This window comes from Alligator mississippiensis, chromosome 2 (genome assembly GCF_030867095.1).
Source record: "Alligator mississippiensis isolate rAllMis1 chromosome 2, rAllMis1, whole genome shotgun sequence".
NCBI lineage: Eukaryota > Metazoa > Chordata > Crocodylia > Alligatoridae > Alligator > Alligator mississippiensis.
Window position 1 is genome coordinate 162,911,918 of NC_081825.1, and position 123,905 is coordinate 163,035,822.

Sequence of the window (123,905 nt, forward strand, 5' to 3'; positions counted from 1 at the left end):
ATTAGAGGAGCCAATGTGGGCAGGGTGCAGTCCCAAATGTTCCCCAGTCTGAAAGCCCCTCCCACCCCTAGTGTTTTCTCTTGCCTCTTTCCCTACATTTCCCCGTTTTCCTGGGCTTTGATCTAAAGCCAAATTAAGTCAGTGGCTGTCTTTCGTTGACTTTGACAGGCTTGGCATCAAGCCCATGGGAGCTCCGGAAGGTAGGGATCAAGGCACCTCTTTATGAATCCATACAGCACAGGGCACTCCAGGGGCACTGCGGAAATAACTAGCTAGCAAATAATCCTGTCTGCAGAGAGCTTCAAAACCAATCTGGAGCGGAGCTAACTATCTGGGTCTCATTCCAAGCAAGTCAAGTGACTGGCACCTGTTCTGCAGGACCCAGCCTTGCTAGGCTAATCCTGCAACAGCAGAACAATCAAGGTTTGCAAAGCCTCTGGTTGTAAAGCAGCAAAAGCCAGTGCTTACCCAACAGGGAACATATGGTCCAACAGATCAGAGCCTTCTTCATGAATAACTCTGCAAGCTGGAACGCAAGCTCAGGCAGTGGTTCCCCAACCCAGGTGAAGCACTTCTGAAGGACACAAATTTCTTGATGCTTCGATGCTGTTCTATGCTGGTTGCCCCGTAACAGGCTGCAGAGCGACTGGCCTGCCTGCATTTGGATTTGAGATCACCATGCCGTGTGCATTTGCGCACCTCGGTGTGTGTGTGTGTGTGAAGGTATGTGTGTGTGCGCACACACACATATGTGGGTGAGAGGAAGCAATCAAGTTCCCAAATGCCTTTCTCCTGCTGTGTACACACACCTCAGTGTACAAAGGTACAAGAGCTGGGGGGCCAATAGATCCTCAGGTTTCTGAACTGAAGTCAGCAGTGTGCTCCCTGATAAGGAACATCCTGGCTAGAAACCCTCACTAGCCTTTCCCACTTCTAAGCCTTGTTTTTCTGGTCTGGTGACTCTGCTCTCTTATATTTTAAAAGGTAAAACCTGTGTGTGCGCGTGTGTGGAATTGTATAACCACAGCAGACAATGCTCCTTGTTATTCAAGAAGCACCTTCCTTAAACCAGAAGTCACCAGAAGTCACCCAATTCACAAGCTCTGGCACTGTTCTAGTTAACATGCATGCTGAGCCCTTACCCCTCCTGCTTGGAATCTGAACTACAACTGTGTGTCTTGGCCTCTATATTAATGGTTAGTCTCTAAGGTGCTTCCCTGCCCTGCCTTCTACATCAGTGGTGCTCAACCTTTTGGTGTTGTGGGCCCAATGAGTAATGCAGGATGGATCAGGCACTGTGCTACCTCCACTCAGCCCTGTGCTTTCAAATGAAAGCTGAGATATTCACCTAATCATACGATGCTGGGAACTGGGGCTTTAAGAAAATCACCAAATATCACAAGACCTGCAATGAAAGGGACAGAATCCAACTAGATCTAGACAGGTTACAGAGGTGGGGGGTGGATGAGACTAGGATGGAATTCAACGCAGACAAGTGCAGGGTACTGCATCTAGGGAGAAGGAACCTGCAATACACCTATAGTCCAGGGAACACCCTCCTCATCAACACAGTGGCTGAAAGGGATCTTGGAGTCATTATTGACTCCAGGATGGACATGAGCTGCCAATGCAAGGAAGCAGTCAGTAAGGCTAACCGCACCTTGTCATGCATCTACAGATGCATCACAAACAGGTCCAAGGAGGTGATGCTTCCCCTCTATGTGGAGCTGGTCAGGCCACAGTTGGAGTACTGTGTCCAGTTCTGGGCGCCGCACTTCAAGATGGATATGGCTAAACTTGAGAGGGTCCAGAGGAGTGTCACTCGCATGGTCAGGGGGCAGCACGCCAGGCCCTACGAAGACAGACTAAAGGGCCTGAATCTATTCAGCCTCCACAAGAGGAGACTGAGAGGGGATCTGGTGGCCATCTATAAACTTACCAGGGGGGACCAGCAGAAAACAGGTGGGGCTCTGTTCCCCTGGGCACCACCAGGGATAACAAGGAATAACGGCCACAAATTGATTGAGAGCAGGTTCAGGCTTGATATCAGGAGGCATTACTTTATGGTTAGGGCTGCCAGGCTCTGGAATGGGCTCCCAAAGGAGGTGGTGCTCTCCCCTACCCTGGGGGTCTTCAAGAGGAGGTTGGATAGATATCTGGCTGGAGTATTATGATCCTAGCATTCATTCCTCCCCCAGGGCAGGGGGTCAGACTTGATTATCTGTTCAAGTCCCCTTCAACCCTAGAAACTATGAAACTATGAAATCACCAGAGTTGTCACTGGCACGTAGTCTCTATCTAACCTGAAAGACTCTAACCCTGGGAAAGTTCACAGGCATAGTCTGTGTGTGGGACTCCCCCATCACTGCACGTGAATTTTAAGGGGACAGTTGTTCCTAGCCCTTTCTCCTGCAGCCACAGAAAATAGTCTACATCCATCATCTTTATAACCACCCTTCAGGTATTAAAAGACCATTACCAAATTCCCTCTCAGTCTCCCCCAGACTAAACAATCCTAGTTCTTTCAGTTTTTCCTAGTAAGTCATATTTTTCAGACTTCTAATAATTTTGGTTGCTCTCTGCAGAACTCTTTCTAATTTGCCCACATTTTCTTGAATTGCAGGGCCCAAAACTGGAGGTAGGACACTAGATGAGGCATAACCAGTGGTGAATAGAGTAGGAGAATCGCTTCCTTTGACTTGCAAGGACATTCCTGTTCATACAACCCAGTATGCTCTTGGTTTTTTTGCAACAAGAGCACGTTGTTGGCTCATGTTAACATTATGAACTAAGGTAACCCTCAGATCTTACAGGCCCCTGGGGAATCCCAGTTGATACCTCCTCCCAGCTGGACCTTGAGCCATTGCTGAGTATGATAATCCAATCAGTTCTGTACTCATCTTACAGCACTTCTATCTAGTCTGTATTTCCTTAGCTTACTAATAATTAATCCATACTGGCTATTCTTGATCACCTTGTTCTCCAGCAGGTACTTAGAAATAGATTCTTTGAGGACCGGCTATATGATCTTTCCTGGTATCAAGGTCCAAATGACTGGTCAGTAATTCCCCAGATCCTCCTTCTTCCCTTTCTTAAAGATGAGCACTATACTTGCCCTGTTCCTGTCATCTGTGGCCTCACATGACAACCATGAGTTTCCATGGGGAAGGTGCAAGCTGTGGCCCATGGCCAGGCAGTCCCTTGATGCACTGAAAATCTTCTGCATCTCTCTTATGTCACTGTGCCATCGGGTTCATTAAACAAGACCCACCAATCATCAGCACAGTGTGTGTGTCATCAGATAGGGCCTTTGTTAAGGTGTTCCCAGGCTGATGCCTGCAAAATTGTTTCCATCTTTCCTCCCCTCAGAATGCCAGTTACTATCCTATGTTAACAGCTGCTTGTCACTGGTCCTGACCCTTATTAGTACATGGATGAAGGTGATTGCACCAGTTCTCAGTAATTCTGTCATCATCTGAAAGGCTTTGCGAATACCAGTTAAGGCTTTGTTTCTTTCTACCCCAATTCCTGCCCTCTCACAATAGGTTTCTCTTCAAGTAGACAAAGCCAGAACTGTTTAAAAGTATTTAGGTGTCTAACAGTGCAAAGATGTGAGTAGTGGAGTTCTATAAAAGTTTTCCTAATTCACACGGTCAGGTATCCAGGTTGTAGCTGTATTGGTCTAGAGGAAAAAGAATCAGGACTCCTGGTAGAGGTGATATCTTTTATTAGACCAACCAGATTTTTTCAAAAAAAAATCCTAATTTGCAAGCTTTCAGGCACAAACACCCTTCTTCAGGCATCAGAGAAAAGATTGTACAAGTTCTCCTGGCTAGAAATGGAAGTTCATAGTTCATAGAAGAGTTGAAGGTGTGGTAATATCTCTTGTTTGGAACAGTTCATTTTAGATGCAGATTAGGCTCAGAGAAAAGTTGGAATATTCTGTTTACCTCAAAGTTGTTTGGTAGTAAGCAGGATGTAGTCATATTTCCTTCTGGTTAGAGTGTTTCATATTTCACAGAGGATTAAATAGATGGAATGCTGTCCTGGGCAGGCATTTCTTATGTGGTAAGGTATCTCTGAGTTCTGCTGCGAGGCTCTGTGATAATGCAAATTACCTCAAACAAAGGCAGGAGCAGGATCTCAGGTTTCAGGTGGTCAAACTTGCTTCCTCTTTGTAAAATTATGAAGGTGTTATTTAAAACCGGCTAAAATTCAATATCTTTGCAAAGCTGGCAAACCTCCCTTCTGCAGTATGGGCAAAATGCCCAATGGAAAACAAAGGCTCTTCAGAGCAAAGGCTGTCTTCTAATGTGTAACTGCATAGCATCCCACCCCAGAGTCTGTCTCTGAGTGTGGCACAGGGTCAGGGAGCCTGTCTAGAGAGGCTCCAGCTTCAGAGAATACATTCAAGCCAGGGAAATCTGTGGCTAGAGTGGAGCTGGATTCAGGATCTCCCAGCCTGCAGTGACAGGACTACTGCACTACATTTCCTCAGGTCACAGTTTCATCCTGATGCAGAAGAGGAAGCATTTTTAGATCTCAGTTTTTTATTTGTAAGACAGAAAATCCATTTTCTGCCCAACTGAGCTTGTGATTGCTCATGCCTGCCCTACCCATGTTTCAAACCCCCTGAGAGAAAACACAGATGCCAATGCTTATTCTCTGGGAACACTGGCAGGGGCAGGGGCTGGGGTGAAAAGGGCCCCAGGGTAGGTTGCGGGATGTTCAGAGCCTGGGAAGCTTATCCAGGAGTGTGGAGGGGCTCCCACCACCATGCACACCTTGGGAGAGGCCTGGGGGGCACATGCCCCCCAGATTTGTCTGCAGGGCAGAGGTGGGCTGCTGCTGTGGGCTGGGCTCTATGCCCCACTGCCACTGTCTAGGGTTTGGCAGTCTAGGGTGGCTGGATGGTTCACGAGTGGTGGCGTGGGGGGCAGGGGTTAGGGGGCTAAAAATAGGGAATGGATTTCTGGCTTACAGCTCAGCAGGTGGGCAACATCTATCCATTTGGCACTCCCTGGGGTAGCATACTCCACAATGATGCCTAAACACACAACAGGGAGAACAGATCCAGCTTCCCATGGTCAGGGGACAAGGAGAACTCAGCCCAGAGGCAGGTCTTTGGCTCCCCTGTGCTGTGTTTGCCATCATAGGTGGGCTGTGGCCAACACGTTCACTGTTGGGTCTCATGGTCTGAGTAAAGGTCTGGGAGCCAGAAAGAAAAGGGCAATTTACACATGGGCTGCTCCCAACATCTCTGGTAAACCACAGAAACCTACTTCTCTTCCTGGGCTGGACTGTGGGTGTAAAGGGCACCAGGAGCCTCTCTGCACCCTCAGCACAGGGGCAGGCAGAGCAGAGACCCAGCCCTCCCTGACAAGCTGGGGTGGCAGGAACTCCAGCAGCAGATGGACATGCAGGGGACACAGCCTCCTTCCCAGGAGGAAGAGAAGTGCAAGGAGTTTCAAGATGGGCTCAATAAGGTCATGAAGGGATCTCTCTCCCAGGGCTAGCACCCTGTGCTCAGCAGCCCAGGAGGCCCATGCCCCTTCCCATCTCCCTTCCCCATGAAGTGATGCAAAGCAATCATGAGCTGTGCTGGGTGACCATGTCCCAGACACATCTCCATCAATCAGGGCTACTGAATCACAGCACAGGGCTTGTCTGCCACAACCCCCAGCCATACTATCTGGTTGAATCCCTCTCAACACTAGCCTTGCAACCCTGGGAGCATCATTCTTTCCAAATCCTTTCTAGGAAACCTGAGGCACAGGCTGATTAACAGCCTGATCCTGCTCAGCAACAGCTTTACCATTCCTCTTGGGGGCAGAGGGGAGAATGAAAAGGGACCAGGCATCCTCTCTCACCCATAAATTTGACAGCTGCTGCCCAAATCTCTGGCCACGGGCTCATGTAGTGCCTCTAGGCTGCCTGGCAAGACCCACCAGGACAGCAGGTTTTTCTTTGGCCTGGAGGGAACCAAGGACACATGAGCTCCCTCTGGTGAGAAGTGCTTTCATACCACATGCTGGTACTGATCAGGAGGAAACAGGAGCACCAAGGAACTAAAAGGAGCAATCTTGGCCTGTCCCATGCCTCATGGTCCCAGACACAATCCTTGCAGTTATGTACACCGTGCCCCAGGTCCCTCCCTCCATCCTACAATGACCCCTACCCTCAGTCACCTCCTGCCACTCACAAACTCACTCACCAAGTGCCTGCAGAGGTCCCACAGCAGCTGCTCTTGTTTCACCTGCTCTGGCCCCTGGACATGGAAGGTCAGAGTTGCCTGCACCCTCCTTAAGCCCAGGTAAGGGCAGCAGAGGCTCAAAGTTGTTCTGCACTCCTGAAAAACATGATCACACCAGGTCTGTATTCCCTGCTTACTGCTGAGCTGAGGCTAAGGGTTGCCTCTTGACCCAGGACTGCACCCAGGCCAAGAACAGAAGGGCCTGGCCAGGAGGTGACTGGCACTAGATACAAAGGAGTGGCTGTGAGCAAAGGGAAGACTTCTCCTGCCTTTCATATGGCACCTGAGGGCAGCACCCATCTCCCCCCAGTAAAGCCATGCAGGGAGATTTCCTGCATGCACAGCAGGATCAGATGTGCATCCTGCCCTGGACCTGGGAGGCAGCCCCGAGCTGCCTCCCAGGTGGGAAGGGGATAGTCACCGCAGGACACAGGAATGGCAGAGCGCCACGGGGGCTGGACTGAGGAGACCTGGTGGGGCTGAGGAAATCAGTGTCACTGGTTCTTACCTTGGCCACCTGCAGGTTGGGGTCCTGCAGGTGAAACAGGAGTGCTGCCAAGCTCTGCCTCACCTGGCTCCTAAAATAGGCTTGCCTTCTTCTCTTTATGCAGCTTACCAGGGCGTCGAAGAGGGCAAAAGCCACTGAGTGAAGGTTGTCATCATCCTGTGGCCAAGAAACCTGTGTAGTCACAACCAAACCTTTCTCTCATGGGCCTGGCACAGCTCGTGACAGGAGCCTTTGGTTTCCAGCCTGCCAGGTGGTCTGCCAGGGAGATGGGCTTTAACAGGTCCTGCTCTAGGTGGCCTGCCTGGGAGCCAGCGCTCTCAGCGGAGCTCGGGGAGCAGCAGCAAGCCTCGTTCCCTGAACTTCAGGGCACTAGGGGCTTTGATTCTGAATCCCAGCAAAACCAAATCCCCCAGCCCCTGTGGTCACTTGTCTCTGCCCAGCTCTGCTTCCAACTCAGGAGAATCAACATGGCAGAGAACAGCCCCAGAGCCCTACAGAGCCACATCACCCCAGCTGCAGCCTCACCCAGTCTCCTGAGAGTCCCTCCTTGTCTACAAGGGCCCATCTCTCATCCCATTCTCTTCACTTGCTTTTCCTCCTGAAAACTCATCTCTTGCACAGAACTTAAGATCTTCCAGTTTGGAATGGAACAAGGGGCAGCAAGTGCATCTCCCACCTCTGAAAGGGCCCCAAATGAAGAGCATTGGAATGGGGGTGGAGAGTGCTGCTCACTCACATGGTTGAAGAAAGGCCTGTGTGTTGATGTGTGTGACTACATCTCAAACCAAGAGCCCCACATCTGTCTCTAGATGATTCAAGGCATTGGCCAGTGTGCGTGCCCTCCTGCATGATCTGAGCACTGTAGGCACAAATGATGCCTGCAACAAGATCTCTAGGATGGAGTTCTGGTGTTTTTTCAGCTGTACAAACAGAAGACATGACACACCGATCAGTGCTTATGCTCCGCACCTCTGGGCTTTCCCATTCACAGAGCATTCGGGATTTCATCTGACCAAGCGCCCATGGTTGCATTCTGGTATGCCTGTGAGACACAAGGTATCCACTTCTGCACCAAAATTACACTTGTCACACCCAACTGTTTCCAGAGACACCACAAGGGGTGAGACAGCAAAACTGGATACACTTCAGGTTCTTGTGCACCCTTTCGGCCCTGCCTCATTGTTTGGTCTCTACAGTCAAGCTGCTTTCTAGAGCATGCAGAGGGATTTCAACCTCACCTGCTCAGGGGCACCATAAACTATATTGCCCAGTCCTCTAGCTGCCATCTGCCGAACCAGGTTATTAGAGTCCCTGGCTCGCTGTTGAAGTAAATGAAGCACTGGCTTCAGGAGCTTCTGCTCTTAAATGATAGGGTCACACATGAGCTAAAAGAAACTAATGTGTCCGTGAGATCCAGCACAGTCATTCCCAACAGCCCAGCCCTGCAGCAGAAAAGTAACCCGTGCCAGAGCACAATCCCACAGACCACCGCGAGGAAGAGACTCAGCGTGTGGCGCTCTCCTGTTGGCCACGGGAAGGCTTGTCTGCTCAGAGCCAGGCAAATCACGAAGACAGGGGCTTAGTCTAAGTGAGAGAGATGATGCCAATGCGAGTAGATTGGGACATTGCTTGCTTTAGAGCAGTGTCTCCCTGGGATGCTGGGTGGATATAGAAAATGCACTAGTTAGGACCAAACTCCGAGCTTCTGGCTAGGATTACAGCTCAATAGGGGCAGGTCAGTAAGGAAATCCTTGTCTGCCTCTCCTTCTCATGTGGCAGAAATGGCGATGCAGGGGCAAGGACAGAAATAAAACCTCTCAACTGCCTCCAGTGATCCTCTCTCCTAGGAAGGAGAGCAAGCAGCTCCCCAGGGAAAGAGCACATCAAACAGCCACCTTTTCATCAAACTGCTCATTCTCTATGGGTGCTTATCTGGCTGATGAAGGCTGTACCAGTAATGAACAGCTTTTCAGTTGAGAAACTGACCCACTGCAGGTATGAATGTGGGTGTTATTATGCCCAATGGAAGCAGAGCCCTGCAAGAGAAAACCACTAGTTCTGGGACTGGCTGGGCACTGCCAACACTCAGTTGCTTTGATGTGGCAGCTCTCATCTTTTGGAGAACAAGCTCCATGTCTCCAGCCCCACATAACCTGCAGGTTCAGCGTGGAAAGTTCCCCCTCCACCACTCATCCCACTGCCTAGAGCACAGATGCAGTGCAGCCTGCCTCTCTTACCTGGCCAACTGGCACACCCCCTCATGGTGTGTCTGAGGGCTCTCAAGGAGTGGCCAAGTTCCCTTTTCGCAGCCACTCTCTCCCCAAGGCCCTTAGATATGACACAGGCCAGGGTCCCCATAGAAAGCCTGGGGAGAGAGAAGGCCCAGATTTACAGACTGTAATGAGATGCTGTGGTCAGAGCAGAACCAAAACTCCCTGTCACTTGGGAGGTCCATTACTCAGACACTTGCTGCGCAAGGCAGGCAGCTCAGATCAGACCAATGATGCCATTCTGTCTCATGCCTTGCAATCCCCTGGCAGGGACAGGGAGGGCAGGGCCTTGCACGAATCAGTGCTGGAAGCCGGATGGGATTCATGGATTCTCTCCCAAGCCAAATGTACTATGGAAAGAATTGGGCAGCCATTTTTTTCTCCCTACAAGGACAAAGGCCACATGTAGAGCATTGGAACATGCAGAAGTCACATGCCCAGGTCTCAAGCACTGGGAACCCAGCATGTGCTGGCCACTAATGGAGATTGTGAGGCCCCTGAGCTGAAACTGCCTGACCTGTCCCAGAGGAGTTCAGATCGGAGGAGCAAATAGGTCCTCCCAGCCTTAACATTTCAAACTATACCCTTCTCAGACAACCCCCACTTCTTTCAGCTGCCAGGACCAAGACAGCTCATCACAGCCCTTGGCAAGGACAAGAACACCCTGCAGGCAGCTAGCCTGAAGTGAAGCTAAACCTGTGAAAGCAGGTGCAGCCTACTCCTTACCTGCAAGGGTTGCCCACTGCTTGCAGCTGCCTCTACTGGATGCTCCCTGTGGCAAGTGGCATGTCCTGCCCCACAGTGTGGCCAACTTGCTCCAGAAAAGCACAGAGGATCTCTGGGACCAGCTCCCTCAGCACTGGGCTGGGGCTGGAGTGAATGGTAGTGAACATCTCCAAAGATGCACATGTTGCCTGAAAAGATGGAGAAGACCAGAGTCAACCTGAGGAAGATACCTGGAAATCCATAACTCCAAGCCTAAAGGTCTCTTCCTCACATCCAGGAGAGCACAGAACAGCTCTGGCAGCAGCTCCCTTAGCACTTGGCTCCCTTCCCAGTCACATCCATGCACTCCCAGTCACATCCCTTCCCAGTCACTCCCTTCCCAGTCGCATCTCTACACTTCTGCCTGGGAAGTGCAGGGGCACCAGCAGCCTGAATGGAGACCTGCAAAGCAGAAGGAGCCTCTCGGTTACAGGAGTTTCTAGTTCCAAAGTCTCATGGAGTCAGTCAGCCATGTAGCATGAGGCTGCTGTGTTTCTGCTGCTCATGGAGGAGTGGGGGTGACCAGGGGGACAGAAGAGCAGGGGAGAAATGTTTGCCCCACTGCCGGGCATCCTACCTCAAGCTCTCAAGAACCAGGATTCTAGCGCCCAAGGGGGAACCGACAGAGCTGGGCCTGGGCTGTCACTTACTGCTAGAGGTCCGAGGGCCACCATGTCCTCAGCTGAGTTCCTGTCTGTTCTGGCTGGATGTTGAATCCTGCTCATGAGCAAGCATAGTATATGGAGGGTGAAGAAATCATCCCCACCCAAGGCCCTCCAGAGCTCAGAAGTGTCACTGCAATTTAACACAAATTACATATGAGCTGTGGATACTCCTGTGATGTCATGAAGAAATAGGGCATTGAAGCAAAGGCCAAGGGCTCTCCTGGTCTAGGACAGGGTTGGGGCACAGTGACGTCATCTGCCAATGCTATTAGCACAAGCCTGGCATTTCCTGTGCAAATGCACTAGGACATTGACTCTTACCAACTCATCCCAAAGGATCTGCAGCTGACTTGAAACTCTATGGGCTTTGCTAGTCTACGGGATATGCGTGTGCCACCAGGCACAAGAGGTAGGGAGTGGCAAGTACCTGTCCATTGGCAGAGGCTTTCTGAGGAGGCTGCTGGTCACTGCCTATAGATGGAAGCCAGCAAGAATGGAAACCCTTTCCAGCAGGAAGCCTCTCACAGACCTTTCCTGGATTGTTGGCATCTGGATAAAAATGGTGCCCAGGATGTCTGGTCCCTGGAGGGAAGTTAACAAGAACAAGGGCCCCTTTCTCATTCAGCCAGCACAATCCAAACCAATCCCTCCCACAGTTTGGCAATTTGCTGCCATCTTAGAATTTCCTTGCTTTAAGGGACCAATGTCCAGACACTGCTACCTCTGGCTGATCCTAAGAAGTGAGCACGTCCCTATGCCCCTACTTGGGGTGAAAGTGGACACCGCAACATGTGTGCAGACACCAGCCAGCCCATGCACCCTCAGCCATTCCCCCACCCATATGCACACACCTACACTCTAATTACACGTGCTGCCCGGGACCTATTTCTGCCTGACATTAACCCACGTGCTCGCACAAACACCCCAATAAATATCAATATCTGGGGGGTGGTTTTAAGAAGCTAATTTTGGCCTTTTGCCTGTGTGGACCACAGCTCAGGACCAACAAGCACCACCAACTTCAAAACCCCTGTGAGAATCCCTGGTACCACAAGCAAGATGACTGTAGCTGTAATTTTTCCAGGTTAGACCAGCTCTGCTGGAACTGCACACTGGAGTTCACACTCCTCATTTCTAACTACACCTCCCCATTCTGCACACAGCCAAGCCAGCCAGGCAGTAGGTCCAGCTGCCCATATCCAGTCTTATCCAGAACAGGGAGAGGAGGAAGGCTGCAGTATCTCTGGCATCCATTCTTTCCTGTGCCCTATTCCCAACCCCATGGAGAGGAGCAGGATAAAAGGAAAATTTCACATAGCTTCTACCAAGGCTGGGAAATGCCTGAGGACACAGAATCCTCTCTAGCTCCTGCCTTGCCATGGACCCCCTGCATGCTGTGGCACTGAGGGAAGTGTGCATCCATTCCTCATGCCTAAGCATGGTGTCCCAGCCCAGCCACAGCCGAGTGCCTCAGACTTCTTGTTGCCCTCTCTTGCTGTATTTGCCCCAGAGTCTATGTTTCCAACCCTTCCAGGGTGGAAAGCTCTTATCAATAACCTAGGTCACTGAATCCCCATCTTGCCTTCCTGTGCTCTTTCTCTTGGATGCAGCTGATCTGCTCTTCCCCATCTCTGGCTAGTAAGGGAAATAGAACTTGCTTCGTGTCCAGGGATCAACAGTAAGATTGCTGTTCACTCCACATGAAAGCAGTGTTTAAAAAGCATAAAGCAAATGCAGAAAGCCTCCTCAGCTTCAATTTTACCTCATTCAGAAGGACATCCATGTTTCCTAAGGATTGTAATGAACTAATGTCCTGCTGCTGTGGCACACATGAGGCTGGCAGACACCATGCCATCCATTATGCTCCCCACAAAGTCAAGGGCCTGGTTGAATGGAAAGTATTTGCCAGTGACCTGGAGACAAACAGAAAGAAGGGAAACTGCACTGAAGGTCAAAGTTCAAGAGTGATATTAAAGAGTTGTGCTGTGCATAAGTTTCTGCCCTACAGCAACTTGGTGTATGTGCAAGAGGTGAATCCTGTGCTTGAACGTTCCACTGGTCTTCAGTGGAGAGAGCATCATTTGACAACACAACATGAATACAGCCAAGCTGCATCCCAGGATAAGTTAAAACAGGCACACAAGGAGACCAAGTCCTGACTGAGGCTCTCACTTGGACGCTGTACTGACAAAGGTTTGTTCTTCTGTGCAGGGACAGAACTATCTACAAAACTTTTTAATATTGTTCTGACTTATTCTTTCTACCATGGACATGGGTAAACAGCAGCACACAGTGGATGAACAATAGGTGTCCCTGATGCGCCCCCCCCCATGCACTCCAAAGAAAGAGATAAACCATGTGTAAGCAAAGGAATGGACAACGAAGGAGTCTCCACACCAGCTTCTTGAGCCACTGACCTTTGCCATGTGGGAGGATGCTATAAGCACAGGCCTCAGGACTCTAGGCTTTGAGCTCCTCATGGAGACCTCTCAGCTTCTCCTCCACTGCATCCATGGTCATGGACTGGCCTGGAATGAAAATAAGGAGGAAAAAGTACTGTAATAATGTCTGAAAAAGAGCCTTGGCTCTATGGAGGAACCATGTGCAATGTCATGGGCAGTGTGGTCCAAGGGTGATGTTCGAGGTCTGAGTGACTTTAGTGGGGCCAGAGCTGCTACAAGCCTCTCCCCATTCTTGCTGGGGGGCTTCTTTTCATACTTCCCCAAAAAGGGCCAGGCCCTTCACACCACACAACTCTTCTCTCCTAGGAGAAGAACTTCCAAGGGCCAGTTGTGGCCCTTTTGAGGTGCTTTTGAGGTATCACTAGACTAGCAGCGAATGGACAGAGGAGAGGAGTAGATATTACCAGAGGAAGAAAAGGGGCAGAGTCACTTGCACCTACTCAGAGTGCCCTGATCTTGTAGGTGGAGAAAGCAGGCAATGCACTCAGCGGCCCACAGGTGGGATGTGGCCAGAGTGGTGCAGGTGTAGGGCACCAGCAGCCCCAGCAGGGACCCAAATTGCTCAAAAGGCTCTTGCAGCTGAGAAAAAAGGAGAGAGAAATGAATGAAATGTGCCTGGGTCTGGCTAGAGTGATATTCAAGTTTATGATCCTGGAAAGGTGAAAACAGGAATGCATTCCTGTGGGACCCCATCTGCTAGGGAAGCTTTCTGCATCTCAGGATGAGGCTGCCACGAGGACATCAAGGCAAGAGAGAGTTAGATCATACTTACTCTGCAATAGACTGTCTCCCGATAGGTGACAAGCAGCTGGGAGCTGACCTGCAAGACCCTATCTCTCTCCCACTCCTTGTCAGAGAAGAACCATGGCTCAAGAAGCTGTTGGGAGAGCAAACTACTGTCAGAGGAACCATTTCAACAGCAGACATCACCATCACCACTGAAATCCCTCCAAGCAATCTGATTCTTTTATCATCTGGATACATCCCAGGCAGGCTTTAATTCCCCTGAAGCCAGACGAGCTGTTGAGTGACCCTGGCACAAAATGGTGCAGCTACTAGGGATAGCAATGGGATGCAAGGGAATTACTATGCATTGTCCCAAGGACACCTTGGGAGACTCCCCTCTCATCTTCCCTGCTGAAGGAAACCTTCCCCCCCTCCCCCCCAATTTATTTGGCCTATTACCACTGTCCCCAGAGAAGAGAGCTCTGCCTCCTCCCGCTGGCTACTGACATGGAACATCTCCATGAACCAACTCTCAGTGGGGTCTTCTTCAAGGAGGCCCCTCATGAGCTCACCCAAGGCCTGCATGGACAACTCGTGCAGTGACTGCAAGCAGGAGATAGAAGAGGGAAGCTCAGGGCCAGCTGGAGTGTGTCACAAAATCCAGAACCATTCTAGAGAGGCTAGGGGTGACTGCCAGGACCTAGAGCAGGCTGGGGAGCAGGTCCCAGCAGGTGATTCCAGAAGACAGCTGTTTAGGTGTACCTGTATTTGGAAAGAGTCTTGAGCCATCTCACCCTCCTCCCTCAGCTGCTGCACAGCTGGAAGAGGCAACAGGCACTTGAGGCAGTCATCAAGGATGTTTCTGTTTTCATCCAGATTCAGTGAGGGTTTCACCTTGCTGGCAGAAGAAAGGGAGGAAGAAAAGCCCTCAGTCACACTGACTGCCAGCCACAAGGGAAAGTGGGTCTAGTGCTAAGATATGACCTGAACCTAGAACCCAAAATCCAAACCCCACTAGACTTGGCAGCTGAGAAGCTCCTTGCACTCCCCACCACTCCTACTTGTCCCACAACCACCACCACCAAGTCTTTCAAATCCAAACATCCAAGCGGATACATTCAAACCCTCTTACCCCAGCTGCAGGGAGAGCAGCCTCTGGCCTGAGCCCTGCAGGTGTCTCTTAGTTCCAGCTCTGACAGGAAGAACAACAGAGAGTTAAGGAAGGAGCTCATCTCTGACCTGGGCATCCCAGTGCCACGGGCCAGGGCAGGAATCACCTACCTCAGGTGCCCAATGGCAAGCATGGCCCTGAGGCGAACAGGAGAGGCCAAAGAATCTATTGGTTCTTCTTTCATGAAGTCCTAAAAGGCAGAAACAGAGACATGACACAGGGGAAATGGATGTGGAAAGCAGAGAGCCTCCCGTAACAAACTCACCAGGATGCCTGCCCAGGTGGGCCGTAAATAGAGCCAGGGCTGTGCTGGCCACTGCCCCAGGATCCTGCTCAGGTCAATGGCATCAATGCAGAGGAAACAGAGCTGTATCCCAGTTGCAGCTGGGCCCTCCAAGAGCAGCCCACAATGCAGCATCGACTAGAAAGCTTCAAGTGGTACCAGCTTTCTGGGCCCCAAGCAGACCCCTCATGAGGCTCCAATAATCCCAACACAGCCAAGGGACAAAACAGCCACTCCCAGGAAAACCAGTCCCTTTATGTTCCCACCAGGTCCTTTGCAGTTTGGTCCCCAAGGCTCCTCCCCACTCACCAGCATGTACCCCAGGAGCTCCTCTTTGTAAGTGAACTGGAAACTCTGGGAGTCGTCTGCATCCTGGATGGCACAGCTGATCTCAGTGACTGACCGGATCGGGGTCATCTTTAAGTCCGGGTCCTGAATTCCATGGGGGAACAACAAGGAGATGGAGATGAGGAACAGGAAAGAGCCAAGGTCCAGAATGTAAAGATCAGGGATGAAATGCAGCCTCATTTGCATCCCTGAGAGATGTCTACAAGCCCCAGAAAGCCCCAGGCCCACACCCATCTCAGACGAGGTGCATGGCGGCGGCAGGGACTCCTGCCTGGGGAAGTTCATTGTGCCTCCTGCAGTTAGGGAGGGTCTGGGAAAAGCACGAGCAGAAGTAGGGTCACTGAACATTTACCGTATTGACCATGTTGATGCCAAACACCTGGGAAATGAAATACAAAACAACCATCAGTGCCTGGAACAGCCCCACAGTACAGCCCACTGCCAGGTCCGAAAAACGGTCAGGCTGGTGAGCGTGGAGTAGTGCAAGGGCATGAATGTGTGCCCCCCTCCAGTGCAGGACAGGTTGTCAGGAGCATCTATCCCAGCACTCTCCATATGTGGGTCCCTCCCACTGCACATCATCCCAGAAGGATTAATGTGGATGCTCATCACAGGCATGAGTTCAGGGGGAGGTTCAGACAGTCAAAGCCTCTCTAGGCACCCAAGTGCAAAGGAGACATCAGTCCCATGGCAGGCCTGTTCCCAACATGGTGCAGTCCCAGTCTCTTATCTGGAAGCTGGTCACATAGTACTGCAGGACCTTCCAGGTGATGTCACACTCCACGCGGGGGAGCAGCTGCATTTGGGGGACATGGACAGCAATTCGGCTGTAGGCCAGTATCAAGGCCCTGTGGGTCCTGGCTCTTTTCTCTTGGTGATAGTCCTGCACAGGGTGACACAACACTCACACCAGGGCTTCCCATGCCTTCTGCCCCCAAAGTAGGAATCACTGCTGATCAAGGAGTTGCCCAGCAGTGATAACAGCTCTCCCTGCCAGTCAAAGGAGACTCACGGCTCTCACAGCACCATCATCAGTGCTTTGTTTCAGACACAGGCCTCATCATCTCTGTCCTGAAGCCTGGGTGACACAGGCAGAGAGAGCTGCAGTGCCACAGTGAGCCATGGATGTCAGGGCAGGGGCAGGGGCGAGTTTGTGACCAACAGGAACTAGGGCACCAGATGCATTGTGCCAAGGGCCTCATAGTTTCATAGTTGTTTCATAGTTGGTAGGGTCCGAAGGGACCTGAGCAGATCATCAAGTCTGACCCCCTGCCATGGGCAGGAAAGAATGCTGGAGTCAAATGACTCTGGGAAGCCTCCTTTTGAAGACCCCCAGGGTAGGAGTGAGCACCACTTCCCTTGGAAGTTAGTTCCAGATCCTAGCCGCCCTGACTGTGAAGTAGTGCTCCTGATGTCCAGCCTGAACTTACTCTCAGTCAACTTATGGCCATTATTCCTAGTTACTCCTGGTAGTGCTCGGAGGAATAGGGTCTCTTCTGTTCCTAACTGGTCCCCCTTGGTAAGTTTATAGATGGCCATCAGATCCCCTCTCAGCCTTCTCTTGTGGAGGCTGAACAGGTTCAGGTCCTGTAGCTTCCCCTCATAGGGCCTGCCCTGCTGCCCCTGATCATGCGAGTGGCCCTCCTTTGGACCCTCTCGATGCTGTCCACATCCCTCCTAAAGTGCAGCACCCAGAACTGGACACAGTACTCCAACTGCAGCCTGACCAATGTCGCATAGAGGGGGAGGATCACCTCCTTGGACCTGCTTGTGATCCATCTGTGGATGCATGACAAGGTGCAGTTGGCTCTACTGACTGCATCCTCACATTGGCAGCCCATGTTCATCTTGGAATCAATGATGACTCCAAGATCCTTTTCTGCCTCTGTGGTGACAAGAAGGGAGTTCCCCAGCCTGTAGGTATGCTGCTGGTTCTTCTTCCCCAGGTGCAGCACCTTGCACTTGTTAGTATTGAAACCCGTCCTGTTCTCATCTGCCCACCCTTGTAACCTGTACAGGTCTAGTTGTAGCCTGTCCCTCCCTTTTAATGTGCCCACTTCTCCCCACATCTTAGTCTCATCCACAAACTTGAACAAGGTGCTTTTCAACCCCTTGTCCAAGTCACTGATGAAGATGTTGAACAGTATAGGCCCAAGGACTGAGCCCTGGGGAACCCCAATGCCCACATCCCTCCAAGTCAAAAATGCCCCATCCACCACCACTCTCTGGGTGTGGTCCTCCAGCCAATTTGCAACCCATCTGACTGTGTAGGCATGCACCTGTGATGACCTCATCCCTTGACTTAACTGCCTCTGCAAGCTGACCTGAGAATTCCCAGTCCAGCTTTTCCCCCTGGTTGGGTGGTCTGTAGTAGACACCCACCATTAAGTCCCTTTCCCCCCAACCCCCTTGTATTCTAACCCAGACCATTTCAGTCTGCCCCTCCTCTGACTCCATGCTGTTTGGTGAGGACGTGTATTGCTCTTTGACATGGAGCACCACACCCCCACCTTTCCTCCCCATTCTGTCCCGCATGTATAGTCTGTAGCCCTTGATGTTTACCACTCAGTCATGAGTTGAATCCCACCACGTTTCAGTAAGCCCCACTATGTCCGGGTTTGTGTTAGCTAGCAGGAGGACAAGTTCCTCCTGCTTGTTCCCCATACTACTTGCATTCGTGTAGAGGCATTTAAGGCCTCCTGTGGGTGTATGCACCAACCCCCTGAACCCAGAACTATCCAGACCCCTGCCACTTACCTGGGTACTTTTTGTGCTTGTCACCTGTCATGGCTGGGAAGCGTCATCATTTCCCCCTGTGGCCCTATCCCCCAGCGAAGCTAGTTTAAAGCATGCCATACAAGATCAGTCAACCTGGAAGAAAAGAGACACTTGCCTTTAGGAGAGAGGTGCAACCCATCCCACCCAAGCATGCCCACTGCGCGAAAAAGTGGATCGTTGTCAAGGAACCCAAGACCTGCTTGGTGGCACCAACTCCAAAGCTGCCGGTTGTCCACTCCGATGCAGGCCTCATGGTGCTGACCACGTCTATTTACCAGGAGAATAGAGGAGAATACCACCTGCGCCCCTGTCTCCTTGAGCTTGGCTCCCAGGGTGGTCTGGACTGCTCCCCACTGTGTCATTTGTTTCCACATGGATTAGGACCATGGCGTGCTGGTCTGAAGGTCAAATGAGTTTTGGGATCATGCCTGTAACATCCTGGATCCAAGTCCCAGGTAGACAGCATACCTCGCACACCATGGGGTCGGATCGGCAGATGGGACCCTCCATTCCCCTCAGGATGGAGTCTCTGATGATGAGGGCTCGGCGTTTCTTTCTTGTGGTGTTCCTCATGCATTCCAAAGGCTAACTGAAAGATGTGAGAAATACAGAATCTCTTTCTCTAGGTGAACAACAGATGTAGTTGCCTCAGTGCTTGAAAGGGGTTTGTTGACTGTTGACCCATTAACCTGAGACATGAAAAATGTGAGTAGTAGAAATTGTGCTCCCCTCTGTATCACTGGACACCTGATGTGGAGCACATCCCCTGAGAGAAGGCATTACCAGGGAGAGTAGCCACTGCCAAGCTGTTCTTCTCACGGGTATATACAGGAAGGGTGAGAAACCCCCCAGTGCAATTACCTTCAGGCGGCTGACTATCCCAGACACCTGTACTTTACTCATGACAGCACCAAAGTCCACCAGTGTTGTTACGTCTCAGCTCTGTGTTCTTGGGCAACCCTGGCACAGGATGCAGTCTGTCTGACTCACAAGGACTCACCCCCCGCCCTCCCTCCCCTCCTCTACCTAAATGAAACTGATTAAGATGCAGTGAGAGATGCACCTAAGACCCTCACCAGATAAGGGTAACAAGAGTGAATCAACTGCCCTAGGTCTCATTTACATCCGAGATGGAACCAGATGACCATTCATTTACATGAGAGATGGAGAACAGAAAGCCTGAAGCAGAGACTGCAGTGAATTCTGGGACCAGAGAAGCAGGAGAGCATTGCATGATGGGGAATCTGTGCTTCAAATGTTAATCAACCCATGTTCACACACACCCAGCTCAGCATTTATCAGACCAGTTCTAATCTGGATTTGCTAAGGACTTTTCCCCCACAGACACACACACACAGCTCTAAGTTTAATAGGCATCTCGGGCTGTACATTCCCCGGTCCCACTATGGGAGGCCTATTTAAACTTGATTGACTAAAACTTGGTTGCCGGGTTAGGGAATGCTGAGGCAAGAGATCGAGTCCGAGGGGGTATGGGCAACATTTGAACAATGGTTAAGGGTTCATCACAGCATCCAGCCTGCTGGAGCCCTAATCCCAGGTGTTGTCATATCTTTCCCGAGACGACTGGTGGGAGTCCTCTCCACAAAAGGTTATGAGCACCCCAATAATTGCTTTAAGTCTGTTAAAAGACTATAGTAAGATCTGTAAAAGTCATGCTAAGCTGAGGCTTGTGCACAACAAGTAAAAATCCAAAATCCTGATGCTGCAAGCTATCTATTGTTCCTGAAGAATCCATGAGATATCCCATCAGTATATCTGCCATCCATAGGAATTTCAAGCTGGCTCCCAAGTATTTGGGTTACTCCCTAATCTTAAGTGTTTCCTGATTATCGATCAGTTTCCTGAGATGGTCCAAATCAGATAACCTCTTGTCAATAGAAAAGACAATGATTTACACTACTGAGGGTGCTTCGAAGCAGCTAAACTGAGGGTATAAAAATCTGTAAGTGTGTGTGCTGCAAAGGAAGAGAAAGAAAAAGAAGAAGAAGCAGGAGGAAAGAAGGAAAAGGAAAGAAGAAGAAAACTCCTGTGCTGACACCATCCCCTGTCATTCTTGGGACGCTGGAAGAACAGATCGTCTCTCTCTTCAAGGATTGTGCTACGGACTGTGCCTGTCAGCTTTGCAGCCTGGGTACCGTGGATTAGGTGAGACCCCAGCATTCTCTCTCTTCTGTCTAGGCATAAACTTCTGAACCTGAACTGTATTAGTTAAGCTTGAGCTAAGTTTCCCCAAATACTTAGTGAAACCAGGGTAGTATTGTCATTGTTTGTGTTTGTTTTTCTTTTGCATGTCTATTACTACTAGTACTATTATATATTTCATATGCTTAGCAATAAATAACTTTTATAGTCAAACTGGTAGTAATTGGGTATATTTTTCCTTCTCTGCTTCTCTTTCCTCCTGTGCTCTGCAGCAACGCTTCTTTTACCTATGCTAAAGATCCCTGTGAAGCCTAAATTATTGTGGGGTCTGCTCATCAAGAGGCCAAAGATTGGGACGTGCTGAGTTTGAAACACATAAGGGGATCATCTTGTACAGGCTGATTGACCCAGTTTGACTCAGACGTGCCCTTATGAACTGAATGCTGGCCCATGAGGGTGTCAGCTGGACACCCAGCCGGATTCAGGGGGATTCTGTTTACCTGTGTGCTTGTGTCTGACTGCATTTTATTGTTGCTCTTATGAACTGATTCTTGGCATATGAGGGTGTCAGCCTGTCCATGCTGATCAGCCCGGCCAGGTCAGGCGTGTCACGTTAATTTGTGTGTGTTTGTGTGTATGACTGATTTGGTGACTGGAGGAACCCAGTCCCATTGAGATTGAGTCCTGCAAGATAGCTCCACTGGGGGTGAGGGCTTGCAGAAGGGAGAAATACAGCTCCATATAGTAACACAAGCAGCACATTGACAGAATCACCAAGACCCTAGAAACTATCCTTTAATAAATGAGTACACCCCAAAGTAATGGGCAAATTTGGTAACAGTGTGCACAGGGTGAGGTCCAGGTGGCCCTTGGCTGAGAGTTCCAGGATGGTCACAACTTGCTGGAACCCAAGAAATGCATTGGCAAGTAAGGAAGACCTTCTGGCTGACGGACCCAAGAGTCCTCCCCATCTCCCCTGATACTAGAACTGCCCGTCCAACCTGGAACAAGTGAGGAGACTGTCCAAGGGAAAGGACAAGGGAAGACCATGAAGCAAACCAGCTTCAGACATAAAGCAACAGAGAAGTGAGGACACGGGAGGACTTGGCCATGTCTGGAAAGAACAGGGTCCTCATCTCTCTCTCAGAAGCATTCATGTAATCTGTGCCCTCCAGAGATTACTGGAGCTGGGATTTCATATGGGCAACATCCTGGCAAGAGGCCAATGTGGTACCAAGTGCCTTATATAGGTATGACGGGCTAGCTGGTAGTGATTTATCTCAGGGGTTTTGAAAGGGTAAAAGATGACTGGAGGGCTGGGGATTCCCTTTCCTCACCAATCAGGCCCCAGAGACTCACCCTCCATGTCCCCTGATTGGCCCCTTGGGTCACCTGGAGGGAGATAAAAGGGGCAGCACTGCTCAGTAGAGACCAGCAAGGGAGAGCAAGGAAGGAGTTCCAAAGAGCTGGCAAGAGCTGGGCCAGCAGGGCGGAAGCAGTTGCCCCAGAAGAACCTGAAGGAGTGGGACCTGCAGGCAGCAGTTGGATCCTCAGTAGTGCGGCATGCAGCCAGCAGGAGAGGCTCCCCGCTGGGCTTCAGGATCCCCACGAGAGGCTGTGGCCAGCAGGAGAGGCTCCCTAGATCCAGCAAGGATCTGAGCAGTGATCTGAGAGGTTCCCAGCTCTGCTTCCAGCTCCTCCAGCAAGAGGCCAGGCAGTGCTACATGAGGCCGGGGTTCCTGGAAGGTCAAGATCCCTAGCAACTTGGAAAAGCACCAGCACTGGCAGCTGTGTGGTAGAGTATCTGCCTACTGCATGGAAGAGCTGAGTTCAAGTCCCAGCTGGGATGGCTTGGGGTGAGTGAAGTGACAGGGAGAAGTTCTTGTTGTAGTGAAAAGGGGTCATTATGTTTTCCATCTCCCCCTCCCCCCTTACAGGTACCTAGGCCCTATATTCCTTGTTATTTGACATTTTGTATTTTGTGCATTTTATATTTTGCCAACCAGTTTGTTTGTTCTGCTGTTTGTGTTTTATATTTTGTTAACCCTGTCTTTTATCAACTGGATGAATATGTCTATGATTGTAAGTGTCTAACCTTTATTGAATCCTGCCCCCTTGGGGAGTTGTAGTCTCCCCTAATCACCTGGTTTATACCGGTTATGTTCCCACTACTGGTCTCTCATTAAAAGGTATATGATTAAGTCCCCATTAGCGATCTGGCTGTGCTCTATAGGGGGAGGAGGGTCCCTACACCTCCCACAGCACTTGTGCACCTACTCTGATCCTTCAATTGGAGAGGGGGTACCTCTTGGAGTACCACCCAGGTTACATAGGAAACTCTGAAAGAAGGAGACCAACATCACCAAAGACCTGGGAACACAGCAGCCTGCTGGTCAGAACAAGAATGGCCCAGAAACACACCCATCCCTAGGAAGGACCAAGAGAATCGAAGAAGAAGAAGGCCAATGTGGTGCCTATCTTCAAGAAAGGGAGGAAAGTGGATCCGGCTACCTATAGGCCCATCAGCCTGACTTCTATCCCGGGGAAGATCTTAGAAAAGTTTATTAAGGAGGCCATCCTTAATGGACTGGCCGACGCCAACATCTTAAGGGATAGCCAGCATGGGTTTGTTGCGGGTAGGTCTTGTTTGACCAATCTCATTTCCTTCTACGACCAGGTGACCTATCACCTGGACAAGGGAGATGAGATTGATGTCATATATCTTGACTTCAAAAAAGCCTTCGATCTGGTGTCCCATGATCGTCTCTTGGAGAAACTGACCAATTGTCGCCTTGGGTCCTCCACGATCCACTGGCTGGAAAATTGGCACTGGGGTCGGACCCAGAGGGTAGTAATTGATGGAAGTCACTCATCGTGGTGTCCTGTGACCAGTGGGGTCCCCCAGGGCTCTGTCCTTGGACCCATACTGTTCAACATCTTCATTAATGATGTGGACACTGGAGTCAGAAGCGGACTGGCCAAGTTCGCCGATGACACCAAACTTTGGGGCAAAGCATCCACACCAGAAGACAGGCAGATGATCCAGGCTGACCTGGACAGTCTCAGCAAGTGGACGGACGAGAATCTGATGGTGTTCAACGCCGATAAATGCAAGGTTCTCCACCTTGGGAAAAAAAACCCGCAGCATCCTTATAGGCTCGGCAGTGCTATGTTGGCTAGCACTATGGAAGAAAGAGACTTGGGGGTCATCATTGACCACAAGATGAACATGAGCCTGCAATGCGATGCTGTGGCTAGTAAAGCGACCAAGCGCTGACTTGCATCCATAGATGCTTCTCAAGCAAATCCTGGGACGTCATTCTCCCCCTGTACTCGGCCTTAGTGAGGCCGCAGCTGGAGTACTGCGTCCAGTTTTGGGCTCCACAATTCAAAAAGGATGTGGAGAAGCTTGAGAGAGTCCAGAGAAGAGCCACGCGCATGATCAGAGGTCAGGGAAGCAGACCCTACAATGACAGGCTGAGAGCCCTGGGGCTCTTTAGCCTGGAAAAGCGCAGGCTCAGGGGTGATCTGATGGCCACCTACAAGTTTATCAGGGGTGACCACCAGTATCTGGGGGAACGTTTGTTCACCAGAGCGCCCCAAGGGATGACGAGGACGAATGGTCACAAACTACTACAAGATCATTTCAGACTGGACATAAGGAAGAATTTCTTTACTGTCCGAGCCCCCAAGGTCTGGAACAGCCTGCCACCGGAGGTTGTTCAAGCGCCTTCATTGAACACCTTCAAGATGAAACTGGATGCTTATCTTGCTGGGATCCTATGACCCCAGCTGACTTCCTGCCCTTTGGGCGGGGGGCTGGACTCGATGATCTTCCGAGGTCCCTTCCAGCCCTAATGTCTATGAAATCTATGAAATCCAGCCCCAGCACCCATGCACCCTATACCTGGCCCCACTCTCTGCAGGGAAATGGCAGCTAAAGGCAGAGAATGAGCCCCTCTGAGCAGCTCCCTTTGGGTCAATCAAGGGAGCAGAGAACCAAAGACAATGCCTTTGAAGAATATAGAACAGAAAAGCACAAACTCTGGAGAGAAACTCTCTGCAGCCTTCCTCCCACAGCACCACAAAACAGCTGCAGAAACCCAGCCCTTGCCAAGAGCATGCAGGGCAAGGAGTATGCTGGAGCATCCTATTTGACTGGCTCACCCATTCTAAGTGCCAAGCATCTTTGCCTCCCTGCCTGCCATTGCTATTAGGAAGACTTGCAGGGGCTTAGCAGCAGGATTGGACCCCCATCATCCCCAATCTTTTCAAACCAAAGTCTCTTCACACTTTCAGCAAATTCTTTGCATAAATAGTTGATGGAGAAAGCACTGGCTGGAAGGAGAAAAAGGAGGAGGAACAAGGGGACAACAAGGGTAAGCAGGAGTTTCCAGTCCACTCCTGCAAGAGAGAATGCCACAAAACAGTTTGTCACTACAGTTGTCACTGTAGACCATGGGCGACTGGTGCCATCTGAGTCGGGGGGGGCACATGCCCCCGCCCCCAATCACGCCAACCAGAAGTGCCAGCAGGGCTGGCGGTGCTCCCAGAAGTGCCAGCGGGGCTCCACCGAGTGCCCCACTCCCCGGCCAGATCTCGCAGCGGGGGCACCAGTGCTCCCACCTGCTCCCCCTGCCCATCGCCTAAGCGAAGAGTGCTGCCTGTCAGGGGTGCACCAGCACTCTCAGGGGGTAAAATGCACCCCCGTACATCCCCTATGCAATGACACTGCTGTAGACAGATGTTATAAATGACAATCCTCAGCTCTTACATGACTTTCCCTCCAGAGATCCCAGACAATAGCAGCATCACTAGCATGGGTAGAAATCTGTAGCGAAGAATGTTTCAATATTGGACTCTCAAACAGAACATGTGCAGAGACTTTTCACAGACGAGCCTATGAACTGCATTTCATCAACTTCCTAGTACAGAAATTCATGGACTCAGTATAGACAATGGAATTCTGACACATGAAAACCTGCCGGACATCTGACTCCCCAGGTACCTCTCCACTTTGACCTGTGCTGCTACATCCCCCTTCCCGCCTGCCACCCCAGCCTGTCCCTCACCCCCTGACACCTCCATTTCCATTTTCAAGGACTGGCTTTCTTGCCTGCATTGCATGCCAGCCTCTGGCTTCTTTACTATTCCCTTCTATCCAGGAACAGCACATGCACAAACTGCAAGTGCTTCCTCAGCCTGACAAAGGGTTTTTCAACCTGAAAACTTGCTAAAATATATTTCTGTAACTATTCAGTTGGTTTGCTAAAAGATACCAGATTAAATTGATCCAAAGGACCTTGTCTGCCAATGCCATGTCCTTAGACCAACACCCCTAGCACCTGACTGGAAGAACGCAGGGCCCTGGGCACATCTAAGCCCCAGGGCTGGGGCTGGCAGGAAGAGTTCTCTGGCAGCTGCTGGAGAAGAAGCTCCTGCAGGACAGGAAAGAAAGGCTCCGTCACAGTTTGGCTGCCTGAGATGCTGCTGGTACTCCTGTGCTGCTCGTAACTAAGTTATTATTTTACCTGTTGTCATTTAAAGTGGTGGACTGAGATGAGGCTGTAGGGGAGGAGGAGCCCTTATTGGGGCACACTACCATGTTGTGTAGAGGCCCCAGCACCAGTAAGGGCATGCCTTAACACACACACAAAGTCACACATATCACGAGTTTTGCTTGTCAGCAGCTTGAGGTGCAGTTTCCCAGAAATCCCTTCACCTATCTCCTTGAAAGCTGGCAGGCTCCATGGCCTCAGCAGGGGCTACCATCCCTACAGTTTTCTCCCTGCTGTGCCTAAACACACATGTGACACAAGTTTTGGTTTTAGCAGTTTGAGGTGCAATTTCCCAGAAACCCCTTAACCTATCTCTTTGAAACTTGGCAGCCTTCATGGCCTCAGAAAGGGCTACCATCTCTGTGAGTTTCATCCTAATCAGGCAAGAAATTCCAAAGTTATAGGCAGTTTTGTGTTTCCCCATTATAGCCTATGTGCAAAACATCAAAACAGTGTTGAAACAGCAAAACAATTTTGACGAAATGAAGCAGAACAGTGCTTTTGAAATGAAACATTGTCCCGTTGAAACAACAAAATGGATGAGTTTTCCCCCCCCCCCCCCCCCCCCCATAAAACATGGGGAAAATGAAGCCTCATCTTAGAATCAAGTATCAGCGGTCCTGTACTGCTGCCTGGCTCCACACCCATTCCCTCCCAGCTCCCTGTATGACCCTATGTAGAGTCAGGAGTGGCAAGAAAATCAGTGCAGCGCCAGGGCAGTCCAAATTCCCTTGCTGTTTCCTGGCTTTGCACTGGGTCCTACTGCTCCCTGAGTCCATGCTGAATCATACACGGCTCCCTGGCTCAGCACGGAGCCAAGAAGCAGCACAGGACCCATCGTGGAGGCACCTGGAAGTACAGCATGCAGCAGTAGGGGAGGGGGTCAGGCAGCAGTTGGGGGTAAGTTGCTGGGGAGCAGGGAGAAGGCAAGTAGGTGTGGGAGACACCAGGAAGGAAGGCAGGAGGAGCAAGCTGCTGGAAGGCCAGACACCAGAGGTGAGGAAAGCAACAGAAGGGCAAGGTATGGGGGTAGGGAAGAGGCCATGGTCAAGCTACCCTCTCTACCACCTGCCCCTTGCTGCTGCTGCCCTTCCTGCCACAGCAAAGACAACCCTGCTAAAGTTAATTCTATACATGGAAATTTATGACAAATCTATAATTATATAGAATCTAATGGGGGGGGCGGGGTCATCTTAAAAATCACAGTCATCTTGGAGTCAGGTAAATATGGTAATTCTAAGTCAAAATCTATCATTAGGTTCTTAAGATGCTCCACTGAGGTATATTGGTGCACACGCACTTGCGCATGCGCGCGCGCACACACACACACACACACACACACACACAGAACTAGGAGCTGTATTAGATCCTACTATCCCACGTAAATTGTCAACCTGAAAAATGCTGCTAAACAAAAGGTATTTTCTCAAACTTATTTTTACTTTGGTAAATAAAACATGCATACCTAGAGTAAAAAAGCCTTCCCATCTTATTTTGTCCTTACCTCAGGAAAACTCCCATTGAGGAGAATGGAGTCATATTGAAGTAAAATATTTTGAGTAAAATTATTTAGGAATGACCTGCTAGCATCTACTTCTACCATGCACATGAGTCTGTCCTTCTGTGTGTCTCATCATCAGGACAGATTGCTCAGCTGAAAGGCCAAATGTCCGATGTTAATCTGATGAGCTCTGAAATCACCCTAGAGCTAATTAACATGTCACTATACAAACAACTCCTTTCTATGTTTCATTCATGATCTAAGATGCTGTTTTGCAAACAGATGCCTGCTTAGGCAATACTCAAATGCTTTAAGGAAAAATGCTTGACGAGTTTAAGGCACAGTTTCAAAACACATCTAAAAACTATTGAATTCTATTTCATCCCATGAACTACAGACAAGAAACACATCATCATAGATTCCCAAATTATGTTACAAGCAACAGATTTGGGGTTAATTTCTACTAATATAACTCTCTTCACTTTGCAGAATTTGCTTCACTGTGATTGTAGAAAGGAGAAAAACATTCTCTCTCTCTCTCGGATTCTTCCCCCCCCCTCCCCCCTTGATGCCTATATTTATGAAAAATCACAGAACCAAGGTAATTGATGACTAGGGAAACCTATACATTCTTGAGAGCCATGGGAGATTTGTAAAGCTTTAAACCTACTAGTGGATCTAAAAGTGACAGTGGTGGTTACTTCCAAAGAAAAGGGTTAGTTGTAGTATAGATAGGACTAAGCTAGCTTTAAAATAACTGGCCTGGATACCCCTTCCATTCTAGGCCTGGCTGCAGGCAGCTAAGTGGGAGGCTGTAAAACCAGTCAGAGAAGCAGAGCAAATATTTGGGCAGGTAGCACATACCAAAAGCTGTGCTCCTACAGCTACATTGCTACTGGCATTAGAGACCCATTTAATTCAAAATCAGGTATGTTTGTGCTATACAGTGGGTGAGTCTACCTGTAGAAATGCTGCAGGGTGGGTTTATAAACCCAACCTGGGCAAATGTCAACACGTACAGGGATTCAGGAGCAGGTTTGCTGTTCCTGGCAGCAGTCTGCTCCTGCCCTCTCTGGCTCTGCACTGGCCCCCTGCAGAAGCCCAGGGGAGCTCTAGACTCCCCCGGGTGCTAGCTCAGGGGTTGGCAGGGAGCATAGGGCCAGGAGACAGCTGTCTCCTGGCACGGGCTGGGAGATTGCTCCCTGCTCCTGGGAGCTGCCTGCTGCCGGGGCAGGCTCTGGTGGCAGAGCCTGGGCAGGGATAATGTCCCCCCTGCCCCAGAAGCAGGGAGCTTCCAGCCCTGGCTCCCTGACTGGGGGCAGGGAGCTTGGAAAAAGTCCCAGCCCCCTGCCCTGTTCTGCCGGTAGGGAAGCTATCAGTGAATGCCAGGGACCTACCCCTCCCCCGCAACCCTGTACCTCCATCGTCCAAGTGGGGCACTAGGCTGGGAAAAGTCTGCAGGGCTGGAACCTGCCCCTGACAAGGACAGTTCCCAGCCAGCCCCAGGCTGCATGGAGAAGTCTGCATGTTCAGCCTGGAGCTGGCTGGAGACTGCCTAAAATGGGACAGACCCCAGACACCTCCAGGCTGCATGTGCAGATTTCCCCATGCAGCCTGGGGCTGACCAGAAACTGTCCTGGCCAGGGGCAGGTCCCAGCCAGCTCCAGACAGGGCAGAGAACTCTCCCTGTGCAGGGAGCGCCCAGCCCCCACTCTGCAATTGCAGAGTGGGGGCTGGGAGCTCCCTGCTGTTGGGGCAGGGAGATATTGTCCCCACCCAGACTCCACCGCTGGAGCATGCTCTGACAGCAGGCAGCTCCAGGGGGCAAGTAGCAATCTCCCGCCCCTTGCTGCCCAGCTGACAGGGAGTAAATTTGCTCCTGGTCAGCCATCTACGTGTGCTGTACTGTGCAGTAATTACTCGGCAGTTAATTTGCTAGTTGCATTTGCAAGTAGCTGTCTAGTAGAGCAAATTACTGCACTGTAAGGGTCAGCACATGTAGACAGTGACACTTACTATGCAGTAATTAGCTCTACTGTGCAGTAAGGAATCTTGTGTAGCGCCCAGTATGTCACAGTTTAGAAATCATTCTTCATATACATGTGCTGACCATTACGCAAATTATGGAGGGACTGGGCAGAACTCTATCAGTAATGTTGAATCAGAACTTTTCAATCCAATAGGAGGTTTAAATTTTCATTTTATAAAAATCTCACTGAAATGTCAGAAATTACAATGTCTGATATAAACATTAACCAGTGCACAAAGATTTATTTTACATGGAGGTGGATGAAAAATGAATTGATTCAAAGGATATAATAATTATTTTTTAAAATACCCTTTTTTCCAATAGATTTTATCTGGATTGTTTTACTTTTTTTGTACCCCTTTTGCAAGAAATCTAAAACAACCTAGCACTCATCCTTTGTCCATATTATTATTCTGTATGCTGATTGCCTGAGTATCATTTATACATTATTCATCTTTATCTATAAAGACTTGTATATTTTAGCTAAAAACAAAAGGTGGTATGAGTCCAGCTGAATTCAATAAAATTTGTTGTGGTGTGAACACCATCACAAGAAACTTCAGTAGCGTTAAGACAGTATTTTCCCATATGCATGAAGTGTATGACGGTCAAATGCACTAATCTGTTGATATAATTAATATGAAAGCATATGATGTCATTGTTAAGGTTTCATATGAGATGAAGCAAATTTGATAAGCAAGCAAAAAGCTTCGTAGATCTGTCAAAGTACCAGCTGGCATTGGAAATGAAACCTTTAATTAGTACAGAAGTTTGTTACCAGCTACAATGCTGTCAATAACAAGTTAGAAAAGAACAATGAAGTTTCTCTCTCAACATCTTATTTCCATTCTTTAAAGGATGGATGGATAGATAGATCGATGCCAAAACTTAATTGCCTTTTAAGAGAGTTTTTATTTATGTCTCTGATGCTCTGTATGGAAATGAAAAATTGGCACAGAGCAGGGACTGTATCTTCCCCACATTCCAGATACTCCTGGGCCCCAAATATTTAGGTGGTTAAAAAAATTACAAAGTAGCAAATGACTAGCCACAAGTCATACATAGGGACCTACCAAATTCCCAATTTCACGGATTATGCAAAATCCACGCAATGCCTGTGAAATCTGGGCAATGCCCATGAAATCCACAAAAATTTGAGAGAGAAAAAAAATACTTGGAAAATAAAATGCTGACTCCTCAGATGGTGTTAGTAGTCCTCAGGGCGCTACAGCAGCCTGGGAAGGGGGAAAAGGCTTCCAGCTTAAAGAGCTGCTGGGAAGATGGCCACTGCCCCTGACCCTCACCACTTCTTGGTTGTCATGTGGCTGCACCCCTCTCCACCAATCAGCAGTGAGGCACAGGGCTGCATCATGGACAGTCCTCACAGCCAATCAGTGGTGAGGGGCTGGGCCACATGACAGGCAGCATTTGTAGCCAATCAGTGGCCCAGGGCAGGGTCACTGGGGCCCATGGCCCATCAGAGGTGTGGAGGAGGGGGCCCACCACACCCCACCACAAAATGATGGCTGGGCCCCGCATTCTGCTCAGCGCTGTGTGGCCATGCCCTAAATTTCCTTTTACAAGGTGTTGTCAGAAAAAAAAAAATCACTGTAAGTCTTATTGCTTTTATACACTATTTAATGAAAAGTCCCTCCATCTGAAAGGTCTCTCTAATGAGTTCTTACTACACATGCTTAGGGACCTACTCAATTCACGATTTTGCAAAATCAGGCAGTGTCTGTGAAATATGGTAATGTCTGCAAAACCTGCAGAGAAAAAAAAAAAGTACTTAAAATGCTGGCTCCATAGCAGGAGCCAGCAGTCCTCATGGCCGCTGCAGCCTGGCCACGCAGCCCACCAGGGGGAAGTGGGGAAAAGGAGCTTCCAGCATGAAGGGGAGCAGGCAAGATGGCAGCCACCCCCACCCCTCACTGCTGACTGAGAGGGCTGCCTGTTGTGCAGCTCTGCCACTCTTGACCAGTCAGTCACTCTAAAACCACGAGACAACAGAGAAAATGAATAAAGAGAGAGAATACTGGATAATGTGAAGACATTATTTCCTTGCAGAGAATTGAAAATGGGGTGGCGTGGGCATCTAACAAATGTATTTTTGATTTAGCAAACAAAATATTTTAAAAATTTGTTAATGTATGTTTGTAACAAGGTCTCACCCCAAGGGTGGCTGTGATGCCTCTCCTGGGCTATGGGTCCCTTACCCTGGTTCTCACCCCCCACAGGCTGCAGGTCCCTGACCCTGCCTTCTCTCATTCCTCTGCATCTGCAGCCATGCTCCTTGGCCTTGGCCATTATCCCTTGGGCCCTGGTCCTGGACCAGTTAAGACATCCACCACCCCTACAGTCTCAATCCCTAAACAACTGGAATTGCAAATCCCAGGCCCTAAGGCTGTCTTACTCCAAGCAACTGGGATGCTTTAACAGAGGGTCTCCTTGCAACCAGCTCAGGAGCTCTTCCCTCTATGGCCCTCAGGGCTAGACTGCCTACCCAGCTCAAGCCCTAGGGTTATATCGTGAAAGCCCAGCCCCTTTTGGCTTATGCAGCTCCCTTAATTGCCCTCTGCCTCACCTGCAGCCTGCCTTCCCTTCAAGTAGCAGGAGCACCAAGCTCCCTGCTACAACATTTTAAATGATCAGCCATAACCAGTGGCATTTAGTTCCCGCGTGTTTTGTCTTAAAAACGTAACTGCTCAAAGTAGTTTAACAGAGTATTTTAATGTCATTAGAAACTAAGATACAAGAAATTTGCTCAATAAATCATTCTGAAGGCCTTATAGAAAATATATCTTAATCATGAACAAAAAAACAAAAGCCCAGTCTCTCCACACGAGTAGAAAATGAGGCTGAAGGTGATATTTCCTATATTTATTCACATATTACATGCCTCCAAATAAGACAAGAACCTTGTTCTGAGGAGGCAGAACAAAGAAAAAAATTTCCTTTCAAATAAACTGTTCAAAATCATTTTCCTTGTTTAAAACAGTACCTTGTCCCCCACGTTTTCCATTGCTAATTTTTGAGAAAAAGGTGAATGTGGTATGTGAATAAATAAGGAACTTTTAAACAGTATAAGTGTCCTAGAACAGGGCTGTCCAACATCTAATAGGCTGGGGGCTCCACACCGTGCTGCATGGCCCCCCACTACCGTGCATCCCCTGCCCTTGCCATGCTGTAAAGCCACTTTTGGGACTCAGTGCCTCCCCCCTCAAACCCACAGGGCTCCATGAGCCCTGCAAGCCATGTTGCCTTGCCCCCCCCCCCCCCCGGCAACAGTAGCAGAAGAAATGGGGAGAGCAGCAACCATTTAGAAGCCCAAACTGATTGGATTCAACTTAACCTCTCACAGGCCACATGCTGCCTACAGCCCAGGAGTTAGGCAGCCCTGTCCTAGATTAAGGTAATTAAAAAGAAATGCTGTGTTTATTTCTTTCACTTCTCCCCTCATAATGTATTGAGTTGTATTATTTGCAAAAACCTTTCTTATAAACAAGATTTTGGCTCCAATATGATCCAGTAAAACTTTGAGCATGCAAGAAACATAGGGCTACTCCTCTAAGATGTATATTTTCCTAGCTATATTTTTCACTGAACTGACACATGCAACAGAAAAGCCTCCTGAATATTGATTTTAATTTTTTTTCTTAACAGTTATTTGGCAATATTCACAATTACAGTTTTTCCAAAATTAAGGCAATTTTTTTCTTTTTAGAGTAATTTGCAAGGAATTTAAAATATAACTGAATAAAAAAATAAGGTCAAACAATTCAAGATTAAAATGCTTGTAAAATGTAAAGCTACATAATGGCTTTAGATCAATATAAAATTCACAAATTGCTATAAATTTCATATAACATTTTTACTTATTAAAAATGTGGCTCTCAAAATAGATCTAGAGTTGCCTAGTGCACATAAAAAAGAAAAGATGAAAAGCAGCAATTGGGTATCTTTCCTTCCACTGTTAATTACTAATTAAAATCTTAGCATAATTCATATCTATTTAAAATAATTTTGATTTTTTTTTAGGGGTTACACCAGCAAACCCTGCAAAAAACCACATTATAATTAACCAGTTTTATACCGCTCTTCCTTCATAATACTTGCAATAAGACCATGAGCTTTCACCAATTTTCTTCTGTATTGATGTCCTTCTCAAGGAATCCCTCTTCCATTTAATCTGAGTCATATGGAGTACGTGTGCATTGCCTGCTGCTTAATTCCATTGAACATATAATGCTATTTTTATCATTATGCAGGTATTCAATTAAAATACAAATCTCTCAATCAGGTTTCTGTAATATGTAGAAGTTGAAAGTCCCCTTTATAGGACTGATTTGGGAGTCCTAAAAGGAGAATATAATTATCTGTAGTTTCCAGAAGAAAACAGGGTCATTGTTTAAAACCAAGCAGATGAACTGAAAGTCCCTTTATGGATTTCAAGTGTTCTTCCATTTTTAATTTACTTAATGTCTTCATTATTGGTAACATCTTCAGTCACATTATTCCAACTCAATGTCTCCTGCATACAAGGTAATCAGTAGTATAGCAGCAAATCCTGTCAGTAAACCAGCATTCTGGATGAGGAAGAAGGTTAAATCTTTTTTCCTTCCCGTTACTTCTTCTCTTACCATGTCATTCATCTCTGGGAACTAGAAGAAATATATATTTTTAAGTAAGTGTTGCCATCTTGTGGTAAGCATCTATAACTGAGAATTTCAAGTCAGTCATTGTAATAACAACAACAACAGATTAGAAATCCTAACAAAAATTAGCAAAAGGGAGAAGTCATAGAGATAGGTCACCAAAACTCCTATATAAATTCTGTCATTCTACAAATGCTCCTCTGCTGCCATCTGTCTTCTTGAGATGTCACCAAGCTTCAAACCTCTTTCCCCATCTGGTTTCAGGAGTCTATGGAGGTCTATCTACTAGGCCAGAAATCATTAGAAGCTAATCACTTCTTGCCAAATTATAATGTTAAAGAAAAGGATATTATGTTGTGTTGCTTCCAGCATTGATATAATAGATACATATACATAGGCTTTTAAACAGAAGCACCTGATATCAGTGAGATACCACATAGGCTGATAACCTACTGGAAAATCAGGGATGTAGAAATGATGGCTCTGTGATGATGGCAGTGATAATTATCCCTTTATCACTAGTAACATGCACTCAAGGGACCACCATATCATAAGGGAAGACTGATATATTTTTAAGTAGACATATGTAGTACTAAGAAAGAGTGTGATCCTTCCAAATGATGGGACAAAAGAATGAAGCAGCCTACTATTACTGAATGGTGAGGGGGCTGGAGCACATGACTTATAAGGAGAGTCTGAGGAAACTGGGCTTATTTAGTCTAGAGAAAAAAAGACTGAGAGGGGATTTAATAGCAGCCTTCAACTACCTGAAGGGCGGGGCAGGCGTCGAAAAAGGATGAAGCTAGACTTTCAGTGGTGGCAGATGACAGAACAAGCAGCAACAGTCTCAAGTTGCAGGAAGGGAAGTTTAGGGCAGATATTAGGAAGAATTTTCTCACTAGGAGGGTAGTAAAACAGTTGAACAGGTCACCCAGAGAAGTTGTGGACTCCCCATCCTTGGAGGTTTTTAAGACCCGGCTAGGCAAAGATTTGGGTAGGATGATCTAGTTGGGGACGGTCCTGCTTTGAGCAGGGGGTTGGACTAGATGACCTCCTGAGGTCCCTTCCCACCCTAATTTTCTATGATTCTAATTCCTCCAGCTTCATAGCAGAGTCAATGGAAATGCTGTCAGACTGGATAATGGAATCCCTGAAACTTGGGAGACTCTCTGTAGGTGCATCTACTTGTTCATTAATGGGCCATAGTTACAGCACATTAAGTTTAGTACTTGGATAACCAAGTACTAAATCAATATGCAGTAACTCATGCTACTGCGCAGTAGCTCTAGCACACAGGTTTTTCAAATGCTAACTGCACAGTACCTTAATACTCCTGCACAGTAACATATTAGTATGGGTTTTGCCCAGCCCGCTACTGTACAGTGTTATTAGGCTACTGAGCAGTTAGCGTCTCGTGTAGATGCACCCTGTATGACCATACGCCATTCAAGGGTATAAGTACTGCTTGTGGTAGCCAATCCAGGCAAAAAACTGCTTGTCCTTTCATAATCTACAAAGATAAACACTATCTTGACAGGAAATGCAATTCTCACAGCCGTGAGGCCAGGGGAAGCAGAAGACAGAGCCCTTTCAGTAATCAGCCCATCATTCTTCATGTCCTTTTCACAATAGCTAAGAATAACAGTGAACGAGACCATGCTTAGGCAAGACCCGATTCTCTAATACCGCCTTCAGACAACATGCACACACACCCTCACCCACTCCCGCATGCCAAGAGACATGCACAGCCTCTCCCACCCACATGTGAATGTCATTAACAGAAACAGAACAGAGGAGAGAACAGCAAATGAAAGAAATGAAGTTCTAATTAATCCTACCTGCCTCAAGACAGAGGAGAGTAGTGTGAAAATCAGAAGAGAAGCAGAACAACAGATCTCTGTTACAGAGCTTTCACAGAAAATACTTTTTTTTTTTCAGATACAGGGTTATGGACACAACCTGAAAACCTAGAGAGAATACAGAGTAACAGATGAGGCAGGTATGTTACCTATTTAATGGGCTTAGTAATTATGATTTTATGTTGAGACACTTTAAATTTGAGCAAATAATTCCATGATTTTTGCATGAGACTCATGTTATCTATTATTTGTGTTACAAGAATACTTGCCTTTATCATCTCATATGGTAGCATAAGTGTAGGGGTGGCGGAGAAAACCAGGGCAGCAGCCCTGGTTGCTACCTTTGTGGAAGGCTGCAAAAACAGCCACTATCACAGTGGCAGCCTGTGCTGTCCTGTGAATCTATGGCTGCTCCAGGCACAAAGCTGCCCTGCTATACCTCTGATTTCATATAAAAGAGCATTTGAAGTGACAGGAAACTGAAAGCATCAGGAATGAAGTACTTCTTCTTGAGGTTACTAAGCTATTGAAAATAGTTTACTATGCTGTTTTTTCTCTAAAGTGACTTTTAGTGTTACCTGTGCAATCACAGGTTGTTGGGTCATAATTAGACTATAGTATTGAACTATTAATCAGAAGTGGAACAAAACTGTGGTGCACCACCAGTGTCTCTTCAAACTCCAGGAAGAAAGAACAAGTACGTGAACCTACGCTCACCATTCTCGTTCAAAACTCTCACAACATTCTATTTGATTAACAACTTACGTGATTTTATAGGCATATATGTTCTTGCAAGATTTCAGTCTGAGATGGTGAAGCTTATGAATCTTAAAAGAGTTCTGCCATTTTGTAATAAAATCTCAACATAGGAACAATAACATGATTTTGCTGCCATTGAATCCAAACTGTATTACTCAAAACCTACTCTCAGTTGCCAGTCTAAACCTGATCTGCAACTGAATGCTGCCTCCTTCACCCATCTATCCTATTAAGACTTTATTTTTTAAAAACATAGATAAGCCATGGGTCCTGTAAAGAGCAGAGGTGGATTTTTCAGCTCAGAGGCTGAACAGAAAAAAAAAAATAGAAAAAATTGTTAAAATATAAACAGAGCTATTTTGAGTTTCCCAATGTTTAAAAACAAATTTGGTTTGGGTCAGTCCAAAATATTCATAATAGCCAAAAAGAAATGTTTCATTTCATTTTGAGGTTGTTAACTTTTTTAACTCAAGTGATGTTTTCAAGAACATTTCTGTTTTGAAACAAAAACTAAAAAAAATTCAGTGTAAAAATGCTTAAATGAAATTTCTGACATTCTCAAAAAGTTTCTCCCTTTTTTTATCTGAAAATCTGTAACTCCAATTCATAAATAATTTTGTTTCCTCCAAATCTCCAGTTTTCATGACATATACTACTTGACAAAAATACTCTGCCTCAATCTGGTTACAAGGACAAAAGTTAGCTCATAACACATACTGAGTCAATAATTATGATAACAAATTCATTCATTCATCCTAGAATTTTACTAAATGTTCTGTCACTGCTATTATTGTTATTTTAGCTGAATTTATAGCACCAAGAGAAAAATAACCTAGGAATAACCAAGGTTAAATCATCCCCAGGAGAGTTTCTCCTGGCAAAGTGAATGTCTGTACAGTTTACTCTTCTGACAAAAACCACAGTCCTCCAACAGTGTAGAGTGCTTTGCTCCTCCCCACTCCCAAGGATACAATGTTTTGCCCAAGCTGGACTCTACTACTCCAGCTGAGCAGGGAGCAGAATATGCCTCCCTCGCAGTCCCACTTTGTGCTGCAGGGAGACAAGATGATGCTGATCAGTTTGGGTCAGCCAATCAGGGCTGCCATCTACACTGCTGCCATCTATTACCAGGCAAACTAAAGGAGTCTGCAGAGCATGCTGAGATGTATGCAGAAGGGACTCCTGGCTGTACAGCAAAAGCACTGCAAACTCTCTACTCCTCAGGGGCTCAGTATTTGAATGTCTGTTCAGGCATCTCCAGGTAAATTCTTCTATCAGAAGAACAAACCCAGGAGAATTCTCCCAAGTCATTTAAACAGGTGTACACAGCCATAGCTCACAGAGAGAGAATTCCAAATTCTAGTGGATGGACCATTAGTATGTTCTACTGTGAAAAGTCTTATATTCCTGTGCAAAAATAAATTAATTAAAATGAACTGTATCTCACCATATCTGCCAGAGAAATGTACAGGAACATGCCACCAGCTAATGCAAAGATGATGTGAGGAGCAAAATTGTTGCCCACTAATATGCCAAAAGCCAGCCCGATGTAGCAGGAGCAGGCTGAAAGGAAGTTGAAAAACAAAGCCTGGCGAGTGCTCATTCCTGAATTAAGCAAAATGACAAAATCTCCTAAAAAAAACAAACAAAAAGAAACATATTTAGAAAATGATGTTACATGACTATTCTGGATCTGTAAGAACTACAGTAGATCATACAAATGTTACACCCCAATGCTAACTTTTTTATATTTATTTAAATACTGGAATAATATTTTCAGTCAAAGGTAACTAGCAGAGTTAATCTGAAGTCAGACGGAAGGCAGGGTAGAGTTACACTTTATAGACAAGCTAATTCAGAGATGCATAAACTTTTGTAAGCAACAGTTCACTTCACAGCAGGGGCGGGCAATTATTTTGGGCGGAGGGCCGCTTACTGAGTTTTGGCAAGCCGTTGAGGGCCGGATGACAGGCAGCCAAGGGCAGATAAATATTCATTTTCTAAATCTTTTAGGGTCCCTGCAGGCCGCATAAAAATGGTCTAGTGGGCCGCATTTTGCCCACCCCTGCTTCAGAGTCTATGAAAGCACTAATGTGACTGGAACATTCCAATACAATTTTTTGACAAACAACTTAAATTAATGGGCATGCCTTACCAAGTTCATGAGGGAACTCTTCACATAAGATTGCTATGGATGTACTAAGTCCCTGAAGAAGAGACAAGGTAAAGGAGGCACCAATAGCCAGACCATCAATGAAGTTATGTAAAGCATCACTCAGTGTGATCATCCAGGCAATTGTTCCAATCTCGGATAGTGCGGGCCCCTTAAAACATTTACATGAGCACCTTTGGTTTTTTTCTTCCTAGAGAAACAGCATGAAAATGACACGAAGCACGAAACTGCTGCAAATAAGTCAGTTAATTTCATTTCCATTGTTAAACAAATCTAGATTTCCTAAAAAGGTAATGTAATACTCATCTTAGAAACCCACATTTTCTGTCCATGGAATAGACATTGGCCAAGCAGCAGCAGCACATGGTTTTCCATATCATTGCGTTGATATGCTTTGACCCAAATCACCTCCCCAGCTATGAAATGGCAGGTCACTGCCCTTCTGCTGAGACAGCTATCAAGGGTGAAAATTGTGAGGGCAGCTTTTACCATTCACACATCAGTCCACCAGAAGTTCCAATGACAACACAATTTTTTCACATAGGGACTGATGGCTCTTCAATGTACCAGCTACCCAAACTGGATTTGAATCATAAAACTGGAAATAAAAGGGGCTCTCATATGCTTAGGGTTCAATCAGTAATTTTCCTACATGCTGATAACATTTTCAAAGTTAAAAAATAGCTTACTAACAGTTACAGAAAGAATGAACATTAAGACTTTCAATTTTATGCCCCAGAAGTCAAGTATGTTAAAAACCAGACACCATTTAATAATAAACAGTTCTGGCAGACAGAGAACCAAATTACCTGAAGTTTAACAGGATATAAATATATCCTTTTTTGAGAAAATTCTTATAGTCCAATCTGATAGTCTTCTCAATGTTTCCACTTAATATTTATAAAGTAATAGCATTCCAGGTTTAAGTACAATAATATGTTTACATAAAACAAGGAATGCTCTTGCAAATGAACTATTAGCTATTGCTTATAGCTGAAATGGGTAAATATACATATTAAACAAACAGCTTTCTTTTTCTTTTAATATGCCTTAAAAGCCAACATACAGCATATTCCCCTAACTACAAAAATAGACAAAATTGTAGAAGGTAAATTTTTCTTAATTATAAAAAAAGATTTTTTAAATGGTTTAATATTGATATGTGAAAAATAAGAATAACTGGGAAATTGCAATTTATAAGATTAGTAAACGAGAGTATAAAATAAATAACTACATTATTTTAAGTAGCAATAGACCGGTATTTTATCCCAATCACCATATTCTTATCTGAAATAATACAATCTATTATACAAGGGTTATCCTGGGAAAGGACAAAAGCTCAAGTCAGGGATTTGTTAGCCAAATACTCATTGCCCTACTGAAAACAGAAGCTGATAAAGCTTTGGCTATTTACAACAGATACCATTAATCTGGGGTTGTCAACCGGGGGTATGCATACCCCTGGGGGTACTTTGAAAGGTCTCAAGAGGTATGCAAGGGCAGGCAGGGACAGAGCACAGCCACCCTGCACTACTGCCTCACAGGAACAGGGCTGGGGCGGGGCAAGAGCAGGGCCATACAGACGCTGTGCTACTCCTGCTCACCACACCACCACTCCACATCTGGCTGCTCTCCACCACCCCCCACCCGTGCTCCACGTCCGACCGCTTGCCACCCCCCCCCCCAGGGTACAATTACTAAAAACGGGGCTACTGGGGGTACACTTATTAAAAAAGGTTCAAACCCCTGCCATAAAGCAATTATAGCCTCTACCGGCACATACCAAAAGCAAAAGTAATAGTTTTATGAGATGAAAGAAGTAGCCAAAAAAAAAAAGATAGGCAACTTCCATGCTGATCCCATTATGTCAGTTGTACCCATCTTTTCTATATCTTTCTGTTCTTATAGGCCCTGACCCTGCAAAAAAAATTCTTTCTTTGCAAGCTTTTGGGCCCAAGCGCCCTTCCTCAGACATAGAAGAATTCAAAGTTTGTAAAAGTGCTCCCAGGTAAAAATGAAACTTCATCTTGCACAGAAGAATTAAAAGATGGTAGGGTTCCTCTGGGTGCAACAGTCCATTTTAACAAAGGTTGTTCTGGGAGAACTTTTACAAACTTTGAATTCTCCTGTGCCTGAGGAAGGGCGTTTGGGTCCGAAAGCTTGCAAAGAAAGAAAAAATGTTGCTACTATTTAGTTGGTCTAATAAAAGATATCGCCTCTACCCCAAGTATTTTGTCTGCCTATGCTTTTAGACCAACATGGCTAAAACTAACATCCCTGACCCTACAAATCACTTAAGCATGTGTTTGACTTCAGTGGATTGCCACATGCTTAAGCCAGTGACTCTCAACTTTTTTTTAGATACAAGGCATCTTTTATTAGACTCAAAGCATACCTCACAAAATGTCTTTAAAAAGCTCTTAGCTTTCATTCATTTTTTTACTATGGACAAATAATAGAGCAATTCTTCAGTTTTAAAGAATTCAAAAAAAGCACTTCTGTTTGACAGATTTCCTATTTTGATAGATTTCCTATTTGAAATCACTGGGTTTATCTTGTGAATCATACTGGCACACCTAACAGTGCTAATATTACATGGCACCCACAGCACCCTGGAAAGCATTTCAAGGCACCCCAAGGTGCTTTGGTGTTCCAAATCTATTTACCTTTTTTTATGTTTAAAAATTCTTTAACTGAGTTTAACATTCTCAAATCAAGCATGGACTATCTGCTATCTTGCAACAAAATTACTGCCTAAATGTATACCGTTATAATCAGCATAAATAAAACAGGTAGATAGCCTTTACCACCTAAAGTGTCAAGCATGTGGCCCTGCCTTCCAGCCCAACTTCAGATGAAATACCTTCAGATGAAATAACTTGAAACATTATTAATCAAATAACCAATAACTTCAGGGCTTTGGTGCTTGACTGGAATTCCATTGAACATATGCTGCCCAATCACAGGTGATCTTCTCTAGTGTTGCAGAGCACTCAGGTGCACTGCTCCTAAGAGGGGAGAAAACTGCTAGGGAAAGAGCCCTAGCAGTGAGTGATGAGCCCAGCTGCGGGTTGCCACGGCAACCAGAGGAGGTCAGCTGACCAGAAGGGGCTCCCATATAAAGCCCAGGGGCTGAGGCCAGGCTGGTAGTTCCCTGCCAGCGGTCAAGGAGCTCTCTCTCATGGAAGAGAGGAGAAGCCCGACTCAAGGAGCAGCATCTGACATGGCTGAGGGTGAAGTATCCCCGGTAGGCTTGAACGTGGTTATAGCCAGGCGGCTTCCGTTCATGTTATAGCCCAGGGGCTTGCGTTGTGTTACTGTTTAATACCAGTGGTTTGGGTGAGACTACTAGGGATTGGAGGAGGCCTCATAGGGGACCCACAGCAGTGTGGAGACCCCGGAGCCAGTGAGGGCACAGCATTCAGGGTGCACTGACCCTAGCCCCAGAAAGGGGGCAAAGGAGAAGCCCCAGGAGAAGGGGGCAGCATTTGAGAAATGCCAGAGGGAGGGCGGCATAGATGAGTGCCAGAGAGGGTGCCAAGTGAGACCAGGGCCATGGACAGCCCAAGCGCCAGAGAGGGCGCAGAGCTAGACAGGACCATGAAGGGCCCGGAGAGGACAAGGGGGCCGAATTATAACAGGGCCCAGACAGAACAACGTCTATTCCATCTGCGAGGCTTGGGGCGTGGTAAAGGGGTGGTTGGAGTCACGCATAGCCCATAAGGCTAGGGTGCCCCAAGAGAACGGTGGTACTATCCATCTTGGAACAGGACCCCCAAGGGGTCCGGGAGTCCACAGGGTCAGATATTACAGCAAACCGTGTCCAAGAGGATGTAAGGCAGCCTCCCATATATTTAATCACTGTCAAAGACGTGGCCGGCAAGAATTTGAGGGTGCCTTTGGGCCAACTTGGCACGGGAAGGGGGCCTTGGGGAGATCACGGCCATCCCGCAGGACCTCGCGCCATGACATCTAGTAATGCCAAAAAACACATGAGTAATATCAGCTTCACCTTCTGTGGGGAATTATCATTAAAGGAAAGCCAGTAGGATAAAACTAGCAGAGAACTGGTGGGAAAAGGAAACATGGTAATGACAGATCTTCAGAAGTTAGACTTCAAATTTCAAATAACCCAAACACCCTGTTATTTAACAGGGCTAGAGTCCACAAGCTCTTTCACCTGTGCCTCATTTCTTTTGTTAGATTTTTTACTTCCATATTTTTTCTTTTTCCTGGTATGCTTTCTTCAAATCATCCAAAAATTCACTGAGGATTTACTTTGTAGATTGTGCTGACTTCTGTCAAAAGTATGTCTCATTGACACATTTCTAGCTCTGCTGAGGATATAGTGCTTGAAGCTACACAGAGATTTTCTTTTTGAATAATGTATTACCTGGGAAACCAGTGGATCATGAATTTTGTAGCCTCTGGGGTCACTTACAAGGCCACATGACTTTATATTAGTTAAGTGCCTTGTTCTTGCTGATAAAAAAAAAAATGGCAACTATTCACTGAAAGACAGCAGCACTAATCTCAGGTGATCATATTTTTAAAAGACACATTACCAACCCTTGTTCTCCTATCTTTATTTTACAAATATTATTATAGTTTTTATTGAAGCCTGCTGATATCTTCTTGCCTCAGAACACAATCACCCAAGAAATACTGAAGAATTCACTGAAAGGATGGGTTCTGTATACTCTGGAAAAACTTTGCTGTGGAAATTATTGGGCTCATACTTTCTCAAATTACATTGCAATCACTCCCCATAAACTATGTGAAAGTAAAAACATTTGTACATACCAATTTTGCATTCAGGCTTTAAATTACCTATTTTTTCATGCTAGCATGGGCTGTGTTGAATAGTTGTAGGTACAAAGTTTCTGGGGCACAGTAGGTGTGAATGATTGAAAATGTATTATTTATTTGGAAACTATTTTATTTCTTAATTATTAAGATGAACCACACACACAATTTTATGGATCCATTTTATCAGTGAATTCTCTCCCATGCATATTAATGGCATTTAGCTATGGACCACTGTTAAAATAAAAATATATCCTTTATCAGAGTGACAAAATTAAAAAAAACATTTTTTGTTCTCAGTCACCTCAGTGGGAACTCCCAATGAAGTCAGTGGCACCGCAGAGGCATGACTAAGGGAAATGTTAGATCCACATGCTTTGCCAAAATTGAAATATATCATCTATGAATAAGGCACATATAGAATCTTTTACATGTGCTGGAAGAGATTGAATAATTTGGTACCAAAATGCCATTTGAAGGCTGGAAAGATTGTCGAACTGTTTAAGAATGGGACTGACACTTACTTCAGTGAGCTGGAGGGTGTTTTGTGCTTTGGAGTTTTGTATGGCTTGATTTTTCCTTCTTTTTAAGTAATGTTCATTATGTAGAGTTCAAGGAACTAGTATAGATTTCCATATGATTTTTTTTCTCTCTTGATACATTAAAGAGAATACCTGCTTCATTGGGGTCTGGAAGAAATTTTATTCCATGGTCAAATTGGTATGAACAGCATGGGTGTGTTCCCCGAACGCACCCATGCAGTTTCGGCTGTGGAAACACATTTGCAACCCTGCAAACCACACATGATCCACGTGCGTGCCAATCTGCAGCACAGCAAGCTCCCAGTGTTTTGTTTGTTTGTTTGTTTTTTTAAAAACACCTGCCACAAAAAAAGCAGTGTAGAGCACATGGCAGCTGCCAGAAACCAGAGTCATACTCTAGCTGCCAGCCAGGCTCCGAGCAGCCGGGTTGCCACCGCTGCTGCCCTGGGAGGCCCCCAGGACTTCAGGTAAGACTTGGAGACAGCCCAGGTGCTGGCCCCAGCCTCCCCTACCCCACCCATGGCAACTTGCCATGTGCCAGAGCACACATGCAGGGGTGTGCCTGGTGACAAATAGCAGCAAGACAAATATGTGCTACTGCTATTTGTCCCCAAGAAAGTGCACGTTCCCGCTCATGGGGACGTGCCATGTGGGTTTTTGCCTTCCTTTGTAGTGTGGGATGTCACCCTCTTCCTTGGATCTCTCAAGTATATTTTAACAAACTGCAACAGCAGAACATTGGCCACCATTATCATCATCCTGCTTTACTGTGGCAGGTTAAGACACTATGCATTTTGGTTGTGTGGAAGAGTTACCTGTGTATTTTTAGTAATAGGTTAGACAAGGATTTGCTTCGGATAGTTTGAATAGGGATGATCCTGACTCAGGCAGGGGATTGAATCAGATGGCACCTACAGATTTCCCTTCCAGCCCTACTTTTCTTTGATTCTATAATTCTTTAAAACGGTAGAAACAACTAGAGGTTCAAATTTGGGTGTGGGTTCTCAGAGAACCACAGTGTTCCAGGCAAGGGGAAACATGATGAGTTCCTCATAAACTAGTTGTCTGGTCATTATATTGTGACCTCTAAAATACACTAATCCTTGCCCTGGCTGTTCCAGTCCTTTCTTTATCATACTTAAATGATAATGTGTTGGCTTGTTATACATGTATAGAGTGCCAGGATATTACTCTTCCAATGGTATTTTATGAACAAAAGATTATTTGATTGCACGTCCTACCAAGGTAAGTAAATAAATTCCAATACAGATGGATATTCTCAATAGCCAGGATAAAGGGGCATGAATATATTCCCTTACAAATGTATAGGCTACATGAGAAAATTGTCATATCCATCCCTGCTAAACTACCCTAGCATGCACTCTCCTGTGATTGCATAGGTGCCAAGCAATCCCACTGGACTTACATAGCTGGCTTACAAAATGTCAGGTATTATAAAGGGAAAGTTCTACACTATTACACCTCTATAATTTATTTTATAGACAAAGGCTTATGTAATAGTCTTCCTATTTCACCATCATTTTTTATACAGTTCAGCTCCCTTAAGCCTCCCTCTTACCTTCAACTTCAACAAGGCAATGGGCACAGGGTCCTAAGTCCATTTGGGAAGTAGTACCTCCTTCACTACACTTCTTCCTTCACACAGACAAAAACTGAACACTAGATGTAATACTGAAAGAAAATCACAGCATTTCTTTGCTGCGCTTTGGAAGCACCCCAAGAGCTAGAAGGAATGAGACAACACACACACACAAGGATGCTGATAAAAACCATTGTAACATTTTATAGACAACTCTAACCTTTGTTTGTTTTGTTAGACAGACCTTTGGAGTATTTTGTCTCTGGAGCAACGTTTTCACAACATCATTATTTTTTAACCATATAATTTTACTGCACTGTAAAAAGGAATTTTGGGCACATAAGAGGTTTCCACGGTTGAAGTTACTGTTGCAAGTAAAAGTTAAAAGTATGTGACTAATTAAATATTTATAGTGATCCTGACAGACAGTCTGTTCAAACATTAAAAGAAGGATACCTACTGTCCTGGTGAGTGAAAGCAAGCAGTGCATTTTGACACAGGCAGCTTACTATCACTTCCTTTAAAAGCCTATGTGATGAGCTCTCCTCACTGTACACAGTTTATCCACTCTAACAAGTTTTACATTGCAATGATACATTAAAATTCTAGTACTTGCATGTCAGCCTATGCCAAATGGATCCTTCATAAATACCAACCATAATGCATAAGCCACCTTTGAAACACTGAACTTATAGCCTCCAAGACAGCCAAAAGGCTCTTTGTATGTATACATCAAGGTGAAATGGCAACTATAGGGGACAGATTTGCTGACACCAATACAAAAACGTGTTAATTATAACTCCATAGATGCCAGCCTGTGGAGCCATCCATTTGGAAGAAAAGCAGTGCCACTGTCACCACTTGAGACATTAAAGCATACTAGAAATATCATAAGCCTGTTATGTAAGTTCATGGTCTCCCCTTGCCCAAGGTTGTGGTGCCATTGTAGGCTCTGTAACTAGCATCTGCATTTTACAGCTATAGGTTCCAGAGATTTCTCTGGGCTGTATGTTTAATTCTGCAGTTTCTCAGCCCAGTTCACATGCCATTCCAACTCTGTCAGTGTGAGGCCAGATGGGAATAGTAACAGAAACCTTGTAGAACAAAGGCAATCTCAATGTACAATGTTAATTATTTAGCTAATAATGTTAAACCTGCTATGCTTTAAATCCAGTATACTGAAGATGCCTACTGAAGATTACTCTTTGGGGCCAGCTCTGAGGTAAGGGTGAATGCAGGCCTCAAAAGTAATCTTCAACAAGGATTTTCAGTATGTAGGTTTATGTTGTGCCGGACTTTTAAGAGTTTGAATTTTCTTAATCACTAAAATTGTGTGCATCAGATCCTCATCTCACAGAGCCCCAAACCTGGAAAATGAGTGTTTCATTATGCACAAATAGCTCTTTCAGCCATTTCCTATGTCTCCCTCCTGTCCCACTTCCCTATTCCTCACTGAACTGTATTGAGCAGCACAACAGAAGGATGGGAGACAGTCACTATGCAGCAGCTACATGATATTCCATGCAGTGACTAGATGAAAAAACTAGAGAAAAAAGGCCATTTCTATACTACCATTTTCTTTAACACAGGATACCCAGCATTAGCAATGGTTTGCTTCTCAGCATGACCTCCTGGTAGTATTGAGAGAAGAAAAAGAAAAGGGAAGCTCAGAAGCACATTACTTTTCTCCTTCCAATTTCATCCACTCCCTAAATTGGCCAGGGATCATATTTGGAAGATAGGCCAAGTAGCAGAAAGAAACAGAATATGCATGGCAAAGAGGATGATATAACAGAGCTCTAATACATACAGCAGAAAACTTAAACGGGGGGTTAAATTTGCACCTTATTCCCATGCCCTGTTGTAGCCAACCCTCCTGGACTAGCACAACAGGCCAGAATAATCTCGCAACGGAGATTAAAGATGTATAAATGAAGATGAACAAAAGTGAGATTAATGGGGCCAGCACATATCTCTGAGACCTCTGGTTGGAGGTTGACTGACTGAAGAAGCAGAAATTCATCGTGATCATTTCACATCTGCAGTGCTGTATCACTTAGAGACCGTGTAAAAAGAAAATCAAATAAACTGGCAAAATATTGATTCGTGCTCTACTTCTGCTAGCTTTGCTACATGCTGGTTTATTTGGCAGCTAACAAAAAATCATCACCACATTTGCTAGCTTGCCAAAACTGCAGCTTGTTCATACTGCACAAGTGAGTTGTAAGCTAAAAGTTAACAAAAGTATGAAAACATTCATAGAAGCCTACATTAACTCTCTTTACTGGATAAGTCCATATAAGCAGTTGTGATACACTAAATTAAATAACAAATTAAAATGGCTATACCTGACCAGGATCCACACTGATATTGTCATAGGAAAGAGTTCCATTAGGCTCTACTACAGCTGAATTTACATAGCATGTGACTCCGTTGCTGGATTTCACTGGTTTGGGTAGATTACCATTATCCTGGGGAATATTCTTTTCATTAATTTCAAAGTGATTGTGGTCACCCTTGTGAAGAAAAAAAAACCCCCCAAACAATAATAAGAACAACAGCTTGTGCATTTATATTGACATATGTTTGTGTTTATTATATTAGACAAACCTTCCCAAACCAATCACTGTAACATTTATTTTCCAAGTAGCATTTGATAGTTATTAATGGAAAGATGCCTGGTCAAATAGTGCTGTTTTTACTTCCTTCCTTCCAGCTGTTAAATTCCCCCCAACTAAAAGTGTATTAAGCACTTTCCAGTATTTCTTTTCCCTGTAACCAATCAATGCAGTTCCCACAGGAATTTTATGCATTATGGTCCATGTGGTCTCCAAAGACAGGGGCTGATTGAACTGGGGGCATCTTGAGAAGATGCATAAGACAGTCCCCCTAATGTGATCTGGGTAAGCTCAGGAACATCCCTGCTTGTACATGCTGCCACTGTAATGTATACAGACCAACAACTTACTGGCATACATCAGAACTATTCTATGCAGCAGCCCCATTACTTACCTGGCCATAGATCTTCAATACCATTTTAAGAATCCTTTCCACAAAGAAGAGAATATAGAATCCACCAAACACAGCTACTGCTTTCTCAACATAGTTATCTATTTTGGGATCAAATCCAAATGCCTAGGAAAGAACGTAATGGCAACTCAAAGTTAGTCAACAGGCTTAGTTCATTTTAGGAGTAAAATACAACACTTACACACAGTTTGTGAAGCAGAGCGCTTCCTGACCATCCTTTAGCTTCAGTGGGTCCTAAATTATTACAAACATGTAAGTAGGCCTAATTTTTACTCTGCTGTAATGTGCTAAAATGTAACATGTGGAGTGCAAATGTCATTTTTAAAACAAGTATGCCCTTTCCTTTTGAGCATCTAAACAGCAGCTTTTTAGCCTTTTATGTAGTGTTTTTGGCACTTATGCACAAGTTACAATTCTTTTACTACTGCAGTCTTGGCGACATAACTGTGTGCACATAGAGCATACAGGCAAGCAAGGTTCTTTGAGTAGATACGATATCTTTTATTAGACCAACTAAGTACTTGGGGAAAAGTTCTTAGCAAGCTTTCGGGTGCAGTCACCCTTCTTCAGACACAGGGAGTCGGAAAAAAAAGGTCAAAGGGAAACATTACAGAGGTAATACAGGGTAAGAAAGAGGCCTTTTTTCTACCTGCTTTATCTTTTGTTTCTCCTTTCTACCTATTTATATTTTCATTATATCCTCTCACACTTTGAGCTTCTCTCATTCCTGTTTTCCTGATCTCCAAGTATTCTTTTTCACTGACAGCCTCTTTTCCACCTTGTATTCTATCACTGTAATGTCTCCTTTTAGCCGTTTTTCCCCTGCTCTCTTCCCCCTCCCCTCTCTTGCTTTACCTCTCTGCTTTACCATTTGTTTGCCTAATTTCTATCTATTTATATTCTCACTGACATCTTGCCGCACTTTTAGCTTCTCTCATTTCTTGGAGTCTCAGAACAGCAGAGGCTCCCTATGCCTGAAGAAGGGTAACTGTGCCCAAAAGCTAGCTAAAAACTTTTTTCCAACTACTCAGTTGGTCTAATAAAAAATAATCACATTTACTCAAAGAATCTTGCCTGCCTATGTCCTCAGTTCAACACAGCTACAACCAAAAGCCCAGCATAGAGCATATATGAGCAGTAGGTTAAGCCTTGGCTGGGCGGCTACATGTCTATGTATGCATGCCCATTCTAAAGACACCTTGCACCTAAATTAAGAACATGCAGTGAGCCAAAAACAACTTGACTAGTCAGTAGTAGATTCTAGAGGAGGAGGACCCTCACCTAGAACCTGGAGAGCCAGGTTCTAGGCTTCCCTTTCTCAGGAGGGATCTGAACCTGCATCTCACTCTTCCCAGCACAGTGTTCTGATTACCACACACCAGGTTAGACATAATCCAGGCCTCTCTCTGGTGCTCCTTTTGAGCCTGAACACCTGGGCAACCAAGAGTGGGAAATATGAGGGCCTGAGAGGAAGAGAGCAAGTGGGAAAATATGTGGCTCAGAGAGAACAGAGAAGGAAACAAGCTTGGGGTGCTAGCTTCAGCCCTTGCCTCCCACCTGCAGAAAAACTCCCCTCTGTGCTGCTCTTTATCCAATGACTATTACATGCAAGAGGCAGTGGATTAGCTTCAAAACTGGCTAACTTCAATACTATTAAAATTATATTCCATTCAGTTACACCAGGCTGGATTTACTCTACAGCATTTCTTTCTTTCTCCAGGAGGAAAAGTATATTATAGTACAGTGGTCCTCAACCTATCCCATGTTACAAGAAAGGAAAATGTGGGGACACCCTACCTGTCTCACCATACGAATGATGTTCTATTTATTTTATTTATTTAGCAAATGCAAATCCACAAAGACAAACAATAGCATTCTCATTAGCTGAGTTCAAAGTTATTAGTTTGTAGAAAAGATACACCTTGGTGATGCACGGCATTGTTTGCATCTCTCCACAAGTGCACAATGGGTGGTGAAGGTTGGCTGCGCAGGAGCTCTGGTCTGTCCTGAACCTGTTTAGCAGGGACCACTCTTGCCACTGATGAGTGGGGTTTGTCACAAGGAACTCGTTTGTAACTTCCCGTGATTTCAGGACCCTCTGAAATCTGCTCACAACTTCCTAGCAGATCAGAGCCCACACTTCACAAATCACTATACTTTGGAAACATAAAAGTGCCATAAACAATGAAACTCCTTCCTTACCTCTGGGATGAGCTGGAAAATTGCATTAGAAAAGAGAGTCCCAATGGCCAAGCCCACAAAATATGTTAAAATCTTGGGGAAATATGGTTTCTTTAAGAGAGGAGTTAAGACCAATCCCAGAAGTGATGCAAGGCTAATGATAGTCACGGCCAGGAATCCAAAACCCCAAACTGTGGATGAGAAAATAACAGATATACCAAATATTTTAGTATATTATCCATTTCAGTTTTGTTTCTAACAGCTAAATTGACAGCAAGCAAAATAGTTTACAAATCTTTTTCCACCAGTTAAAATCAGAATTTACAAATATAGTATATAGTTGTAAGTTTAAGGATATGACACCAATGAAACTGAAATATTGAGAATGATTAGTTCCTATCTGGGACTGGCCAGCTCAGGGAAGTAGTATGAGGTCTGGACTTTACTCAGACAAATTCTTAGCTCCTTTAAATTAGTTAGAGGCAATGAAGAATCAGGATCAATGCCTAAAAAGATACAACAACCAGGACATTCATGACCTTAGTTTAGGGTATACCAGGGGTAGATAAAATATGGTCCACGGTCCAGACCTGGCTCACAGGTGGGCACTGCCAACTGACTGTGTCCAGCCCATGGGTGCCCCCACAGTGTTCTGCACAGGGCCAACCCCCACCCACTCCCAGCCAGGACAACCTGCACTGCACTCCTGCCCACACCCACCTATGGCTGCATGCTGGCCAGTACGCAGAGCTTCCCCACAGGGCTGCTCCCAGTGCAGCTGCAGCCAGCCATCTGGGCACTGCTTAGCTCCTCCCACCTCCAGTGGCTCCTCCTCCTGCCCCTGCTGCGCCACTCTGGACAGTAGGTAACGTGGGGGAGATTTCATAATTGTTTCAGCTGAATTCCTTGACTCCCCTCACATCCTTACCCTTTTTACAGGAAAAATGTTTATGAAACATTCAGTAGGGACTTGCAGTTTCCAGTTCCATTTTTCTTTTGCTGTTTCAAGTATTCCTGTTCGGAGTATACACAGAGGTTTTCTGAAAGAGTTGCTACCTATCTAGCCTTGAAAAATAGATAGCTTTTGAACAGATGTATCATTTTCCATTATAAAAAGAGAATGGCCCAGGACCATAGGAGAGAGTGGAATGATCCATTTTTTCATTTGTAATTTTTTATCAGTAATAATCCATTTTTTCACTAGTGCTCTTTCCTGTAAGATTCCAATGTTATGAGGAAATTAATAACAAAAATGTCCTGGTTCTCAGCTGGTATAATCAGTACTTCTTTTTTAAGTCAATGAACCTCTGCTAAATTCTAACAATTGGGGAATCTAGCCCAGAAAGTTTTAATTATTCTTTAATTACATAAAATCTTGGGTTAAGACCTCATGTAACTTCACAACTTTTAGCGAGCAGCACTTCTGCATGTATGTTGCATGATAGGACATGATATAAACTCTAAAATTCTGACTTCATTTTAAGAACTGTGGGCCCTATAATCCCATGCACCAGAGGGATAAATTCACATACAAAACACGATGGCGCTGACCTTCTAAAAGAGTGGGAAAAACCTGTTTATCACTAGGGAATTCATAAAGCAGCCTGTTCTGTTCTGTTCTCTAGCTGTGCACGTCCCTTAGTGTTGCTAGGAATCACCTGTACCAAGCACCAAGAGATAGAAAGAACCACATGTAGCAAATACCTCCACGTTCTTACTCTTCAGCTTGATGCCAGCCTGCATGGAGCCTCTTTGTGTTGTGTTTGTGTGTAGAAACTTCTCTGACTTCAGAGACAAGGGAAGCAATTTGTTCTAGAAAATATCCTTTCCTATAAAACATCTTCCTATAGGGTCAATTCCAAGTGAAAGTCTGTTCCTCAGACCCTATCAGTGCTATGCACCTGAGAGCCAATAAATACTCTCTGAACAGAATGGAACACGGAACTAAAAATGAGTAAGTGAAAAGTGAGACAAATATCAGACTAATGTTATCACTGACTCACAGTGGGACAATGACTAATAGCATTTGGGGAAGGAGGAAAGATGCAAACAGATCAAAGGGAAGCACTAGATTAATGAAAAATATGCACACAGCTTGAAGGAATTAAGCAGATGCTGCTCCCCTTACCTTCCCTGGTATTTACTTGACTCCTCCTGCTCTTTCTAGCAGGAGAGCAGCATTTTTCCTGCTAGAAATGTAGTCTGTCCATACCCAGTGTCTCATAACTTCTTTAAGGTATCTTAAAGGAGAGATAAGAGACAGGTTTGTGACCCTGGTTTGAGGAAGGTGCAGGTAGTAGGCAAGCACAGGTCCATCATGAAGATTTCTAACACTGCGAATTTCCCAAAAATTTGCAGCACTAGAAATGAATGCCAGTCCATATGCATTGTCAAAGCTTCTTTTCCAAATAAACTGCTTGTCCTTCCATACAGTATCAACAAATGATAGTCAAGTCAACATAACGTTGGAGTATATGAGAACATAGGAATAATCCAGAAAACACTGTCAACAAGACTGATGTATTGTGAGCCTTAAACTGTGTAAAATAAAAGTTGTTTGAAGTTTCCTAATTACCCTGCAAAAAGGGCTTTGTATGATCCAAGGAACAGGTTTGCTTTTTCTATAACAGAATGTGTTAAACAGACTGAACCAAATTTGTAATGCATACACCAGTTCTGATTATGACTGACTTTGCTGGCAGCATTATGATTTTTTTTATATGTAAAAGAACATACATGATGTACAGAAAAAAAAGAGGTAACTGCGAACATTTAAAATACTTTAATTAAAATTAAAGTTTTAATTTTGTCTATATTATTAAGAAATAGAAAATAACAATCAACAGCTGCATTTCCTGTAGTTACCATATACCACAACACAAAACTTGTTTTCACAATTTAGAATCATCATAAAACTGTGCCTTTTAAATTAAAATATTGTCAGCTCTTATTCATCATCCTTTATACAAAAATGACTGAAGGCATGACTAAAAAATAAACTGAACCCATTTATTACTCAAAAGTAATCAAGCAAATAACACAGCATGTCTTGATCAAAGCTTGTAAAATTAGGATAAAAATTTTAAAATTGTGATTACAAAACAATCTGGTACTAGCTATTTTTGGCAGAAAAAACTAAACAGGGTATGTATAAAGATATCCACATGTTACTTTAGAAAGATAGAAATGGCAGGAAAATACTGAGGTCAAAAGCAATGGTAAGAAAATGAGTTTATTGCCAAATTGTAAAAATGTGTTGAGTCTGAGAGATGCTCCACATTCACACTGGCACACATTTTTTCACAGAATACATTTATTGAGACAATTTACTTGAAAAATGTGTGTTGTAAAAATAAATGTGTACTGCAATTTTACATTCTTAACTAGTTATAAGACACATCATAATGTACTAAAGGACTTGTATTCATGACTGAAAGCATTCATATTCCTCACCCTGAGGTATTCTATTACCATATATCACAGATTAAAATAAAGAGAAAAAATTATCCCCTTGTCATTTCCAAGTTTATGGATGTTCTTAGAACCTAAATTTGTCTATGGACAGGCAGGTTTGTATGTGTATGGGGTGTCAAAGTACAGGTAACCAACAGCACATTATTTTATACACTTTTCAGATTTAAACATTAAAAATAAAACAAGGCAAAAATTAAGGGCCAGACTTTCAGACAAAATCAGCTGTCACTCAGACACCAGATTTTCAAGTTTCTGAGCAATGCATCTTGGGTACATGCTTATAATTAAAAACATGCTGAGACTGCTTTGCTGAATAGAGATAGGATTGTGTCCATGATAATGTGCTTTGCTGAATGGATGCCCAAAAGAATTGGAGGTGAGCTTTTTTAAAATTTTGGACCATGCTTAAGTCCTCCATAGGATTGTTTTGTGATTTTATTCCTGCTTTATTCAAACATGGTGATCATTTAATGTGTTGCTAAGTTTCCCAGGAACAATTAATACAAGAAGTCAAATAACATCAAATATTGATTGATAATGAAAATCAGAAAAAAGTAAGAGGTATTACCAACCTGAGGCATTCACAAATCATGAAATAGCCCCCAAAAGTCATGAGCATAATTTAAGGATCGTTAAATTTAAAAAAAAATACACTTGGAGATCTTATTTGCTCTCTGGTATTTAGGAGCACCTGGGTCATATGTCCCAACTTCTCTCTGAAATTATAAGAATAGAAACTTCCTTTTTAAAAATATAAATTAGATTATCACACAATTATTTGATTCTAGGAACTGGTGTTCAAACACTAAGTACTATGAAGCTTATGGTAAAGTTTTAAGAGTTGGCAACACTACTTAAAACACTTGTAGTCTACACCACATGACACAGCCAGAAGAGACCCTGAGCATATCAAAAGTGACTACAGGGCTCTGGGTGCAAGGGTGAGGGAGTCTGGGATTCAGGTTGTGTTCTCATCAGTATTTCCGGTCAAGGGAAAGGGGCCAGGCAAGAGTAGGTGCATCCTGCAGATCAGCACCTGGCTGAACAGTTGCTGTCGCCAGCAGGGCTTTGGCTTCTTCAACCATGGGTGTTGTTCCAAGGAGAAGGATTGCTGGGAAGACATGGGACCCCCCTGATGAAGAGAGGGACAAGCATCTTCACAGAAAGGCTCACTAACCTAATGAGGAGGGCTTTAAACTACGTTCGCCATGGGATGGAGACCAAAGCCCTCAGGTAAGTGGTGGAAGGGCGGGGCTATCTCCAAAGAAGAGTATACCTCCACTGCTCAGGCCTGTAGGGGGGCTGTTAGGAAAGCTAAGGCGGACATAGAGCTAGGACTAGCATCCATGATCAAAGATAATAAAAAGTCCTTTTTCAAATATATAGGGAGGATGAAGAAGACACCGGGAAATGTGGGGCCCCTGCAAGATGCGCTGGGCAATCTGGTGGTTGCGCCAGAGAAGAAGGCAGACCTCTTTAACAAATTTTTCACCTCCGTTTTCTTGTGCAGGGACCAGGACTCCCCCACCATGTTTCAAGACGGACTCGAGGGGAACGCCTCAAGACCTAAGGTTGAGGAGGACCGGGTTAGAGTGCTTCTGGAGGGGCTGGACGTGTTCAAGTCAGCAGGTCCAGATGCTCTCCACCCCAGGGTGTTGAGGGAGCTAGCAGGGGTTATTGCAGGGCCCTTGGCAGGGCTTTACAAGCGCTCGTGGTGCTCGGGCCAGGTTCCAGATGATTGGAAGATGGCCAATGTGGTCCCCATCTTTAAAAAAGGGAGGAGGGAGGACCTGGGCAACTACAGGCCCATCAGTCTTACCTTAATCCTGGGGAAACTCTTTGAGAAGATCATCAAGGAGCACATCTGTGATGGGCCAGCATTGGGGATGATGCTCAAGGGCTACCAGCATGGTTTCATTAGGGGCAGGTCATGTCAGACCAACCTGATTACCTTTTACAATCAGGTCACAAAAGCATTAGACGCAGGTGTCGCTGTGGATGTAGTCTTTCTGGACTTCAGCAAGGCCTTTGACACTGTCAACCACCCCATCCTCATTAAAAAACTAGGCAACTGTGGCATCGATGCCTACACAGTCAGATGGATTGCAAATTGGCTGAAGGGTTGTACTCAGAGGGTGGTGGTGGATGGGTCATATTCGACCTGGGGGGAAGTGGGCAGCGAAGTCCCCCAGGGCTCGGTCCTTGGGCCCACACTGTTCAATTTCTTTATCAGTGATTTGAATGACAGGGTGAAAAGCAACCTGTTCAAATTTGCTGATGATACCAAAATTTGGGGTGAGGTGGGCACGCTAGTAGGGAGGAAAAGACTGCAGAAAGACCTGGATAGGTTGCAAGGGTGGGCTAACAAAAACAGGATGCGTTTCAATACGGACAAGTGCAGGGTGCTGCACTTGGGCAGTAGTAACCAGCAGCACACTTATAAGATGAGAAACTCCCTTCTTGAGAGCACGGAGGCAGAAAGTCATCACTGACTCCAAGATGAACATAGGCCGACAATGCGAGGTCACGGTCGGCAGGGCTAACCGGACCTTATTGTGCATCCACAGGTGCATCTCAAGTAAGGCCAAGGAGGTGATCCTCCCCCTCTACGCAACACTGGTCAGGCCATAGCTGGAGTACTGTGTCCAGTTCTGGGCACCCCACTTCAAGAGGGATGTGGACAACATTGAGAGGGTCCAGAGGAGAGCCACTCACATGATCAGGGGGCAGCAGGGCAGACCCTACAATGAGAGGCTACGGGACCTGAACCTGTTCAGCCTTCACAAGAGAAGGCTGAGGGGGGACCTTGTGACCGTCTATAAACTCACTAGGGGGGACCAGAAGGGTTTGGGGGAGACCTTGTTTCCCCTAGCGCCCCCCAGGATAACAAGGAATAACAGCCATGAGTTGTTGGAGAATAGGTTTAGATTAGACATCTGTAAGAACTACTTCACAGTTAGGGTGGCTAGGATCTGGAACCAACTTCCAAGGGAAGCGGTGCTGGCTCCTACCCTGGGGGTCTTTAAGAAGCGGCTTGATGCCTACCTGGCTGGGGTCATTTGAGCCCAGTTTTCCTCCTGCCCAGGCAGGGGGTCGGACTTGAAGATCTACAAGGTCCCTTCCGACCCTACTTCTATGATTCTATGAAGTGGGGAAGCAGGAGACCTGGAGGAAGAGCAAGCCAGAGAGGACAGCAGGGGAGGTGCTTTCATTCTTCTTGAGAAATCAGAGCAATTGTCTAGTTACCTCAAATGCCTGCACACAAATGCTTGGAGCCTGGGAAACAAGCAGGAAGACTTGGAAGTCCCTGCACAGTCACAGAACTATGACATGATCAGAACAACAGAGACTTGATGGGGGGGTCACATGACTGGAGCACTGTCATGGCTGGGTACAAACTGTTCAGGAAGGACAGGCAGGGGAGAAGAGGAGCAGGAGTTGCATTTTATGTAAAGGAGCCATATGATTGTTCAGAGCTCCAGTATGAAACTGGAAATAGGCCTCTTGAAAGACTCTGGGTTAAGGTTAGAGGGGAGAGCAACAAGGATGATGTCATGGTGGGTGTGACAGAGCACCTTTGCGTGCCTGTCACTTTAAGGGCCAGAGCAGACATCAGGGCAGCTGGCAGGTGTGTGCCTGGGTGATGAAGTGGTCACATGACCTCAGGAGAGCCCTGGGAGTGGAGGAGAGGGATGAGCAGCCTCCATTTTAGATCCAGGCTCTCAGGGCTGAAGCACTAGTCTGCTGCTGGCTGCCGGATAGACATCACCCAGCTGAGCGGCTGCTCAGGAACACGTTGGTGGTAAGGACAGGAGCTATGGGGATGGCAGGAGGCTCCTGGTCCTGGGTATGACTGAAAACTGCACCCTACTTGGGAAGGATGGCCTGGTCAGGCTGCCTGTGGTAGGGTAGCTCCCCAGAAATGCCAGGCCAGTTGCCTCCACAGTGAAAGGTGGGTAAAGGCCCCTTATAACCCCAGCCCCCACTACTCAGTGGGTCATAGAGTAGAGAGTGAGGCCAGGCATGCCTATGGAAAGGCACTTGAGCCCATGGGGGTGTAAGACCCTGAAGGTAGTGGGGCCAGGAACGCCTAGAGTGAGGCACCTGAGACCAGGGGATGTAAGACCCCAAGGCACCAGAAAGGGGGGCAGATGTATGTGGCCCAAAAAGGGGCTAGTGGCTGAGTTCAGCCCAGTGTGAGGCATAAGGCCAGTGGCCACGTAGAGTAGGGTGCACAGTGGCCCCTGAACAGCTGCATGTGGGCCAGCCAGAGAGTGAATAGCAAAACCTGAAGGTCACGGAGCAGGGTGGATTTGAGAGTGGCCCAGTGAGGGGCAGTATGAAAGAGGCCCTGTGAGAGGGGGCAGCATGAAAAAGAGGATGATAGAGGCCCACCAAGGGGAAAACTGTAGCTTGGCACTGAACTGGTGCTATAATCCACTTATGATGCCATCTGTGAGGCATGGGACACAGTAAGGGAATGTCAGAGCCGTGTGTAAACCCCTTAGCATCAAGGTATTAAATGGGCAGCCTCCCGCTTATTACAACAGGTAGCCCAACAAGTTGTGGCAGGCGAGGTAGCACAGACTGCCCTAGACGAAGTAGCAGGCCGGTATGGTGAAGGGCCACAAGTAGGCACCTTTCGTCTGCTATAGACCACCAGACCCAGAGGAAGTGGTGCATGAGGCTTTCTTCAAACAGCTAGTGGACGTTTCCGAATCACAGGCCCTGGTTCTCACGGGGGACTTCAATCACCCTAACATCTGCTGGAAAAGCAATACAGCAGTGCACAGGCAATCCAGGAAGATTTTGGAGAATGTTGGGGACAACTTCCTGGTAAAGTGCTGGAGCAACCAACTAGGGGCCATGCTCTTCTTGACCTGCTGCTCACAAACAAGGAAGAATTGCTGGGGAATGTAGAAGTGGATGGCAACTTGGGCAGCACTGATTGATTGAGTTCAGGATACTGAGGAAAAGAAGGATGGAGAGCAGCAGAGTAAGGGCCCTGGACTTCAGAAAAGCAGACTTTGACATGCTAAGGAAATTTATGGGCACAATCGCCTGGGAGGCTAGTCTGAGGGGAAGAGGAGTCCAGGAGAACTGGCTGTACTTAAAGATGCCATACTGAGAGTGCAGGAACAAACCATCCTGATGTGCAGGAAGACTAGCAAATATGGCAGAAGACCAGGTTGGTTTAGCAGGGAACTCTTCAATAAACTAAATCACAAAAAGGAAGCTTATAAGACGTGGAAACTTGGACAAATAACTAGGGAAGAATATAAGAGCATTGCTGGGGCATACAGGAATGAAGTCAGGAAGGCCAAAGTGCAATTGGCATTTCAGCTAGCAAGGGATGTGAAGGGTAACAACAAGGGTTTCTACAAGTATGTTAGCAGCAAGAGGAGGATCAGAGAAAGTGTGGGTCCCTTACTGAATGGGGGAGGCAACCTTGTGACAAAGGATGCAGAAAAGGCTGAAGTACTCAATGCCTATTTCACCTCCATCTTCATAGGCAAGGTCAGATCCCAGACTACTGCACCAGGCAGCACAGTTTGGGGAAGAGGTGAGCAGCCAACAGTGGCAAAAGAACAGGTTAGCGACTGTTTGAGAAGCTGAATGTGTACAAGTCCATGGGGCCAGCTAGGATGCACCTGAGGGTGCTGAGGGAGTTGGCTGATGTGATTGCAGAGCCATTGGCCATCAACTTTGAAAACTAATGGTGATCAAGAGAGGCACACACAGTGCCCATATTTAAGAAAGAGAAAAAGGAGGATCCAGGGAACTACAGACCAGTCAGCTTCACCTCAGTCCCTGGAAAAATTAGAGAGAAGATCCTCAAAGAATCCATTTCTCAGCACTTGGAGGAGAACGCAATGATTAGGAACAGTCAGCATGGATTCACCAGGTATAAGTAATGCCTGACCAACCTGACTGCTTTCTATGACAAGGTGACTGGTTCTGTGGATGCAGGGAGACTAGTGGATGTGGTACACCTTGATTTTAGCAAGGCTTTTGATACCATCTCCCACAACATTCTCACAGGCAAGCTAAGGAAGTACAGGCTGGATGAATGGACTGTAAAGTGGATAGAAAACTGGCTGGAGCATTGGGCTCAGAGAGTAGTAATCAATAGCCCAGCATCTAGTTGGCACCCAGTATCAAGTGAAGTGCCTGAGGGGCAAGTCCTGGGGCCAGTTTTGTTCAATATCTTCATCAATGACCTGGAAGATGGGATGGAGTGCATCCTCAGCAAGTTTGCAGATGACACCAAGCTGAGGGGACTAGTAGATATGCTGAAGGGTAGGGTTAGGATTCAGAGTGACCTAGACAAAGCGGAGGATTGGGCCAAAAGAAATCTCAAGAGGTTCAACAAGGACAAGTGCAAAGTCCTGATTTAGAACAGCACAATCCCATGCACTGGTAGAGACTGGGGGCTGACTGGCTGAGCAGCAGCTCTGCAGAAAAGGACCTGGGGGTTACAGTGGACAATAAGCTGGATATGAGCCAGCCTTGTGCCCTCGATGCCAAGAGGCAACCAGCATACTGGGCTGGATTGGTAGGTGTGTTGCCAGTAGACCAAGGGAAGTGATTATTCCCCTCTATTCAGCACTGGGGAAGCCACATCTGGAGTACTGTAGGGCCTGCCACAACAGAAAGAATGTGGACAAATTGGAGAGAATCTAGCGACAGACAACAAAAATAGTTCTGGGGTTGGGGCACATGACTTATGAGGACAGGCTGAGGGAACTGGGCTTATTTAGTCTAGAGAAGAGGAGACAGAGAGGATTTAATAGCAGCCTTCATCTACCTGAAGGGGAGGCTCAAAAGAGGATGGAGCTAAACTGTTCTCAGTGGTGGCAGATGACTGAACAGGGAACAACTGTCAAGTTGCAGCAGGGGAAGCTTAAGTTGGATATTAGGAAGAATGTTCTCACTCAGAGGGTAGTAAAACACTGGAACAGGTTACCCAGAGAGGTGGTAGAAGCTCCATCCTTGTTGGTTTTTAAGATCAGGCTAAACAAAGCTTTGGGTGGGATGATCTAGTAGGGGATGGTCCTGTTTTGAACAGGGGGCTGGACTAGATGACCTCCTGAGGTCCCTTCCAACCCTAACTTTCTATGATTCTTGGGCACACAAAATGAAGTAGGCCCTTGAGAACTAGCTGCTACAATGCTGTGGCTCTCTCTATTGCTCTTCACAGAGGTAAAAGCGTATTAACCTTTAGCTTATTGTCAGATACACTAGATATAAGTATCAGAAAAGAGACACTTTACAGACTACCTTTTAGCTGGGGTTTTTTCCTGCTACAGCTCCCCCATTCTAAGCAATTACTCAGCAAAAAATATAGCACTAAATTGTTCTGCTCCAAGTTGTGGAATGTAAAGAAGCAGTACCATGGCCTCTAAGATTTTCTACATTACAGGCAAAGGAAGAGCAGATAATATGCTGCCTCTCTTATCTTGCCACTAGACACTGCTGCTGAGCTGGCAGGATAATAAAATGGGAGGGAAGGTCAGAATAGCTTAGGTCAAATGTGGGTCAAACTTGACATTTACAGATTATTCAGTCCATATAGAAGGGAAAGTATATTTATTTTTCTATCTACATACTTATTTGGTCTTCATCAGTACACCTGAGCGCCCAATACCATGTATATAGGAATATGTATATAATTGTATCATTATTTCTATAAGTATATATAAATATACTAAAGTTATATTAATATGTTTGTATAAGAAAATTATTTTTATATGCGATGTATAATAATATCATTTATTATAATATTGTGTTTTTTTAATTGTGCATCTATATAATTAAATAAAGCAGTTCAGAAACATTGTCTAGCAGTCAGATAAGAAGCAATACAAAGAGAAGTACAAAAAGTCCCCTCGAACTCTGACTGACAAATTAAAAAAAAACCCCACAACAATCGAACCTTAACCAAACAACTAGAATTTATTGCTGCCCTTGATAATGCCATGAGAGAAAAAAAACCATTAATTTGTGAGTATTGCTATTATTTCAATAAGGACACTAATTTATAAAACAGATTTATTGTTTTATAACCACATTATTGAATAATAATTAATATGACTATTAATGTGGTTATAAAACGATACACTGATCATATTATTTATATCATTTGTACTGAAATTTTTTACAATGAATTATTCATTGTTATAGTTTTATATGTATTAGCTTTTATTATGAATGCTCCAGTCAGACTTCCATTTAGCTGGTCATTGTACAAACAAATAAAAGAAAGGTGTCCCAGACTCAAAAAGCCAGCTCTTAGATGATGGTAGAATGCAACGGGTTTAATTTTAACTTTAAAAAGTGTAATTTTTTGTATTTGAAAAATTATAATTCTTTAAATCTATTAATTACTATCACTTAATTATATTCTATTTTAATGATGACTCAATCATAGAAATGCGATCTTGCAAATTTAGTGAAATTCTAAATTGCTTTAGCCAATGTTAATGGCATTTATTTACTGTACTAAATAAGAACTAAAAAGGACCTTTAACTGTGAATATATATTACTGTTACATATAGTGCTAATCCTAATGTTATTAATGTTGCTTTTAAAATACTATTACTAATATTGTTATGGGCTATTGATAATAGTATTATCATCCTGATCAAGGCTCTGGAAGAATTCCTTGCAGAGTCAAAATTCCTACTGACATCAATGGATATTTTGGGGTATGCTGGGCATAGATCAGACTTGATAAATGTGAAAAAATATTTCAGAAGCAATGAGATGTGGAAAAATTGGGAGCAAAGATAAAAGCAGAGATTAAGTAGACACAAGGCTAGATCCTATTTCACCTTTACACGTCCATATGGCACTTACATAGCCTTTTAAGTATACTTTTTGGCATTTGCACTAAGTTGCTGTTTACACTTGCACCACTACACTGGCTCTGCCCTTCTGTTCTGAGCATGCTTGGAAGGCTGCACGCTGGCTGCACATATGGGCAGACAGGCTGATGAACCAAATCAGTATAGCAGTTCCGATGTTCTTATTTTACCATATCATTCTTATAGACAAAAATTATTAAGGAAGTTATCTATAGATTAAGAAAAAACACAGTGTATCAAGGCATACCCCATTCTTGTTCCAAGATGAATTAAAAACTGTTAACTACCTTCTGATGGAGTTGGTTTTGATTTGCTCTTGGACTTCTGGCTTTCACAAGGGTGAAAAATCAGCTGTTGTAAGACAGCAGGACATATCGTGTGGAGACTGTAATTTGTTATCTGGCTGTTATTCGGCAACCCATGAAGAAAAAAGATGTCCTCAGCAGACAGGCACTGGAGCAAAATGAACAAAGCATATTGTATGTCAGTTTAATAAATAATAAATAAATGACAAAAGAGGGGACCAATTGATGTAGGAACAATCTTAACTGGTACAAAATATACAGTGCCAGATTTCCCAAGAATGCACTGACTAATAGTAATATTTGCATTAAACTACCATGATTGCCTGTGAATGCTGGATGGAATGTTCATAAATGCTGAACTAACTTAGGAGCAGAATTCACAATTTTAGTCAATGTGATTTATGTTTCTGCGTCACTTAAAAGCTTTTGAGTATCTCAGCTCTTGCATATATGCATGGACTCAAAGCCATAGCTTAAAGTAGGCTTTAAAAACATTGGCACACATCATGTAAAACCTGTTGGTAACCACCAAATAATTAAACCCAAGTCTATATTGGACAGAATTTAAAATGTCATTGACAACATATCAGCCAATGATTGTTAATATTGATAAATATTTTAACCCGCTCCTTTTTCATCTTTCTAAAAACTCAGAATGATCTTAACACAAACCCTGTACAGTGGTTTTATTCATTTTGTAACAGCAACTGTTGTGAGAATAAATCAGAACACATTTGCTTTGACAAATACATTCTAGTGAGGCAAAAAATGCTCTCTAGGGCTTCATGATCCCCTTACCTCAGAGCATGCTAGTACCTCATGTTTAAATGTAAATGTATTTTACATTAAGATGGCATGGCAGAAATTCCTGGCTCCTTTTATTCTCACGGACCCAGAGGAACAGACTTCCACCTTCAGCTTCCTCTGTGCAAAAATTAAGTTTATTTTCTACTTATGGTGACTTTTTACCATCTTTAATTTTCCCTGAGCCTAAGGAAGGGCGCATGTGCCTGAAAGCTTGCAGAAAAAGATTTTTTTTTTTTTTTTGCAATTTCTTAGTTGGTCTAATAAAAGGTATCATCTCTGAACCAAGAGTTCTAGAGTTCTGCATTCATTTTGGCTCCTTTTACCACACAGTTACTAAACAGAAAACTTTTAATTTTAGTAACATGGATGTGTCCAAGTCATTTCAGAGTGCACAAACAATTTTAATACCTCTTTTTTTTCATTCACACCCTTGTATGTCTATAAACTCTATTTGAGTATATCAACAAGACAAGTAATTTTTACCTCTGTAATAAACACAGGCCAAGGATGAGTCTTGAGTCAAGTGAATGATTTTCATTCGTAACCAGACTATAACTATTTCTTATTAAACACAAAGTAATAAAACTCTTGGGTCAAATTCAATATTGCAGTAACTCAGATAAATTCAGTAGAGTTTGCATCCACGTGTAATGTATTTTCTTGTATATAACACGCCCAAGACAGGCACCTTGTCTTTAGAAAGGCAAAATGAAGGGGGAAAAAATCCCCTCCCACCAGAGTTACGGACACAAAAAGCAGGGACAGAGCCTGAACAGAAACACCATGGCTGCTGCCAGGCAGTTGGTTTTAAATTTGGGTGGAGCAGGAATCAAAGCATGCTGATCCTCCCCTGCTGGATTCCACCCCTCCCTCCATGCAGCTTCTGGACAAGGGAAGGAAAAGAAGCAGCATCCCTCTTGCAGCACCTCCATATTTCCATACTGGGTAGAAAAATCAGCTTAAGAGATGCACCCCAATTTTAGAAGGCTAATTTTGGGGAGCAATGGTGCATGTAGTATTCATGTAAATACGATAACCCTCCTGTAAATAACCCAAATCAGGAAATCATCTTTATTCAAGACAACCCTTAATCATATGCTCAACTTCAAGCAAATGGCTAAGTTCTACTGAAGTCCAAAGCTTAGGTGTTGGCTTCAACAAGGATAAAGTCAGGCACAACTTTCTTAAATGAGGGAGCTACAAGTGGTATATTTCTTCACCTCTTATAATGGCTTCTTTAAGTGTACTTTAATGGTGCATCCAGACGAGCGCAGATGTGCAATATGTGGTGTTGCAAACCCATCTACGGCACCACACACTGGACATGTTGCAAAGTAGCAGCATGGGGAATGCCTACATGCGCAGCATGGGTGGGAGGTTGACCCCAGAAGATCCCAGGGTCAAAAAAATCCCTACACCTAAAAAAAGCGGGGTGGCACATGTGGCAGCACCATGTGCCGCTCAAAATTGGAGCCTGGCCAGCCAGAGCCACACTCCAGCTGCTGGTAGTGCTCCCTGTTGCAGGAGTGTCATGACTGCAGCTCCTGGAGGCCTCCAGAACCCTAAGTAAGACTGCTGGGGCCAGCACAGTTGCTGTCCCCAGCCTTCCCTACTCCACCCAGGGTAACATGCCAAGCATCAGAGTGCGTGTGGCATGGATGTTCCCTGAGGACAAGTAGCAGCGGCACAGGGGGTGCTGCTGCTACTTGTCCCCAAGGAAACACGTGTTCCCACTCATGGGGACACACCCTAAGTGCCTCTTACTTTTAGAAAATAAAATAAAGTTTGTCTGTCCCATACATTTGTTTTTATTTTGACAATGTATGCAAACAAAGTCAAGTATTTTAATTAAGTCTGTGAGTAATTTTAAACATGATTTTTTCCTACCTGTCTATTTAGATGATGACATTATCTTAGCAGCAGGCTTATCTTGTTTTACTGGTTCATTTATTGTTAAGCCATGGGTTTTCTTGTCAGTTTTATAAAATGGCCTAGTTTCAATATTTAAAATAATCATAGGTCAGTGTCATAAAACATATTTGTATTCTAAACCTTGGCATTACATTCGATTGGGGGGGGGGGGGGTAGTCAGCCATGTTAATCTGAAGTCAGTCACAAGACAGGGTAGATATGCACCTTTATAGGATAACTATATAAAATTATACGTAGCAAGAGAGCACAAACTTTCATGAACCCAAGTTCACTTCATCATCATTGCATTTGATGCCACTACTCATCTCGGTGGAACTACTGTATATAGTCATTGTCACTAAGGGCACAGTCTAAAGTGAATCTCTATTGTGTACTTTGCACTGGTTTCATGCCCAGTGCTTCTACTGCAAATGCTGTAAGTTTAAAAAGTGTTAACTTAGAACCCTCTTTGGAACAGAGAGGACAGTTTCAACCTATAGCAGTGGTTTACATAATGTGGCTTTTGGACTAATAAACCCTCTAATGAGACCTCTCTGCCAATCCATGGCAAAAAGCTTCTGAAAATTGTAGAGGGAGTAAGGTTTCATAAGAAGATTCATCCTTTACTGATCTACTAAAGTCATGTCTACACGTGACGCTACATCGCTGTAGTGACGTGCTATGGTGATGTAGTGTCCCTAGACATCTACATGTGACCAGCAGCTATGTCGCCATAGTGACGTGCTCCCCCGGTATAGTGTGCCACTATGGCTAAGCATCTGCTAAAAGTAACTGTGCACCACACGTACAACACAGTAGAGGCTGTTACTGCACTGTGATTTAGTACTTCAAAAAGGAACTAAATCAGGGAGCAGTAACAATGTCACCATAGCAATATGTGTAGACGCGCCCTAAGAAAATATACTTTAAGCCAGTGTATCCATCTTGTAATTAACTTGATGTCCCAAAAAAGTTGATAATGGCATGTTATTGAGGGCAGCAAGACAAGTGAATAATTGTTCTAATTCTACAAGTAGAACAGCTGTATAGCTACTGTGAAACTTACTAACAATTCCTCTGTGTGCTTGAGATGTATTGGGCTCCTATACATGTGCAGGGAGGCTGCTCCAATGTGCTGTAACTATAAAGTAGCACTCTGGAGCAGACTTGATGAATCGATTTTGTTGGAGTGTGGTAATTATCATGCTCCAGCAGACTCCAGTGTCATGTGTATCAGTGTCCTGGCATTGAAAAATAGCGGTGGGGCATTTTAAACTAAAGCTCGTTCAATGAGCGTTAGTTCAAAGCACCCCACCACCATTTTTCAGCGCGAGGACACTGATACATGTGACCCTCCGGGCAGTTTTAATTAGTGCGGCTCATGGAGCTGTGCTAATTAAAGCCCCACCACCACCACCACCTCCCAGAGCACATCTATAAATGTCCATGAATAAGCTTGAGGTTTGGAACTTTCATTACATGTGGTTAAAGAAACTATCAATGGATAACATCTATTTCAAAAGTATGAAATAGAAGTATGTAAGGGTTGTTTTGGTAAAAGACCAACCCGGACTACAATTGCTGCTGTGATTGCACCATCCACATCCACCCTTGTTAAAGCCACTTCACTCTTCTCGGTAACTCCTACACATGGCCATAATCTAATATGTTTATTTATAATTAGAAGGTTAAATCTTCTGGGGCGTGTCCACACATGCAAGTACGTGTGCTTGCAGCAGCTCAAATATAAGCAGTGCAAATTTAAGCCAGGGCTTTTTGCCTCAGCGCACATGCTCAGACACGCACTTTGGTATGGAGCAAATTGTGCCACTTGGGGCAAAATAACCCCGCCAGGCTCATCTAAGATCTGCAGCCAAGGGGAGCTAAAGCCTGGGGCCAGCACCCAGCAGTATGAAAAGCTGCCCTGTCCTGGCAACATCCATACAAAAAGCTGCCCTAGCAAGCAGCTCAGGGCTACTCACCCTCTGGAGCTTCTGGGGCCCAGCCAATTGATACCCGGGACCACTACCCCTTGTGCCAGCTGGACTGCTGCAGCAGCATCCCAAATCCATTTTTTAAAATACCCCAAAATCCATGTTCTTCCACATTTAAAACAAAAAAAACACTCTATAAATGCACACATCTATCTAGAGAGAGAGAGAGAGAGAGACAGTGATAAGTTGGGTAATGCTTTATTGGTATATTTACAATATTAAAGCAATTTGGAAGCCTACCAGTGTCTCTACCATCGTGAAAAAAATAAATTCTAAATACCTATATGTGTTGATGTGTGCTTTTGGTTTTCTTCATACATGATGGGTATGTGGTGGGGGGATGTGGTGTTTGTAGAAATGAGGGTGATAAGGGGTGTGGGGGAAGGCGGGTAGGTGGATGTGGAGGGATGTGGGTTGGTCTGTGGGTAGGAGTGGGGCAATTACTGGAGGCACTGTGGGTGTGGGGGGGACCTTGTGTGGGGGCTGCTCAGGAGGGGTGGGTCCCCTGGCCCCCATAGGACGCAGGCCCCCCAGCATATGGAATGTCCTCCCCCGCCCAGGGTCCCAGCTCCACCCTGGAGGGCCACAGCCCCTATCCCCCTGCCCAGGGTCCCAGGCACCCTGGAGGCCCCCCCACCCAGGATCCTAGCTCCACCCTAGAGGGCCACATCCCCTATCCCACACAGGGCCCCAGCCCCCCTGCCCAGGGTCTCAGGCGTCCTGGGGGGTCCCAGCTCCACCCTGGAGGGCCCCAGCCCTCTTGCCCAGGGCACATAACTAACCTTTAACAGCAGCAGCGGAGGGACCATGCACTGAGCCCAGCCTGGTTCTGCCGGCCCTGGGGCTGCTCTTGCCACCCAGCTGGGCTGGTCTTGTGGCAGCAGGACCCAGTCCTGGGCCCCTCTGCAGCCCAGCTAGGCTGGGCCCATGGTGACAGGACCCAGTGCTGCATGTGGGGACCGTGCCAGGCCCAGTCGAGTCCTGGGGCCCCCCTGCAGCCTAGCTGGGCTGGGCCCAGATCCCTGCGGCTTGCTAGTCTGGGTTTGCACCAGAGCGGGTCGCACGGCTCCGGGAGGCGTGCACAGGAACCGCGCCTCCCAGAGCCCTGTGACCCACTGTGGTGCAAAGCTGGACTAGCGAGCCACATGGGGCTGGACCAGGTCCTCACCCCACCCCCACAGGCACAGGGGGCAGAGGTGGGAGCTGGCCCTGGGGCCCAACCCAGGCTGACAGGAGCCGTCGCGGCATGTGGCTCCCGTGTGTCGCACTGGGTCCTGCCGCCTAACCGGGCCCTTCCTATAGCTGCAGAACCTGGCCTGGCATGCGGGGACCGCATGAAGCCAAGCCAGGTCCTGCTGGCCCTGGGGCTGCTCATTCCACCTGGCAGCTGGCTGGGCCGGTGAACGGAGAACAGGAGCCGCCTGGGGTCAGCAGGATGCAGCTCAGCTCTGCACAGTCTCCACATGCCGGGCCAGGCCAGGCAGCATGAGTTGCACGGTCCCCAGGTGGCTCGTACTCCCCAGCCCAGCCCAGCACACGGGAACCATGCAGAGCTAAGCTGCATCCTGCTGGCCTTGGGGCTGCTCATGCCGCCCGGCTGCCAGGTGGCACGAGCAGCCCCAGGGCCAGCAGGACCTGGCTCAGCTCCTCACGGTCCCCGCGTGCTAGGCCAGGTCCTGCAGCTATAGGAAGGGCCTGGCTGGGCGGCAGGACCCAGCGTGGCAGCAAGGAACCACATGCCGCACTGGCTCCTGTCATCGTGGGTCAAGGCCCAGGGCCGAGTGAAGACCTAGTCCACCCCATGTGGCTTGCTAGCCTGGCTTTGCACCACAGCAAGACACAGGGCTCAGAGGCACGGCTCCTGTGCGCACCTCCCAGAGCCATGCGACCCGCTCTAGTGCAAAGCTGGACTAGCGAGCCTCAGGGATCTGGGCCAGGTTCTCACCCCGCAGCAGTCCCAGGGACATCCCCCCCTCCGCCATTCTCCAAACCTCCCCCCCCATGCCCACTGCAACCCCTCACCCTCCCCCGGCACCCATGAACCCCCCCCCCCCCACTTACTTTGGACAGCGCTGGGGGCAGGAACTCCAAAGAGACACTCTGGCCAAAACCAGAGCACCTCTTTTGGAGGACTGGCTCTGGGCATGGTCTTGAACTGCGGAGCGGTTTTTTTAGCGGATATCCAGGGGTCTAATTTTCTACCTGCACTACAAACCTGCAGCACGGGGAACATTTTTTTGTTCCCTCACGTACCTGTTGCCCCACCTCAAAAGGGGTTTGAGGCAGGGCAACAGGCAAGTGCGTGCTCATCTGGACACGCCCCTGGAGGCCTTGGACTAGAACTACCAGTGTCTGTTCACTGCAAGACTCACTATTTATCTTTGGAGGATAAATATGCTGAGACAGCCAAGTTATTGTAATTATTTAGGCTGTTGAATTTTACAAGAAAAACCTCTTTAAAAACCTAAAGGTAATTTAGTCCACTACTTCTCATCTAGCATGAAACTGGAAGTCAAGAGATTTGAGTTCTTGACTTTGTGATTGATTTGCTTTTATTTTTACTTTTGGGTGAGGCTTTATGCTGTAATTATTCTATGATTCAGATCTTTCAATTATAAAATGCCTTGGTTGCCCATAAAGAATCAAAGCTTCTTTTTGAAAATTTCAAAAAAATACCAATACTTCTGGATCAAAATGTTTCATTTTGAGTTAGTCAAATATTACACTCTATTGTGACATAGTGGGTATATCTACAAGTGCACTTTACTGTGAATTAGACTAATTTGATGGGCAGTAAAGCATCACTGTCTGCACATGCACTGCAATTAGTGCACAGTAGATTAATATACTCCGGCACAGGATAGTCCTGTCAGACACAAGTACTATCCTACACCGCAGTCAAGTACTATGCTTAAATGCAAGTGTAGAGCGTGATTGAGCTGGAGTATATTCAGTCATATTAACTGCACATGTAGACAAGCCCAGTGAGTTATGGAAGTTGAGGTTTGGGTGCCTCATTGCCTCTTTCTTTTCCATGGCCCACACACACACTGACCAAATTACAGTCCTAGGGGATACCTGCAGTCATGTGACTTCAATGATACAGCAAAAGTCCTAATCAAAAGGGTCATGATTAGGGCTCAACACATCCAAACTATAGCTCACATGAGGCACAGGGCACACAAAACAGATGGAGTTTAATAATGAACTGATGCAAACCAAAATATTTCTGTTCAATTTAAGCAAAATATTTCTAGTCAAACCAACCCAAAGCAAACTTCATTTCAATTTTCTATCATCTTATGGAAAATTCTGATCTTGCAGAAACTGCATTTCCATTGAAAAATCCTGCCTATGGAAAATTTCTAAACAGGTCTTGTGAAGGCCTCTGTGGGCACGTTCAGATGAGCGTGGATTTGCAGTATGCAGCGCCGCAGACCTGTCTATGGGACCACACACCACACACGCTGAACGTGCAAGTGTTCCAGCACTGCTACTCTGCAGCATGGAGGAGGGGTGGTTGACCCCAGGAGGTCTTGGGGTCAAAAAAACCCATGCCTAAGAAATGTGGGGCAGTGCACACGGCGGCAGCACATGCTGCCCAAAACCGAAGCCTGGCCAGCTGGAACCATTTTCCAGCTGCTGGCCAGGCTCCCTGCTGTGGAAGAACCCTGGCTGCAGCTCCCAGCAGCCCCCAGGACCCAAGTAAGGCTGCAGGGGCCAGCATAGTTGCTGGCCCCATCCTCCTCTAACCCACCTGGGGTAACATGCCATGCGCCAGAGCACACGTGGCATAGGCATTCCCCAGGAACACACGTTCCTGCTCGTGGGGATGCACTCTTTGTGTCTGTTCTTTCAAGTATTTGTCTCACGTAAGAAGGACCTTTCTGTGACTTTCCCCTTGGAGCTCCACTGAGATTAAACCAGTTTTGTCTGGGAACCTATAAGTTCCTGAAGGTGGGGAGTCCCCACGTGTGTAAATGTTACACTTGATAAACAAGTTTCTGTTTTACATCACCCTTGATTTGCAGTCTGTCTGTTTCTCTGCTGATGCTTTTGACAAATATGGCTTAAATTTTTAACCCTTTCTACTGCAAAGAAACCCCTTCCTAAACATAAACTAAAGGTAATGTTTTTCTGACCCTGTAGCCTGAAACAAGAACCCAGAATAGAAGTATTATACTGTCCCCATTAACTCCTGTTAATACTCAACTGAAGAAAAGATTAAATCCATGACTTGGTTACCTATAACCAGATTCCTTGTTTTCTCCTACTGTCAAACACCATAAAGATTTATGTGGGGAAAGGTGGGAAGGGAGGGAAAAGGAAAGCTAATGGCCGAACATAAACTAAAACAAAATAGTGCTAGCCATGATCAGTTTGTCTCAGAGTCTCATATATTTTGAGATAAAAGATATCGTCAAACCATATTGCATCAAAATAACTACACAAGAGAAATGACACTGGGTGCGTCTACACAAAATGCTTAGTACCCATTGGACTAATTCTACTACGCATTAGCAAAAACCATGCTAATGCACTAATACACAGTAGATTTGTCCAATGAGCATTAAGCATCACAAAAAAGCAGTTGTTTGCACTAATGCACATTAGACTTATTCCAATGAGCATTAAGCATCACACAAAAAGTGTTCATTTGTACTACTGCACAGTAGTGTCAATTACGGCACATTGAATTAGTACCTGTTATTAAGTTTAGTAACTGTAATGTGCTATAATTACGGTGCATTAATGAATGTGTAAACGCGCACATTGTGTGGATATTTCTGAAGGGAGGGGCTTAAAAATGTTGCTATAGTTCTAAACAGCTGCATTTTATAAATTCTTATTGTATTCCATTGGTTTCTCCACTTTTCACATTTGGAGTGTTCTATATGTAAAGCACTGACATGAGTCAGTGTTTAAGCAATAGCAGCAAATAATAGTATCTTCAATTACAGTGGCACTGTGCTTCAAACAGCCTGAAACACTAATATAAGTTGCCAGACTAAAATAATTCTGGAGAATGCACAGGGTAACACATTCTGCCTATGCAGTTCTAACTGCAGTACATTCTGTCTGATATTTTTAATTAGCCCAAGATTCAGGATAACAAAAAAAGAAAACAAAAGAGCAAGGGAACAAATAAATTCCTCCCCATCATGTAGGTACATGAAATGACACAGTATTTTTAAAAACCTTTACATTTCTTGAGTGCTGGCAAGAAATTGCGGGGAAAGAATATTTGTTTATACCATGATATATATGATGCTATAAACAAATATTCTTTCCCTTCAATTTCTTGCCAGCACTCTTGACAAATCTGTAAGTTTTAAAAAATACTGTCATTTCACCATCTAATATTTATATACAACAACAATTTATGAGTGAACCCAAAAAAAAGATTAGATTTGCAGTTATATTTTGTTATACAATGCTTATAATGTAATGTATACAATGTATGTGTTCAACTGTTATATTCAATATGGTATTTTGTTTTGTAATAACAGCTAAAAACAAGTAAAAACAGTAAAACAAGACGTATTGATTTGGAGTGATCCATTTCCGAGTCTGTTGATTTAGCTGGTTAGTAATAATAAAGGCGAGCTTGTATTATAAAGGCAAAGCAATGAGGAGAAAATGAAAAAAGAAAATGGATACATATACGAAGACACATACCAGTATACAACAAAAGGAAAAAAAAATAAGAACACAGCTGGAAAAATGGATATACATATAAAAAAAAAAAATTATACTTATCACAGCAGTGGGCTGATTATTTCATGTTTTTTTCCACGGTCTTTCACAAAAAACAGAAGAGTGCTTCTTTAGACAACACATGACGTCAATTACCATAAACAGTTACAAAATCTTAAAGACATATTTGTTTAAACTCCATTACCCAGAAGTTCAAGCACCTTTTCTTCTGCCATAGACCTTATCTTCCCATAGAATTGTATGACACAGGAAGCACGGAGGAAATGCAAGTATTCTTTTTCTTCTGGCTTGTACATCCAAACTTACTTACACATTTTCAAGAAGGTGGAACAACCCATAACCTCTTCTTCAGTTCTTCAGACTCAAATTAAAGGCTTAGGATGTATTACATAGGTTTAGTGTGCATGGGGTTAGTATGCAACAACAGAAATCCTGAAATCGTTGCATAAGTACAGGATCCAAACCATTGGGAAAATACTTTCAAAGACTGTTCATATCTTTTAAACACCATACGTAGATATCAGAAAAGCTCACTATGCAGGATAAATATTACCCTGGAAGGGAATATATTCAATAGTTTGCACTTCAGAATGGCAGTTTTCCTATGGAACCACAGGACATAAATGTCTGGAACAAAAAGCTGTAGATTGCCAGGCTTTGTATCTTCCCCCATAAGCAGCTGAAGCTCCAAATTGCAAAGACGTAAATATATATAAAAAGGGAGGTTGCAAGGATCAACACACTTTGTGCAAATGCATGAATTAACAGGTATGTATGCATGACACTAGCCAACTAGACTGATACGAGACATCAAGTGGGCATACATGTTAATGCACGTGAAGGGCCCAGAAAATTAGAAAAACCATTATCATGCTGTTAATAAAGAATGCATACTAATAACTGCTCAAAAATGATAATATACAGTACAAATAGGCGTCTACAATTCTTTATTCCTCCATCAAATGAAGAATGCAGCTATATAACCTATCTCTTCTTATTAAAAGTAAAAGTAGCAGAAATATTTCCAGCTAAGGCTTCAGATGACTTTCAACAAACATACCAGGGTAGTAGTAAAAGTATTTTAAAACGGAATGCAAACATTTATTTTTTTCTCAGAAGAAAAGGACAAAAGAGCTGAGTAATCCAGCAATTTCTCCTTTTTAAAGAAAACCACTTTCTTATAACCATTACTAACATGGCAAATTTATATTTAGCAAACCTGCCTGGAAATGTTTACACTTTCACTAAAAATATACTAAGTATATTTAAAAAAAAAGTTCAACTTGTGAAATATGAAAAAGGTTGAGAGAAGTGATAATGGGCCAGTTCTGCCTCTTTTAGTCAGAGATGTTTCATTTCAACAGGGCACAATAAACACCTACCCAAGGTAAGGATGACAGAACTGCAATCCTCATAAGGTGTATATCCACCTCTGTTTGATTTTCTTTTTTTGCCTGTTTTGCTTGTTTTTAAATATATAGTTCATTCGTGATATGGTCAGGTATATCTAACAGGCGCAGGGCCGAAGGCTGAATCCCATTTCATCTGCATATGTCTAAGTAACACGTATGAAGCTGCACAATGGAAATTTTTGGCATGCAAGCACAGTTTGATTCATTTAATTTATGGTAGAATAGGGCTGCCCTGCAGGAATGCCTGCTAGAAGCAGTGTGAAGACAAGTCATGCCACTTTTTAGCCCAATAATGCTGTAGCTAAAACACTTGCCCAGGGAGCAAGAGACTCAGGTTCTAACTTCCCCTATGCCAGAAAGAATTTGACTCTATACCTCCTGCTTTGCAGCACAGGCAACAAGCAAAGCATTGATCCACACTTCCTTTTGGCACAGCCAAGAGGGGAAGATATGCAGAGTGAGGAAAAAAAAAAACACTTCAGCTAGAAGGAAAGTAGCTCTTATACTGAAAGAAAGGGGAAGAAGGAGGTTCCAGATTCTAGGCTAATTCTAGAGAAGCAGCGACCTGGGTAAGGGATTCTCCTACTCCTGAGTTAAGGGCCCCATCTACTAGCCCCTTGGGATAAAAAGGTGGGAGGGTTGTCCTCCTCCTCCATCTCATCCACTAGTTGTAATTTTTCTGCTCCTTGAGCTTAGAGACTACCTCAGCAGCACATGCACACGCCTGAGTGATTCCACTCTGCAATCTACTGAGCATACACAGAAAGGAAAAACAGAGCAACATAGTGACACAGTATTTCAGACTGCAAATGCCAAAAACAGTAGCTGCTTAAGTGCCACTTGGGCATATAAAGTTGAAATAAGATTTAGCCCCTACTCTTCAGTGATGATTCTAAAGATAAAGTTAACCCTGACAGACATGGCTCTGCTATATCCAGAGACAGGTTAAAACTCCTTAGGGGTAATTCAGTCATTCTACTCTTCCCATCAGTTTGGTAACAGATTTATACCAAGAGGTCCAGATCCCAAGGTTTCTCTTTACACTTATACCCCATGAAGAATGCCTTGCATTTGAAAGCTTATCTCACTAACCCAACTACATAGTTGGCCTAATAAAAAAGATCACCCTATGAAATCCTTGCCACTCACATACTTATTCTAAGACATTCATGTGAAATGTCTGTAGAAATATTAAAATCACTTTAGTGACTTTTAAAGGTAGCTGAGAAATTCAGGACACAACTTAAATTTGTGTACGAGAGGATACACATGAAGAAAATAGTATTTTTATGGAAAGCAACAGATCTCCCCTGTAGTGTCTAGTAGTCTGACTTAATAGATCCATTATATTATTTGGATAGTTAAAGAATTGGGAGAGCTTCTAAGAGATGTTTGTGTGTAGCTACCTGTACTTCTCCTAAGTCCCATTCTGTAATGAGAAAAAGATATAAAGAACCCTGGGAAGAGATCTCTGTGAAGTAGACCTTTTCATAATCAAGTTTTCCAGTTACCACATCACTATTACCTGAACCCTGAAGTTTTATTTCTACCACGTTCAGAGCCAAATTCTCTGCAACAGAAAATCAATGGAAGTTTACTAGTAAGTTTGCCTGATCAACGCCTTAACAAACTAAGGGTTTGACCCAAGACACCAGGGGCAGGCAACCTCCGACACAGGTGCCACAGCATGACGTGCGTCTCAGGACAGATGGCAGGGAAGGGGCTGGGGCTGCAACAAGGATTGGGCCCCTTGTGGCTCCTCCGCTGTCCACACGTGGTACGCCAACATCTTACAAGTCGAGGTTGCGGGTGTTTTTGGCACTCTGCCCAAAAACACTGCCAACCACTGCTACACACCAATATCGCAATATGCATGTAACAATTCAGGGCTTCCATTTTTCAGATCTCAGCTATACACATAATATCATCTCAAGCCGATTCCATGCTAGGAACAGATGCATGAAGAAAGTGTCAGACCAGACTGCATGAACAGACCTTTGGCTTATCCCACCCCCATTTCCAAATACAGGCCTTTTGATACGCCATTTTGCAACGCCCAGCAAAGCCCACCAGGAGCGCCCCTAAGGGCACATCACCAATTTCGTGGGACAACTAAAAGGCAAAATAGAGACAGGAGTAGGGTGGCCATCATAGAGGACGGTCAGGTTGTCCTCTACTGATACGAAACCCGATGCCTTGATGTCCTCTAGTTTTCTCTCGAAGAGAAAAATTGAGTACATCAAGGCGTCGGGTTTCGTATGAACAAAGTAGCAGAAAACCGGAATGTCCTCAACGACAGCCACCCTAGACAGGAGTGAGGGCCACAGGTTCGTGGGGGGCCTCAAACGAGCCGGAGGAGCCGAAGGACACGGCCAGTGGGTGTGCATGGAGCGGGGACGGATTCCCAGCCGCGGGGCACAAGCAGGGGAGAGAGGCGAGCGCGCGGCTCCAATAGACCCCCGCCGGCAGCTACCTCCTTCGGGACCCTCTCGCCCATCCCGGGCGGCCGCTTCCCCGCGACAGTGGCGCCGAGCCGGGCCGGCCGGGCCGGGAGGGGTACCTGGTTGTGGTGCAGGGGCAGGCGCGCGGGCAGCGGGGCCCCCCCGGGCCGCGCCGCGCCCAAGCGCTGCAGCAGCTGCGCCAGCTGCGCCGCCGACAGGCTGCGGTTGCCGCCGAAGAGGCGCAGCACGTCCTCCGCGAAGGCCGGCGCCGGGCCCCGGGGCTGCGCGCTGCAGCCGGGGGCGGCCGCCAGCAGGGCCAGCGCGGCCAGCGCCGCCGCGGCGCGGCCCGGGGGGAGCATCTCTGCGGGACGAGGAGCCGGGCGCGGGGCAGAGCCGAGGCGCTGCCTGCACCCGCCCCGGGCCGGACACTGCCCCAGCCGGCGCCGCGCCCCACATAAAGGCAGGAGGAGGAGCACGTGTTGCAACCGGCCCCGGGCCCCGGGCGGGGCCACAGCGCGGCGGCTGCACGTGGCGCGGGCTGGTGCGGCGCGCCCGCGTATGAACCGCAGCCCGCGGTGCTCTCAGGGCGTCACTAACCCCAAGGGTGGCCCTCGCTCTGGCTTCAAACGGTCATGCCCAAGCGCCCTGCGCCCCCCACCATACTCTGTCACACGGACACAGCCCTTCCCCCATGGGGCAGGGAGCCCAGCCTCTCCCTGGGAGCAGCCCAAGGGGGGAGAATGGAGCTCAAGACACCCCTTGCAGTCCCCTTTTCCCCCTGCTCATCTACCACTAGGCTCCTCCAGAAACGAATAACCAACCGCACAGGACCTGTCGGGTGCCCTGAGCCATCCCTGTGCATGCACCTGAGGGCCTGAAGCAACAATAGGAGCCAAAAGTGAGCTGTGCCCATGGAAGAGGCGCAGTGCCCCAGGTCGGGTTCAACAGCTCTCCCCACATAACCCCGTTGCCATTTTCATTCCAGGCAAGGCTCGTGCTTTCTGTATTCCATTGACCAGTCAAACTGGACAGGAACTGGAGGCAGGGAGTTTCCATGCAGTCTCTGTGGCCTCCCCACAGCCCGATCCAGACCTCCACTTGGAGCCAGCCCATTGTGACTGAATCTAGTCACAGATTTTTTTGTGCTGCTAAACTCTGGGGAAGTCTGGGTTGTGACTGGTCACGCTTCTTAGCTCTGAATCATTCAGGTGTACGACCAAGGTGCAAATCCCTATTTTGGCATCCCACCTGGACCACATAGGGGCACAGTCCATCACCCAGAACTTGGAATGAGTGCTTCAGTCCTCCTAAGCCTCACCTCCCTTGGGCAAGCAAGTTCACCCCAGAGGCCACTACTGCTGTCTAGTTTAGCTGTCACAGCCTACAAACTCTACAAAACAGAAGATTTCACTCATAGCACCAATTATCATTTCAAATGGCATTAACAAAAGCAAGTGGAATTCATAGTTGGCTGCAGACGTGTTTTCACAAGCTGTCACACATGGTTTAGAGGAAAAAAAATTAAAAGCAGGCTTTTCAAAGCATCTGTTTAGCTCAGCGGGTTACAGTGAGTGCTAATAACAGTGATATTCACAAATTCAATCTCTGGTTGGACTGGAAGATTTCCTGAGGTCCCTTGCAGCTTTCTTTCTCTATGAAGTATAAGAAATGCTCATCTTGTAAAGAACATCCACGGAGCATGGTCTCTGCTGGAAGACAATTTTGGCATGAGCAAGTTATTACAATGTTGTTGGTTAACGTTTCTTGCACCTTGCTATGAATCATTTGGTATTGGCCAAGGTTTTAGACAGACTAGCCAACTAGTTGGATCGCTGGTGTAACTTGGTATGGCAATTCCAATGTGGCAAAGCCTATGTAGCATCCAGACTTAGGTGCTGGGGGCAAATCTCCCTGGAACCCATAGAGTTGCTCTTTTGATTTAGATGAGATGAGAATCTGACCCTGAATGTGAACCCAGCATTCATTCCTGCCTGTGGCATGGGGTCAGGCTAGATGATCTGTTCAGGTCCCTCCTGACCCTAGCTACTATGAAACTCTGTACTTTGTCCAAAGCTTCCTGAGATTTGAAACCAGATACTTATAAGTATTTGTGTTACCTAAAGTACAGCATTCGTGAGGATGTGGCCAAAGATTCACCAATAAATAACACTTGTTAACGTAAATCCTTTAGAAATTATTTCAAAGAAATTATTTCAAAGAAAAATTATTTCTTTGGGATACTATGTAACCACAAGTTACATATTATCCCAAAGAAAAGATTATTGCAATGATGTATCTGGCAGGTAGAAAAACACAAGGGATTATATTTATATAAATTCTGCCTATGGAGAATACAAACTTTATTCTATGTGAATAAGAAATTGAGATACTTAATGAAGTACAACTCCGGAGCTCTTAGTTGCCTTTAAGCCACCTGGACTTTGGTTGGTGGGGACCAAAAAAAGTCTCTGGTATAATTCAGAGCAGTTGAAAGGAGGTTTTAATTTACATATCCTGCAGCCAGCATCTGTAATGACTGATCACCAGCAAGGATATCCCAAATTGCAACATCTACTGTAACTGAAGGTCTGTGCTCTACTGCATTCCCCCTGACTATTAGACTGTCTACTTCACGCCCCTTCTTTCCTGCAGTATGGTTCCAAAACCAAAGGGAATGATAGTGCATGATATACTGTTGTTGGTGCTTGATTCTTGCAACCCAGGAATGCCCCCCCCCCCCTCCCCAATCAAAAGGAATCCTTAACTGCTGTTTTGAAGCACTGCTAAAATGTAAGAACATTAGACTGTGTCAGACCAAAGGTCCAGCTAGCCCAGTGTCTTGACTCCAACAGTGGCAGAAGTGGATTCTATACAAGGAGAGCACTGAACCAGATATATCTAAACTGATCTATCCCCTCAATATCCTCCCTGGCATCCACCATTCTAGGTTTAGAGATGCCAAAGGAAACATCTCCAACTGTTCTGTTGAAAACCCTGCATTCTTGGCAGAACCAGGGCCTATGGTGTTCTTTGTCTCTGTGTCTCTCTCTGTAACAGAGATGTAATAATGGTTGCTTACTTTCTGCAGGTGTTTTGGAGTTTCATACTTACAGTGTTTTGAGATCAGTGGGTAAGTAGTGCTGTGGAACTATAACGTATTAATGTATATTTGTCAAAACCATAACTCAAGCTATATACAAAAGGCTGTATATTATGTGGCCTCATTATTTTAACTGCAGAACTGATTATACTTATTTTATCAGTAACAGCATATACAGGATGATTTAAAACAGTGTCATTAAATAAACAAATTATTATTTGTTTTGGAGATTCAGCCCATATTTGCATAAGGCCGAGGCGTTCAAGGAATTCCACTGGGAATTATTTTCTGTTACCAATCCTCTACAGAATGAAAATCCTCCTCTGTTTGGGGGGTAGCCAAATGTGGGGTTTTTTTCCCCCAAGAGTGATACATTCATATTCTTTTGGCTAAAACAGCTTCTAAACTGAGTGTTATTTGAAAAGAACATCAGAGAGCTTGGAGGGCTATTAAAAAAACCCCAAAAGTTCATATAAGTTATAACCACCTGTAATACTGACAGACTAGTTCAGATTTGATATATTTGCTTTAGGTAACCACTTGGGGAAACAGGTTTGCCTTCCTGTCAAGCCTGGAAATGATCTAACAAAATTCCTATAGAGCAGGGGTGGGCAAAATGCGGCCCACGGGCCAGATGTGGCCCGTCACACTATTCTATCCAGCTCGCAGGGCCCCTAAAAATTTAGAAAATTAATATTTATCTGCCCCCTGGCCGCCTGTCATGCAGCCCTCGTTAACTTGCCAAAACTCAGTAAGCGGTCCTCCACCTGAAATAATTGCTTGCCCCTGCTGTAGAGGTGCCAAAGTGAAAGACCAAGCTCCTACATTTCTCATTCATATTTTGTGGTCCTGACTCAGCACTGTCCTGAGCTTTGTTCAGTCATCTATGCCTATGAGTATAGGTATAAATAGGTATAAAATGCCACCAAAACAGCTGCATCCACACTAACAGGGGTGTGAATTTGCAGCAGCATAAATTTGTGCTGCAGTGCATGTCCCTGCTGGTATGGTTTGCAGAGGGACACAATGTCCTGCTGCTCCATGTGCTACAAGAGGGGGCTGGCTGGGAAACAGGGTGCCTCAGTGCAGGGCTAGCTGCCAGGCAGCCCCCATGCTGAAGCACCCTGTGACCCAGCCAGCCAGGAAGTGACATGGGGAGACAGGGAAGCAGTCAACCCAGAGCTCGGGGCTCTTTATTCTGCTGCTTTTGCCTAGGGAGCCCCATGCTGCCCTGGCCAGAAGGCATAATTATATCAGTACACATTATCAGCTACAATGACCAAAAAAAGCCGATAGTTGATAATGTCATTTTCCTCTTTTATCGGTGATGATCTGACAGGCAACCGATATATTGGTGCACCTCTGTGTCAGACCCATATGGCCCCACAGACCCACACACCAGCGCCACATTCTGGATCCAGTGTGTGTCCTGTAATGGCTGGAGTGTGCACCACATGCTATACATGGTCCTGGTCTGGCCAAGGCCATGCTGACACAGCAGCCACTCTGGGGCTGTGCTACACATGGTGATCACTCTGAGACATGAGCTGGAGCACCACATGGACATGACTGGTCATTTGACATGCCCTGCCTGTTGCCTGTGGGCCAGTTCTGAGACCCATGGGTGGCACCAGGGGCTGGATGATAGAGCTCTGCAGGCCAGATTCAACCTGTGATCTGTATCTTTGACACTCCTGCCTTATGGATTCTAGTAAGCATGAAATGAATAAGGAATCTGATTGAAAATGATAATCTTATTGCAGTATATTCTCCAGTTTAATAGCTATCGTGCACATAGTCTTAACAACAATATTTTTTCTTTAGTATCCAAGATATTTCATTCCAGTAGCTTATTCTTAAATGAAATGAGAAGATGGCAGATTACTGCAAATGTCTCTTCCTAAAGCTATTTCCTATGTTATATTTCAGGAATAAAATGGTCTGTAGAAATTATTTCACTAGAAGATATCACACTTCTATGGAGCCTTCCTGTGTTTGTAGGTTGGTAACTCTTGTGGCACCTTGAAAAAATGACCTGAGTATACTCTGAAGACTAAAAACACAGAAAGCAAATAAAGAAAATATGTAATTTATTGTTTTTCTAAGCTCAAGATTTTTAAGCCAGTCTAATTTGGGGGGACTTGATTTATGATTTGTGTATGCCTGGTTTGGCAGTATGACAACATCTCAATGACAATGACAATATATCCTGATTTTATACCCCTTATATCACCTACACTATACATATACTCGGACATGGATGCTGTGTCTTTTTTTACCCTAAGGACATGTTGACTTCACAGTTATAACCAACTCCTGACAGAACTGCCATTTATAAGTGACTGCTTCAAAATCATTTCTGTGCTTTTCCCCTCACCATAACCCCTCTGCAAAGTGGAAGTGAAACATGTCTCTTAATAGGCTCTCACTGAAACACACTCCACATCCAGTCTGTCAATATTAATCTTGATAAGTCTCTGATACATTATTATAATCTTAGCTGCCAAAATCAAGACCCATAACAATCTACTTATCAGGCTTGGTGATCTAACATTCATATGCTCTGAGCATCTGGTCTTGCTCTCTACTATTCATCACCACAAGACAGATCAAATGTAGCTACCTTTCAAGGCAATCAGGACTCATAGTAGAGATGATATCTTTTATTAGACTAACAAGATTTTTTGCAATCTTGCTACTCGTAGTAGAGATGATTAGTGAATCATCTCGACTACAAGTCCTGATTGCCTTTTTCTCTAAACCAGGAGTAGGTAAAATATGGCCCTCAGGGTGCATCTGGCTCACAAGGCCATTCTATCCGGCCTGTGGGGCCTCTAAAAAATTTAGAAAATTAATATTTATCTGCCCCACATGGGCTGCGAGTGCCTGCAGCAGAGTTCCAGCCATGGGGCGGGCAAGGAGTCACTTTTCCCCATGCTCAGCACCAGTTTCTTCCCTACTGGCAAGCAGGGGTTGGGGCTGTGTGCTGCACCCTGCCTGTACCGCGGGTGGCGAGCCAGTGGGAGCATGGGGCCCACACCGGTGTCCCCGGGCCAGTGCCAGCAGGGCCCAAAGCAGGGTGGCAGGAGCACAGGGTCCCAGCCAGCAGGGGCTCTATGGAGCCAGGACAGCTCCCCCCACTCCCTGCTGGTGCAGCCCTGGTACAGCCACAGACCCCTGCGATCCTGTGCCCCACTTTGGGCCCCACTGGTGCTGGCCCTGGGACATTGATCCCAAGACATTGGGACATTGGTCCCTGTCGCAGAGCATGGAGGTGCTCTGCTCCTAAAGAGGGGAGACTGCTGGGGAAAGAGCCCTAGCAGTGAGTAAGGAGTCCAGCCGTGGGTTGCCAGAGCAACTGGAGCCAGCAAGAGATTGCACCTGCCGGCAGTCAGCTGATTGAAAGGGGCAGGGCCTGGCTCCCTTATAAACCCTGGGGGCTGAGGCCAGGGGGAGTTCCCTGCTAGCAGCCCAGGAGGAAGGAGCTCTCTACTGTGGAAGAGAAGAGAAGCCTGATGAGGGAACAACATCTGGCACTGCTGTGGGATGAAGAATCTCCAGTAGGCTTGTGCATGATTATAGCCGGGCAGCTTCTGTTTATGTTATAGCCTATGGGCTTGTGTTTGTGTTACTGTTTGTTTCCGGTGGTTTGGATGAGGCTATTAGGGGTTGGAGGAGGCCTCATAGGGGACTCACACTAGTGTGGGGACCCGAGTGCCAGTGAGGGTGCAGCATTCGGGGTACATAGACCCCAGCCCCAGAGAGGGACAGTTGAGAAGGCCCCTGAGAGAGGGCAGCATTACTAAGAAGGCCCCTGAGAGAAGGCAGCATTACTGAGAAGGCCCTGAGAGAGGGCGGCTTTACTGAGAAGGCCCCTGAGGAGGGTGGCTTTACTGAGAAGGCCCCAGAGGAGGGTGGCACTACTGAGAAGGCCCTGAGAGAGGGCAGTGCTTTGAGAAGTGTCAGTAAGAAGGCACAGAGAGAGACAGGGCCGCGGAGAGCCCAAGTGCCAGAGAGGGTGAGGACCCAGACTGGACCACGTCTATTCCATCGGTGAGATGTGGACTGCGGTGTAGGAGAGGAAGCGGAGCCGCAGGTAGCACCCCCTGGCACCAGGGCAGTACAATAGGCAGCCTCCCGCTCGCAAGAACATCATCGTAATTTCCATCAAGACGTGGCAGACGAGTACAGGGCGGGACACAAGAACCCTAAAGCAGGACCCAAAAGGTACCCCACGCAAGGCGCAGAGTACTAGGAAGATGGCGCTGGGAAGGGCGACCTGTTACAGTCCCAAGATGGTGACCAAGGGGCGGAGCACCTGTCAGGGGCGGGGCTACCCATGCAGCCCTCAACAACCTGCCAAAACTGGGTAAGCAGCCCTCCGCCCAAAATAATTGCCCACCCCTGCTCTTAACCAGTGCGGCTACCTTTCAAGTGGCATTGGACACATGCTAACAAGCATGTCCAAAACAGAGAGCTAAATACCCACTAGTGTACTAAGACAGCTAGTTCTTCTGTTTTAGTGTGTTGTACACATGGAAGAATCTGCAGTCCTTCACTGATATGCTCCCCAGAATGACCTTATTATGTAAGAGATATGCCCTACCAGCTTTGGGCATACAGGGAATGAACAGTCATGAAACCAGAACAATTTCTTGAACCTAATAAACACATATTAGAAGAGAAATTAGTGTCAAAGTATGTGGATTTCCTCATGACAGTTTTCCTCATCTGGTACAAATTATTAATTTTAGCGTATACCCATCTGGCCAAGCCAAGCCATGTCAATCTCAGAGCAGAGACAAAATTTAGTGTATTTAGAATGTTATCTAGTCAGGCATGGGGAAAGTCCTTTATAATATAAGGTAGTCTGGACCAGGACACATCTACAATTGGAACTGTTGTTTGTACCTCCTTTGATTTGTAGTACAGGCTGAATAATTAATATATGCTATAAAAAGTCATGGGTATTTGGCTTCCTTTTCATATTTATCTAGGCAAAGATTGTACTTGGTATGAGCTTATCTCTTCATAAAAAAGCTTTTTAGTTCCTTTGGTCAATATATTATATGCATGTTTTATAAAAAATGTGTCAAGTTATGCTTCATCAGAGCAATTTGCATTTTTCTGTTCTTTAAGTATTTTTATTTTTCTTGTCTTAAAAACTAATAGTCATAAAAAGTTATCCATAACAGGTATTCATAAAGAATTCTGTGCTAGATCCTGTTTTACAAGCTGTGGCTAAACTCTCATTATATTTCATAGATGTAAGATGAAGCCTTTAAAGCATAGTTTCTCAAATTGTGGTACGCATACCCCTGGGGGTACATGAGACACAGGCGGGGGGTATGTGGGTACCCCAACACTCTCTCTCTCTCGCACCCTCTTTTCCTCTCTCTCTCTCCCTCTTTTCCTCTCAAAACTATGGCAAAAAATTTGGTGCACCACACATTGTGCGGCACTGGGTTCAGCCCTCCTAGCTTTGGGCAACATCACTGCTAGCCCAGGTACATACTTGAGTTGTGCACCCCTGGTATAAAAGGTGGCAACCCTACCCACACCAGATCAGACATCTGTCATATCATGGCCTTATATACACAGCCCTTCTTTCACCATATGGCACACATTAGTCTGTAAATACAAAATCCCCTGGAAAATGTGAGTGTTGGGGTACTTATTAAAATTTTCAGAAGTTAGGGGGTACTTGCTACTGAAAAGAAACACTACTTTAAAGAATTGTTTTCCTGTTGCAGCCCCCAATATTTTTCTGCTTTATTGCTCAAGCACAGAAGACTTTCTGTTGTGCCATTTTAAGTGAATCACCTCCTCACAGAGAAAGGTTGCTTCCCTAATAAGGAATTTCACAGTTTACAGAACAGGATTGCTGTTGCAATCAGTCATAATTTGTACCTTCACCGAGGTATTCAGTGTTATCTGTAAGGTCATGTGTACTTTACTGTATTGAAGTCAAGGATTCCTGCCTCACACAAAATATTATGTTATGCAATAAGTTTCATAGTAACACGCCAACCAGAGGTGTTACTGGTTCTACAACCTAGCACTTATAATTAGATTTTTCTCTTAGAATGCATATATTAATTTATTTATTACAACAGGCAGGTGTCATCCCATGCCCTCTTTGGAGATAATCTATCCAATACATTCAATAAGCAAATATTTTAATCTAAAAATAAAGATTCTGTTTGCATAAAAGACAATCTCAAAGCAACCCAGCCAAAGAGATTCACTTACTGTTTGCTGATTTCACTAGTAATTCAGTGATGTAAGTGTACTTTGCCACAACATATGTGACGGGCTAGCTGGCAGTGACCTAGCCCAGGGGTTTTGAAAGGGCAAAAGATGATTGGAGGACTTGGGATTCCCTTTCCTCACCAATCTGGTAATGATTTGGCCCAGGGGTTTTGAAGGGGTAAAAGATGATTGGAGGACTTGGGATTCCCTTTCCTCACCAATCAGGCCCCAGAGAGTCACCCCTCATGTCCCCTGATTGGCCCCTGGGGTCACCTGGAGGGGGATAAAAGGGGCAGCATGGCTAACTCAGGAGAGAGACCAGCGAGGGACTACGAGGAAGGAGCTGGCAAGAGCTGAGCCAGTGAGGTGGGAGCAGTTGCCCCAGAAGAGCCTGAAGGAGCAGGACATGCAGGCAGCAGCTGGACCCTCAGCAGCACGGCATGTGGCCGGCAGGAGAGGCTTTCTGCTGGGCACCAGGATCCCCTTTGAGAGGCTGTGGCCAGCAGGAGTATCTGAGCAGCGACCTGGGGGGATCCCAGCTTGGCTTCCAGCTCCTCCAATCAGAGACCAGGCAGCTCGATATGAGGCCGGGGCTCCAGGAAGGTCAAGATCCCGAGCAGCTTGGAGGAGTACTAGCACTGGTGGCTGTGTGGCAGTGTTACTGCCTACAATGTGGGAGCTCTGAGCTCAAATCCCAGCTTTGGTGACTTGGGGTGAGTGAGCTGACAAGGAGACATTCTTCTTGCAGTGGAAAGGAGCCACTGTGTTTTCTACCTTTCTCCCCCTCCAGGTACCTAGGCCCTATATTTCTTTGTCCTCTGACATTTTGTATTTTGTGCCTTTTTATATTTCTCCAACCAGTATTGTTTGCTCTGCTGTTTGTGTTTTATATTTTGTTAACCCTGTCTTTTGCCAATGATTGTAAGTGTCTAACCTTTGTTGAATCCTGCCCCCTTGGGGCATTGTGGTGTCTACTATACCCCCTGATTATGCCTGTTATGTTCCCAGTATTGTTCCCTCATTAAAAGGTATATGGTTAAGTCCCCAGTGGCAGTCTGGCTCTGCTCCATAGGGGGAGGAGAGTCCCTATACCTCCCACAGCGCTTGTGCACCTGCTTTGATCCCTTCAATTGGAGAGGGGGTACCTTTTGGAGTACCGCCCGGGTTACACATGGATAAGAATTTTTTTTAACTGTTTTGAGCAACCCTTAAATAGATACCATTAAAAGATGCATTTTAATGAAGGAGCAGCATGTATTTTGGAAACATTAGCTAAATGGTTTTGACCTCTCAAAACATGAAAATGAGACTAGACCTAAAAGCTAACAGCACTGTTTTTCATGCATGATTGCATAGTTGTGATGATAAGTGTTTACATAAAGTCTACATTCATTCTCTTTTTAACTTTTCCCATCAGTAAAAGCTCTCTTTTCATTGGACTTCCCCCATTCTTTTGTGGAAATATATCACGCAACTATAAATCATAAAAATACATGCATGTGATACAGGACTTTCCTCCCATAATAATGTCTACTGGATTAAGAATAATACAGAGCATATAACAAGTAGCGGAAATATTAAAATTTGAAAAATGTTCCAAACTATAAAGTAAAAGGCAGAATATTTTTGGTTGCAATTTAAATAGGCAAAATACTGTAAAATGACAAGAATGTACATGAATAATTATGAAGGAAAAATAAAGCCCAAAGCAAGGAAGGGCCACAGGATCTGGTCATCAGTGGAAGCATCTACACAAGATGTTTTACTGTGACATAGCATAGTTTACTGAGCAGTAAGCAAGTGCATCTACACATGCACATGCTTACTGCGCAGTAAACCTTGCTAATCACAAGTAAATTTGCTACCTGCAAATACAAGTAGCATTTTCTCGCTATTAGTAATGGTGCAGTAGCTTTCATGTAGACACCCGACTTTGTTCCTGGTCAGCTGGCCCCCGAAGGGGGGAAATTGCTCCCTGCCCCCAGAAGCTGCCTGCTGCCGAGGCAGGCTGAGCCGCTGGAGCCCAGACAGGAACTATGTCCCCCTGCCCCAGCAGCAGGGAGCTCCAAGCCCCTGCTCCAAGATTGCTTTTAGGGAGTGGGGGCTGGGAGATCATTATCTCCCAGCCCCCACTTTGCCATAGGGATCAGAGAGCAGGAAGCTAGGAGATACTTATATCCCAGCCCAAGCCCCTCACAACCACAGGCTGAGCTAAGGATCTCCCAGTGCTGGGCCCACAACCATGGAGCTGGCACTGGGAGATAAGCCCCACGGCCACGAAGTTTGGGATGGGAGATAAGGAACTCCCAATGCCAGCCTCACTGTCATAGAGCTGGTGCTGCAAGATAAGGTTCTCCCATCCTGAACCCCATGACTCCAGAGCTCAGGCTGGTAGATAAGAATCTCCCAACAGCAGCCCCCTGACTGTGGAGCTGGCACTGGGTGATAAGGATCTCCCAGTGCTGGCCTCACAACCACAGAGCTGGGGCTGGGAGCTCCCTGCTGGCAGGGACTGGAGAATTTGTTCCCTGCCCAGCTCCTTGATCATGGAGCTGGGTGGGGAACAGACTTGGAAGCTTGTTCCCCACCCAGCTCCATGAGCACAGAGCTGGGCAGGGAATAGGCTAGGGAACTTGTTCCCCACCCAGCTCCAACACTCATAGAGCTGAGCAGGGAACAGGCTTCCCAGCCTGTTACCCACCCAGCTCTGCACTCATGGAGCTGAGCGGGGAACAGACTCCCCAACCTTCACCCCACAATCATGGAGCAGTGGCTGGGAACTGTCCTGGTCAGGGGCAGATCCTAGCCCTGTGATTGAGGCACGGGGCTTGGAAAGGGCTGCAGGGGTAGGGTAGGTCCCAGGCCTCTGCTCTGATCTGTCACTGGGGCAGCTAGCAGTGAGCTAGCTGCTAGCTGCCCCACCAGTGGATTGGGGCAGGGGGCTGGCCCCTCCCCTGTAGCTCTTTCCAAGTCCCCTGCCCCTGATCAGGGAGCTGGAACCAAGAGCTCCCTGCTTCTGAGGCAGCAGCACTTTGTCCCCGCCCCGGCAGCAGGTAACCCCTGGGGCAGAGTGTAATGTCCCAGCCCTGGGCAGGCAACAGCTGTCTCCTGTCCCAGTGCTCCCTGCCAACCCCTGGACTAGCACCCAGGGAGAGCCTAGAACTTCCTCTGGTGGCAGCAGGGACCCATTGCAGGGCCTCAGGAAGCAGGAGCCATTTGCTGCCATTAGCAGCAAATCTGCTCCTGATTCCCTGCATGTGTAGACCCCTGCCCAGGAGTGTTTACTCACGAGTTGTTTACTCACAAGTAAACTGACCCTGGATCAAATGCATGTGTAAATGCACCCAGTGGCTAGGCAACACACTATCATATCTGAAACAGCACTGATTTGTCCTATTTTTAGAATAAGGTACAGCTGTTCTATGTCAAGTATTATGAGATGGTAAGTACTAGTACCACTGGATTCTTAATTATGAAACTGTATGTAGTTATTGGTCCAGTTTTCAGATGGTATGAATTGCCATAGTTCAGCTGACTTGATTTAAGTGGAAATAAATAAGTCAATTTGCAGTGGTTCAGCGTCTGGCCTCTTTTTTCTTTAAATGAGTTTCCAATAATAGTAGTATCATAAAATAGTGCACATAGTCAAAGTGAGTATGTTGTAAGGTGCTAAAGAGGGGAGATGTTAGCCGTGGAACAAACTAGAGCTAGTCAGAATAATTTTGATAAAACAGTTTTCCAATGGAAAATGGATTTTTTTAAAAACCAGAAATACTTTGTGATATTATGTCAATTTCACTGAACTTTCATGTAGGAGGAAAAAAAGGGGGTGACACTGTATTTTGAAATCTTTTAAAAAATTATAATATGTTATAATATAACATTTAAAAATAAAATAAACATGAAGCATTTTGAGTGATATGAAATACTTTTTTACAGAATTTTCTCCCAAAATTTCAAAATGTGTGGGTTTTGTTCTGAATCAGATCAAAAACAGCTTCTGAGATTCCAGAATCCACCATGATTTCTTTTCACACAACTGTAATTGTGACCTCTCTTAGCTATGGGCTAGTCAAAGGCTTTAAGTTTTCTAAAGAAACTGCTTGGAGTTAGCTAGAATTATGTGAATAATGTAGTGTGAAACAGTTGTGATCAGAAACAACTGGACTGTGACAGCTTAAATTAGATTTGCATATTTGTGTTGAAGTATATCTTTCAGTTTAGGACCAAAGATTATGGGGGAAACATAAGAAAGAGCAGTAATATGTCAATATTAGTCAGGCTAGATAGATATATTAGTCTTAGCAGGATTATGTGATGGACAGCATATTGACATTGTGTTTTAGAGACCTATACTAAACCCACACCAGGGCTGGAACATGATGTTTTGTTCCTCGCAATCTTTTAAATGAAACACACTGAAAGGAGAGGGTGACACAGTTTGTTGCGTTGGTGAAAACACTGCCCAGCTCACATTACAAGATCTAGGAGGAGCATTGTTTTCTTGGACACATTTCTTGTGTTACTGAGTTTCTTCTAAGTGCAGCTGCTAATCAAGCTTGACTGAGCCACTCATTTTTAAAGGCCCCAGGGATGATATCTTGGTTCTGTTCATTTTTACCATTGACTTCAATAGGCATAGGATATCACCCAGAGCTGGCATTAGGAGTGGGTGCCTTGGGTGACTACCCAGGATGTCATGGTCAGGCTGGCGCCAAACATACGCACATGCATGTACACATGTGTGAGCAGCCTGCACTTACAACAGTGCTCTTCCCCCACCCCACCCTGGCTGATTCCCACCCCAGGCAGTAGGAGCAGTGCATAGCCCAGCTGGCCCCCGCCTGGAGCCGCTGCTCAGGAGGAGCACCTGCTCCTGTTCACCTGCCTTGCTCCTGCATAGCAGCAGCGGTGCCTGCCCACCCACCTGCTTGGTGAATGATGCCACTCCATCTCCCCTCTGGACTCTGCCCTGTGCCCCTGCCAGCCTGCCTCTGCCTGCAGCAGCACCACTAACATAGGGGACGTTGAGGGGGCACCAAAACACAAGTTCACCCAGGGCACCATTTTCCCTAAAGCCAGCTCTGATACTACCCGTGTTGCTTTTTAGGACCTGAGAAATCAGCATTGTATCATATAATAATATAACCTGGGTGCGTCTACACAAGATGCTTTACTGTGCAGTAGGCTAATTTACTGAGCGGTAAAACGTCCCTGTCTACATTGCAGATGCTCACTGCATAGTAAATTAATCTACTCCATGGTTAATTGACTACCTGCAAATGCAGGTAACAAATTAACCATGCTGTAGTTACTGTGAAGTACCGTAAGTGTAAACGTCAATTGGAAGCAAATTTACTCCTGGCCAACCCCACCACAAGAGGGCCACCCTCAGATTAGCTCCAGGGGCATGGGGCTTGGAGCTTCTCCAGCCCTGAGGCTGGGGTGGCTCTTTGCCTGCCCCAGACTGGCCCTTAAAATGCTGTGGGAACCTCAGGGTCCTAGGACACCTGCAGCCAGCCTCTGGCCACAGGGTCCCACACCAGTGGCCCTGGGTCAGCTGCAGCAGCCTTCCCAGACTCCAGCTCTAGCCCCCAGCACAGCCCCACCACCTGCCTGCTTGCCCTGCACCATGCCTCTGTGCTGGGTGCTACAGGCATCTACCCAGGCCTACCAGCACCTGGACTGTCACACACAGCCTCTGTGAGCCATCAAGGAAGCCATGCTGGCATCATCCCCAATGGCACATGTCACCTCCCAGGGGTGGAACTGGTCAGAGCCATGCCATGTGTTCTAGTACAGGCGGCCTGCCCAAGCCTCCACTGCAGCCTGACAGCCATGACAAGGTGTCAGTGGGGGAGGACCCCTTGGGGCACCAAGAGCCCAACCTGCCATGGTCCAGCCCCTAGTGTCATCCAGCAACTCTGGCAGCCTGGCCAGCACCTGCCCCACCAGGGTGCACAGCCCTGCCCAAGAGGTCAGCCCAGTCACAGCACCACCTGCCTTCAGCAGCTCCAGCTCCTCCCCAGAGGGGTCTCTTGCCCAAGCATCCAAGCTCCACACCCCTGCACCCCAGGACACTGCTGGGAGCTGCACACTGTCACCACCAGCGGAGACAGACTCGGACCACTGGGCACACCTGCCACATCCATCCATCCAATAACCCTCCCTGCCTCTGCACCCCCCACCCCAGCCCTGCTGTGCTCCCCCTGGCCCCCAGAGTTCCCCCTGCTCCACCTACAGCATTCAAGGAGGTGGGAAGAAATGCAAAACTTTATTGAGCAGCCTGTGCCCCCTCAACTAGGCAGGCATGGGCCTCTCATGTGCAAAGAAATGTGTCAATGCTGGTGGCAATGTCATCCTCAGCTGTGAGGAGCAGGGACATGTAGTGCAGGAATAGGCACCCCTTCAGGCAGCAGCAAATATTGCAAGAAAGTGTGGGCTTGCCCACTACACTGTTGAAGCTCAGGGTCCCATGCCAGGTTCTCAGGTGTGCCTGGGGCACATGGTGATTATCAGCAGCAGAGCATAGTGAGTCAGACACCCCTCAGTCTGAGCAAACAGCTCCTCATGGCATGCCTGGGACACTCTCACCAAGGGCACACTCAGGGCACAGGGCACACATGGGGGGGCCAGGGCTGGACTGCCTCTCTAGAGAGGCCCCCTAGGTAGAGGGCAGGGGCACCACCAGCTCCACATCCCAGTCAGCCAGGAGCCCCTTACCCCCTGAGCCTGGGCACTGTGGGCCTGGCTGCAATGGTGGAAACAGCCTGGCCTGCAGGAGGAGAAGGTGGGGGAGCGGGTCTGGATCCACGGCAGCAAGTGCTGCTAAGAGCCAGGCATGTCCCAGCCTAGGAAGTAGGCAGAGAAGGCAGGAGCAAGCAGGGATGGCGGGCTCGGCCGGTGGCTGTATATGCCAAGGCCTGCCCAGCCATCCCTGGGCACCTTTGCATGCATGACCCCTGATTTGAGGCCACACAGTGCACAGCCCCCAGCACATTTCCTGTGTCCCCCAAGTCCCTCAACACATCATCTGTCTCCCCACCTCCCCATAGCCTCAGCTGTGGGAGCTGCTCTCCATGCTGCCTGGCTGCTACGTGCATGTGTGCACACGCACATGCATGTGACGCCCCCTACCTGATCACCCTCCTCCTGCTCCCCCAGCCCCAAGCAGCCTCTTGCAGGCTGGAACTCTGCCAGCCTGCAAAGGGAAACCTAATATTTCCCACATTTTTCTCCTTCAAAGGAGAAAATCTGCATTTCCCCATGGCAAAATAATTAATCTGGATCCCAGTTTATGAGTGCACTGTGTTAACATATTGTGAAGCACAAGCAGAATCTATTTTTTCAAAAATGTATGCAAAATATGATCCATTTTTTAATTTTGTTCATGACCTTTTCATATAGTCTTCTGATCCACTTTTGGGTTGTGACCCACGGGTTGAGAAACACTGATTTATAGGAATGCCAAGCATGTTGTTATTAATTTCTTATGTTCTCTTACAAAATAATGATAGTGAGAAACATATATTTCAATAAAAATATAAGAGACTGGACCATTTGGGCACTCTGTACACACTAAGGGCCTTATTATCCAAACCCTACAGACATTAATTGAAAAACTCCTTTGAGGCTCTGTGCATTCTGAATTCAGTGCTACCTCCAGCGGCAGGTGATTGTTCATGGTCCTACCTAGTGCCTCTGAAGAAGACTAAGTTTTGTTCTTACCAATCTGAATGAGAGACGTACCTTTAACTATAATGACTACAGGACTAACAAGATAATATTTTTCTCTATCTGACCATTTTTGTCTAGTTTCTTATGTTTTTTCAACTATATATCATGCAGCAAATTAGTGCACATTCCAATGAAGTTGCATTTGTTTTCGCTTTGCTCTTAAACTGAATAATATAGTGCTAGGCCTCTAGCATATTAGTAAACCTTCTAATTTCCCTTTAAATGGAAAAAAAATATGCATTGTGTTATATATGATGATGCACCACACCATCTGTACCGCACCTTTCAAAATCCTAACTCCACCAATGACTCAGGGCAAAATCTTGGCTACATTGAAGTCAATGGGAATTTTGGCAACAGATTTAGTGGAGCCAGGATTTTACCATAAATGTTCAGTTTAGCCTGTACAAGGCTTCCTTTTTTGTGTATTCACTTATGTCTGCAATTTTCACAGAAACATGGAGGGGGAAAGGGATTGTTGTTGTTTTTAAATGTATCTTTAAATTAGGATAGATTGAAACTTGCTAAGACCTAATAAGAAGATATAATAATATAATTTATATCAACAATAAAATCACTCATATGAGTGGAATTTTCTGACCCCTTGATCATAGCAAAATCTTAAATGTTGTTATGGACAGTGTGCTAAAAGCCAAATGACACAAAAGCTCAGCTTGTAAGGTTTACCATAAAGCAAGCAAAAACACATATGAGGTGAACATAAAAAAATACAAAGTTCTTTCAAGCTCCAGTTGTGGCCAACTTCAGTAGAGAAGGTGTTAATAGAATTAAAGAGGAAAAGAGACAATGTACCCACTTGGCATGGAACTTCTTGTTCATGAGCTACTCAGGTGCAACAGGCTCACATGGGACTTATTGTTGCAGTTCAAATGAAAAAAAAATAAGAAAAAAAAGAGAAAGGCGGGCAACTGGTTTAATACCATAACCTCAGACAAACTGAATTCAGCAGGCTTTGCCAATTATGTTTCTTTATGTGCAGATATACACTTTGGTTTCCTATCAACTTTAGAAGCCTTTATTGGATTTAATTAGGCATTTTTCTGAAGCTCTTTGAAAACAAGGAATGTTATATAGGTGATATGGAGAAAACAATGCTCAACAGGTACAGGGTAAAATGAGAGTAAGCTCTTCCTTGCCTTCTGTATAACAGAGTAAAGGATTTAGATGAGAACTCTGAGGTAGCTGTTTCAGTGAGCCATGTAGTCCCAGCAACCTGAGACTGCAAGACAGATTCCCCTGCAAGTGAGTTTGCAACGGGAGGAAAAAAAAAATAAAACAAGAACCACATTGTTCCTGGTCCTGTGACAGGTCTCAGGCATGTGGCCCATAGGCTGCACACTGCATGAGTTACACATGGTTGGGGTAGCCTTTGTCAGGTTCCCCCACCACAAGGGCTGGAAGGGGAAGTACACAGTCCCCCCACCACAACTGACATAGTGCCCCTGTCCCCCACCACATGAGCTGTACGGGTGGTTCACAGCTCCCTCGGTCCTCCCCCAATGCACAGCAGCAGGATAGGCCACCACCAATAGGGCCAATGGGCTGAAATGTTATGTGCTTATGGGCCATGTACAGCCCATGGGCCATATTGTGGTCCCACTCAGGCCACCAATTAGACAGCCCTGGTCTAGAGATGCAAGGTATTTTCCTTCCATTCCTGTTCCCACAAGCAAAGGCTAAAGAAATCAGTCTCTGCATGCCTACCAACCAAGTGATGGAGAAAGCAGAAAGAAGGTTGAATAATGCCAAATTTATATCGGCCTTGGCAGGAGCAGGCTGCATCATTTAAGTGAAGTCAAGGGAAATAACTAAAGATTTTACAAATCTCTGGGGAAAGAACAAATGCTGTTAAATGAGGAAGAAAAACTAAGCATTTGGAATTTAAGTAATGGCTAGAGAAAACTAGTTCCCATGTTCTCTAGTTGAGAGAGTTTCATGGGGGGAAAAACTGAAAACAGTGTACAAAAGACCCACAGAATCAATGTAACTGAATGAAAGTTTCATCATGAGAAGTGAATAGTTACCAATCCATTGCACCATATAGGATTCAAGGATATAAAAGAAATGAGGAGATTGTCTAAGAAATCCAACAACAAAAAATTGGACAAGAAAGATGTCTCATCAGATGTGCTTCCATTTATCAGTAAAAGTATTAAGAGCAATCAAGGTCTTCATACTACTTGAAAAACAACAGTAATGAGCACCTCCTAATTGCCTCCATCTAAGAATCTGAACATGCTTTGCAGATATTAATTAATCCTCACAACACCTCTTTAAGACAGAGAAATATTAGAATGGGATAAGTAAGTTCCTTAAGACTGTTTTATACAGAGAACTATTTTGCCCTGGATCCTGAAGTGGATGGAGAACTAAGGAATTGTGTAAGGAGAAGAGTGTTTTTGCTTGGTCTGTTAGAAAGCAGGAAATTAACACCCTCTTAGTTAAACTTTAATTTCAGCCAGTGATCTGGAAAAATAAACTGTTTTGATCTTCTTTTTTTTTTTTTTTTTTTTTTTGTACTAGAAATGAACTGAAGGTGAGTACTAGAAACTGGCCTTTGGATGCTGTGAATACATGGAAGATAGAAAGGGAAAGGATTTGGAGAAACCTCACAACATTGTTTCTATTCCTCAGATAGCAGAAAACTGCAATTGTTGCCATTGTGAGATTTATTTACAGTTGTGAACTTTTAAAGTGAGAAGCCCAAGGTGTGTACTTTCGATTATAACATAGTTCTAGAATCTTAATTGTTTCTATGTCCCCCTCTGAATCTGTATTGCGCTGATTCAGCACTGACATCCTTACATTTTTCAAAATGATTTTTCAACATGTTCAGGTGATGTTTGAAAACCTGAAAAAAGAATTACATTGATAAGAAAGCACTTCTACTGAAGTTGGTGTCTTCAAGACATTAAGAAAAAGATAGGATTATTCCATAGTGCTTATTGTGAAAATAATAAAATTACTTGATCAGGTTGAATAACATCCAAAACAAGATTCCTACTGAAGGTATCTACTGTACATTGTTAGTTCTTTTTCTTTTGTTGGCATATCTTACTTCAGAGATAGGCATTCAAGTTTTGGAGAAGCTAAATAAATTCTGTCTGAATGGAATATAACAAAGTGAATAAAAAAGCAGGGAATGGAAATCTGCAGGCAATTGATAAAAGGAAAAAGTGTCTAGTTTCATTCAGCACTGTAAAATGTTAGATATAGCATAGGAATCAGAGGAAAGTAGAGATGGAAAAGACCTCATGAGGTCATTTAATCCAGCCCCCTGCTCAAGACAGGATCATCTCTGACTCAGCCATCCTAGGCAAGTGTCTATCCAATCTGGTGTTGGCAACTTAAAGGGTGCTGATTCTATAATTTCTCTAGGTAGCCTGTTCCAATGTTTAACGACCCTCATTTTCTCTAAGTAGCCTGTATCAGTGCTACAGATAGCAGACCTGATCTTCATAGTCAGAAAGTTCCTGCTAATCTCCAACCAAAATGTCCCTTGCTGAAGGTTGAGGCCATTACTCCTAGTCCTGCCTGCCCCCTGTGACCACAGAAAAAAGCCCGTCTTCATCTTCTCTGTAATTACCCTTCAGGTCTTTGAAGAATATTATCTAATCCCCCCTCAGTCTTCTCTTCTCCAGACTAAATAACCCTAGGCACTTGATCCCATGATCCAAATCATTAATGAAGATGTTGAACGATACCAGACATAGGACAGATCCCTGGGGAACCCCACTTGATATCTCCTCCCAACTAGACATTGAGCCACTGATGACTACTCATTGTGCATGATGACCCAACCAGTTATACGTCCACCTTACAGTAGTTTTGTCTAGTCTGTATTTCCTTAGCTTAATAAGAATGTTGTGGGAGACAGTGTCAGAATCACAGAATCATAGAAAGAAGAACCAGGAGGGACCTGTAAAATTAGCAAGTCTGGTCCCCTGCCATGGGCAGGAGCTAATTGGTCTCAAACAAGCTCAATGAGGTATTTTTCCAGCTTCCTCTTAAAGACCACCAAAGATGGTGACTGCACCACCTCTGCTGGAAGTGTGTTGCAGATTCTAGTTACTGTACGGAAAAGTTTTTCCTTATGTCCAGCCAAAACTTTTCCTCAACTAGTTTGTGTCCATTGTCCATTGGTCTGCATCTTCCTGGGGGGGGGGGGGGGAGGGGGGGGTTGTCTGAAAAGTTGTTCTTCTAGATCCTGGTGTTCTCCCTTGACATATTTGTAGGTGGCTATCAAGTCACCTCTCAGCCTTCTTTTGCTTAGGCTGAACGAACCCAGATCCTGAAGTCTCTCTTTGTAGGGCCTGTCCCCCAGGCCCTTAATCATGTGGGTGGCCCTTCTCTGCACCCATTCAAGCTTGTCCACATCCTTCTTGAAGTGCGGTGCCCAGAGCTGGACACAGTACTCCAGCTGTGGCCTCACCAATGCTGAATAGAGGGGGAGCACCTCTCTGGGTCTGTTAGCGACACATCAGCTGACGCACGCCAGAGTTCTATTTGCTCAGAAGCCTTGCTAAAGTTAAGGTAATTACATCCACTGCTCTCCCCCCATCCATAGAGCCTATCACCTCATCACAGAAGGAAATCTGGTTGGCCTAGCATGATTTACTCTTGGTAAATCCATGCTGGCTGTTCCTGATCACCTTGTTCTCTTCTAGGTGCTTCACAATAGATTTCTTGAGAACGTGCTCCATGATCTTTCCAGGCATGGAGGTCTGGATGACTGGCCTGTAGTTCATTATTTCTAATACATGATCTTTCAAAAGACAAACTTATACATGCAGTTAAACTTTTGCACCACAATTTCTGACCCTTAAAAGTTAAAATTAGTGATCTATACCTTTAAAAGTAGGTGCACTTTGAAATATGCACAGTTAAGCATATTTTCCTTTAAAATGCTTTTTTGCTCATATTTTTGTTTTTGGGTTTTTTTCTGAGAGAAAGAATGCAGAATTCTTCCAGTGATAAAGGATGACGACTTCAGTAAAGTCTACCGCTGATAGTGTGGGGAGTACTGTGTTGTTAAAGAAAATGAGTGTGTCTATGTATAATCCAAATAAGTGTAGTTATATATTTGAAGATGGACAGTGAAGGAACCATACGCTCTAGGAACCATATAAATGTTTAGAAGGAGAGACTCTCCTTGGTCTTTCTTTTTTTGCTTTAGTGGTAGGAAATCTTGGCTCTTAACACTTTATATTTAAGACATGATTAACAGATTAATTGCACAATAGAAATCTGGCCACATATTGGAGTCAATTTAAGGCATGATAATGCAGTTAAGCCACAAAGTTATTCAACATATAATGCATAACAACTTTGTGGTCTGTTTGTATTATACCTTAAATTGAATGTGTGGCTGGTTGGGACTGGCTCATGACAAATCCCAACATTTAAGTGGGTGTCAGGATCCAGCATGGGACAGCTTCAGGGCCTGAGACATAGCTGCCCCAACAGCTCAATCCCTGGCTTCTCATGAGCCAGGACTGAGGTAAAACCCCATGTACCAACCAACTATGCAGTTGGGATAAAATTAGACAAGCTTTCACATGAAAGACATTCATCCTCAAGTCTCTGATCACAGGAAGCAAGACACAGCATAGTGAAAAGATTTATCACTAGCAAATTCCTATAGGATTAGAAATCCAATATCTAAGTTGAGTACATTTCCCTAAATTTAAAAATGGATAACTGCTCTGATTTGTATAGCTGTTTCACATTTCCAAGATGAAATCTTTCAGATTTTACATGATTCTAACTTTAAGTTACTCAGTAAATTTATCATTTGCTTTACTGGAGTCTGCTTGTTAGAATTCAGGAGAATCTATGATACCATCATAGGAAGAATAGGAGTGTTCTTTTGGTCTGTCAAGAAAATATGGGGGATGTAAGTAAAAAAATAAAGACTCAAGAGAGAGTGCATTGTTTTTATTTAACTGTGCCACCAAAATGTCTACTGAAGTTGAGGTTTTTTTCTTCTTTAATTAATAGCTTGGCTATGATCCTCCTTCAGAACAGAAATAAGAAATGCTTGATAGTTAAAAAAATACATTCGTTGCCTAAAAAAATCAAATATAAATACAAAGTTTATACGCACAGATTTCAGCTCTGAATAACACTGTTGATCACACAAAACTAAAGTAATGTGGAAATAAATTAGTATGGGTGATATACTATCCCATAACAAAATAGATGACAGTAATATTATTTATTAAGTACTGTTTATATTGTGGTACCATTTACACTGTGACGGGACTGCACTTCTATAGTGGAAGAGGCAGCAACTACTTCATAAACTTCACCATATGAAGTTCTTCCTGAAGGGATGCCCACCAGAAGTCATGATGACATACAGTCAATGGATGAAAAGGGCAAATGACATGTAGTTATGTGCCAGTAATATGAAGATGACATACAGCTTTATTTATTTACTATGCACAACCACACCCCAGTAACAGGATCCTCATCCCAATGGTGGGGTGAGGTCAGCACATAGATGAAGAACAATCAGTTGAAGATGAATCTTGGCAAGGCAGAGGTAATACTTTTGAACCTGGAAATGCAGCATGGAGAGGCAACACGCAAGGTGTGGTCTGCTTTGGTTGAAGATAGGTACATACCCACAATTTATCAATTTATTCCACAATTTGGAGTGTCCCTGGATTCCTCACTGATGCCAACCTTTTATCCTTTCTACCATTCACACTACTAGAAGTAGTGTACCTGACTTAATGTAATACTGGGTTCATACCAATAAAGACAGCCTTTCAGGAGAATTTATTGGTGTGAACCAAGCCTAGACAGCTAAACTATTTCTGTTTCAGGAGCTAGTATGATATGCCACAATACAATGTTCCCTGACATTATATTGAGGGTGTTTAGACCTATCCTAAAGGATTCTGGACTATCCTGGAAAACAATTGCCTTGTCACAGTTATTCACAGCTTCTTCTCCTCTCAGCTACTACAATATAATATACCTGGGCGTGAACAAGCACCTGTCACCTGCTCCCTATATTGCTGCCGCCCCGCTAGAATGTCGAATCCAGTTCAAAGTCTCTGTCTTTATCTTCAAGGTACTCAATACCCTGGGCCCAGGCCATCTCAAAGATTGATTTATGTTCTGGGGTGAAAATTGCAGTCAACAACTTCATTCCTTTGGCACAACAGAACTTTGTGCAATAATACTATTGTATGAAGGAGAAAAATATTTATTTTAGGAGCTGGCCCAAGACTATGTGAACTAAAGAATATCACAGACTTCACCATCTTCTAATTCTAGTGCAAGGCACTTTTTTTGTTGGTCTTACCAACACTGACTGATGTAAACATACAGCAACATGCGTCTGTGCATATACACACTTTGTATTTAATTTTAAAAGTTCCAAAACAAAATACTCATTGTACATTTATTTCCCCCTGATGAGAGAGAACAGATGAGAGAATAAACATTTGACAGACTTTAATGATGTTACTACTGCAAACTGGTAAGATACTATGGTGATAAATGCAGTGTGAGACCTTTTTTAGATAGTATAATCTAGATCCTTTAAAAGAACTGACAAAGGTTGATTTTTATTACTCCATCAGGTTGCTTTGAAATCAGAGGTCCCACGTGTAAGGTTCCTCTTTAGGAACAGGAACTAAAAAGATGAAAAAGACAAAAGACACACAGGCATGCGGGAAGAGAGATAGCATTCAGGCAAAGAGCTGTTGGGTGACAAATGCAGGTCTTGTTTGTTGTTACTTTGTAATGTTACTCTTACTAAATATTTCAAATTAAATTTGTTATTCATGCTTTACCATTTCCTCATTTTCCTATTTTCTGTTATTAGCTTTTGAATTTTGAACTTCTCATGGCCACTCTGTTATACTAAGTAAATCTAAATACTACCTAGCAAAATTCAGTTGTTTTTATTTTAAACTCCTCATCTCTATCCTTCTGTTCAATTAGAATAAGTATTTATTTTTATTATATTTCAAGTGTGGTATTTCAGCTATTTTGATCCATTTCAAGATCCTCTGTTGAATTTAAAATTAAATTTTAAAAAATATTAAAATTTCCTGCCTTCATGGTTGCAAAGATAAACTTCTAAATATGAACCAGTTGACCGCTGACTTTCTATATCAGCATACAGGCTGACTGAAACAATAGGGGTGAGAGAGCTGAAAACTGCCACTACTGTTTTCAGTAAAACATTAACTGTGAAGCTTGGTGATGACCTCATTAAAGTCCAACATTAACTATTTTGTTGCTTATCTTTTTAATTAAAAAAAAAACTAATAACCATTATCCACTGTTAGTCATGTCATTTGAAATGGCATTTAAGAGCACTGGGGTACCACATTTTAAAGCTACAGATAGCTTACCATTTTATAAAATATCTATTCATATAGTTTTATTTTGGAGACTAGAAGAGAACTGAAACATGCAGGAATGAACCTAAGTTCACAATTTTATGAGAGACTCTAAACAGGGGAAGTAGGCACAAAAGTACATGATGAGGGAAGTCAGTGTCAGGGCTAGGAGTCAGAGTCTGTCTACCTTTCATGTGCCCAAGTAGCAAGTGCCCATCCCAGGGGTGGTTGCAATGCCCCCTGGTGGCTGCTCAGTGGTTGCCAATTTGGCTCCCCTTTGGGGCATCTCCCCTTTAGCCGTCCACCACACTTTGATTATACTAATTTCTGATAAAAAGGAGGCTGCCCCAGGACTTCCCAAGCCTAGTCTTACTCTTAGGACCACAGGTGCTCATGGTCATTGTCTTAAGAGCTAGTTTCATGGGCTCCATCCACCTCAATAGCCACTCCCATGCCTTCCGAGTATCTGTTAACATATGCCCTTCATAAGCTATGGGCTCCCAGCACCTGTCCCCGTGGGCTCAAGACCTCTGGGCTCTCTAACCCTGCTGACACACTGCCCACTTTCTGGACTTGGGCCCTTTGCCCACAAGCTCTGCCCTCTGGCAGACACCAGGCACGGGAGCTTCCCTCAATGCACCCTAGTTCTTCCTGGGCACCAGACCCTCCTGGTTCCCCCCAGGCACCAGATGTTCTCCCCAAGCACCTAGTCCTTCCTGGGCTCAAGCTTTCTCTCTCTCTCTCTCTCTCTCTCTCTCTTTCTCTCTCTCTCTGACTCTCACTCTCCCCACCCCCAGGCCTATCCATGCCAAAGCCTGCTTCACCCCCCTTCTCACATACTAGGCCCCTGGCCCCTCTGCTCCCAAGCCTATCTCTTCCAAGGCCTGGCCAGCTCCAGGTCTCAGTGCTGTTTACCCCAGCTCAGAGAAGACCTCAGGAGCCCTGTCAGGAGCTCCTCTCTCAGTGGCACTCAGGAATAGACTGCCTAGCCAGCTCAGGTCCTGGGCTTATCTAGCTCAAGCCTGGCCCCCTCCTGGTGAGATGACTCCCTAATTACCAACCCCCCTTACTGCCTGCAGGCTACTTTTCTGGCAGCCTTTGCTCTTAAAGTGACTGGTGCCCCAAGCACCCTGTCACACCAAGTAGTATGTATGTACTAGCTTTCAGCACTTGTGTTAGGACTTATGTACAGGATTTCATTTAGCAGCAAAATAGAACCACCCTACACATGTACTTGCTGGAGGTGATGAGAAGGGAACCTTCTACTTTTCAGTCATATGTCTCATTTAATCTGACTGGAAAACCATGTCCAGTGGGTTCACTCTGGCTGCAGTACAAATTAAACAATGACATTTTCAACCTGGAATGTCCACACCCTCATACACAACCCTAATTGTGAGTGGTTGAAGTAAAGGACAACACTTGTGGCCAGAGAACTTGCACAATTTGATATTGTCATTGTTGCACTTAGTGAGTCCAGGCATGGGTGAGAGCACAGTGTAGGCTGTCCCAGGTGGGGCTTGGTCCCATGTGGAGCACCATGGGGACAGCCTCAGACTGCCCAGCCTGCCCAGGTGAGCTCTGCTGCATGCACCCTTGCACTCATCCTCCCACCTCCCTTTCCCTCACCTCACCCCCAGTTGGCTCCCAGGATCTAGCACCCAAGCAGCCCCCCACACACACATGCACACTTCTCCCTATGCCCCCCCGCACACTCCCCCCACATGGTAAGGCATGCAGGGAATGGATCAACCTTAGCCACCCTTTCTGCTCCCAAATGCTGCTCCCCACCCACCCAAATCCCCACAGGGAGTTTTGGTGAGATGTTGTGTCGGGAGGCAGGAGGGTGCTGACTTGACCTACCACTGCTCATCAAAACTCCCTATGTGCCCCTTGGGCCCAAATGATTGCCCACCCCTGGACTAGATGGCCTTCTGAGGTCCCTTCCAACCCTAATTTTCCAAGATACTATGATTCTAAGATTATCCTTACATTGTTGTCCCCTCAAAAATTATCCTTACATTTTTGTCCCCTCAAAAAAGAGCTTCTGGAGCTTCCTGGGGATCCTCCCGCTGAATTTGGGCAAGGATGAGTGATACACTATTTAAATTCCTTGAACATAATGCAGTCTTATCTTGTTGAAATAATGCCCCTGGTTATCTATATGCACTGATGTCAGTTTCAGGGATTGATTTATGGTCATCATTGTCCAAAAAAAAAAAAAAAAAGATATTTTGTAAAATATGATATCACGTCCCCTCAGCAAAAGTCTCTGTACTCTTATACCTGTTTATTTCCAGAGGGACTAACCCTACCATGATGTTACTCTTGCTTGTGTAACCTTAGTTAAAAATTGTTATGTTATCAGGAAACTTGTGTGGACAGCATATCCAACTAGAAGGGACACTGACACACTTTATGAGAAGTGATCATAAAATCTTTAGAAAATCCCAGTGTCATCATACCATCCTGAGTTGTGACTTTGTCTGATGATACAAACAAAGCAGGGTTGGGCAAGCTAGTATCTAAATGGAACATTTCCAAGAAAAATCAAGGGAGTGGTAAAAAAAACTGTTGAACATGTGGTGCCTTTATTAAGTCAATAGTGAAATAAATTATATGAGCCCACTTAAAGATCCTACTGAAACTCCACAGCAGTAAAGGAGTTTTCATTTGTGCATCCTATGGAAAGCTCAGTGTAGATCAGTGCTTCTCAAAGTGGTGGTCCACGGGTCAATGCCAATCCGCGAGCCACCGGTCACTGGTCCATAGCAAGTTGCCAGGAAAGAAAGAAATATATTCACCGGTCTGCAGCGAGTTGCCAGGAAAGAAAGAAATATATTTTCAGAAGCATAACATTGATATGTCATAGCGCCACAGTTCGTACATCCCAACACTCCAGGTGACGTCACGTCGTGCGAGGTGAGGAAAGAGAAAGAAACAGCCGGTTGTGCATTTGTGTAGCTCTGTTACACGCAGTTGCTGCCACCAGCTGAGCCGGGCACCAGTCCCTGGACCACTGGAAAAAAAATTGTCGGTCCGCCACATCAGATAGTTTGAGAACTATCTACTGGTGTAGATAACTGTATTTCAGCTATTTTTTTTAGAGGTTATTGCACTCGACTGACCTGAAATAATTTGGGGAGATCTTAAAAAGTTCTGAATGCCCTTGTCACGGCGGGGTCCTTGCGGAGGGCTGTGATCTCCTTGAGGCCCTCTCACCGCGCTGCTTCGGCCCGAGGGCACCCTCCATTCTCGCCTGCCACGTCTTGATGGAATATGTAATAGGGAGGCTGCCTTGTGTTTCCACGGGCACGTAAGCTCCTGGACCCCTCGTGGGTCTCCCCGTACGATGGGCGCTACCCAAGCACTCCAGCCTTATGGGCTATGCGTGGCTTCTACCAGCCCCTAATACCACGCCCCAAGCCTCGCAGATGTAATAGATGTTGTTAGGTCTGTACGCCCGCTTCCCGGGCCTCCTCTATAGTGTAGCCCACTCTGGGCTCTCTCTCTTTCATGCCCAGCCTCCCGCTGGGCCTCCCCTGATGGTACGGTCCCGCTCAGGGACTCCCTAGCGGGCCCCGGCCCTTCCCTGGCCAACCGCATGGATACCCTCTCTGACCCCAGCTCACCGCGCTGCTACTCCCTGTCTTCTCGGGGCAACCGCAGCGCTCTGAGGGGTGTTACCGCACTAGCCTGCGGCTGGGCTCGCTATGCCCGTCTCGGGCTCCTCAGTAATTGCCCTTCTCTCTAGGGCTCCTCAGTATGGCGCTCCCCCTCTTTGGGGCTCGCCACGCCCCCACGGGGCTTCTCAATCATATACAATGGCGCTCCCCCTCTTTGGGGCTCGCTGCGCCCCCACGGGGCTTCTCAATCATATACAATGGCACTCCCCCTCTTCGGGGCTCGCCGTGCCCCCACGGGGCTTCTCAATCAGATCGCCCCTCTCCCTGGGGCTGGGGTCTATGTACCCCGCACACAATCTGGGGTCTCGGTCCCCCGTCTGCAACCTACCGGTTGCGCCCGCGACCCACTGGCCACGCTCCTTGCCGCCAGTTGCTCATGCACTGGCGTGTGAGCTGTGCCTTCCCTGGCGCTATGCAAATAATGCGCCCTCTTGGCGCTAGGGCACCCCACACTCTCTGGGGTCCCTATAGTTGAGGCCTCCTCCAACCCCTACAGCCTCACCCAAGCCTCCGGGTGTAATAACAGAGCCAAACAAACTCAAGCCTCCTGGCTGTAACACAAACATAAAGCCCCCTGGCTAAACCTTTAGTGCCCAATCCTCTCAAAGTTATCATGAGCTGTACTTGCCCCTCAGACTTCTCCCCATAGCTTGGCTGGGTGAGCTCCTGCCTCTCCAGCTGCTGGCAGAGAACCACCAGCCTGGCCTCAGCCCTGAGCTTTATAAGGGCCAGGCCCTGCCTCCTACAGGCAGCTGGTTCCCCTTGGTTGCTCCAGCAACCCGCAGCTGCGCTCATTACCTGAGCAACCTTCAGCTGGGCTCGTTATGTCAGGCCAGGGCACGCTCACTCGCTCCCTGGCAGTTTCTCCTTTCTAGGAGCAGGGGCACCGAGGTGCCCTGCAACAGCCCTGATTAAATATGTGAGAGGCAAGAATTTCATAGGGTGATATCTTGTCTTGGACCAAGTATGTATCTGGAATAAAGTTAGGCAAGCTTTCAAATCTATCCTGAGAAAGAATGTCTTGTATTCAAAAGCTTGTCTAACATTATCCCAACGACATAGGTGGTCCAATAAAGGTATCATCCTAAGAAATCTTTGCCGCTCGCATAATTTATGAACCATAACAGCTACAACATCACTCTTATGCTATCCGATTGTCTGAAGTAGTCTTATGCCCTGCTATATAGGTTATCTCAAAGATTTACAGAAAATTAACATTGGCACCAAGGCCATCATATATCCAAGGGTAAATTGGCACTCACATTTATTTGTCAATTAACAAAAACAAAAAAAGCAGGCTATATAGCACATACAATGTCTATGGATAAACCTTTAATAGCTCATCTGTTGCATTTTGCTGGACTCATATATATCCAACAAACTTCAAATGAAGTACTTTTATAGGAGATATAATTTCATATGTTGAGATAACTTCTTGTTATAGTGAGAAGATAAGGCTAACATATCCTGGCAAGGCTGTTCTTTCTGATATTATGGATATTCATAGATTGTAAGGCTGGAAGAGACCTCAGAAGTTCATCAGGTCCAGCCCCCTGCACCAAGCAGGAAAGATAACTGGGTGACCCCAGCAAGGTGACTGTCTAGTCTCCTCTTGAAGATTTCCAGGGTAGATGATTGCACCACCTCTGGAGGGAGCTTATTCCACAGTCTGGACACCCTGACTGTGAAGAAGTTTTTCCTAATGTTGATCCTGAATAGATCTTCCAGGAGTTTGTGGCCATTGCTCCTGGTTTTCCCCTTTCGTGCCCTGGTGAACAGTTGCTCACTGAGCCTTCGATGTACTCCCATAGTGTAGCAGTAAGCTGCTACCAGGTCCCCTCTCAGCCTTCTTTTCCTCAGGCTGAAGAGTCCCAGGTCCCTCAGCCTTTCTTCGTATGGCTTGCCTTTTAAAACTCTGATCATACAGGTGGCTCTTCTTTGGACTCTCTCAAGCTTGTCCACATTCTTGTCCATGTGCCCAGAAATGGACGCAGTACTCCAGCTGTGGTCTCACCAGTGCTGAATAGAGTGAAAGAATCACCTCCTTGGCTTTACTGGAGATGCATCGATTAATGCATGCCAGAGTATTATTTGCCCTACTGGCTACAGCATCGCACTGCCAACTCATATTCATACTGTGGTCTATTATTCCCCCCAGATCCCTTTCATTCGTGGTGCTAGACATCTTAGTGCTGCCAAGCCTGTACATGCATTGGGGGTTGCTCATCCCGAAGTGGAGCACTTTACATTTCTCAACATTAAAATGCATCAGATTCCAATCCAGCCAATTTACTAGCCTGTCTAGGTCCGCCTGTAACTGTAGCCTATCTTCAAGTGTGACCACACTTCCCCTAACAGATGACACACTAACTTGGTGTCATCTGCAAATTTAGCCAGTGAGCCCTTCACCCCCACATCCAAAGCGTTAATAAAGATGTTGAAAAGTACTGGACCAAGCACTGACCCTGCAGGACACCACTGTCCACCTCTCACCAGGATGACATAGATCCATTCACTACAACTCTCTGCGTCCTATTCTGCAGCCAGTTTCTCACCCACCTGACTGTCTCAGAGTTAAGCCCACAATCCTCCAATTTTCTCTTCAGGACATCGTGGGACACTAGATCAAAGGCCTTTTGGTAGTCTAGATATACAATGTCAACCTGCTCTCTAGTGTCCGGGTGGCGAGTTACCTGGTCATAGAAGGAGATGAGGTTGGTAAAGCAAGACCTGCACACGATGAAGCCATGCTGGCTGTCATTCAGATTCTTACCTTCTGTAAGCTTATCACAGATAGACTCCTTGATGAACTTTTCTAGGATTTTCCCCAGGATGGAAGTTAGGCTGATTGGCCTATAGTTACCCAGGTCCTCCCCTCCTGCCCTCCTTCTGGATGGGTATTGTCACAACCCAAAGTTGTGATTTGTTGTTTATGTGTGCTTCAGCAACGCTAAATTATGTTCCCACTAAAATTACAGTTTCCTTGCACAGTAGAGTTCTCTGCAGCGGGAGAGAACTCTAGTGCAACGGGGGATTACCCGCCAATTTGCAGCTTCTTTGCATGGTGCATTTCTTTTGCATCTCAGAGATGCACGGTGCAAAGGAGTTCCCACCATTTGTATTTAGATTCGCACCACATTATTGGCCGGTTCTAAATGTAGGCATACGTGGCGGCTAGCTATTGGCTTGCTAGCCATACAAAAGGCTTGGGTAGCTTCCGCCCAAGCCGGAGAGAGAGGAAAACTGGAGAGAGACAGAACTCGCCAGGAGGAGGAGACTTCACGCTGTGTGAAGATCTCCAAGCGATGTGGACCCTTGCGGACCCAACGCGCCTTTCTTAAGCAGGCAACAGAGGTCTAAACAGCCTCTAGCCTCTCCCCGTCGCCGAGCGCAATCCTAGACGTATCCCTATCCTATATGCCCAATTTTCGAACCCACGGAGTCTTAACAGCTCCGGGGGACCTGGGAACCGAACAAAACCCACGGAGATTCAGCCACTCTGTGAGGAAAGAATTGCCGAACCCGTGGAGCCTAAACCACTCCAGGGCCAAAGAACCGAGTTTGTCAGAGTCCTCCAACGAGGATTTAAGCGGAGCTGCACCTGGAAAACTGTCCAGCCTACACCGCGACCATCTTGGGTGTAAGTAAATAATCTTTTCAATCAACCACTACACCTCCGTAACTAATTCTAGCTCGCGCGTACCTTACCGCCCCGCGGTTTTCTCCGGCCCCGCGTGCCCGGGCTGCTGGCCACAGTCCGCGTGTGCAAAGACGGGCCCGGCTCGCCCCCGGCCCGCACATGGCGACAAGGATGGGATCAGGAGAAGACACGCTATAGCTAGAATTGGTTAAGAACTGCCCTTGGCACGATAACCAACGCCAAGTGAAAAACTTTGAGGAACTGGAAGCACATATCACTTACCACCAGGCGGGCGGAACGGGTGAAAGATTTGTCAGTGGACGCCTGTCGCTGAAGGGAGAAGAGGGAGTCTCCGAAGACAGAGCCTTCAGCACTCTCGGATGAAGATCATCCAGTCCTGCTGACCTGTATACATCTAATTTTATTAATTGGTTCATACACCAATTCTATAGCAATAGCAGGAAGGTGATTATTCCCACCGTGCTCATCCTCTACTCTACCTGCCATGGTTTTGCCCTTGGTGAGGTGAAAGACCGAGGCAAAGTAGCCCTTCAGAAGTTTAGCTTTCTCCTGGGTGCTGGTAACCAGCTCTCCTGAGTTGTTGAGCAATGGCCCCACACTCCCATTTGTTTTTGTCCTGTTCCCTATGTACCTAAAGAAGGACTTCTTGTTGTCCTTGATTCCCATTGCTAATCTAAGTTCAGTTGCCGCTTTAGCCCATCTTATCTGTTCCCTGCAAATGCAGGCCATCGTGGAATAGTCATCCTTGGAGCCCAACCCAAGCTTCCATTGTTTATAAGCCTCTTTCTTCTTTCTTAAGAGGACCTTGATTTCCCTGTTTAGTCAAGAGGGCTTCCCAGCCCTTCTGTTACCTTTTCTCCACATGAGAATGGACTTCCTTTGTGCTTCAAGGATCGTGTCCTTAAGGAACAACCACTCTTCGTGCACACCTTTCACCTTTGGTCCCTGATCCCACAGCACTTGCCCTACTAGTGACCTAAGCTTGTTAAAATTTGCATTTTTTAAGTCCAAGACTTCAATCCTGCTATCCAATTTGTCTGCCTTAAGTCGGACAGTGAACACGATGGTTTTATAGTCACTATCACTCAGACTTCCCTTTATATTTAAGTCAGTCACCAGGTTGTCTTCTTTGGCCAGGACCAAGTCTAGCACAGCATCACTTCTGGTTGGCCCATGCACCTCCTGGACATGTCCAGACCCCTTTGAGACACTGCAAATCCCTTTGAGACACTGTGAGACACACATGAGGGAACAAAAAACCAAACATATTTGCAGCACAGGGGCAAAATTAGATCCCTGGATATCCAGGGGTCAAAAAAAAAACACACCACAGAACAGTGGGGCAACCTGAGAGTCAGTCCTCCAGAAGAGACACTCTGGTTTCTGGCCAGAGTGTCTCTGTGGTGCTCCTGCTGCCCCCAGCACTGTCAAAGGTAAGTTAGGGACATAGGCTGGGGGGGGTTTATGGGTGTGGGTGGGTGTGGGTGGGTGTGAGGAGTGTCAGGGGGATGTCGAGGAGTGTTGGCAGTGGAGGGGGATGTTGGGGGGTCTGAGGAGTGGTGAGGGATGTTGGGGGGATGTTGGGAGTGGAGAGGGTTGCTGGGGGCTATGAGGAGTGGCAGGAGGAATGTTGGGGAGTGTTGGGAATGGAGGACATTGTTGGGGGCTATGTGGAGTGGCAGGGGATGTCGGGGGGGTGTTGGAAGTGGTGGGGGATGTCATGGGTTGTGGGGAGCAGTGGGGGGGAATCTCCCAGTGGGTGGGTATGTGGCAGCCCCAGAGCCATCCCCAGGGATGTGCGGGGCTGGGGGGTGGTGAATGCAGGAGGCGGGGGACAGGCCAGTGTCCAGAGAGTGGAGCCAGCAGCACACAGCAGTGTGCAGCAGGACTCGAGCTGGCCCAGCCTAGCATGGCTTGCTAGCCCGGCTTTGCACTGGAGTGGGACATGCGGCTCTGGGAGGCATGGCTCCTATGCAAACACAGACAACTGTGTGGCCTGGGCCAGACTGGGCTGGTGGGGCATGTTTTCCATGAGGCTCAGGTGCTGCCAAGCTGGACCAGTTCCATGGTGGCAGGACCCAGTGCAGCGCACAAAGACCTTGTGTCACACCAAGCCGGTCCTGCCACTATGGAACTGGCTTCGCCTGGCAGTGTGAGCAGCCCCAGTGCCGGCAGGGCCTGGCTTGGGTTGGCGCACTATCAGTGCAAGCAGGGCCTGGCTCAGCATGACATGCGGTCCCCGCAAGTGGCACCAGCCCCCAGGTGACACCTGCAAGTAGCGCCGGTCCCCAATGAGAGGCAGAGGAAGCGCCAGCTCTGGGCTGCTCGGGGCTGCACCATGCCGTGGCAGGGCTGGCAGCAGCGGGCTCTGAGTTCCCCACTCCCGCTGCTGCTGCAGGGGGTAAGTTGTGGGTCCTGCACGGGGGGCCCATGGCCCTGCAGGTTGCCTGGGACCCTGTGGAGTGCTGTGGCCCTGCAGGGTGCCTGGAATGCTGTTGTGGAGGGGGCTGTGGCCCTCCAGGTTGGAGCTGGGACCCTGCAAGGGGGGGAAGTCCATGTGCTGTGTGGGGAGGCTGTGGGGCTAGGGGACACACCCCTCCTGAGCAGCCCCCCTATAAGGGCCCCCCCCCAAACCCACAGTCCCTCCACAATCACCCCATACCTACCCATACAACAACCCGCATCCTCCCACATCCCTCCCCACCCACTCACACACCCACCCACCTTCCCCTACACCCCTTCGCACCCCCCTCCTGCAAAACCCACATCCCTCCATCACACACCCATCATGTGAGAAGAAAACCAAAAGCACACATCAACACATATCGATGTTTAGAATTTATTTTATTATTATGATAGAGACACTGGTAGGCTTCCAAACTGCTTTAACATTGTAAATATAGCAATAAAGCATTGCCCAACTGATCTCTCTCTCTCTCTCTCTCTCTCTCTCTCTCTCTCTCTATATATATATATATATATATAAATGTGTGTGTGTGTGTGTGTGTGTAGTGGTCTTTTGTTCTAATTGTGGAAGAACATGGATTTTGGAGTATTTAAAAAAATGGATTTGGGATGCTGCTGCACCAGTCCAGTTGATACTAGGGGCTAGTGTCCCCAGATACCAATTGGCCAGGCCCCAGAAGCTCCTGAGAAAGAGTAGCCTTGAGCTGCTTGCTAAAGCAGGTTTTTATATTGCTGGGGCCAGCACAGGTGCTGGCCCCAGGCTCTAGCTCCCCCTGGCTGCAGATCCAGGAGGAGCCAGGCAGGGTTATTTTGCCCCAAGTGGGACAATTTGCCCCACACCAAAGTGCTCATCCAGGCATGTGCACTGATGCAAAAAGCTCCGGCTCAAATTTGCACTGCTTCTATTTGAGCTGCCTCAAGTGTACGTGCTTGCATGTGTGGACATGCCCCCTAAGTCAGGAAGAGCTTCATATGATATGAATGTTAGCTTTCTATATTATAAGACAGAAGCAAATACTTAAATGCTTATTGTTACAATAGCCCTGTTTTACTCTGTGAGAGATGATCTTCATCTACCTACTCAACAGGAAGTTCTACTTTTGATTAGAGAGGGTATCCAAACTGGAAAGCCTACATTTAGTCTTAGGCCCAACATTTGAATGCCCCCTGCTTTCAAGAGGATTTAGTTTCTCAGTCGGTTAAAGAGATAGGGACTGATTTTTAATAGGGCTCTACCTGTGTACATGCACTTTTGCACAATCCCACACCTACTCACTAGCATTAACACCTGTGTGCTCACTGGCAATAAAATTTGTATTTGCAAAAGCAAGGAAGCAATGTTAATTTTCACATTAAAATTCTCTCCACTATGGTAGAAAGAATCAATCAACAGTGCACACAAATGTTAACACCAGGGAGGTGCTTCTGCTGGTGCAAAATTGAACATCTGCAAGTGGAAGCAGGGACCTGAATAGGTATAAATCACAACATTTAGCTATAAATTCAGATCTGGATCTCTGACACTCCCCTAACACTTGGATTTGCAATTCCAAATAAGGCTGAACTTATTTGATCACTGACATTTTGCCTAAGCAGTAAATTCTTAAGGGCTCAACAAGTGCTACGAGAATACTTTAACCCTATTTTCAGTGAATCCTACAATTTATTTCCTTGGTATACCAGAACTGCAACATATTAGCAAACCTTGTACTTGTTTATTTTTGTCTCTATTGATACAACTAGACTGTGTTAAATGTTTCTTATAAGAAACATTCTATAAGGGGATGATTTGCAAAAACTTCTCAGTTTGTTTGAACAACTGAAAACTTGGCTGTTGCTATTATGGCCTTCTCTCTAGACAAACACTGCACCTTTGATAGGGTAGAATGTGAAAACATTCCAAATTGTATGGTTTGAAAAACATCAGTAGCTTCTTAGTGTGGATACCTCTTTTATTTAGTAACCTTGGGTGCCTGTACACAAGCACAAAGCTGCTCCAACACACTTCCTTTGCAGCGTGTCAGAGCAGACTTGATTAATCGAGTCTGCTGGAGCATGGCAATTACCGTGCTCTAGCAACCTCCAGCATTTCATGTATCAGTGTCCCCACACTTCAAAATGGCAGCAGGGGTGATTGAACTAAAGCTCATCAAACAAGCTCTAGTTCAAGTGCCCCCGTTGCCATTTTGAATGCAGGGACACTGATACACTAGACACTGTGGCACTTTAATTAGAGCGGCTCTCGGAGCCGCTCTAATTAAAGCCCCACACCCGCCCACCCCTAGAGCATGTGTAAAAGTGCCTCTTATGGCACCCTTATCAGCATAAAGTCATGTTTGGTCAGAATACTTCATTTCTTACCATTATTTCTTCTCCTCTTCCTAGTTTTCAGTACAACTCTTCTGCTGAAATAAGCATGCAACAAGAGATACAAGGCAATATTCAGCTCCTAGATCTCACACCGTGACTAAGATACACAACAATTTCCTAATTAGATTCAGAGGAAAGTGTAAGAGAGGCAACCTTCAGTTGAAGTGGTGTTAGTTTAGGTGTACATCTGTAACAATGTTTGAGGCTAAATCACATCACATCAACTTCTTCAGGTTCTTATTGTAGTCTTGACAACAGGGAAAGAAACATGACTGGGGAAAAAACACATATAAGGGTATGCGGAAGGGGGTAAAAACAAAGATAAATAGCTTTGGATGAGCCTGTAGGCTTTTTTCAGAGTGAATTTCCAATCATTAGGAAAAAATGGTGTTCAGATGAGGTGACCTAGAGGAATTAAGCCATGCTTCACTTTTAACTTTAAGAAAGTATACAGAAGGATAGTTTCCGAACAGTCCTTGGTGACCTTGCCAATACAATGCAGGGTTATTGTTTTGTTATTACAATGGACATTGTGTACAGTGCAGCTTTGAAGCACAGAAAAGCAAATTAAAAAATTGTCAGCTGCCTTGTACTCAAGAAAACATAAAGGCAGACTTTAGAGGTGGGGCAGTTCTGCTTACACAGTTAAAAGTATAGTTGCTGGTGAAAGTACTGCTCTGTCCTGAATACCACCCTGGGATACAGAGCTGATCATTTTGAAAGGTTTTTCTTTTAAAGGTTTTGTTGTTCTACATTCACGTAACAAAATAATAGTATCTACTGAAAAATGTTGCTTATTTATTGATTGTAGAACAATGCACCAGCAAAGGTTAAGGAAGAATTCATAGATTTCATAGACATTAGGGCTGGAAGGGACCTCGGAAGATCATCGAGTCCAGCCCCCCGCCCAAAGGGCAGGAAGTCAGCTGGGGTCATAGGATCCCAGCAAGATAAGCATCCAGTTTCATCCTGAAGGTGTTCAATGAAGGCGCTTGAACGACCTCCGGTGGCAGGCTGTTCCAGACCTTGGGGGCTCGGACAGTAAAGAAATTCTTCCTTATGTCCAGTCTGAAACGATCTTGTAGTAGTTTGTGACCATTCGTCCTCGTCATCCCTTAGGGCGCTCTGGTGAACAAACGTTCCCCCAGATACTGGTGGTCACCCCTGATAAACTTGTAGGTGGCCATCAGATCACCCCTGAGCCTGCGCTTTCCCAGGCTAAAGAGCCCCAGGGCTCTCAGCCTGTCATCGTAGGGTCTGCTTCCCTGACCTCTGATCATGCGCGTGGCTCTTCTCTGGACTCTCTCAAGCTTCTCCACATCCTTTTTGAATTGTGGAGCCCAAAACTGGACGCAGTACTCCAGCTGCGGCCTCACTAAGGCCAAGTACAGGGGAAGAATGACGTCCCAGGATTTGCTTGAGAAGCATCTATGGATGCAAGCAAGCGTTTTGGTCGCTTTACTAGCCGCAGCATCGTATTGCAGGCTCATGTTCATCTTGTGGTCAATCATGACCCCCAAGTCTCTTTCTTCCATAGTGCTAGCCAACATAGCACTTCCGAGCCTATAAGGATGCTGCAGGTTTTTTTTCCCAAGGTGGAGAACCTTGCATTTATCGGCGTTGAACACCATCAGATTCTCGTCCGCCCACTTGCTGAGCCTGTCCAGGTCAGCCTGGATCATCCACCTGTCTTCTGGTGTGGATGCTTTGCCCCAAAGTTTGGTGTCATCTGCGAACTTGGCCAGTCCGCTTCTGACTCCAGTGTCCACATCATTAATGAAGATGTTGAACAGTATGGGTCCAAGGACAGAGCCCTGGGGGACCCCACTGGTCACCGGACACCACGATGAGTGACTTCCATCAATTACTACCCTCTGGGTCCAACCCCGGAGCCAATTTTCCAGCCAGTGGATCGTGGAGGACCCAAGGCGACAATTGGCCAGTTTCTCCAAGAGACGATCATGGGACACCAGATCAAAGGCTTTTTTGAAGTCAAGATATATGACATCAATCTCATCTCCCTTGTCCAGGTGATAGGTCACCTGGTCATAGAAGGAAATGAGATTGGTCAAGCAAGACCTACCCGCAACAAACCCATGCTGGCTATCCCTTAAGATGTTGGCGTCGGCCAGTCCATTAAGGATGGCCTCTTTAATAAACTTTTCTAAGATCTTCCCCGGGATAGAAGTCAGGCTAATGGGCCTATAGTTAGCCGGATCCACTTTCCTCCCTTTCTTGAAGATAGGCACCACATTGGCCTTCTTCCAGTCTTCGGGCACTACACCAGAGCGCCAAGAGTTTTCAAAGATCCGCGCTAGAGGCTGGGCTATGATGCTCGCCATCTCCTTGAGTACCGTGGGGCGAAGATTGTCAGGGCCAGCTGACTTGAAGGTATCCAGCTTCTCAAGATGTTCCTTCACAAAGTCAGCATTAATGGAGGGCAGGGGATCACCCTCACCCGGACTTCCTGGCCCAGTAGCGGGCTTGGGCGTCCCATGGGACTGATGAAAGACCAACGCAAAGTACCTATTTAATAGGCTGGCTTTTTCCTGGGTGTCAGTTGTCAGTTGCCCCATCTGGTTCAGCAGGGGTCCAACGTTGCCCCTGCTTTTCCTCCGGCTCCCCACATATCTGAAAAAGGACTTTTTATTGTCCTTGATGCTCAAAGCTAGCTGGAGTTCAGTTGCAGCCTTGGCTTTCCTGGTCAGCTCCCTACAGGACCGGACCAGTGCAGAATAATCCTCCTTGGAGGTGACTCCCATCCTCCATCCTTTGTAGGCCTTTCTTTTTAGCCTCAGGAGGTCTGCTAGGTCCCTGGAGAGCCAGGGGGGCTGCTGTGCCCTCTTGCTGCCTTTCCTCCGAGATGGAATAGACTTAGTTTGTGCATTGAGGATCTCTCCCTTGAGGAGCAACCACTCTTCTTGAACTCCCCTCTCCCTGTGGTCACAGTCCCTTAGGGCCTCACTGACAAGCCTCCTGAGCTTGTCAAAGTCGGCTTTCCTGAAGTCAAGGACTTGCGTGTTGCTGACTGACTTGCCAGCTTTTCGGCGGATGGTGAAGGTGATCAGCTCGTGGTCGCTGTCACCCAGCTTCCCATCGATCACTAGGTCACCGACTAGGTCATCCCCAGTAGCCAGTACCAGGTCGAGCAGCGCTTTGCCTCTCGTTGGCCCATAGACTTCTTGAGTCAGGTAGAGGTCATCCACGCACGAGAGGAAGCTCTGCGACCGCTCAGATTTTGCTGAGTGATCCTCCCACGAGATGTCCGGGTAATTGAAGTCACCCATGACAACCATGGTCCTGGAGCAAGCTGCCTCAGCCAGTTCCTGGGAAAACTCCTGGTCAAGCTCAGGACTTTGGGTGGGAGGTCTGTAATAGACTCCCACCACTGTGTCTCCTGTGCCGTGTTCCCCACGGATTTTAACCCAGAGGGTCTCCAGCCGTCCACCCTGGTGGCCAATATCGGCTTGCAGGGACGCGTAGCTTTCCTTAACATAGAGAGCTACACCCCCGCCCCTTTTCTCTACATGATCCCTCCTGTACAGGGTATAGCCATCTATCCCCGTGGTCCAGTCATGGGTGGAGTCCCACCAGGTCTCCGTGATCCCTATGACATCATAATTGTTTGCACTGAGCAGGAGAATGAGTTCCTCCTGCTTATTCCCCAGGCTCCTGGCATTAGTGTACAGGCAGGCAAGCGCCCCCTGGGGGGCTCCTTCCTTGCCCACAGATTTTACCAGGGCTGGGGCTGGGGTAGGCTCCCTTGAGTGCCGTGATCCGCTGGCTTTGCAAGGATTGCTCAGCAGGCCAGCAGTGGCGGTAGTCCCCCCGCCCCCCAACAGGCTTAGTTTAAAGCCCGGTGGAGCAGGTCAGCCAGTCTGGCTGAGAAGAGCCTCCTCCCTAGGGGAGAGAGGTGGAGACCATCTCTTCCCAGCAGCTCGCTGCCTCTCTCGCCAAAGAGCGGGCTGTGGTCATGAAAGCCAAAGCCTTCCTGACGACACCAGCGCCGCAGTCTTTGGTTGACCACATAGATCCTCCTGTCCCTTCTCAGCCCATAGCCTGAGACTGGGAGGATCGACGAGAACGCCACCTGTGCCCCCAGACCCTTGAGCCCCGCTCCCAAATCCCTGTAGCGCCTCATGACCTGGCTGGGAGTGCTCCGAGCCGTGTCATTGGTGCCCACATGAATAAGGAGCATGGGATAGTGGTCTGTGGGTTTGAGGAGCTTGGGGATCCTCTCCGCAATGTCCCGGATGCGGGCCCCTGGGAAGCAAATTGATAGTCCTCAGTATAAATGGGATAACATGGACTAAGGTTTTGTGTAGTCCCACCTGTGAGGTGTTGTCACCTAGTGGATAGAGCCAGGGACTAAGATTCACAACTTGGTTTGTTACTTCATAATGGATTTGCTTTTGGCCTTGGCCAGCTGACCTGGAATGTAATTTTCAAGGACTCTAGTTGAAGTCAATGGGTGTTAAAAGTGCACACTACCTCTTAAAAATCTCATTAAACCTAAAGTTGATCATGATCATATGGTTCCTCTTTTTTTATGTGCTTTTGAGATGTTTGCTGATGGGTTGATTTTTCCAAAGAAATTTAGAGAGCATCTCTAATGGGACCCTGAAGGAAGAGTTAGGTAGACAACTTCCATTAACCATAACAGCTAGAATTGTGCAAATACTGTGACCACCTAATGTATGCACTGTGTTTCTGGAAGACCAGTATCAACCTACACAGAGAAGCAGGTTGATAAGATCTAAGACTTATGATTATCTGAGGGTAAAAATATAGTTTGTAAAAATACAGTCTTCCCTGAAAGGCTCTGGGAGTTTTTTGAGCTATATGACCACCTTTAAAACGGAATGAAAAGTACACATGGATAAAAATAGTATTAGCAATGAAAAGAAAATGAGAAATACAGTTAACTGATTCAGGCCTGATAATTGTTAGGGAGAAGAAGTTAATTTTGCCTTCATCTTCAAAATGAGCTCCTTAGTTATTCTAGAATTCTACTGAACATTCTCCTTTATAAGAGATTTACAATAACAAACACAAGGTTTTGTTATTTTTTGGGAAGGAGGCACATATTTAAATAACTCCTACTTCCACGCATTTGAAGCTATGGTAGAGTTGTGAAATTTCATAGAGATTTACAGAAGGAAACTGGAAGAAGTCCAAGCCTGTGCAAAACACAAAAAATACTTTGTTTGTAATCAGCTTGTGGAATTTCCACTCTTGCTTATTCATTATGCCTTTTTCACTCCTCTTGGGCTTGCAAAATCCAAAGAGATGACAGGTTATTGCTTCTCATTTAAACTACCTACATTTCTTCCATCCATTAGGAAATACAGTCCAGTTAGGCCTAACCACCCTACCTACCTCAGACATTTCATTTAATCTTTCATCTCCTGCAACAATATTTAAATCTGGACTGCCCAAAAAGTGGTCTGTATAGCCTTCATTATTTTTCCTTTTCAATTAGGGCTCATTAAAAGTGCTGGACTGACAGTTTTGCAGAGTGAAGTCTTTTCATTGCTCCCAGAAAGTCACTCAAGAGCTGAGGCAATTATTTTTGAGCCTTGACTTGTTGAACATGTTGGGAGTTCCTCAAGTAATTAAAAGATTTGTGCTGAAACAATGAAATACACCTCTTTAACTGACTCTAAAATCCTTCTGTAGAACCTTTTTTGTCAACATGGGAAAGATTGCTGCAAATATTTAGCTTAGATAAGGGTAGTGATGGGGTATTATTTATGGATCTCTAGCTGTCAGTCTCTTCATTTGCATTTTTCATAAATTTGCTTGCAAAGTAGAGCAGCACTGAAGACACTCTGTGAAGCTCAAGATAAGACTGTAAAACCATGACTTCAGTCAAATGAAATGTGGTGAGCAGTAAATATCAAGATGAAGGGAATTTCCTGTAGACCAATATGTGGCTGGAACATGACCACCCAACCAGTCATTATAATCTTAAAACTCTATCCCCCACTCTGACCTAACATATTATTACTTGCTTTTGCTTGAATATTGACCTTGCACACAAAATCACTAAATCTACTTCTGTCATTTTACTTGAGCCTGTGGGCTGGACTAGATAACCTTGTGAGATCCCTTCCAGTCCTACTTTCCTATGATCCTATTGATCCTACTTCTGATGGCAATGCAGAAGAGTCCCCAGCATGGACCAGGATTAAGTGCTGTATACACAAAGCAAAATGAGAGTGTCTGCCCCAGAGAATACATTGTTGAATCATAACATCCACTGTATTCATATTATAAGCTAAACTGCAAAACCCTGACTCATATTGGTCTGATCCTTGGCTTCTGATCCTTGCTGTGCTTGAAAGGACTGCCAGTACTGTAAACACAGCACTGTGCCTCCAGGAAAAATGAGCATCTGATAATGTTCAATAACGATGCCCCCAGAGGATTAGGTGGGGATACTGAAGCTTTCTAGAGCAGTTGTACTGTCAGTTTCTCCTCGGTCAACAGCCAGGTGATTATGCAGGCAATCAAATATAATTCTAGTGTTTCCTAAGTTTTGAATGTTTGACTTTGCAAACTTAAAAATGTTATGCTAAAGTTTTTGTAGCATTTTAAAGCCATACCATGCATGCATTAGTAAGTGAGCACTTCAGGTCTTTACCTTTCTGCCTGCAGCTACCCAAGAAATGCAGTAGTAGTCTGCACCCTGATGCAGCTTTCTTCTATTAGGTTGTGGAAATTTTGGCTTTATATAATTTAGTTTTGGGAAGGGAGTTTTAGGCATTTCTCTGTCAGCTAATACCTTCTGCCACAATGTTCAGTATAAATAGAATGGTACAGATTTCCTTTAGTAAAGTCTCTTCGGTGAGGTAGTTAAAACAGTATATCATTTGATTCCACATTTCAGCAGTTTTCTAAATGACAAAATAGATCTCTTGCCTAATTCTGTAAAAACTGTTTCCTTTCAAGCACCCAGTAGTTTTGTCCAGCCATTTACCTTCTCCAACTTAGATGTGGAGGTAATCCAAGAACTTCACAGACTGAACTCAGAGTCCTGCAACAATGAAAAAAAAAATCTCCTAGCCATTGTTCAGTGTTGGATTTCTTCACCAAAGAGCAGGAATGACACAATCCTCATCAGATTACTTTGTTCAGGGGAAGGTGAAGCTTGTTGATTCTGGGTTGCTTCCTCATCTTTTTGTAAATTGACGTCACTTTGATTCTGATTGTGACATGGGTTTACACCAGTTAAGTGGTGTAAGGCATAATGACATTATATACTGGGGGGGATGTTTGACCATTGAAAAGTGTTCCTCCTTCCCCTTTAACCTTAGATTTTGAGAGAACATCTTGTGCTGCCTAATTCACAGAGGGATGAACACAGTCAGTATTAATGTTTAAATAGTCAGCCAGCACTGGGGCTGTGGCCAAACCCGTCTCACTTCCAGACTGAGCCACTTAGCACAGGGGAATACTGTGAGCTGAACTACACTTATTTTCAGTGATTGTTCCAGGGCACTTGGGAAAGAAAGGGCTCCTTTTACCCTTTGCCATACCTAGTTCACCTGAGCTGGGGAAACATAACTGACCTCTAAAAGAACAGGCTATTAGAATACTAATAGGAAACAGGGAAAGGATTCCTAATTGGTCTTACTGATGCTCTGTGATAGAAGCCCCTTCAGTATATAATGGCACTTGTATGAAAAGAAAGGTTACACATAGGCTGAAATAAGTGTCAGAATAGAAGGTAGTAGTGGTGTCAGAAGCAAGAAAGGTGTGAGCAGCCTTTGAAGTTTGCTTTCAGTATTCTGATTTATGCATGCAAACAAATGCGCACACATACAAACCCGTGCATATATAGTTTCTCACATTCTTATGAGACTTTCAGAACTGGCATAGAAATTTGTGTTCTCAGATCAGAAGTGGTGAAGTGCAATCCGAGAGCTTAGAAATGAGGTTTATCAAACTGTCAGATTGGCCAAAAGTTACATACCTATGCTAAATAAAGTTATAAAATAGCTTTTATTATTATTTGCATTTCTACTAAAGGAGCCAGTTGAAATCAAGGCCCAGCATGCTAGGGGCTGTTCATGTGTAGTGAGGAACAGTCCTTCAGACCTTCTATGTTCAAATTTGCAATCAAACAGACCAGACAAGGGGTAGGAAAGGAGCTTGTGAATTATTCATTCAACATTCCAAGATCTGAGATTGGAACCTCACACCAAGCATATCTCTTATTCAGTGTC

The 123,905-nt window shown here is 45.7% G+C and overlaps 1 protein-coding gene, 1 long non-coding RNA gene and 1 other non-coding gene across 6 annotated transcripts; all 3 read right to left on the minus strand.

Moving 5' to 3' along the window:
* Positions 1-3,710: 3,710 nt before the first annotated feature.
* LOC109283324 (uncharacterized) lies at positions 3,711-11,604 on the minus strand. Of its 3 annotated transcripts, none has more exons than XR_009459948.1 (5): positions 10,447-11,604; positions 9,758-9,945; positions 8,999-9,126; positions 6,762-7,681; positions 3,711-6,349 (listed from the first exon to the last, which is right to left on the minus strand). It is a non-coding gene; the product is annotated as an uncharacterized LOC109283324 (transcript). The 3 variants fall into 3 exon arrangements; XR_009459949.1 differs by having other exon boundaries at positions 3,711-4,512; positions 6,215-6,349; positions 6,762-9,126; XR_009459947.1 differs by having other exon boundaries at positions 6,762-9,126.
* Positions 11,605-12,031: 427 nt separating this feature from the next.
* Positions 12,032-14,030, minus strand: LOC132248371 (uncharacterized). Its single transcript, XR_009459550.1, has 4 exons — positions 13,696-14,030; positions 13,364-13,502; positions 12,879-12,989; positions 12,032-12,374 (listed from the first exon to the last, which is right to left on the minus strand). It is a non-coding gene; the product is annotated as an uncharacterized LOC132248371 (long non-coding RNA).
* An 18,160-nt stretch (positions 14,031-32,190) lies between these two features.
* On the minus strand, positions 32,191-78,389 carry SLC39A8 (solute carrier family 39 member 8). 2 transcript variants are annotated; one of them, XM_019488179.2, is made up of 8 exons: positions 78,135-78,389; positions 63,715-63,880; positions 51,107-51,276; positions 48,887-49,009; positions 48,223-48,390; positions 38,909-39,116; positions 38,201-38,385; positions 32,191-34,141 (listed from the first exon to the last, which is right to left on the minus strand). In XM_019488179.2, exons 1-8 carry the CDS (start codon positions 78,372-78,374, stop codon positions 33,992-33,994), a joined length of 1,410 nt encoding a protein of 469 aa, XP_019343724.2. In that variant the 5' UTR covers positions 78,375-78,389; the 3' UTR covers positions 32,191-33,991. The 2 variants fall into 2 exon arrangements, with proteins under 2 accessions (XP_019343724.2, XP_059578329.1); XM_059722346.1 differs by lacking the exon at positions 78,135-78,389 and adding an exon at positions 68,433-68,537.
* Positions 78,390-123,905: the final 45,516 nt, after the last annotated feature.

What these genes read in the sequence shown, in the direction of transcription:
- SLC39A8 (XM_019488179.2), bottom strand. Translation starts at nt 78,374, where the DNA reads ATGCTCCCCCCGGGCCGCGCCGCGGCGGCGCTGGCCGCGCTGGCCCTG. An exon ending in AAAACCAACTCCATCAGAAG is followed by an intron (nt 51,277 to 63,714) that starts GTAGTTAACAGT and finishes TCTCATCCACAG; the next exon opens with TTTGGGGTTTTGGATTCCTG. An exon ending in TTTTCCAGCTCATCCCAGAG is followed by an intron (nt 49,010 to 51,106) that starts GTAAGGAAGGAG and finishes GTTCTTTCCTAG; the next exon opens with GCATTTGGATTTGATCCCAA.